This window comes from Chaetodon auriga, chromosome 1, assembly GCF_051107435.1.
Source record: "Chaetodon auriga isolate fChaAug3 chromosome 1, fChaAug3.hap1, whole genome shotgun sequence".
In the NCBI taxonomy this organism is placed as follows: Eukaryota; Metazoa; Chordata; class Actinopteri; order Chaetodontiformes; family Chaetodontidae; genus Chaetodon; species Chaetodon auriga.
In genome coordinates, this window is record NC_135074.1 from 20,879,570 (window position 1) to 20,982,562 (window position 102,993).

The 102,993-nt window shown below is 42.0% G+C and overlaps 1 protein-coding gene across 15 annotated transcripts; it reads left to right on the top strand.

The window, feature by feature from the left end:
* Positions 1 to 6,944: 6,944 nt before the first annotated feature.
* Positions 6,945 to 101,991, top strand: tjp1a (tight junction protein 1a). Of its 15 annotated transcripts, none has more exons than XM_076729306.1 (31): positions 6,945 to 7,558; positions 20,897 to 21,110; positions 71,104 to 71,160; positions 72,209 to 72,333; positions 72,576 to 72,678; positions 72,944 to 73,271; positions 73,561 to 73,667; positions 74,336 to 74,504; positions 74,713 to 74,848; positions 78,807 to 78,946; positions 79,412 to 79,517; positions 79,846 to 79,996; positions 82,040 to 82,148; positions 82,263 to 82,482; positions 83,873 to 84,057; positions 84,231 to 84,326; positions 85,174 to 85,200; positions 86,849 to 86,931; positions 87,297 to 87,507; positions 88,139 to 88,239; positions 88,344 to 88,694; positions 90,504 to 90,755; positions 92,001 to 92,825; positions 92,959 to 93,041; positions 93,240 to 93,416; positions 93,553 to 93,659; positions 93,855 to 94,114; positions 94,552 to 94,706; positions 94,786 to 95,006; positions 96,693 to 96,797; positions 100,209 to 101,991. In XM_076729306.1, the coding sequence occupies exons 1-31, from the start codon at positions 7,467 to 7,469 to the stop codon at positions 100,301 to 100,303; spliced, it is 5,391 nt and encodes a 1,796-aa protein (XP_076585421.1). In that variant the 5' UTR covers positions 6,945 to 7,466; the 3' UTR covers positions 100,304 to 101,991. The 15 variants fall into 15 exon arrangements, with proteins under 15 accessions (XP_076585421.1, XP_076585429.1, XP_076585386.1 ...); XM_076729314.1 differs by having other exon boundaries at positions 96,693 to 96,776; XM_076729271.1 differs by having other exon boundaries at positions 96,693 to 96,836; positions 100,209 to 101,402.
* Positions 101,992 to 102,993: the final 1,002 nt, after the last annotated feature.

The window sequence follows — 102,993 nt, forward strand, 5'->3', positions numbered from 1 at the left end:
TACACAGCGGAGTTTTTTTAATGGTTTGCCCAGTTTTATATAGGAAACTGTACAACAAAAGTTCATACAAGAGGGCTCAGGCTGTGCAGAAACAAATAACCCTTACTCATTCATTTTGTAGATGATTCAACTAATCAGTGACCACAAGAGACGCACATTATGAGCAGAGGCCTGCAGAGGTCAAAATGTCACATCGTTATTTATGCCTTAACTCAATTTCAAAGCCAATATCCCAATATTTATTCTGCTACAGTAAAGCTGTATCTAAAGACTCCAGTTAATAGCTACTTTGTGGCATGAATAATGCACATGGTTGTGACCATGACCAAGCAATCTTTAAGGGACAGTAATCAGAGTGTGCGTAAATAGCTCAGACTTTAATGTTTTGACAGTAGAAAGCTTCCTTTAGCGCTGATGCACTATGACCTGTCTGCACCATTGTATTTGTAGCTTTACTTATGGAAAAACACTGTGTTTGTTCAGCAACCTCAAAGAACTGGGATACAATCTTTAATGCTATTTTTCCCATTTGAATTTTGTTTATATCACATCCACAACAGGTGAGCTTTTGGTCAGAGACCTCTTTGAAGTCTCCCGTCTCTGTTTGGTCTCTGACTGAAAGCTTGCCCCAGTGAATGATCACATCACCGAGCATTTGGATGTTTTTCCCACTTTGTTTTACATTTTATCTCAGTACGAGCACCTCCAGCAGAAGTCCATCGGGTGAGCAGTCATCTATTTAAATCAGACTTTATTTCAAATCAACACAACGTGACACTGAGATACGTATTTATTTACAGTTGAAGCAGTACAGCACATCTACAGCAGCAGTTTGACACTGTGTGCGCTTTGCTTACATGAATGTATGCATACACAGATGGTGTAATAGTCGATTTTCACTCTTCACTGAGATCGCTGTGATAAGATGCACAGCGACAGTCTACACAACGTACACATGGCAGCACCCACAGCACTGTACTGTATACAAACACACAGCTGACTACATGCATGATTTGTAGAGAAAAAACACAATTCACTCATGTCTCATGATATAACCAGTCACAAAAGAAATGGTAGAGACAAAGCGGATAAAATGATGATAATGCAAATCAAAGTCAAACTGTGACTGTGATATATCCCTTTCAGTGTTGAAAAACATTTAACTCCTCTCTGTGGTTGTACTGAGCAGCTCCCAGGTGTGTATCTGTACAACTGTGGGAATGTCAAGCAGAGCATCACTGTAAAAAAAAAGAAGAAGAAGAAGCCATTATGCTCTGTCAACCTTCACTAAGTAACATGAATCCATGGATTGTAACATCTCTTTTGCCAAGTCATTCAGCAAATGTTTAATACCTCAGGAGTGTTATTTGAAGGTTGAGCCGAGGGGGGTTTGACTAAAGACCGGGGAGCTTATCCCAGAACTCATCTATTACTTATTCTGTATTCCTTCGTCTTTTTTCTCATGCTGTGTAGATCCTTGGTACCTCCCAACAGCAGCACCTTGATTTCTATGGAAGGCTGACTTTATATTGTGACTTTTAATCTGCTTTATCTTTACAAGCCTGAAAAAAAGTTGTTTGATGACAGCAGCTGAACTTAATGTGCAGCGAGTTCCCAGCCTGACAGTTGAATAGTGTGTTGGAGAGAATACACCCATACACAACTGAAACCTTAACCAAACATCTCCGTGTCCATTTCCTGTATAGCATTTCAAAACCCCCCCCCCCAAAAAACAAGTCAAACCTTTGGATGGCAGACTTAAAGGCATCCACGTTGTATCCTCACAGTTACAGATGTCAGCAACAGGGCAGACCACCCGACACTCAGGTTCTTTGTATTGTAATGTGGTAAACAGTGTCTATTGGTGCTGTGTGTTACCTGTAAACAGTGTTTCTTGACAGGAGGGAGAGCTGCTTCCTCCCACGGGCTCTTTGTGCCTCTGCTCATCACTTACCTCAGCAAATCTGAGGCTACAGTGGGACACTTCGGAGAGAAAGTCTCCACCTGGCAGACTGTTAATAAAGGTGACAGTGGGAGGGCAGGAGGGGAGGAAGCTGCTGGTGTCAAGCCCTGCTGAGTGGAGGCACAGGAGCACAAAGCTTCACTTCACTGTCAGGTAACGCTGTCTACGGCCTGTAAACACATACTGTTATACAGACTCGCACATGCACGCAAAGTTACCGTGAAAATGCTGTTTTCTCTGCAACTGTCAGGCAGAATATCTGTTTACATATATACCTCTCTTCATATAGACCTGTCCTTGTTTTCCTTCCCTGCACCCCCTACACCCCTGAAGCTGAACCATAAATCACTGTCCGAGCAGCAACAGCAGTCATTTAGTATCTAGGGCTCCTGGCACTCACTCCCGGTCCCTCTGTTTGCACTCCGCTCAACCTCCAACACCTCGCCACCTCCATGCTCTACCCTAAAATTGTGAGATGCTGAGTTTCCACCTGTTACTTAGCAACAGATGGAGGGACTTTGGGGCTAACATGGCTGCCTCTGTTTTTACCCTCCTCTCGCCAGCTTCGGCCCGAGACAGAGCCCAGAGAGAAAAGCAGTATAGCGTGCGCATGTCTTATCACTAAGTCATGCCCCGTGCATCTCACATGCAATTTGGAGACAACAGCAGGCACGTTCACTTCAGGAACTGTTTCATTTACATATTACCCTTGGTTGATTCATGCTTTATGCATCCGCTGCAGCTTCCATGTCTGGCAGTCCATGTGTGCCTTCTTATCACATCACTGCTCTCTGGCAAGTCTCACACACGTCACAGGCGGGTTTCTATCATGCAGATGCTGCTGTTAGTTATAGCTCTTTTCCACTCTGTACATCACAGTGCAGACCTGTACTTTGTTTTTGCCATCCCATCGCCAGCAATTTGTCCTTATGTTCCTGCTTATCTTACCTATAAACTAGGGACAGGCACTGTGAATTACCTTTTGCTAGACCTCCCACATACATCTGTTGCTTTTCTTTATGTAATTGTGCTCTCTCTGAACAAAAATAGCCGTAACTGCTAGAATAGCATTAGACCACTACAGCATTATACCATTATTAGGCTTGCATCCCAAATCAGGTTGGAAATGGACCCAGTGCTATCTTAGATCTAATTTTAGCTCACCATTTACAAACCAAATTAAAAAAGGATGTTCTCCATAGTGACATTCTTCCACTTATTTCAGTGTCCCATTTTTAGCAACACTTTCCATGTAGTAATTCTCCGCCTTCCACCTCAGTCTAAATGAATGGCGAGCTTGATGTAAGGAAGCACATTTAACCTAACAGGCGTGTTGTAAACCACCGTCCTTTTTGATTCACACGCTGTAATATAGTACGTGGATTGATGATCCTACATTCAAATTAGTAATCCTACTGTTTTCCCACATGTCAAAGACCGTGTGTGAATGTAGGGGAGCAGCTAACATTATTTTAAATGGCTCTTTTTGTCATGCCTGTTCATGATTTTGCTTTCGAATATGAAAGCGTATCATGTGTCAGGGACACCTTAGCCAAGCCCACGGCCGGTGTTGCTGTGGCGAAATTAAAGCTCTGCAGTGAAGTGTTGAGTTACAGGATGCATCCAGCCTGGAGAGCCGTCGCCTACAGACAGCATTCAGGAAGGGTATGATCGCGGTGCAAGTACTAACGCATAACAGGTGGATGATGACACACACACCATCCACACAGTGACTAATTTCTGTGATGACACACTCACAGTTTGTCTGCACATGTGTGTTACTATGTGCTCAGCTGTTGAGTGTGCTCATCCTGTGTGCTTGTTATTTGTATGCCTCGTGCATGAAAGAGAGGCAGAGAGAGAGAGTGAGACAGGAGAACAGTCCAAGGCTACAGATTTAATCTGGCTGCTGTGGTCATGTGATTAATCGTGGCCAGGGGCCAGGGGATAGTGTAATTTATGGTGAGGGGGGGATCAACACATTTGGATGGTTGCTGCTCCTGAGGGAAATCTCACTCTTAAACCAATCCAGTATTCTTCACCGTCTCTCCCTCACCATAATATCACAACTATGACAGCTGGGTTTCGAGTCAGCCATTTATATCTGTGACTATAAAGACGATGAAATAGTCTCTTGATGTAGTTTTATGAAGCAAGTTTAAAAATCCGTTCTGCAGACACTTGCTTGGGGCCATCAAACAAATGACAAATAACTGAACCATTGAGAAACTCTTTTGTTTGAGGCCAGCAAAATTAGCACAGAAAGAGTTGGCACTTGCTACACACTGAGCACTTTAACAGTAACAGTATGTTATTTTAGAGATTAGAGAATCTATTTTTGGGGTTTTTGGGGCTGATGGAGTCCATTTGCAAGGCAGTATTACCAAGTAGCAGTAAATGTTATTTATCGACAGAGATTAAAGAGAATATTGACAGTGTGCTGAGGGCTGTGCGTCATTCACAGTCTCCTCTGTCCTTCTGGCTAAAGACCATATCACTGCTGTGGTGACCTCACCATCCTCGGTCTCCTTCAGGCCACTGGTGTGCCACTGTGTGTGTGTGTGTGTGTGTGTGTGTGTGTGTGTGTGTGTGTGTGTGTGTGTGTGTGTTTATTTAATCCTCTTTCCAACTCCAAGAACTGTAAACAAACATGAGAGGAGTTGGAGGAAAGGCGATGTGGGCTGTGTTGACATTTCTTTGGTGAATTTTCTGTTGTTTTCATGGCTGCCAATATCAAGCAGTGCTGATAACTGCAGTTTCCCCCTGACCTTCCCCACCAGCTGCTCACCAGCTTGCCCCATCCAACAGGAGATACCTGCCTTTGCACATGCCTGACTTTTCTCCTTGGCAATTTTATTGTGGTGTTTTTCATTCCTGATATAGAGTTTATATCTCGATTTTACTTTTTCCGGTGCATGGGCCGTATCAAGACGACTCTGGTTTACACACTGCAGCTCTCCCTTCCTTCATTCTGTTTATTAGTCTCACCAAATATGTAAATACAGTCGACAGGGACGTGCTGTCTCACCTCATGGTGCAGTTTCATCGTAGAAAACGTGGGATGCTCTCCAGCGTCACTGCCAACTTGTTTAAATGTTAGTGGCACTGCCCAAGCAGTTTATACAGAAGGAGTCTGAACAGTCTTTATGGTTACATCACACTCCTCCTAATCACTCTCCAGTCCTAAAGAAAGCACTGTTTGCCTCTTTGACAGAGGCCGTGCAGACATAAACACACCAGCGCATAGGGAATCACTTTAACTTAGATCTTATGCACATGGACTCCTCTCATGTCCCCCTCGTCCTTGAGGGCTCTCTAAAGACTCATGTTTACTCCTCATTTAAATTTGACACCAAATCAATTGTTACATTGATTAGCATCTACAGAGGCTCTGTGAACTCTCAGCCCCTAAAGGGTGAGTATAAGTAACCTGAACCTCGCAGTACTTTGCGGGTTGGCAGTCAAGAGATAGCGTACATGGAAAAAAATAAAAAAGTCAACTTAGAGACCTGAAGATAACAGAATAACAAAACACGATTACTAATCCCTCAATCAACTTAAAAATCCTTACATATTTGTAATTTTGTTCAGCCTCTGTACTGCTTCAGTTACTGTAGCAAACATTTTAGGAAGTTATACTTTGCATTTACTATTAAGCATTATAAAATAAGTAATAAACGAAATGGCCAAGGTATGGAACAAAGGATTGTTTTTACTTTTACCTTTATCCTTTCTGAGCAGTTTCTTAATTAGCTTTGCTTGGCTCAGTTTCACTGAGCCGCCAATAAGATCATGTCGACTCGCCTCCTCGTTCAGTCAAACCTACAGAGCAGGACTGTGCGGCGACTTAAGGAGGCTGAGATTTAAGCAACAAGGTCAGCAGTTATGTGAGACGAAAATAACACAAGAGTCTAAAATAAAATGAAACTTTATTTATCTTTGCATGGTACACATAGTGAAATGAACATTACGACGGCCTGATCAATACCAGACTTATAGGGCTGATATTTGAGAGATTTAGAAAAGATCGAATTATATATCTATATTAGTTTTTTTTAAAATAAACATATAACAAGCAATTTTTTGGGGTCCATTAAATTGTATTTCTAAATAACTGAGACCAGGATACTGTACGTACAGAGCATTTTATAGTAGACAAATAAACTTGTCAGCGCTCTCTGGTGGACAAACTATGTAACGGACTCACTGTTTCTAAATGAACTCTAACACATCTGCCCAGCCACTTTGGCAGTCTGGATGAAATATACATGCATATTTGAGTAAAATAAAATGACAGAAGATGTAGAAAAAACTAAAAAAAAAAAAAAAAAACAGTGCAAAGTACAAATGATGGTGCAGCACGTTAATGAAAGTGAGCTACTACTGACAATGCTAGAAGTCCTAAGCAGTGTACAGAAAGGTGCATCTGTGTTACTGTTACAAACGTACAAGCACAGAAATGTGCAGAATGAATGGAAAAGTAAAAACAGCATGGACGGGAATGGGTATCCTGTGTAATGGGCTGTTTTGTTCCTGCTCTTCAGGGTGTTGCGTTCCCTTTGCGGTGCCCTTTAGCACATTTTGCCTTCCATGACTTGACATCTCAGTTTGGCTAAACCTCAGAGCTGATGCTGAATTGTGGTTGTGAACACCTGCTGTGGGTCTTTACCGCTGCTTTGCTCCACTCCATCCTCTCTGAGCTCCAGTTCCATCACATAAGTGCTTTCTAACAACCCCAACCTTAATGCTTTTATGGTGCCTCGTGGAGCAATCTGGACACAATGACACCTCAAAAACACCCAAAACGATGCATTTGCCTCCAAATGTCCAACACTGAGAAATTACTCAGCAGTAGTAGGTTTCCCCCCTCTTAAGCCATTTCATCGCTGCCTCTCTCTTCCTCCTCCTCTCCTCTTCTTCCTCCTCCTCCTCCTCCTCCTCCCTCCTCTGTCACTCCCTCTCTCTCGTTGGATTCACGCGCACTCTCTCTCCTACCTCGCAGACGTTTGGGTGCCACGGCCGCTGCATCCGATCTCTGACTCTTGTTTGTCTCTTTCTCTTTGACTCTTTTTTTTTTTTTTTTTTTACTCCACAGAGACAAACCGCGGCTAAAAAAGAGGGGAAAAACAAAGAGAAAAGTGGCCGCTACGAGGCGAACCACAACAATGACCCGGTCCTGACTAAAATTGAATGGATTAGCCAATCTATTCTGAGCTCTAATGAGATTAGAGACATGGGTCGCGGCGGCGTGGTACCTTTCGTTGAGCTCCTCGGGGAACATTTTCCCCGTCAGCAGTCCTCCAGACGTGGAAATGGCGTTTTTGATAGTGAAGATGCCGCGGGTGCCAGGGGACAATAACAGACCTTTGAATGCACGCTCACCTGTGCCGCTTTTGTAGCGCGCCGATTCCTAGAAGTAGAAGTAACAGTGGAAGTAGTAGTAGTAGTAGTTGTAGTAGTAGCAGTAGCAGTAGCGGTAGCGGTAGTAGTAAAGGAGGACAAAATGAAGTACCAGAAATATATCACGGTGATGCAGATGGCCATGGGAGTGACAGCCTCCAACAAAGACTGCCTCCCCGCTAAGAGACAGCTGTGGTGAGTAGACAGGAGGAGGAGGAGGTGCGCGTGAGGATGGGCGCGTGTGTTGGTGCGTGCGTGAAAGGAGTGAGAAAAGGTGGTGTCTTTTCATGTAGAGAAAATAGCTTTAAAATTAGCCTCTTAGCCTTGTTGTCATGTCAAGCTCAACTCCCCCCTTCCCCCTTTGCCTGTGTCTCGTGCGAAGTTGAAGCTGAGCAGCTGTTGGCGGAAGTCGGCTGCCTCCATCTCTCTCTGCCTTCCACAACTGTTACATATGCACGCCGGTGGTGTCCGCTCACAGCAGGCGTTCAGCCAGGGAGAAGACGGGCATGCAGGGGCTCTCTGTGCAGCCGTGCGTGGTGCATGTGCGTGCGTGTTGTCCCCCGCTTTGTGTTTATCCGTGTTTCGCTCTTGTTTGTTGTGATCCGCTGGCGTGGGTGAGTTTCACATGCAGCGGTCGGAGAAGCGGACAGTACGGAGCAGGTGTATTCACAACAACAGTGCGAGACAGTGCTGAGCGCCCGATCCTGTCCGCTTTGAAATGATTTCAGTCTCACCTGAACGTTTCTTTTTTTTTTTCTTTTTTTTTTTTTTTCCTGCTTTGTATTTTCCATGCCAGTCTGTGCTCACATCTATTTCTGTGATCTGATGTAGTAGAAAAAAAAAATGTCGGCTGATTTCTCCACTCTCATCACTTATTTAGTAGCTTCGTGCCGCCTGGATCACAATGAGTGATGCTAAGTGGTTATCATTGGCTGTTTATGTGTCTGTTTTCAGATGAATGTTTCCACCTAGTTTGGCTGATATGAAAGTTTGCTGTTATTTATTTATCTATACATTTTTTATTTTTTTTTTACCATGCTGCATCATCTACCAAACTTTTCAGCTGCCGCCCTTATTTTCACTCTTTAGCTTTTGGAAATATCTGTTTTCATTGGTTGTACAGCAAACAAGGATTATTTTCACTATCAGTTGAACTGTTGAGTGTTTTTAAGCTAATTAAAAGTTTGGTCAATAACATATCAGGAAATAGTGACAAATGGCCGTCTGGGCATCCTGGTTTAAGGTGCATCATCATCATCATCTTTTTCTCCACTTATTTCATTTCAAGTCATCTCTTTACTGTTGGCTCTCTAATGAAGGATAAAATGCCCCAAAATACTAAAAAAAATAGCCTTTACAAGTTCCCAGAATGCAATGTGACATCTTCAGAACTTGCTTTGTCCAACCAATCCGCTAAAATCTGAAGATATTCATTTTACAACAATATAGACAGTTTATAGACCAAACAACTAGTTGCTTTATTGAGTAATAATCGTTGGGTTGATCAATAATGGAGATAGTTGTTAGTGGCAGCCTGTACAATGATTTAAAACAGAGAAAAGCAGAACATCCTTGCATTTGAGAAGCTGCATTGCATTGTAAATCTGTTAAAAGATCAGTCATACGTGCATTTCAAAATCTTAATTAATTTAGGCAAATTATTTTGTAAATTATTTGTCTGATATCAGTGAACAATAGGTCGATATTAATGTCTATAACCCTGCCTGGCTTTCGACAACATGCCAGCAGCTGTTATACCAGATATTCTGTGGTATGATTATGCTATAGGTCATATTATAGCAAACTGTGAGTCTGTTCCTTTTGCTCATTGATATTAGGAGCCTTATTAATAAAAAATGGAAAATAAAAAAAAACATTCCACAGCGGAGTAGTGTTGAGTCTAATTATAGGCCCTCATTATTCGTACAATGGGCACATTCAGTTCTTCTTCTTCTGTAATCCACATAGATAACATTAAGCATGAGGTATAATCCTTCCAGATTGGCATTACTTTACAGTGAGAAGACAAACATTGGTTTATTGTAATGGATGTCCAAAGCTGGTTCCTGAGGATTCCATCCTGTATATATGAACAAATGGCTTTAAAACTTTGCATACACAGTCGCCAGCAGTGACACACCTTACTGAATCAGAAGAGATCGCACAGGGGACAAGGATTGGATTTCTCCTCCTAGCTCGTGACCGCCGTCAAATGTGTTGCAAAGGAAATAGTGGTGACTTGGTTTTGACACTTCTCCCTTAAGAGAGGCGCGGCGGTATGTCTGGGGCCATCACTTCATGGTGGGGGAAGGGGCACGGCCATTAAAACAGGATTACTGTATCGCCTCCGACAGCCACTTTAACGAAGGGAAGCTGAGCCAGCGTGTGCCTGCAGTGTGTGTTTCATGGAGTCACCCCATGCATTCACTCGCATGCCATGTTTGTTTTTATCCAGTGTGAAGTCAGAGTCTAGAATCAGTAAGCTTGCATGCACACAAGTAACTCAGTAACTGAGCATAGCCAGATTGAGGTGATGATCAATAATGTAAGGCTGATAATCTAAGTTTACATGAGTTGTTTGTAGATGTGGGAATATACTGTAGTCGATAAATGCTGGAGGGACTTTGTTGTCCATTCATCCACAATCAATTTTTTACAACTGTCTATAGTTGTAGTTTAATGTCTTCTACCTTTATGCATGATAAAATAAGATGTGAGTGTTGTTTGAGAGATTGGGTGCACTTAGGCAGTGTTTTTACTGCAACAAAAACACAAAGAGAGACAGTGTCATTATTCCTGAAACCAAACAAGGAGACAGAAGGGAGACATTCATTTTTCCCAGCAGTGCATGAGGAGTAATAGATGAGGAGGTGGTTGTGTGCCAGATGGTTTGTGATCTTCCAAAACACTTGACCCCCTTGATTAAAAATCCACTCCGTCCATCCATCATGCCTGCAGAGCAGTTCAATGCAGCAACAATGCAATTAACCATCACAAGATTATCAAATTGGTGTCATTTATTTCAGGGCATGACGAATGCATTTGAAATTCTACATGTTTAGGTATTTTGCATTTTATACATGCGTGACAATGCAGGCCCAATGATATTTTTGTGTGCATAAACATGACTACCACCTCTTCATAATCCAAGCTCAGTAAGGCTAAAAGCGGTCAAGTGCATATCCTGATCAGGTGCTTTCAAGAAGTAATTAGTCAGTACGTGATACTTTTGTAGATCATGTAATAACTTTAGCATTTATAGAAGACTACATTTACCATATGCATTGCTATGATGTTCCTGAGGCAGTAAGAAATCCACCTCACTGTCAGGGAGATGTCACCAGGTTCAGCTTTGTTTCAGGTATACTGCCAGATTAATCTTGCATTGTTAATCAAGTTATGCTTGACGCGATTACAACCTTAATATCAGATTATTTGGTTAAGATGTTTATCTGTAATGATCTGAGCATTGTCTTATTCTGGTTCTAGTAAAATGAATAGAGTTCAGATGAGGGTGCAGAAAAACAGACCAAAGGACTCCATTCATCGAATGAAGCATGAGAAGTACATTGCTTTTATACAATAAACACAGTGGTCTGTTATAACCACTGCACTGTAATTAGCTTGAGATGATCCATAAATAGTAATTAGCCCGATGACGTGTGCTTAAACTGGTCGCAGCTCTTCCTAACATGTGGGTGTATTGTCCTGTATTGTGTGCCAGATGTCTGCTCTGCGCCCCTCCACAGTGACAGCTCTGCCTGGTGTTCTCAGTCCACCTGCTTAATGATGCATAAAGTCAGCGTCCCTTCTTCCCCCCCACGACACACACATGCAGCAGCCGCTCTGTCCTCTGATTTGCCTGTCCACACGTCCTCCCTCCCAGCTCTTCAGAGGAGCGCACACATTCAACAACTCCTGTCCTACCCCCTCCGCTCCTCCAGCTCCACTCTTAGAGGCCATGATGCGTAATCTCACACAAACTGACAATGCCGCGCATTAGTTACCTCAGCAGGAGCCCAAGTCCAGGGTGGGCCTGTCATGATAATCAGTACTTTTCTGAAAAACATGCAGAAATACTCTCCGTTTCCTCTTTCACTCTCAGTATCTCTCTGTCTCGCTCTCCCTAAAGTCAAAAAGAGCCTTTTTGTATTAAAGTCATGCAGCCCGATCTTAAAAACAAGAGTCATGGCAGTCTTGAAGCACACTTCACTTAACTCTCCACAGTTCTTCATAGAGTATACGCCAAGGTGCACACACATGTTTGTGTGTGTGTGTGTTTGTTTGTGTGTTTGTGTGTTGGTGTTTCTATTCAGTGTTTCTGTCCATTAGGAACTCGCATGTTCTTACTTTGGCAGAACGGTTGTAATCTCCTCTCAGATGGTTTATGCCACTAAAGGGAACAGATTACACAGGGTTTATTGACTCGTGGCTCACCCCCTTACCCCACCCGCTCTCCTAGCATCCTGTGGGTGTGTGTTTTTGTATTTGTTGGTATGTGTGTGAGTGTAGATTTGTGGGTGTCTTTGCCAATGTGAGCGTGTCTGCGTGCTTGTTTGGGTTAGCATTTAGCCATAGTTTTTTGGGTCCAATTTAAATAGGGATAAAATTTTACTTTTGCCGCCATATTTGCTTTGTTGAATGGATTCAAAATGTTTTCCTTTTTACTGCTTCCACCTCTGAAGACCCCATACTTTTAAAGTCTGCCTTGCATTTTTTTATGACTGGCCGTTCTTTTCAGTAGTAATGAGTTTCACATAGTGATAGCACCCGCAGGTAGTGTAGTGGGTGGTAAAATGTATTGTACCAAGTACTTTTTGACTGCTGACATTGCACGTCCTCTTGTAATGTCCTTGTGTCTTGCCATATTGTCTTTATTGTTGCTGTTTCTTGGGTATTTATAGCATTTCTTTGTCTTCATCCCAGTGCTTCCCAGCGCCCTGCCACTGCTTTTCTGCCAGAGACAAATGCTGAATGGACACAAGCCTTTAGAAATGTTGCACAGATAGCCAATAGACAGACTCTGGTGCTTGATGTTGTAAAAGAGTTCGCGGTTGGATGTTTTTTTCAGACATATCCAACTTCAATTAAACATCAACAGTGTTTCTGTCCAGTAGACTGTGTTCAGTCTTGCTACTGAGAAACCTGGATGATCCCAAACAGGGGATCAAAATGATGATGATGAGGGTTTTTTAGCTCTCATTTGTTTTCACTGTACGGGGGATAGGCTATCATGGTTGAGCAGACAGAAAACAACAACAGAGAAGCTGCCAAACACACACAGCTGAAGCTTTTTAAATTCAAATAGCATTTTTCAGTGTATGCTCTGCCATGACACACATTGTAAATACCCTGTTTAAGACTCATAACTACTGTAGAGCCGAGTATTGAACCTTAATACTTGTTGATTATTGCCTGAAATGTGTTGTAGACATAGAAGTACTGAAACCCGTGAAGGATCAAAGGATCAAGGATTTAAGTTAGCAGTAAATGCTTGGTTAGTCTTGTTTACTTAGCCTTTCTGGAGATATTTCATCATCTAAATTACAGTTTTGCTCAATTTATGCATGTGAAGCAAATAAGAAACAGGTTTATTTCCAATGTCAAGTTTTTTCACTTGTTTCACATGCAAGGAATTTATACTCTTCAAAGTATGGTACCAAAAATAATTACAACCAACACTGAAGTATTGTATTGGTACAGATGCTGAAATATTTGAAATGATATTGAGGCATATTTGGTTGACAAGGTGCTCCCCAAACTTAACTATCTGTGTCTTCCTTTACGACTCAGCACAATTGTACCGTTCACAATGTTTTGTTCTTTCTCGGTCTTCTCCCTTTTACTCTCTCAGTCTTGAAAAACTACCAGTGATGTAAAACTTCTGATGAACCTCTGCAGCTGCATCCTCCTCGAGCCTGACTGCAGCTCTTACACAGAGCAGGTCTGGATTCATGTAATTGTGAGCCTAAATAAGGCTCTGGTAATTGCTGCGTAAAGAGCCTGTTGGCGGCAGTGATGGTAACAGAGGCCTATCAGAGACTCATCGTCTCCAGTCAGAGTCAGACGCGGAGCAACAATGACTTTTAGAATCTGTGAGTCACACGTTCTCGGCCTCTGGTGACTTCCGACTGTCACGATGGCTCACAGGGGGCTGACAAGATGGAATCCATCACTGCCGTTCCACAAATAGAGAAGGACAGAGCAGAGGGGATCCACTTTTGTCTGACAGAGATCCCAATTTATTCTCTTTTTCTTTCCCTCTGTTAGGCAGTTTTATATCTGTCTGTCAACATTAATATTTTCTAATGTTACATCATTGAGGCATTTCATTTCTTGCACAAAAAAAGTGGCGCTGTGTAAAATATAAATAAAACAGATTGTGATAATTTTCTAATCCTTTTCGACATATACTCAACTGAAACAGAACGAAGACAGTGCATTGAATATTCCACCTCATCAGCTTCATTGATTTTTTGTAAATATCTGCTTATTCTGAATTTGATGCAGCAACATGTTTCAAAGACATTGGGACAGGAGCAACTAAAGACTGGGAAAGTAGTGGAATGCTCCAAAAACACCTGTTTGGAACATTCCACAGGTAAACAGGTTCATTGGTAACAGGTGATAGGATCATAATTGGGTATGAAAGGGGCATCCTGGAAAGGCTCAGTTGTTCACAAGCGAGGATGGAGCGAGGTTCAACACTTTGAGAAATTGCCTGACAGGAATTCTCTAAATAAAAGTTTAAGTGTCCATCTCAAGCAGGGGGCAGTCAGATGCTGTTGCCCTGTTGTAACCTTCAGCAACCAACTAAATCCAACAATTATTAGTAGTAGTAATAATAGTAGTAATACAAAGGATAAATATTTATAAATAAGTAATATGTTGCAGTTATGTGATAAGTGTTCTATGCTTCCATGAGTGAATATTTGGACACGCTACATCTTAGCATGTTAGATGAAGCTATGAGGCCAAAGGACTACACTAGACTTTGACCATGGTGATCCACTTTGTGATCACATTTCATTTGCATTGAAGCAGACATTAGCTGTGTGCTCACTCTCTACAGTAGAACTGTGCATTTATAAGAAACATAGATGGAGCCTCACTATCAGCTAACTAAGGTTACTGCTCCTGACGCCTCTGCCTGTGTTTGTGTATATGTCTGTATAGGTTTATGTAAAAGTACAAAACAAGCCTAACATGTCCTCTCAGCAGATCTCTGCTCACGCACTGAGTTTGAACTTGAAGTTGAATTTGTATTGATGTCTGTTATGCACATGGGAGCGGGCTTGCTTTTTGAAACCAGCCGTTGACCTGCCTGTCACCCTCCTCTCCACAGGGGTCAGACAGCACTCGGACATGAGCGTTGTCCCGCCTTGTTTGATACATGTCTATATGCCTAATCTGGTCTGTCCATCTGTCAGGCCCGTCTGGCCTAATCAGACTCTGGATCTCGCCACAGATTTTCAGTCCCATCCTCGTCTGCCCAGGTGGCTTTCAAAGGGCTTACACACTCCAGCTACACTTGTAGTAAACAAAAAGCTCTGATATGTTTCCTTGTTTTCTTTCTCCTTGGATGTTTGCAAGGATGTTTTTAGCCAGCCAACATGTTAGTCATTCGGTTCATTCTTCTGTTAGGGAGTGTCATTGAGGTTATCTAGATCAAGTAGGCTGTGTCATGCACCTCTTGTCACCGCTTGTCCCCTGGAGTAGGAGGTGGGGGCCCGTGGGCAGAATGATGCATGGTCATCGGCTGCCATCACTTCCAGCTCAACAGTCAGGCATTACGAAGCAGTCAGGATGACCTCTGAGCCATGTGCTGACAATGTCCCTCTGTCCTTTGTCCCTTTGCATTATGGTCTTTCTCCTTTTGTCTTTGGGCCCCCTTTCTTCCACCTCCTGCCTCATGCTCCCTCATGCTTTGTTTACCTGCCTCCTTGAGTTTCTGCATCTTTGTCTTTTCACTCTAACTTTTATTTTTCCAACCTGTGCATTAGTGGCCCTGGTTAGTGAGCGAGTTTATATGGAGAGTAAGACAAATGACAAACATGCTGGCTGGGTAAAAGCTACTTTGAAAAGGTCTGAGAATATAAATGGGAAGAGGAAGAGTCAGTGGAGCCATTTTGGATGCACCACTGTCATCTGATGTACTGGGAGATAGAACAAAGGCAAATCCCAGGATCCGGAGGCATCCCATCAGAACTCTTTCTCACATTTTGGTTAGAGCACAGTCCATTGTTATTAGACGTGATGTGAAAAATCGCAGTCAGGCATTCTTCTCCAGTAATATCCATCTGGGCAGAGGAGCACAGGAAATATGTGGTGGGCTCATGTCTCTGGTGTGTGTGTTTGTGTGACTGGGAGCCTTGCCGCTCTGGTGGAAGTGTCAAGACTGGAATGGAACACACCTGCTTTTGTCCCCGTAGTCTTCACTAAGCAGAACCAGTCTGAAAATCTGTCATAATACATCTGAGATAACAATATACCTCTAAACCGTCTAACACCCATAGAATAAAATTGATAAACTGGTGTCTGCAAGCTTACAAAAATAATTTTTATGAGCATGAAGGTTAATTATTGACCTTGAAAACAGTATTTTGACAAAACAGTCCAATCTGAAGGTCCTCTGCTGTGAGAAACAAAGGAGGCTGGGCAGTGATGTTCATCTGATGTATACACTCTAAGAGATTTATTTACAACGGCAGCTCAAGTCATTTGCACACAGTATTATGTTATGGTTCTCACTGGTATTGATGTTATATGTGGTTACATTTCTCATCTTCTTATTCTCACTTGCTTTCCTTGGTTCCTGGTTGCTGCCACTCAATCTCTCTCCTCGCTAGACCACCCGCCCCTCGCTCGCTCCCATCCCACAGCCAATCACGGACATGCTGTTGTGTTGATGCGTGTCGTAGACAGGTCCTGACAGATGTGTAGCCTCTATTTGCAATAATGGAAGATAAAGGTGTTTGGGAAGCGATAAGCAGAACTGAAATTCAAATTGTTTCATGGCGACCCGATTCGTGGCATTTTGAATTCTGCTCTTATTTGGAACCAAATTTCAGTTCCCTCCTCTTCATTGATCCGTCTTTTCTCTGCTGGTGAAGAAATGGGAATTCCAGTAAAATCAGCTCTTCCCTCTGTGGTTTCTGCGGTTGCCATAGCGACAAAGCGAGCCAATGGCAAATTGAAAATTTGAACCATCATGAACCGTTCAGGGGAGCCGCTCAGCCTCCCCCTCTCTCCTTCGCGCTGCCGGCAAGCTGCCATCGCCTTTTCTGATTTAGTGGCTGTTCTGGAGCTTTCAGTCGTCAGCAGATGGGGTTCGCTCAGTTGTCAAGGAGTTGTGTTTCGGTGCACTTCGTTAACTCCTTCTCCATATTGAACGAAGAGCTGAGGTTCAAAGTTCATTGTTGACCCTGGAAACAGCTGTCAAGATAACACTATCACCACAAGGTCCATTTCGAAGCTGTTGTGGAGATTTTGATTGTATCACATGATCATCATCTTTTGAGTCCTCAGACAAAAATCCACACGCCACAGTCTTATAGTGTGATGTTAGGCTGTAATGCTGCACCAAATGCCTTTTTGCATTATATTTTTTTGGGATAAATGTATTAATTTCATCTGCTGTAATTGAATTATATTTTAATATTTCCTTAAAGTGTATTATAATTGAAGAACATGCTTTTCTGCTGATACATTAATGAGTAAATTGACACGTTTCTGCGACTCTGGGATGAGGTAATCTGCAAAGCTTTGCCAATGACCTCTTAAATCCAGGGCAGGAGGGAGATTCTCTATTTTTGGCTGAGGTTTCATGTAATATTCATGAACTTCACCTCTCACTGCAGTTAGTGCCTAATGTGTCTTGTTATTGCTTTATTTTTGTGCTGTAAGATGCCGGCATTGTCTGCTGTTTGCACTGAAGGGGTCACTTTGAGTACACATTGTGAGTGCACTCCAGCCTGTTTGTGAGTTCCTCCATATTTCTCCAGAGGCAGTGAAAAGTGAAACTAACTTCTGTCTGCGGCCAGGCTGTGTCTAATCCACTGGCTTGCATGGCTCAATATATCTTCTAAAATCCGGCAGCATCACTGATCATAAATCATTCATAGACCAGCGGCGAGTGAGCAGTCATACTTCTGCTCCTTCTGGTGTTCTGAAGAGTTTTAATATTTGGACACAAAAAACAAAACAGAACAAAACTCTGCTTTTCATACATGGCTCAAATTATACTGCAAGTCTGTGTTGCAGAAAATCATAAAAATGTACCTCAAATTATATTACATTTTTACTCATTGTCCGAAACTTTGACACCAAAAAAAACGTAAAGGAAGCACTGATGTGTAAAATCCTTGAGCCACATTTGTCTCTCTGTTTTCCTGTTTCTCTTCAGTGATGTTGTCCGTTAGAACAGGATTGGCACTGTAAACTGCCCTCCTTAAGTTACTCAGATACAGCCCATTCTTAGAAACGGTGTTGTCAAAACCCTCACAGCTCCATAAGACGCTGCTGGATGTGTAAATGGAGTCCCCTTGTAAAAGCAACACTGGGATTACAGTGTCAGATTCTGTGTTTGTGTCCAGGCGGTGTGTAAATACACACACGTGTGGGCATTGTGCACAGGTCACAGCAGAGGACAGGGATTGACATCCACATATTTGGATGGCAGTGTTGGTCTCTCGGGCAGCTGGTCCAACGCTTTGGTCGAGACTGAAGTATTTCAACAGCCATCGCAGTGAAATTTGGTGAAAGACATTCATGATCCACAGAGGATGAATAATAAGGACTTTGATGAGCGCCTCACATTTCCTCTAGCAACACCATGAGGTTAACATTTGCTATGCAACTGTTAGCATGCTAACACTCTAAACTAAGATGGTGAACATGGAGAACATAATACCTGATAAAATCAACGTATCAACATTGTCATCGTGAGCATGTTAGCATGTTGATGTTAGCACTTCTGTGCCTCAAATTCCTCATAGCATAGCCATCAGGATGCTCTTTAACACAACAAGTTTTGTTTGATGAATATTTAAGGAAAGTAACAGTAATTCTACTTCTAAAGTTTCTGAGGGCAGGTGGAAAGTGCCTACTGTACGTGCTGTGACGGACAAGTGATCAGCCACATGCAGTCAGCGTTATTGTACTGGAATAATGTCACTGAATGCACTTTATGCACTTTATAGCATTAGGTTATTGACCACAGGAAACTACAATGTAAACAGTAAGGCTTTTTAACGTACAGTATGTCACGAATAAATGGCACAAATTGATTAAATGATGTTGAGTATTTTTAGGAGATTTGAGCTCTGCCTTTGAGGGGAGCCACTCTCATGTCAATCATGTCTACGATGACAAGCAGACGTGATAGTAGACCAGCCCAGACCGGGGGCCAGCATTCATTTAGAAGAACATGTATTCTCATTGTTCTGCAAACTTGGTCTAAAGTGTCAGTATCTGAGTTTGTTTTCATGGATTAACTAAAGATTTCTGGATTCACTGGCTGCTGCCAGATGTAAACACTGAGGTCGTCTGGTCATCAAACGTATCCTTCACCACATCAAGACCTGTGAATGTGTCCCAGTCTTCTCCACGGCCAGAGATCAAGACAGGCTGTCAATAGGTTTATCTTTTTTTTCCTGAAGACTGTCATGTACCATCAACTCTAACACTGTTTAACACTTTTGTACAAGCCTCTGAACTGACTGATGACTTGTCATTACGGCACATCTCAACTCCAAAAAATAATCCATCTTCTCTTGCACTGAAGCATACGAATCAATAAATCAAAGAAAAATACAAACTGCCACAGACAAACAATAACTTCAGAAACTAAAACATAAAAAACACCCAGTTAAACACATACCCACCAAAAGGAAGTAAGTTGGCCGACTCTGGCTCACGCAGACTGATGTCTGCCAAAATGGCCCGCTGACACGAGCTACAGCTCTCTCCAGGTCTTTGTCCTCCAGGCCCTGATTAGATGATGGACTGCAGCTGTGACCATCCCCTCACTGATGCTGTGGGGGGGGGGCAGTACCTGGAGAGAAACAACACACTATGGCTATAACAGAAAAGCAGCAGGAAACAAACACGACAGCTGTAGCATAGAAGTCTTTGCCTGGTAGTTTAACTGTATGTGTTTTTGAGGAACTTCAGTCCATTTGTGGTGTGTTTTGTTCGCTTGGCATAATGTTAAAACCGTCTGCGGTACAATGAAATGGAACAGAAATGAAATAGAATTTTACGCCTTAGGCCTTAGAATGAGCTTATTATAGCTACAGAGGAAGCGGGTCCTCTTCCACGGAGTCCGCCATGTTGGACTGCCAACATGCTTTTACAGTAGCCCATAATGGTCAAACCCAACAGTGGTTTGAGAGAGGGTGTTGTCCTACACACTTGGAAAGCCAGGGGTGAAGCAAGGGGCATTCATTTGGTTGTAATCGGCAACCTCACCTCTCAATGCCCCACACGCTGGTCCTTTCAGGTACCTTGGAATTTCCCTCCCTTTGCAGCCATGAATGTAAGAAGAAAAGCAGCTTTATTGTGGTTTAATAATAGACGACAAGTGGATGCTCCATACCTAGTTTCCATCTGCAGGCTACCCGCTGACATTCAGCCCAATTATTCACACTTGCTTGAATGCCACCACAGCCAACAGGAGAGGATGTCCTTTAAAAAGTGAAGAGAGCAAGAGGAAAGTTATGTCACTTTGACCCTCCAGGCATCTTTATGTTTTTCCTCAGATATGCAGCAGTGCCTGCTAGCAGTGTGTGCAGTGTGGATTGCTCCCCAGAGAAAATGTGGTTATCGTGAATTGAGTTTGATATTTAATAGATGTGGTTACGTCAACTTGTTGAGCCCACAAGCTATAAAACAGCAGAAATTCAAGGGTTTGAGACATATCCAGATATGTTTGGGCTATCCTTAAAAGCTGTCAATACTGTGGAACTAAATTGTCTCGACTGCGAACTCTGCATCACACACATACACACACTTATAGTTAATCTGCAGCAGCTGACTTTTTGGCCACTTTGGGGACGCCAAACGAGCTGTAAACACAACAATATGGCCTTATAAAATCTTGCAAATGCGTTCGCAAACGGTTACTTTTAATGCACCCAGCAGACACTGAGCAACATTAGCATCCATTTGAAGTCAGTTTCTGGTCACCTGGTCGTTTAACTCCACCAACTCCTGAGGAAAATATCTGGCTCTGTAGCAGCTAAATGCTCCTCTGTGTTCACCAGCTAGTCGCTTACTTTGCCTGTAAATGAAAATTCTTTGGGTTTTGGACTGTTGGTTGGACAAAAGAAGCAATTTGAAGATGTCGCTTTGGCCTCATTGTGATTAGCATTTTTCACAATATTTTTGGCATTTCATATAGTAAACAAATTAAAGAAAAATGAGAGATCAAAGGGGCTCAATGTTTCCCTCAATAATTATCATTATTATTCTGTTTTTTGTGTCTGCATCGTTTCTAATATCACCTTTGATTCTCTGTCTCTTTTGTCTCAGGGTGACCCCCCAAGATGGAGATACATCCCCCTCAGGTGGTCCCGGGTGTTCAGATGGGCCTATAGGTGCTATAGGTGGCGCTGGTGCTATGGCAATGCCTGCCACCTCCACCCTCTCCTTGCCCATGAGCCAGGGTAAACCTTCTCTACGCCGCATCAAAGGCCGCATTCACCGCAGCAAGAGCCTGGATAGCATCGATCTGCTCGACTCCAATGTAAGGCTCAATAAGACTTGACCACACCAACTTAGCATGATTCTTGATTAACTGATTAACTGTTTTGTCTATAAAATATCTGAAAATGGGGAAAAAAAAGTTAGAATTTCCCACACTCCAGAGGAACTTACTTAAATGTGTTTTGACAGTGTTACCACAGAGGGGCTGTTGGAAACAATCCTCAGCTGTTTTTTTAGCAGCTATTCTAATATTTTCCTGCATTCAACATAAGCTGTGATTACATTTACTAAATTCCAGTCAGTGTGATTTCAAAGGAGAATAAAGGTCCACATTTTTTTCCTCTTAATGGTTTCATTCAGATTTCACATTTCACACAAGCTGCAGCACTAATGTGCACACACTCACGTCCACACACAAACACACGCCCCCGCACACACACTCGCAGCATGACCTTTGGTTATGCAACATTTCTTTGATTTTCAGATGAGCACAGTTTAACACATTCCATATGTCTCTCTGTGACTGGTTTATTCTCATGAAAAGTATTAATCTGATAAATGATTGGGTAAGCTGCTTGGACCTAAAAACCCTTCCTAACTCTGGGATTGTCCATTGAGCTGAGAACTGCGTTTGGCCCACTCTCTCCACCGGTCAACTCATGCCTACTTGTGTGTGTTTGTGTGTGTGTGTGTGTGTGTGTGTGTGTGTGTGCTTTTGGGAAAGCAACCAGCGGTTTATGATGTAAAAGCATGCCAACCTGCCACTAATGCATGCTTGGTAGGGCTGTTTTTTTTGTGGCATGAGACCACAGTGGACACACAGATACAAATAAATCTCTGTCCTGCACAGCACTACTGGACATCTCTGTCCCCCCTACTACTTTCTTTATGTCTTGACCTTCTGTAGATGTCTCCTTTGATAAATGTTCACCGTGTGATGTTTCCTCATCTGGCCCCCGTCCTTCCTCTTCATGTTGACAGTCTTGAGTGTGTGTGTGTGTGTGTGTGTGTGTGTGTGCTCATTGGGTGTTCAGAATTTTAGCTGGCCTTAACTGGGAGCAGCCTGGTGTGCCTGCCTGTGTAAGGAGTCATTATTACTCCACTGCAGCCGGCCTGTCTTCAGACCGGGACTGGGACTCGTTATGATTACGTTGAAGGGAGACAGCATTAGCAGTTCACACAAGTAAATCCATTATTGATGTGAAGGAGGGCGGGAGGTGGACAGAGGAAGTGGCAGGGTGGGAGTGACAGTCAGGGACATGCTCGGAGGTGACACAGCACAGCGTCGCCAACCCAAATGATGCAAGAGACACACACATACACACACATGCATGTCTGTTTGACCGAGTTTGTCAGTTTGATTGACTGCTCTCATGAGGTTTCCTGTCAGTTTCTAATTTTGAGACAGAGGTTAAAATATCTTATAGATTTTTAAAACAACCTTGAGTACCGTGCTGCATAATTCTTGGCAGTGATCCGTCTGACCTAAATCAGTCGTTGTTGTTGTTGTTGTTGTTGTTTTTGCTACCTTTGCAGACGTGAGTGAAGTAAGAGCAGAGGTGGGTTGTACTGGAGCTGGTGAGGCAGATGGTGAATGAAAGTTAGATATGACTTTGCTGTTATGTCATCTCCAAAAAAGAGCAGTCATGGTGCACTTTGGGTCGGGAGGGAAATGGGTTGTCCAACTATAGCAGCTCTGTTACTGGGGTAAAAATAGGGAAGAACAATTTTGGGGAAACGTCTTATTTTCTTTTTATATTACGGATTTCGAGATTTCAGGTGTGATTATTTTCTGGAAATTAAATTCCAGTCTGAAAACCCTGAAAACACATTTTCTCAATTGCCTTTTTTTCTATGAGATGGGCCCTTCGTGATGAACACTCAGAGCTGGGACAGCACTCAGTGGGGAAAAAGGTGATGTCACATAATCAGTCCAGATATATCAAATGTGGGGTTTAATTTAGCATTTATTAATATATTAAAATAGTGATATGCTGTAAATAACATATAATAAATACAATTATGCTGTTGTGTCAGGTGTAACAGTGTTGCTGTTAATGACACTGGTGACTTTTGTGCTCGTTAGCTTAACATTAGCTTGACAGACTGGCAGGATGAGCTGCTTCACAGCTCTGAATCAACAACGAATAAGCTACCTGCTACTGCTACCACAGCTACGCTAATCCTGTGCATAGAGAAAGACCACCACTGCGTTGGTCACAGCACACACTCAGTTTTTTCAAACATAAACTTGTACGGAGTGATGTTTGCTGCTGGATGAAACCATCTTTGGTTGTGTTTAAGTAGTACAGACTCCGGCATGCAGAGGGCAAAAAGAGCTTTTTCGCAGAAGAACGTCCCAGTAATTCACAGTGTAAATAATGAATTAATCAAAAAATTAACTGAACTAAATAATCTTCTCAAAACACTGTTGAGTATCTAAATTAAAAATAAAATGGCTGTTATTGCAATATTGAGCCTTTCTTTTCCTAATTGGTCGGCAAGGGAATCGCACATCGACGTGAAAACTGCAAAGTATTTCAAGCGTCACTGTAGATGAGCCGGAGCTGGAGAAGGAGTCAGGGTAGTGATGGTTCACAGTTTTATCTTTAAAGACCATCCATCAGCAAGGATAGTCTTCAAACACAGCCCCAAGAGAACGTGTGAATTCCTCCCAACGTAAACTTCCCTTCGTACATCTTTTCATCTTCTCCCGCTCTCTCTTTCTGACAGTGCTATCAGTGAATCTCAGCGTGTGTACACCATGTTTTCTCCTATACAATATTCAGCTGAGTTCCAAGTTTGCATGTTACTCTCAAGCATTGATTCTCAATTACGCCCCCTCTTTTCCATCAAGAATATCGAAGATGCAGGCTAAAATAAGACCTCACTATGCATTTTATCTCCCAGAGCTCTCACTCCATGCAACAGCGTGCTCGGCGCATGTTACACAAATACTTCAGCTTCCATTCTGTTGCTCTGCTGTGGACCATCACAAGATGTCCATGAGTGTATGTCTGAAGCATGAATAATAGATGGAAGAAATGATCTACTTCATAATGCAGTGTTTTCTTTCTTTCACTTGCAGCTATTTTCGTGTGATAAAAAAAAACAACAGAGTAAAGGATGTGGATAAGAGAATCTGAGAAGTCTGTGGTTAAACTGGGTGAACTCACCTGGGATTTTAGCTATTATTTATTCATTATAGACCGATGGCTCCTCTATATGTCTTCTCATGTCAAGTAGCTGCCAATGTGTACTGGAGCAAAGGATTGATTCCTTACAACAATGTCATTGGGTAGGTGCGTGTGTGTGTGTGTGTGTGTGTGTGTGTGTGTGTGTGTGTGCCCATGTATTACTCGTGTTGTGGGGACATAAATCTGTTTACACAGTCACATTGTGGGGACAAACTTTACATGTGGGGACAAAATGCAAATGCCCGTAATGTTTAAGGTCAGGGTACGTCTCCAGGAAATGAATGTAAGTCTATGTAATGTCCCCAAAAGTGATGAAAAGCTAACTTGTGTGTGTGTGTGTGTGTGTGTGTGTGTGTCTGTGTCTGTGTCTGTGTGTGTGTGTGTGTGACCTGATATTCTAAGTCCTTGAGATGAAAGTACACACTGCTTTGGTGAGATCCAATGAGATGTGGCACAGCTCTGTGTCTGATGGCTGGGTTCTGGTTGGCTTCCCCAAAGATCTTGCTGCTCCGTGGCCTTCATTTTCAGTTTTGTCCGTCACACGTTTTCATACCTAAATGACATAATAGGTTGTTTTTCAGTATTTTCCAAAGACACCTGCCACCTATATGCTTACATTTGGTTAAGCTCGGGCAGCTAATAGAGTCATTATTCTCACAAACAAGGTCAGGAAACAATCAGCTGATGCTGTTGTTTTCCTGGTGAGTCCAGTTCGTTTTTTATTCTTCAGGCATTATTGTGATCACAAACTTAAAATGTCAGAGTCTGAGTCGGTGCCAGAATCGCCAGGCCCGACTCTGTCAGGTCTTATAAGCAGACCTCGTATCTTGGATGCTAATTTGGCACACTTCCCATATTAGCACTGCACAGTGTAAATGAAAGTTATTTGTTAGCTTCAAAACAAACTGAGAGTGAATTTCAACAGCTTTATCTGAATGCACTTCACTTTGATTCTTTTCTTTTTCCAATTATTCATTCTTTAAGTTTTGGCATTCGTATAGACGTGGCTGGATGTAAGAGTTCACTTGAATACACCACGTAAGCACATTCGAGGACTGCATTATATCATGCTGTCACACCATCTGCAGAATGTTTCCTCCCATCCCACTCCTCAAACCAATATCTAAAACCCTGCAACTTTACCTAACAGCCCCCATCAAAGGGCCAAAAAATATTACAAATAAATATAATCAACAGATATATGTATCTCCCAGTACATACATATTTATTCGTACACAGACTAACATGACGTACACATCTATGTAATTACAGTGTCTGAGGATAAAAACTCCCATAAGTACCCCTTTTTACATGCGCACATGCAGGCGTACTTGCACAGAGAGCCCCTGTATGAGCATTAGTCAGCAGTGTCTGCATGTAGAGTACAACCCCTGTCATAAGTTACACGTTATTCCCAACACATCTACTCAAGTATAGACATGTGTGCATGTAAACCTGAAAGCCTTAGAGGAAGAGGAAAATGACCTCTGTAAAATCTATACCGCAGTTTTAAGCTATTAGTGTGAGCTCTGAGATGTCTGCTGCTAAGTGTCCACTGAAAATGCATTAGTGGTGATGCTCCTGATTCACTTGAATGAAATCAGACGTAGAAACCATCTTTATCAAGCAAAGGAGAAACATTAAAGCACAGAGCTCAACCTTGTGCATTCTGGAGGAAATAATTCAATTTAATTAAAAGGCAAGTGTCCATTTATATGATTTCTGTTCACGATGGTATGCATTTGCTGCACCTGTATCTCCACACTCAGCCTCCGGGCGTTTTGAGTGTAGTGTTATCTCTGAACATGCACGTACATCATCATGCACTCTGTGGTGAGGTGGATCTCTCAGTCCTCTGCCGGGCTGATGGGTGCAGACCGGAGATGGCAAACCCTCAAACACCGACTGACAGAGAGAGTGGAAAAGAGAGATTACAAAACGGAGTGATAGATGTGAGGGAGGAGTGGAGGTTATGACATGGATGGGTCGTAAGAGAGATGGGAGAATGGTTTGACAGCAGGGTGCAGGATGTTCCGATTAGATGGATACATTTTCCCCGGATAGACAGGAGGCTCCGCAGACACCTTGTAACTCATTCTCTTCACCCCTTGTTCTCAAGGCACAACAGGACAAAATTGCATTTCACATACAAGTCGTTTGTCTTACCTGAGTTGAAACAGACCCCCGAAAATTGTCCGCAACCTCTGTGCTTATGTTCATGTATGTGTGTCTGCTCTGTGCCTGTACCTTGGCGTGTGTGTGTGTGTGTGTGTGTGTGTGTGTGTGTGTCTGGGATGTGGTGTTACAGCAGCAAGTTATTAAATCAACAAATTATGAAATCCACAGTAGCACTAAGCTTCTCGGATCATCACACACATCATCAGTGTGGGAAATTAACACCAGACATCAGTCAAAAGCTGCTAAATTTGTCTACCAGCTAATTTGGAGGATAACGAGGCTTTCATATACAGTAAATCTCGAACACACACACACACACACACAGTGAGGCTGTGCGTATGACTTGTGCAGATATATGATGCAATAAAGAGAAAGCTGCACATGAAGTCAGTCGCCAACATCTGACTGCGACCACAGGTCTGCTCAGTCTTTAGCTGCCTCGAGGGGAAGCACTGATACATTTATTATGTACAGTGATACACAAATCAAAAGACAAGTCGTGTGTGATACGTATGTGTGTTTCAGTGTTGATTTAATAATCACGTCAGTTCCAGTGTTGAACAGGATGAAAAAACCTCATGAATGTATGAAAAAATGGGCCAATAAGAATGATATGTGTGAGTGTGTGTGTGTGTGTGATGGGACTGGGGGCATGTATCTGCATATAGAATCTCTATTAAATTAAGATTTAGTCATTTTTATTTTCTCAGTGTGATAAGGATATGGAATATAACAAAATACTGTTAGTATACCGGGAGAGGCATTTATATTGTATGAATATGAAACAGTATTAAAATAAAGAATAATAATAAATAGAGAAATCACCTTTATCAATAACAAACATTAGGGGGGCTGATTACTGTGTATACTTTAGTTCAGTTATAGAGTACTGTTGCTTCAAAAATACTGTTGTGTCAGATTTCTTGCTCTGCCATCAACTGCCATTAAACAGCAGTAATAAACTTCTTATTACTTATTATCTAATAATATAATAATTATGTAAGTAATAGTACAGGAACAGGATGTGTAAAGTAAAGGTCGTGGTGGTTTACATCCTTTTTGACGTTCGCCTGTGTATTTTTTCTTGTTAATGTTACTTTCGCAGGCTGCGGGTTCACGCCTGCTGTCCTGTGCAGGACAGCTGATGAAACCTCTCATTAATTGCATTCCCCATTAACCAGCAGCGAATCCATAGGCTGTAGCTTTTGGATTCCCTATGGCTTTGATTTTGATCGCAGTGATTCATTAGCTTTTTAAAGACATGGAGCCCTCTGCATAATGAACATGCTCCCTGCCCCTCATGTTAGCTCATCCCACGGCACTGTGCATCTGTAATGTCAGGCAGGAAGGGCAGGCAGGATCAATGTTGGTTCTATAGATAGATGAGCCGATGATCTATGACATCCACGGCAGCAGCTTGTAAGTGAGAAGGCCCTATTTTACACGGGGTCATATGGAACAGTTCACATGAAATTAAATGAATCAATCACTCACTCTCGGTGTATTGGGTGTGTATGTGCGTGCTGTGTGTGCGAGCTCTTGGCTGAAGGGATGCCTGGCTGCATACTTTGCAGGAAGTGTGTCTTCATATTAGTATGTCCGGCGGTCTACTGTCCTCTGTGTGATATTGATTGGTTGCATTAGGGAGTCTGCAGGTCAGCATTTCTCAAAGGGGGACAGAAGAAGAGTGGGATGGAGGAGTGCAGAGAGGAGGCATGGAGGAATTACCAGAGGGCACGAGGAGATAGTATGAGAAGAGAAAGAGGGGGAACGACAGAAGGACAGAAAATTAAAAATTGGTAACCGAATACCCTTAATACATTATCCTATTCAGCTCAGTCCTTGACGGTGTACCTCAGGCCTGCCTCACCTGAATTAAGCAGATATAAGAGAATCCTTAGTCGTCTATGGTGCTACACATGTTTATCAGTCTTACAGCCTCGACCCGATGATGTCAGCTGTATAATGTTCTACAGCGTCTCCCATTAAAACATGTTCTCCAAGAATGGATTTTCCTCTTTCTGGAGCCCTGTTATAGATTTCACTGGAGAAGACAATGCTGAGATCACATTAAAAGCTTTTACAACTTTGGGATCCAAGTGTTCTCCAAAGAGTAAAGTCCACATGCTCTCAATATTTCATTGTTTTTGTTGTCGTAATGGGATGATGGAGGCTGGAGGATGTTGTTTTCTGTGTTAGTCTGATCATTTGTATGGTTAGCCATTGTCTGGGCTAGTGTTTGTGCTATGTACCATTCTTTTTGACCGTAACATTCAAGTGAAAGTAGCAGTATTGGTGCTGTTTTGCTCACACGGCCACGAGCGGCGCCCCACCCCGTCCCTGCGCTGTAGTATTGATTTAATGTGCTACAGATGGTTACAGATGACCCATTGTTCTCGCCGTCATGCTCTTTGTTTCCATATTTGTTTACGGTATATTAATGCTCAGTTTTTGCTCACCACCACGTAGGTAGCTGTCAATATTGCATAAATAACATCAAGCGCTGTACTTGCCCTGCGATGTTTACTTAATGGAGCAGTGGGATTAATTTTATTGATCAAATCGGACCAGATGCCCCGGCAGAGCTTTCAGCGGCACATATGATGCTTTCCCGTGAGATGCCAGTGTTTGGCTTCTGCTCAGCCCACCATTCACGGTGCTTGTGCCAGATAAGCTTTAATTTAGCCATTGTCACATGTGATTCTCTCATTAGACATTTAGCGGTGGTTTTCAGCCTGAGTGAATGACGGTGTGTCCTCGGTGACCTTCAGCAGCACCGGTGTTTTGATGTAATTTTAGCTCTGCTTTCACAGCCATCCCTGTTTTGGTCCCAGCTCCATTTCTAGCGCCCGTCCCAGTGCTGAAATGTTTGGTTCTGAATAATTTAGCACACTTAAAAGCAATTACAACACCTTGTAGTCTAGAGTTAGGCTAAATGTAATCCCCCCACACTCTGTAACAGCGCTGGATTTTGCGGGTTTTATTTCGATTTTGATTTATTTTTGGCTGTGGTTTGAGGACCGTGACGGAAACCCCGTTGTGTCAGTCTTGGCTCACGCATAAGATGTGTTGGATTAGAAAAGAGAAGATTGGGTTAATTTATGACCTCAGCATTCATCTTGTACCACGTGGCAGCAGCAGCAGCCTCGTCTAACGAGATGGGATGGATTCCCAGCAGCTCACAATTTAGGCCCTCTCCTCTGTTTCCATGGCAACACAATTACTTTGCCCCGGGTGTGGGAGGTTAGGGTGGTCGTGCACACAGGTTAAAGTGATGTGAAGGGGCAGTGTTTACGGCGAGAGGGCGCAGAGAGAAAACAGGCTGTGATGTGTGTCAAAGAGTTTTGTTGTTTTGTTATTTAAGTCTGTTCAGCTTCTTTTCTGCCTTTTTTCTTGCTGCTTATGTTTACCGTCTGTTTGGCACCGAATCATAGTCACATGTTGTTACTGAGCTGTTTTTGGTGGTTTTACACACCCAAGATTATCAATGAGCTTCGTGTTATGCTTGTGAAAGATGACTCATGGTATGTCTCACTGTCAAAGGTCAGTCAGTTCAACATTTACTGTATCAGCAGAGGCAAAGGGGTGCAAGTGAAAGCACCAGATTCACTCATTGTACACACACTGTACAATGAGTGAATCCTGCCTGCTGTTGATCTTTCCTTAAGATCACTAAGGAAACAATGTTTTCAGCCATTAAATTCGCAATATGAAATGACTGCGTCTTAAGCTACAGGCTGCAGTTGACAGTTGATAAAGAAGTTCAACTGTGAACACCAGAAACAGCTCTATCTTCATTTACTGACAAAAAATATGTTCAGAAAATGATACAAGCAATGAATCTCAAGGTCACTGAACACAGGAGCAACCCAGAAATAGAAATCCCCACGCGGGCAAAGTAGCTAACATTAAGTGAGTCCATTGATTTTGCACTTGTTGTCATTACCAAACTTTTAAAGTATTGATTTTTCTGTATGAATTCCACTTCAGTGTTCAATGTATGAGATTTAATACAACTCAAAGTAGTTACAAAAGTAATTTTTATGAAGCATGAAGCTGCTGTTTGATACTGACCCAGGTGTCCTGTCAGATGGAGGATATAAATGAATCTCTTTGGCCACTTACAGCTTTGACTTACAGTGCCGCTCATACATGAACTGGCTATATATTTCACACCTGAACAGAGACTCTAAAGTGTTGTCAAAGTATAAATCCACATACGAGCAATTTAGATCAATGAAAAAGCTTCTGTGTGGACAAAGGGTGAAAAAATAGATGACAGATGGAAAAAAATTACAATTATAATTTAATATAAGAAAAAAATAACGAGCGAGAAAACTGAAAAACGCACATGTAGAGAAGACATGACTGACATGTGAATGACATACAGATCAGTGTGAGTTCTGTTCTACCTTTTAATACTTTATTACTGAGCTCAAAGTATGTTGGCAGTTACCTTCAGATCAGACAGATTATAAATCTTGAAATACCATCAATTTTTAAACAGAACGTACCTCCTGCTCATCTGATGTCTTTGTCATATCAGTGGTAGTGCAGACTGTAGTGTCACCTCTGTCTATGTGCTTCATCTTATCACCTGTGCACGTTGCCCTCTTTCAGCAACGTGAGTCTCCTCAGTGCTGCAGGTCTACAGGCGGATCTCTCTCTCTCTCTTTCACCTTTCCCTCCATGCAGGCACCTCCAGGGGCTCTCATTTCACGTTTGACTTTTATTTTCCCTCTCAACTAAATTGACCACCAGAAATGTGAAACTTTGTAAAGTGAGATGCCCCAGGGGGAAGTCATGATGCCAACCTGCAACCTGCCTTTGTAGCGTCTGTCTGCTGAGAGGAGTAAAGCAAGTGAAAAACGGAGGAAAAAAAACAAAACAAAACAAGGAAATGGGTTAACCAGAGCCGACGGGTGGATGGAGATATATGTGTGTGCGTCTTTCTGTCTGTCACTGCATGTGTGTGTCTGTGTCTGTCTGTGTGTGTGCGTGCCTCAGGAGGACTGCTTGCTCAGGGACAGGGGGGCTCTCAGGATGGATTCGTCAGAAGCCAGGGGCTGTGCTGCGCACCATTAGGATCAAGGTTGCTATTTCAGGATGCTACCTGCTGAGGGATGTACTCTGCTCACAGTTTTGATGGCCTCTCCGCCCAAGTCCATTAAACCAGGCAGAGATGGCCCGAGCTGCTGCTGAGTTACTAGGATGGGACCTATTTTCACGAAACTGACCACTTACTTTAGCTCAGATATTTCTATGTTTATGACATCAATAACTGTTTTCATTTATATGCATTATTGCAGTTTTTCATTCCTATCTTAACTGAGATGTCTGTCCTTAGATATGACCTTGTGTCTTTATTGCATATGGGACATTAAAAACACTTCAGAGAATGAGGCTGCAGTCTCCTTTGCTAATGATAACAGTGAGATTACAGAAAATACACTATCCATCATTTTTCTGGGCATTTCTGATATCCTGGTCGAAGACTCCGTAAAGTTCTGAGGCTTATTGTCTCATTCCTGTTGTCTGTGTGTGTGTGTGTGTGTGTGTGTGTGTGTGTGTGTGTGTGTGTGTGTGTGTGTGTTTCTTTGAGGAGAGTGAGTCAGCATTCTTTCCGGTTTGACTTCCACAGCACAGGGTCTGAAAGTGACCTCTGGGGTTAAAGGTCACATCTAGCTGTAAATTAGCTGCAGTTTTATGTCCTGTGTGTTTAAGCAGGCATGATATAGTAAATACATGCGTTGCATTTCTTTTAATTGAATCCATGACTTGAAGTGAGTACAGTTACATCAGTGCTTTATATGGTAACACTTTAATTCTCCCTACTTAGTAGTTGTAAGTTTATAACATTACAGTGTTACAGTGTATTCATAAGCAGATGTAAGGGTATATACAGTGTTCTCAACAATTAAAACTTGTCCTATGAAGACATATATTAATACACCTCATCTACGTCTTACAATATTGTCCTTCATTGTCTATACACCAGCCTCCATTTCTGGTTTGCTTACAAGAAGATAGATGTGTGGTTACAACTACATTATAGTTTGCTTTATAAACCATCACTTAATATATAAATGTAGTAACTCATCTTCAATATAGTGTGCAGATCTGGCATGGTTGAGCAGACTAACCATACAGTTAGAATGCATAGTTTGGAGATTTTCTGGTTTTATTTTGGTTCACTGAAATGCAGAAATAGCACAACAAATGACCATTTTTACATGCCAGTACATTACAAATCACTGAAAAGCTCTTTCTTTGGAAAGATGTAACATAAAGGTACATATTGTGTTTTTTAGCATCTTAACAGTGTTATAGTCACTTTATGAGTCAAAACAGAACTCCAGGCCCGGGAAACCTCCCGTCTGCCAGCTCTGTCCCTTGTTTGTATAAATACTATGAATAGGATGCACCTTAAGAACTACAGTATTTCCTCTTTCCAACACCATTATGCAGTACACCGCAGTGACCACTAGTGGTACTAGTGCTACAGTGAAGGAGTTAGGCGCACTGAAGCCCCTCTCTTGTCAACCTTTCTGAAAAACAGACAGTGAGAGCTTTTATCCTGCAGAGGGCAGAGTTTCACCACTAACCATCTCAGTGCTGTCCATGAGCGGACCGCTGACCTCCTCAGCACTGGTCTCCATTTTAACCGTCTGAATGGGAGACAATGCTGTCCCTCTGTAAATTGATTACATACACTTTATATGTTCCACATCTGTCTTTGCACCTTTTCACATTATGTCTCAGCTGTTGTCTGTGAACTGATGTCCAGATGTGGACAGAGACAAAACAGGGGATTGTAATAAATGATCTGAGCGTCACAGAGGCTCATGCTGTTTGTTTTTTTTTTTAAAATCAAACTCCATAAATCATTAGACAGAACAAGATGGACCTTTTAACCTGCTTGCGTACATCTGAGGGCGGCAGCAGCTCAGGAGATAAAGCGGGTCGTCCACTAATCCTTGGGCAAGACACTAAATGCCAAATTGCTCCCGATGGTCAGGCTAGCACAGTGAATTTTGGATAAAAGCACAAAATAAATGCAGCCATTTACCATTTAATCTACGCTGTATTGTGCAGTACTGCTGTCTCTGAATACAAATAAACAACCACAGGAATTCCCTTTGTGGACTAAATGCGTATATTTCACTTACAGTAAATCTTGTGACAGATCTTCAGCAGATGCCTGTACTGTTGTGGCTCCCTCTGTGACTTCATGGGCAATGCCAGAAAATTTAATTAACTGAAATCGACATTCCAGAAAGGCCCACTGGGGATCTGACGGCCAAGCAGAGTGGCCGATCTGTGCAGCATCAGAGAATGAAAGAGAGAAAGAAAGGAGAAAAAGATGTGCGCTGACTCATCTGCACTTTAGTGTTACTGGCAAGTATTTGCCAATATAACAATTTCAACATCGTAGTTTCTCTACTGGCGGATGGGAGGGAGTTATAAATTCAGTTTTTAGTATTCAAATAAACAACTGTGGTTGGTTTAATTCTGAGTGTTGTTGTCAGCGCTGAACATCAGCGTGACCCCTTGAAATGAAAGCGTGAGAGGTGTTTGTGCAGAGCGCAGTTGAAGAAAAGTGCGCGGACAACGAGTGCAAAACGATCTGATGTTTTGTTCTTGTTCTAGTTGATGAAACAGAAAAGGGAGATATGAGCCTCCCAGCAGGTCTCCTCAAATTTATGAGATGGTGTCGAGTCTTAGCTGGAGATATTTCATTAGGAATCAGAGAGGAGAGCAGCAGGGGATGACTGATCAGTCAGGTGATAGGGATTTTGTCATCCATGGGTCAGCGCCTTTTCTTGGAGCCTGCCAGAAAGCTGTAAGACGCAGACAAAAAGGCTATGCTTACTCCTTTCTGTTCTGTTTTATTCTGTTGCCCGTGTATCGTAGCCTGCCTCTGCCTTTCCGCTGCCGCTCGTATAAAGCTGGCAGCACAGTGGGGCTGCAAAGAATAAGCTTTTGCCAGTGACCACTGTAGACGAGTCTTGTTCAGTGAGGCACCCTCAGACAATATATATTTCTGGCTTATTTTCAGTGGAAGCTCCCTGAGAGCCTCGGTGACGTTGCCAGCAGATTAACTGTCCTCATATCCCTGCATCCCTGGTTATTTCTCCTGCGTGTTTTCTTTTAATAAAGCTGACCGGCCTCCTTAGCCCTGAATCAGGCTGGCAGACAGACAGACCGGCAGACAAGGAGCCGAGCAGGTGGGCAGCAATAACAGGTAGAGTCGTGTCGAGTGGGTGCTGGAGAAAGGTCGGGGGAGAGGTCGCAGCACTACAAGCCCCTCTGTGCGGTGCGGTCACAGTGAACGTGACAACTCAGTGACGTTGTCTCTTTTGATTATCTCTTCTCTGCATGAGGAGCTGCGTTCTTGTCAGTGAGACTGGCAGCCAGACATGTATTCACGCATGTGGGCACGCATACAAACACACACACACACACACACACACACACACACACACACTCATTGGCTTTGTCAGGAGCAAAACATTGGTTGGAAGGTGAAACATCACCTGTATCTGACTCCCTTGATACCAGATCACAGACTTCAAAATTAAAGTGGAAATAATATGAGCACTTGGAGAAATTCGGATCGAATAATTGTCAAAGCTTGGGGATTCATAGCCCGGCCGGTTGCAGCAGATTGAATTAAAGCGTGCGACCTTAAACGTCGTTGCTCATGTAATTCTCAAGAGAGGCAGTTGGATGTATTGGTGACACCCCTCCTGCACCACCAAGCCCCACCTCTCCGTAACAGCAACTCAGTCATCATAGCTGCTGATGGTTTATCCCTAATGGTGACCCATAAATAAAGCAGCAACCAATGGAAAGAATTGATTTCCAGAAGCACGGAGGAGTGGTGGAGATTTATGCTCCCGCTCGGACTCCGCTGGAGCGCTATACATCACTCTTTCTGATATGTTTTGCCCCTCATCTTTTTTTTCCAGCCCATCACTCCGCCTCTGACTGTAACGGCTAGAACAGACTGTTCCCTCTTTTTTTGGGATATTGTAACATTTGCCAAATCTCTTTCTTTTTTCCTTTGATCTCCGCATGCTTTATCTTCTCGTTTTATTCACCCATGTGCTCTGCTCACCTGGCCTGTAGCAGCTTTATTTTTCTCTCTGCTCTGTCTGTCTCTGTCTCTCTCTCACACACACACACACACACACACACACGCACACATCATTTAGTTGTCCAAGGGAAATTAACCAGACTCTAATAGAGCAGCCTCTGACTTTCTGGAATTTGCTCATTTTGCTGTTTTTCTCTGTGAGCGGGTTAGACTACAGATCAGAGTAGTCTTAGAGTAGAGCTTCACACTTCATGTTATGCGGCTACAATAATGGTAACAGTTACCGTACATCATTAAAAAAATAATATCACAGAAAAAGACACTCCAAGCACTGTTTTGGCACTGTATTTTTACTTCCAGTTCTTTGACATGTTATTGCTGGGATGCTCAGCGGTCCATTGATCCCATTCTGATTTGCATGTTCAAAAGATCCCATCATGTCCTGTAATCCACTTCTGATTCACTTACATAGTTAATCCAGCTACACAGCTACATATGGATAGAGTTGCTCCAGATTTGCACATTGTATGGCAGATGTTCTCCCCCGCTTGTACGAGAGTGTGTGTGTGTGTGTGTGTGTGTGTGCGCCTGCGTGCATGTCTATATGTGCCAGTCCATCCTGCTGTTGGCATCCAGGTGCTTCGAGCACCAGGAGCCATAACAGACATGAGTTTATTAATGTTGTTCATTTCCTCTCGTCTGTTTGCCTCCAGCCTCCTCGCTGCTCGGCTCTCCAGTCCAACATTCCACACACTCCGCTGGAATTAAGGGAGAGGCCTGCGGCAAGGCAGGGAACGAGCTCAGGAATGTCTCTGTTATCACAGGGAGAGAGCATGGAGGGAGGAAGGGAACAGGAGGTCAGGCCAAAGGGCCCCAGCGTTGTTAGGTTGTCTTCAGTCAGGACTGCCTGAGTCGTAGGAGTTTCCTTCATCAAATCTTTGATCACTACACTCAGCGCTCACCATGGGCTCATATTACCACAGAGGTGTATGCCTCTGGCCCAATCACAACGCATAGGAATCTAATTTTAGAGCTGCTCCTTTTTAAATCAATATCTCTACTCCTATCAGTGACAGTGTCATGTAGATTATCCCACAGCCTTCACAGATGTCACACCAGGTTGGCTCTTCTCTCAGTCCACAGAGGATCACCCCGTATTCACTCACACAGGCAAACGCACTGACTTGCATACTGCTCGTGCATGCAGAGGGACACACACACGGGCAGAAGCGTCCCTCTGGGTTAACCGTAGCTGGAGTCAGACCGTGTGCAGGCATATGCACGCATGTGTGGTGAGTGAATGTGAGACACGGTTTGATAATGTACGAGCAGCGGCGAGCTTATCAGATGTCATTTTTTGGAAGGTTGTAGTTAAGCGAAGAGGATTTATTTTTGCGAGCGTGATGTGTTATTTGTCACTGTTTGATGTTGATGCAGTGTGTTTAATTCATGCTGGTCGTGTCTAAATGTTTGGTCTTCTGCAGGAACATGAAGTAGCTGTTTTTTGAAGGTAGATATTTATTGCTGCAGCAAAGGGTATTTCTTTTTTGTTATTACAGCTGTCACTGTCACTGTATTTCTTATCATTTGAACTGTGCAAAGTAACTTTAATTCAGTGCGTCGGTGTTGGGTTTGTATTTTGCGCTGACTGATTTACATCGTCTTACATCGTATGCGGGTTGTGGGGTTTGGTGATGGCAGTAAATCAGATTCAGAGAAACAGAATGGAAGAAGTGTAGAGCTTAACGCTAATGAATGCAATGAGTGTGAAGAAGAAAAAAAAATTCCAGACTGGTGAGACAAAACCAAAATGTTTTCTAAGTGGCTGATAAAAAGAAAGGCAAGACAAAAGAAGCATTCTACAATTTACTGTCTAATAAATTTCAGAAGCAACAAAACTTTTATAGGCGTAATTTTAAAATGTCTTTTGACCGCTGGCAGCGAGGAGGCTTTGATGCCCCGGTGACTCAGTGGTTGGCTCGCCAAGTCGACTCACAGCAAAAAGATACTGGGTTCAAACACCTTTCTGTGCTTGTTCTTCCATGTTTGAACGGGTTTCTTGCAGATGTACGCGATTCGGTCCACCTCAGAGACATGCGCATAAGATATAATGGACAATTTCTCCTCGGGAAAACGGAAAGTGCAATTTAATGGACAATAATCCAAACAGAAGCAGTGGTTTCATGTCAGACTTTTACCACTGGAATATTAAGCTTTTTTTTTTTTCTTCGTAATGCAAGAAAAATGCATGAATTAGCATAAATATAATGCATAATGGCCAGTTTGTCACAGGCCGTTCAGTCCTGTAAAGCTCCTTTATAATAACTACAGTTCAGGGTTTCAGTGTGAAATCCATTTAATCTTGTCCATAATGTCATCTAGCCTATATATAAATACAAAGGGGATTATTTTCATCCCTCTGCTATTCCTGTTATAGATTTGAGACGTGATTTTTAACACGTGAATGTGATCTGCAGCAATCATTATCAGAGTGGATTACCATACATTGTGCCAAACGTGGCTGAACTCATGATGAAACAATAAAGTGAAGGTGAAGATTAATGATTGAGGTTATATAAAACTACGACAGTAGATGCCGTACCAGAGATTTTTTTTTTTTTTTTTTTTTAAATAAACAAGTATTTCTATATCTCTGTGTCCAGGGTTAACTGCTGTGATTCAGACACTTTCTGGTATAAAATGCTGTTATCCTGCAGAGGCCTCGTGTGTCATACAGTCTGACCTTCCCGCGGGAATGCTGCTCTTGCACATTACACACTGACTAACAGCATGACAACAGAGCTAATCACAGCCTTGTAGCTGTGGTCCGCATAATGTTCCCTCTGTTACACTCTGTAATTATGTTCCATTAGTTGCACACAGGATGGACAGCAACGGGTCCATTTGTTTATTTGGGTCTTATTTTCTCAAAATAATATTGATATTTGTTTTTGTCTCAGGAAAACAAAGGTCATAGCAGCCTTCGAACCACAGTTGAAAGGTGAAGCTATGTTCATACAGCTTACATATACGGTTTTCCTTCATGTCATGTCAAAGGACAATAACTATAAATGGTTAATTTTACATTAGTAAATCTAAATTAAGGACAACTGGACTCAAACGTAGGTCGTCTGAGTTGTTAGTCTCACTTAAAATGTTAAAATCAACAAGATACTTTCTCCTAACAGCAATATTTCTCATACAATTAACAAGCCTGGCTCCTTCAGTGTTGCCCTGGCTCGGCTTAGCCTACATAAACCTACATAATAGCAGAACATAGCTGCCTTGACTGCTCGCTATGAACATTAGTAGAACAGTAGAGCAGCGATTAAGTGTTTTTTTTTTTACTCTCTGCTCCCTTGTGCTGTTGTCCCAGCAGTGTTGCTTCCATATGCTGTTTACTGTACAGGTCACATGGTTAAGCCAGTGGCACTAGTTCAGCTGAGAGGGCCCCAGGTGATACGAGAGCTGTAGGCAAACAGAGGCAGATAACATCTCCACACAAAGCTCTTTTTCTTGTTGGCGGTGCAGCAAAGGCAAATACAGCATAACTTTTTTTCCCCCCTCTTTTGTTGTAATATAGAAATATTTTTTGCCTCTATTATGTAATTATCTATGGATAAAAAGACGAGATGGACTCAGACAACTAACATTACAGCTGACTCTGAAGCCACGATGTCCAGGTCACGTGGTTTGTGTCAGCCAGCTGAGGCACCAGGGCATCCTGTTGGCATTAATTGGTGATGCAACCATTATATGGTAGCACCAATAGTAAAGCATGGACTCATTTAACAAATGGAACATCTGCAGGTCACCTATTATTTTGCTTTTGTCCTCTTATATTAATGTTACACAACCTCGATTTTTTCTGCTATCGAGTGGATTGTATATTGGTATAGTGCAGTACAGCACCTTTATTCCATCGCATCTGTATGGATAATACGAGTAAATCTTTCTGGTCCTTGACTTTCAGAAAATTATAAATATTCGTTTTGACTTTAAATCACGAGGCTGAAACTGATTTTTGTGTCATTCGATCCCATCAGAGTTAATGTGCTCAGTGGGGAAAGCTCACTGTGCATGAGCCGAGTCAACATTACCTCATTATTCTGCCTTCCTATCCTCGTTCACCCCTGTGAACTTAAAAATCAAACCCGCACCCTTACATCTCTCTGCCTGGCATGCAGGAAAGGTCCGGATGTGCACATTCAGTCTCTCCTCACGTATGAGCTCACAGGAACTGTCTATATGCTGCAGAATAGGGCACTGCAAATCCCTGCCCACCACTCAGTCCTGACCCAGCTCAGGCCCCACTGCGCCCACCCCAAGAGGGGTGGCTTAGTCTGGCTTTTTAGGTCTGCTCCCTTTCTGCTGAGTTCATCAGGCTGGTCCTTTGAGCAGGGAGCCAGCCCACTGCCTTGTGGCCCTTTCTTTCTTTTCAGGCGACAAATGTGCTAAAACAGCACTCCGTAATCACTTGGCATTAGGGGCCGTTGTGTTGGGCATTAGTGGTTAGAATTGACCAGTGGGACGTTATAAAAATGAGTCTGACAAGAGAACACCAAAGCTGATGAGTCTGGATCCTGGCACTGGACGGCTCGAGGATTAGTCAGCTAACACACTGGCTGGGGCTTCTGCAGGGTCGGGTCCCATCGCATCTCATCACCACCAGGCTTGAAGCGGCCCCCGTGGCTGCCGTGTCTCCATCCGCCTCTCTGGCCGGCTCTGGATCTTCCCATCCTCCACCGCTTCTCCTTCCTCCGCTCTACCAAAAACACAGCATCGTCTTCCTCTTGTAGGGTCGTGTTTTTCAAGGGAGGAGCGTATGATGTGGTAGTCTTAGGACAGGGTGGGTGAAGCTGCGGCGGAGTGGCCTGATTCACTGGAGCTGTTACTCAAAACGCAGAGGAGGACAGATAATGTGTGTTGAATAGTCTTGATTCATGAAAGCAGTTTTAGTAGTTACAGTTCAGAATGCTTATCACGCACTTGTATTTACAAAGTTTCAACACACGTCCAGCTGCACACACTTTGTCTATCTACAGAAATTCACACTGAAGCGATGCAGTTTGATAAAGTGACTGAATACACAGCAAGCTGCTCACTTCAGCCCTTATTTTCTCGACCTACTGTGTCATATACAGCGTTGCAAAAAACTCCATTGGGAGAGTTTTCACCAGTTGACCCCTCTCTGATTTCATCTCTGTGATATTATCTGCTAATAAGTACAACAGTTACCAGAAATCAATTTCCCTCATTATCACTGGACCGTTAAATCACATTTACTGCACAGCATCTAAGCACGCTTTGCTTTTGAAGTTAATGCAGTCGATTTTACAGAATTTCAGCTGCTTTTGTCTGACAAGCTGAGTGCCTGTTTCCCTGGAAGCTCCCGCTGTTTCCACTCCTTCGCACACTGGGAGCAGTTTCATACTGTTGGAATTAGCAGTAACAGGCAGTACCATGGCGAGAGTCACTGACGGGTGGGGGGTGCTCACTGGACTTGAAACATTCCCTCATTTGTTGCAACTTTGCCATACAATTTAGTGTAGTTCAGCTCATTTCCTCTTTCTACTCTCTCTCCTCTGCTCTCTTTATATGCCATCTCTCATCTTTCTTTCATATTCACTTTATCCTTCATTTCTTTCTGCTCTTCTTCTCTATCTTCTTATCAGCTTCTACATTTGAAATCACTCCAGCCTGCCTCTTTCTTTTCCCAAACTGGCTTTTCTTTTCCTTTCTTCCTCCTGTAATCCGTTTACCCCTCGTCGCTCTTCCTCTCCTATGCTCCCCTCACTTTGCCTCTGCTCTGCTCTCCTTTTCTGCCCTCTTCTTTCCGTTTTTTTTTTTTTCATCGACTCTAATCTCCTTCTGTTCTGTACTTTCCTTTCTTTTGTCGTCTCCTTAGCTCTTCTCATCTCACCACTTTCATCATTTTCACAGCACCGTGCTGTGGAGGATATAGACTGCTGACCTCAGTGCTGTTGTTTTGTTGCTATTTATGGCTGCACCTCCCCTAAAACACGTCAAAATATTGAAATCTGTTTAATACTATACAGGCAATGTCATCTGTTTTATTGAAGTCTGAGATGATGTTACGTTTTCAAAAGGCACTCTCACATGGGATCTTATTATTCTGTCTGTAAGAAGTCAACTAGGCTGTTTTCAGTTGTTTCACACCGAAGTCTACTCTGTATTACAAAGACAAAACACTTATCACTGTGTGAAAAATGACTGAGTGCTCTGTATCTCCTCGTGATTTCAAGTATCAGCATCAGAACAAAATGAACATGTTTGTTCCTTCTTGGATACGCTGTAGCTTTGTAATGGGGACAGTTTGAAATGCCGTTTGTCCTCGTTATGAAGGGAGAAGATTGATGTCTCCCGGAGGGCACAGAGAGTGTTGGTCAGTATGAATAAATATGCAAAATAAGCTTTAAAATCCATCCATGATGCAGCCTGCGAGGGAACAGAAAACGCTCTTCTTCCTTGCTGTCATAACATTTAAAACTCAGCACATTAACTCAAAAGTCACCCATGTCTTAAAGACAAAAGGCCGGCACATGAAGCCAGCAGTGTCACACAGTCCACGTCTGAAAACGGGCTTATTATTGCACGTGTAGTTGCATCAACATCACTTCTATTCAGACATAGTGGAGTACAACAGGGCTGTTGTTACCGCAGTATTTACACTGGAAACAGAGGAGATCACGTGGTGTAACTTTATAGGATTCCTTTTCTTTTGGTCACCTCATGAAAAGTTAATGCGACTCTTGTTAAACAAGTAGTGTAATGAGTCAACATGTGTTGATTCATTCACACTAACAGTACACAAAGATTTATCACTGGCACTTGCATGAGGACGGCATGAAGGGGTTGATTAGAATCCAACATGCCTGAAAGCACATACAGTCATACCAGCTCCTCAGGTAGCAGCTGTTACAGCGTGACGTTGTACAGCACTTACAGACAGATTTAAAGTGAAGCCAACATCAACCAATCAGATTTGTACAGTTTCAAAACACCAAGCCTAGCAACAAGGCATGTTTGTCTAAATCATATATCCTTGAAACTGACTCTTTACCACATAATGGTTTCCTTGTCATCTACCATTTAAATGGCTTGCCTTTGCTGACCTCCAGACGGTGGTTTGACCTCCCACTTTGCTGCAGCAGTGTAGAAATGCACTCCAGGGTATGAGTGTACACTGTGACGTCACTATTGGGCGTGTGTACAGGTGCAAAAAGCACACTTGACCACAACCAACCACACCCCTTAAGTGATGCTGGTTGTGGTCAAAACATTGTGAAAAGCTCTGAAACAGAACAAATAGTTAACCTTGAGCTTGAATTTGAATAGTGTGAAGTTACGTTTAACTAAACAAAAGATATACCATAACCTTTTCTCTATTGTTTGGACACGGGTCAGTGAATCTGACTAAACTGAAGGATGTTTTCAGGTTATATTGCTGTGCCGCTGGACAGCTGCAAAATAAATCGTCACTGCAACGGAAGTTAATTGTGTTCCTAGAGTGCGGCAGCCTGAAATCTGCAGTTGCTGCCTGTATTAGGCTTGTAAATCTTTGCTGTTCCTTCAAAATCAATTACATGCCACTTACAGTACGTGTCAAATGGCATTTTAGTGTCTGCCGCTTGCTGTCGGCACTGTAACTTGAGCTGCAGCTGTTGGATTTTCCGAGACATAATTCTGTCTCGCAGTTTAAGTGGGCCGGCTTTGGAGCACTTGTGTCTATTGCCTATTCATTAAGCTGTAGATTCACACCATGCTTGGTCATTGACACGTGTTGGCCCAGACACAGACATATTAGCACTTGCACATGCACGAAATTGATGCCCTTTAGAGAATAAGTGTGTCTGTAATCCCTTTCCTGGTTGAATCTGACCTCTTTAGCATACAGTGCAGTTAGAAAGCACAAGGGCGGTGATATGTTTTTCATTGTGTCTGCTATACTTTGCAATTGGATGTGAAATTAAGCCATAATTATGAAGTTAAAGAGGTGAGTTTCAGCTTTAAGAGTGTTCACATTCATATTGGCAGTGTGGGACTCACTGCCCTTATTAGTTATACTGAAGGTTTGCAAGTTTAGGAAATTCAGCCGGACAATAACTCTTTATAACATGATATTTAAAGCAAAGTTTTATGGCTATGAAACTTCAAAATCATAGATCCAATTGAGCGTGTTTAACTGCTGAAGATAAAACTTTAAACACATTGGAAGGGAAGGTGGCTTCGGTAGAGGCCTGGCAGAGGGTCAGGGTCATTGACTGCAAAGGATGTTTAACCATTAAATATTTTAATTAAGTTAATTTGCTTTGTTAATTTAATTTTCTACCCCTAAAACTGATACACTTGGGCCTTGTATAAAAAAAAGAGCTAAAATTCCATCTGTTCATGTGATGTGGATGTAAACACCCTCAAAGCTGAGAGTCAGGACTTAAATCCTGTTTCGTTTTAAATCCTATGCCCTGGATTTGAGCTGAGACAATGAAAAACATCTCCCTGTCCTGATACATTGTGACTGCACTTTATTTCTATTTAAGTCCACATCTATGGATTACAGAGCGAGGTTGTGATTCATCATGATTTAGAAGATAAGCTTTAAAGTTTCATCAGCGAGTGTGTATAGGTTGTGTTTCTGCACTGTTATTATGGCCTCAGGTGGACATTAGCTGTAAGTGCTGCCAGACGGTTTAACTGCAGCTTTTATTACACCCTCTTTTACTCAGGTGACACATAAACCTGTGAGAAGTAACAGTGCAGTGTAATTGCTGTATTTCTCTGAAGCTGGATAATATGTGACTTGTGATGAACTGGTGGCAGTGTTTTGTTGTTTCATTTTTCTCAGTTGGACCAGGTGAGGCCTTAAGGCTGAATTAACTGTGTGAGGTGTTGCAGTACCTAGAGAATAGCTGACATGCACAAGCACTCAAAAATATATCTACAATACATAGAATGTATTCTTATGAAACTGCAGCGCTGACAAATTACATGATTGATGATCGATTGTAACAACGTGTACAAAAATACTGTTTCCCAGACATACATCTACCAAGACACAGCTCTGGTTGTTATCAATGTCTGGGCCATTTGCAGACTTCTTTTTTAAGCACACATACCATACATCGATGTGTGAGACTTTCAGCAATACGTACGTCATGTGCTGTATTGCATGCGGTTTGTCATTCAGCATCAGGTGCTGTCCTCACTCTTTTTTAACTGTCTAATTCTACCAGCTGTGTGTTTGGTCACAAAATTGCCCCAATACCTCACAGTACAAAGTATGACCCATTCTTGTCCATTCAGTGTTATTTCACATGTGATCATGTGAGAACACACATATGGTCAGGCTGCTGTCACTTTGTACAGATCTTTTCCCCCTTTTTTTCTCTTTCTCCTCACAGCTCCACTGTAATTCATGATCACAGGCTGTTTCTCATCAATTGGCTTTGGTCCCTGTATTGACCACATGAGCTCACATGCTTTTAAAGAAACAAGTTAATGTTGTTCACCTGATTGTGGGGGAAATCTGCAGTTTTCAATGAAAACACCACTGCGGGCTTGTTGTTGCTCAGGGCTTTGAATTTAGGGTTTCTGAACTTTCTATCACTCTCCTTTAAATCCATGTCTACTTATTTTCTGTTTTCCCATATTTTTGACTTACTGACTTACTGTATGTGCAGTATGGTAAACTTAACAGATTGAAAAATCTAGCACATCAAGAAAATATTTCCATGCACCATGCATTTTTTTTGTAATGATAATTGCTTTCTTTTTTTTTGCAAGGTTGTTGCATTTTCTTATCAGTCTTTGCAAGAAGAAAAAAACATGGTTATGCATAGCGTGTTATTTGAAACTTTGGAGAACAATCTGTACTTTCTCGTTGCGTCATGAGTCGGAGGACATGCTGCCACAGCACAGACACATTGTAACAGACTTGACTTAGACTGGGCAGTAACGAAAAGCTGCTTGAAGTTGCATTTGCATTGTGTGCTACACTATTGCAACAATGAAGGGAAAAGGTTGAATTGCTTTTCATGAAGTATTTACTGGCAGAACACACACACACACGCACACACACACTAGATTGAGCTGAGTGCCTTCTGGATTGTACCTTGGGATTTGCAATATTTTTAATTTACAGTCTCATTCTGCGGCAAACAATGGGGTTGTCACGTGGATGGAAACCATGACGCAATGGCGAGTTTCTCCCCAGATTTATACTGTATATTGATTGTCAATGGGTGTGGGTGCAGAGATTCAACAGTCAGTATTCAGGTTGGTTCAAGGAAGGAAAATCACAAAACCTATTTTCTGTACTGAGAAGCAGTAACAGAGGTATGACAGTGGTGGAATTTGAAGTAGACTTGGAATGGTGCTCTTCAACTTGGCCCATTCCTTGTAAAACCACTTGATATACCACTGGGAAGCAGAGTGGAGTTCAAGCAGATTCACTGCAGCAGAGTCAGTGTTTTCTGACTGTAAAAGCCTCAGCAATCCTTGACTGCTGAAAAGAGAAAGAGTAAGAGAGAGGCAGAGAAAGAGGAAAATGAGAGATCTTTCTTGCTTGGTTGATCACAGGCTGCCTCTTGGAGTAAATTTCTTCAGAAGATCAAAAGTAGCCTGGTTCACTCTCAGTGAATGATGACCCACCATGGAAAATTTAGTACTGCGAAAGCTTTTTTCTTCATCACGAGGAACTAAGTGGAACTAAGCGTGTCTCCAAATAACAGCACTTTAGTCTACTCTTACACAAGCTCATTTTTCTTCTGTGATTGTGAATGAATTGGGCAAGAACAAAACTGACAGTGGCAGAATTAGCAACTGCAATAATAAGAAACTTCTTTGAACTGTGTGAAAATCTTATTTACTTCCTTATTTCCATGCAGCTTTTTGCTAAGCACCGCTCTTAGAGTGTTCTCCTGCACAACATATCCTTTGATATACTTAAAATTAATTGCAGCTGCTTTGTGATAGCAGATTATGTAGAGGCAATTATCTTTTTAGGTCATGAAAACATGTTAGCTAGTGTGAGTAGATAGAGAAAAAAAAAAGTATGTTGATTTAGTAATGAATTATCTTGTCAGCCACGCTAACAGGATGGCTATGCGGATGGTAATGTTGGTTGGTCAGTGCACCACTTTGGTCCAGACTGATATATCTCAACAACTGTTCGATGAGTTGCTGTGAAATTTCGCAGAGACGTTCATGGTCCCCAGAGGATCAATCTCGGAACCCACCGTCTATGATGATGATGTCTGATGATGTTTTACCCTCTTGGGGCAACAGTAGACGTTTCAGGGTTTCTGGTGTAGCCAGCAGATATCTGGATAACATATATCTGGGCCGACACCTCTTCCGTGCACCGGTCATTGTTTCCAGTCCAATTAGCAACTTGACTTTCAAGCTCAACAAGACTTCTGCATTTCAGTTCATCTTTAAAAACCGTTATCTGCATATGAATTACTACTTGGCATAGCACTCGCAGAACAGTACGCACTATGGGGTAGTCTGAGCAAGGAAGGCCATCATCACAGTTCCCACATGCCGCCATTTGTAACGCATCGTGCATCGTTCAGTAATTACATACAAAATATGACAGTATGACTTACAACGATAGCAAAGAATGGATCTCGTTCATAAACCGGGAACTCCTTGCGCTGTACATGATCATCCACTCCATGTATGCCCATTCAGTATTTATTTCTTTGCACTATTTGTATTGTTCACAATATACAGAAATATGCAATATACAGACGGCCAATAAAGATGATTCTGCGTCTAGCTGTAAACTCCATTTTTCCTCTAAATCGAGGTTAGGTTAGGTGAGAGACCGTTCTATCGGAGGAAGGAGACCTGGGTTATTATTGTAAGGATATTTGTGTCCACTCCTCGCCCTGTTGGCCATGTGTGCGCCTTGTGAAAACCTTTCTGATGAAAAGCAGCAGTCAGGAAGTGAGTTTGTACAGCCGATATTTAAACTGATATGGGGAAGGTAAGAAGTAGGTTAAAGGCTTTGGACAGTTTTTATGGTATTGTTGGAATGCTTTTTCACCCTCTCCTTTAGTGTTTGTTGTGGAATATCTATGGTTTTATTCTATGGCTATTTATTTCCTCCTGTAATCAGGATGGAACGCTGTTATTTCCCAGACTTTATGGATGAATAAATCCAACCATGAACCTTTAACCATGTGTGGGGCTTATCACATATTAAGTCTCTGTTTCTTGAAATCCCGAAACCAGATTTGTCTTTACTGTTTAAGTCCCACAAAAGCCTAAACAATATTGAACTGGAAGTTAGGGGTGAATTTGAGAGATGCTTGCTAATCCTGCCATATGATACTAATCTGATCACAAACAGTTGGCCCCTCAAGTAGAGATGTGACATTAGTACACTGATCATTAGCAGACTACACCACAACCCCTTTCCCTTTGTGGCTTTTACTGAGCCGATTAATATTCTGTAAGTGAAAGTTTCTCAAGATGAAATCCAGATGAAAAATATCTTTAAAGTGTGAGGCCGTTGGTATTCTGTATTTTTCTTATTGTCAATAAATCCCATGAAATTACCAAAACCAACAATGAATTGATCATAACAACATGTAGTGTCACAGAATCCAAAGCCTGGTGTAGCTTCTTCTTCTGTGTCATAGAGCCACATGGTACCAGGAGCATCAGCACCATACTTTAGTTTATTTTGAGTCCACAGAGTGCTACAGGAACTCACTAGTGCAGCGAATTTGTATTAATCTGCAGCTGAAAATTACTCTTCACACATTTACTATTGACTACCATTTGAGTAGTATTTGTCCATAAGGTGCCATTAACACTAGCATTGCCATTTAAACAGGTTATTTCACTTTAAAAAATCAACATAAAACAGTTTGTAACATTTTCACTCTAAAAAAAAAAAGAAAAGAAAGAAAACCTCCAGACCAGTTTAACTGGTTTACAATAATGTGACAAGGATTGATGGAGAACTTCAATTGGTTCCATGTCTTCCAGAAGGTTTTTATTAACATGTAGAAACAAAGAGCCTTTGCTGGACCTGTGGGGCAGCCCTGAGTCAACAGGGCACAGGAGGGATCACAGAGCCTCTCACAGACACCTAACTCAGGACAGCTGAAAACAGGAAAACATCTGCTTAAGAATTTCCACCAATGCAAAACAAATGGTTCACGTCAAGCCTCACATTTGTCGTTATTCATCATCATCTAACTATGTGTTTGCTTACGTGAACGCCTCTGTGCGCATCAGTGGCCAGCTTTACATTTTCAGGGTGTGCGCATTATGCTGTTTCACTCTACATTAGCCTTTTCGCTGCAGGAGAAGCTGGGTTGAGTGAACCTTGTGATGCGCTCCAACCAAATGTGGGCCTGCATGTTCGCCTTTGTTTTCCATGTGCCTGCTCTTCCATGAGCGCACCTGAGCTTTGAAGCTGCCCGTTGCTCAAAAGAGTTGTGTGTTTGTGCTTGTGTGTGTGTGTGTGTGTGTCAGAGAGGGAGAGAGAGATTGGAGCAGGGATGCAAACATAGAGGACAAAGATAGCTTTGATCATGCTGGAGTGGCACTAATGTCTTGCTCCTCTCTGTCAGAACATCTGAGGTACCATCGCGGGTGTGGATGAGAGTGAGAGACAAGGAGCAGAGGAAAAGCTCTGTTCGTTGTCAGTTTAAAAGGCAGTATTTTTGAGCTCAAGTTTGATTATTTTTATTTTTTGTTACTTGACACCTTGGTGATCATGTTAAACATCCTGCTGTCTGCACTGATCGATCCTGACAGGCGCTTGAGGAGCTTCAGACGGAGTGAGCGACTTGCATCGATACTAGTATGTATCATCTCAGGCCATGTTTAGCATTGTTGTGTCTGTTTCTTTTTTCCCATGCATTCTTTTTCCCACAAGATTTGGTTAAACCTGCATGTCCCAGCCGCTGTCTTCTTCAGACACGCTTCAGAAGGTCGTATGGCTCCAGGTTTTAGAGTTGTTCATCGGTCTTGATCCTCTTCTCGGCGTGACCTGGCCTTTCTGGAGGTCATCCTCTACTTGCAAACCTAAAGACAGGTCTGCTACTCCTGACTGGCGGTATTTTAGCCTTGTAGGATTATGTCTGGTGGGAATTAACCCCTTAGACCACCTACGCTGCCGCCAAGCCCTCCTCCACACACAAAGGAAGTAATCATCAGAGGAGCTAGAATGAGGGAATGTGATTGCTCAGTTTGTTTGGAAAAGATAGGGTGAAAAGATAGCGTCGATCTCTGCACTCATATTCTCACACATACTGCAACACTGCTTTGTGCTGCTTTTTGTTTTGTGCTTCTCCTATGGCACACTTTTATATTGCATAAATTGTTTTCTGGAAACAGAAGTAAACTGTGAAACAATGCAAGCTGAGATTGTTGCATCCTGTGGGTGGGGTCTGGGTTTGGAAGTCATAGGAAGTTAACTGAATGGCTTTTGTGGTTTCCTGTGAGGTGACTTATAAACCGCAAACACTACCAATTACTCTGTGCTGACCAATGTTTCAAAGAAGGACTCTCTGTGTTGTTTATTGACTCATTTTGTAATCTACCAGATGCTATTCCCCAAAATGAGCCGCAGAAACACCGTAAAGGGAAGTAGTTTCGGTCCTATGCCACTAACTTTTTAAACATTCTGCACACATATTCCACTGCTCTGATGTGAGGGCAGGGTTCCTGGAGCCTGTTTTACACAATACTTTTTAAATAACAGGCTGTGGTTTTCCCTCAAACTTGAGATTTCAAAGGCTACTGTCGTCCTTGTGTAACATACTAACACAACATTCACCACCTTCTTACGGTGAAAGTGAGCATTCAGCATCAGCAGGGACAGCGGCGTCGCTTCTCCTTATTGTATCCCGGACTGTTTATTTTACTGGATAACAGGGGTGGGCACTTTTTCAGCCGCGATAAAACTGTATACAAAATAGGAATTAAACGAAATTAATGGTGAAGTAATAATATATAGTATCATGTACAGAAACAAAATATTGTTCCAAAGAAAGTCTTTTCGGGTTAAATGGATATTGCCCCCGTTTTTTTTAGCGTCTTGCACCCCTGCATGCTTGCAATGGTTCGCTCCGCACAGACACGACACGGCCGTTGCTCACAGAGCCGAGAGCTGGGAGAGGTTTACTCAGCCTGCCATTGCAGTCCACCGTCCGAGTGATGCCTACTCTTCCCAACTTTTCATCCAGAGGTTAGCGACGAAACGTCAAAGCAAGGTGGTCTTTTTTTTGCCTTTTTTCCAGCTCGAATTTCTTCCATGACTCGATTCCTAACTGTACTAACGTTAGCGTGTCAGGCAACGAAGATAAAATAATGAACTTTGGACTTTCCACACGGCTTTTCGTGACATGTTTCCCGTCGTCCTGGATGAAATAAAATAACAACGTAGCCCGGCGTGGCGGCAGCTGGGCGAAAATTCAACTGGAAGGAAAATAGCGCACTCACCCAAGTGATTATCAAAACAAAGACACGGACAACTTTTAACCTGCCACTTCTGGAACGGAATAAGAGTGTAAAATGTCCTCCAAAGCGACAAATAAGGTGGGTACCTGGCCGGATAACATTTAAGTGAAGTGTTTTGTTCCAACATGATAACCGCTGGCTTATGTAGTGTGAATGATAAACTGAGAAGCTAACACTGGCTAAAATAGGAAGAAATGGGTTATTGTAGTGTGACCATATAACTTTGTAGACTATTCGTAGTAGTAGTATGATATGCTCAGTGGTGGTGTTTGTGTGTGTGTGTGTGTGTGTGTGAGAGAGAGAGAGAGAGAGAGAGTATGTGTGTTTTGCTCATGTGTTATTCTGAAATCTACACCTACTGACGCAGCCTACAGCTAGCCATGCTGTTTCTACGGTGCTAGCTTCAAAATAATCTGATTTATACTGGCTGTTACTGCTGATAAGCTGTCACTGATCACTGATCACCCAGCTGTGATCATAGCAGGTCTCAGCTCAGCTACCTGTTGATATGTTCAGTCCCAGTCTTCATTGTTTGTTATCAGTAGCAGGAAATCATCCCAGAGGTCCCAGAATATAGTAGATCATAAACTAAATTCGGTCAAGTCCATTTTAGGAATATTTTTGTTTCAGGCTTATGTTTTGTTGTAAGTTGTGTTTTGTGAAAGACTTGTGAAACTGTCAAAGTTGTTAGTAAGGTGATGATCACAATCATGGATAAAGAGCCACCTGTTACCCAAAGTGTGGTCTTTGAGTGACAGTCTTTTTGTAATAACTTTGTGAGTGAGCTAACACTAAATTAAACTATTCACACTTTTTTTTGCACCCCTTCACTTGTCAAGTCCCAGTTGAGATCCCCAAAGCCCATTTTGGAGAACCACAAACTTCACATATGTTCTTTTAATCTGCAGCCCTGTTGCAGGTGTGTGTTGATTCATCAGTAAGAAAAAATAGCCAGATGAATATCTTTTGAGAGCTGTGCATTTTCTGGTTTTGTATTCATATTTTAGATTGGAAGTCATGAATGAAGCATTCCTTCAGACTTTGCTGAAAACTAGGTCAGGTCAGGTGTTGAAGCAGAACAGTATTGAGCATGTGCCGTCTTTTCTCGATGAGGGGATTTATGTTTTCAGTTTGACAAGTGAGGAATGTGCCGTGTTTGTTTAATAGAGGTGGTGGTATTCAGGTTTGGTCGGTTGTTCCAGTTAGACGAAACCACCTCCGTCACGTCCGCTGATGACGTTATGCTGGCCTTGGTCACACCTTGACATAAGACTTACAACTGTAGTATGCTTGCAGTTGGTAATGAGCCAAGTTTTGAATGTACTTATTAGTAATTCCAGTCTTCTCTCTTTAATTTTGTATTACCCTCGTCTGTCTTGGAAACCTGTGTCTAGGATAGTTCCCAGCATAGTTTTCAGTAATGCTCTGTGGTAACATAAGCAGTGATGAGCAGAGCCTGAACAGATAAACAAAACAGCACTGAAAAATGTCAGGATCTTGATGTAGACTATCTTTGGTCAAACACTGAGTTAGCACGGTCACTATCCTGAGTAATTAAAACATTTCCTGTTGCTGCTTCAGAATGAAAGTCTTCCTGCACTGGGTTTGTGAAATTGTTTTGAATAAGCAGCCACAAGTGTTAGGTTTGCATTAATATTAGATTAGCATTACTACTACAAATGAGAGCAGATCAGGCTGCTGGCAGTTGGATGAAAACAGGAATGTGTGAGTGGAAGAAGTCATGTTGCTTGATTGCCTATGAGCAGTGGTGGCAGCTCGGTTTGGATTTGTGGACTGCCTGCTTACTATATTTATGATAGAGGAACACTATATTCTTAAGTTTCAGTCATGCTGTTCAGGTGATGAATATATATATATATATATATTTCATATAACTCAGTGGTCTCTGGTGAAAGGAAGGCTATGTATCACGTATCACTAACTGTCCTGTCCTGTCCTTTTTCCAAGCTAACCTCTTGTTTTGGCCTCTGGCCTTTATCACTGTATGTATATAACCCCTATTCCAAAAACGCTGGGATGCTGTATATAACATAGATACAACTGAATGATCATTTGCTAATCATTTTTGACATATACTCAATTGAAAACAGTACAAAGACAATATATTTTGATGTTTTACCTCATCAACTCTATTGATTTTTGTAAATATATGCCTCTTCTGAATTTGTTGCCAGCAACATGTTTCAAATAAGATCGGAAGGTGGCAACAAAAGACTGGGAAAGTTGTAGATTGGTAAAAAATAGTTAATGTGTGTCTTATTTTAAGAATATATTACAGAATATATTTAGTTTTTAGCCTGTGTGGATATGACATAGTTCATTGGTAAGTAGATCTCTCTCATATTTGTGAGAATACCTGAGTACCTGCATGATATTGCAGCCACTGTAAAGTACATCTTACAGGCAATGAGTTATAATAGTCAGTGTAAAAATCTCCAGACAAGATCATGTTGCAGGAAAACTGTTAGAAAGCCATGTGCTCTCTGCTGCAGAGGAAATAAAGTTCCTGATTACGAACGTTGCCCAAACGTCTTCATCAGCAAGACGGGAGGGGCCGCCATAATTTCTACTGGTTACTGTCTCCACTCTCCACAGTGACTAGTTACTGGCTACGAGCCAGACTAAAGAACGAGTACACTCTCAACTACAGTGAAAGAGGTGAAGCTAGCTACTAGCATATCACAAGTCAACAACAACTATGAGCAGTCTCTCTCTTTCTGTGTGTGTTGCTTGAAATGCCAGGCTAATTGGTAACAGGTGATAGTGTCATGATTGGGTTAAATGTGTGAAAGTTCACCACTTTGTGAAACACTTGATCATATAAGAATATTACTACATGGGCTTGGGATCACTTGATTACATTTTGTTTTCATTCACATCTTACGCAGTGTACCAACTTTTTTAGAATCAGGGTTCATTTTCCAATCCAGATTTCCGAAGAAGAAGAAATATCTCAATATCAGAACATGGTCTTCTAGGTTTTTTGTTTATCTTTCCATCTTTTCCAACCGTAAACATCTTGTAGAGCTGTGTCTCCTTTGAAAGACAAGATTGAATAATGTCTATTCAGGGATCACTGCACTCATTAGCTAAGAGTGCAAAGACAGTCAACACATTAAGCATCCAAAGATAATCGGTGAAACAAGACTTAGCTTTCGTGTGTTTTTTCTCTGCAGTTCATCGTCCAATACTCCCACCTGACGAGTTGTGATAACCTGCCATAACACGACAATTAATCACACGCCACATCAAGCTACAGTTAATGATAAACAGTGCTGTCTTTAAGGAATATAGTAACATCTGTGGGTGTGTTGACTTTATGTCTCAGAGGTCAGTAATGCTGTCATTGCTCAATAGCTGTACTTAAAGTGTGTCATTAGGTTAGTATGATGTTTTAGTGAGTGTTTAGCATTCACTCATTTCTGACAACTTTCTGACAACAAAAACAGTCAGGGTAAACAGAAATAAAGCACTTTGTCTAACCTAATCTAAGTGAAGTTGAAGCTGCATTTCCATTTGTCGTCATAGATGTACACTACAAAATAACAGTTTATGGTAGTTGCCGTGTAGAGGAGGATGTGTTTCGAAGAGGACAGAAAAGGAAATATCTTTCTGTTTGGTGCCAAAGTTCCTGTTCGGGCACCAAGGAGAGAGGAAAGGACAGTGTTTTCGAAGCTGGGTGTAAACTAGCTTGGTTCCAGACCTGTTAGTCACAGCCAAGATTTAATATGTTGTCAAGCCTTTCAAGAACGTTTTGGTATTATTTCCATGAATGGCTTTTTCCTCCATTTTATGAGAAAAACCAAGCCAGTCAGAGACTGTTTGTGTTCTTGCAAAGATGAGTCAGAGTCAGACCGCTCAGGACATCTTAAACATAGTTAGCACTTTAAAAGACACAGAGAAGACAGTGTGGCTAGGCTGGTTGGCTAGGATTTGATATTTAAAATGTATCTGGTCATCATTTAAAGACAGAAAGGTAAAACTTACTCATTTAGCATTGTAATTATTATTTTACAACATTTTTACCAATCCTACTTTTGATATTGTCGTTTAAATATGTATATAATCAATATTTTGTTCAGTCTTTTTAATGAATCAGTCATTCAACTGATGTCAAACTAGTGGAAACAACATTAATCTACTGAAGAATTGACATTAACTCTTCTTCACTGCTGTAAATGCGGGCCTCATTCTTTGTATTTGGCCTTTAGCCAGTCCCGCTTACTTTTGTGAATGCAACACAAGAAGAGGAAACATAATTTAGAGCATCAGCGGTCTCTCTAGTCTTTAGACTTGTCTTTGAGAAGACAGACTGAAATAAGTGGAAAACGCATTTGGATGGAGGAGGTTGTATTAATTAGAGTTGCACAGTGGGCCAAGAACGGCCTCTATTTTGCTTTGATGATTACACATCTCCATTTACATCAGTGAAGGAGGGAAATGTAATTAGAGGGCCAAGTGCTAGGGAGAGGAAAAGAGTCCTGGTGGTGTTTTTGTTCTCTGTCCTAGTCTCTCCGTCCTTTTTGAAGAATCAGGGCTGATGTGGTAAGTGATAAACAGCGTATGAAACAGCTGATGTTTGGCGTCTGTAACAAGGACTTACGCCATCTGTTTATAAAGCAGTCTTCTGCTGATACACTTCCCAAAGGGTTTCACATGCCTACATTTTAACACTATTTAATGTAATGTAACTTAAATCAGCCCACACCACCCACTCAACTTAGTCCATCCAGGAAAAACTCCCCCAAAAAAAAAAATATATATATATATTATAACAGGGCCTCAAGAAGGGCTGGAAGTAGAGTAGTCCACAACAGACACAGACAGCTGACATGCTCATGTTTCTTTTTATACTACATTGGGTATCTGCATATATGGATGCATTCACACAAGGCTTCAGCAGTATACCATTTCACAGTATACCATGGTATGAAAATTGACAGTTATCATATCATATACATTTTCTTATCTATCTATCTATCTATCTATCTATCTATCTATCTATCTATTCTTATCTAATTAGTGTTATTTCAAAAAAATATTGGACGTAGTATTTTGTGAAATTATATAAATGCGTTTGTTCAACCAAAAAAATCCTTCTGTTTTGATTCCTTTAAGGGTCACTGTAACTGATCTTAATAAGAAAAATAGTGTGGTTGATCACGTACACCTTCAGTGTTGCAGCCTCAGTGGAATAACAAAAAAGATGTATCTACACTACATGTAGCACACAAACTCTGTCACTTATTCCTGTTCGCTCTTACAGGCCCTTGATTTAAAATCCTCCCAACCGTTAAGGAGAGCAGGTGTAGGCTGTCTCTGTGTATAAGTTGCCCATATTGAAGACAGCAGCTGGGTGCCTGTTGGTTCATTTGGGCTTCAGTTTTTTTGGCTAGTTTGTCTGCAGTTGTGACCCGTCTGGATCTGAACACAAGTATGCATTTGCACAGTTTATTTAGTCAAAAACAAACATTTTGATGGAGGCCCATGGAATGTGAGAGAATTAGTGCACACAAGGTAAGCTTAATTTAAGTATGATAATGTCCACATGCCCAGATTCAATATACTTGACTCCTAAAGGGAGGAGCTCCTTTTTCATTGTGATCAGAGAGAAAGTGGACCATGATAATCAAAACAAGCTTCTTGTTACTTAAACACACGATATGTAACGTTTACGTCCATATTAAACTGTCTAAACTTCAGCTTCATGACATCATCAGCACGGCCTATTGCGGCAGAGATGACATACTTCAAGTATCACCTCCTGTCACAGTGGAGATAAAAACATTGAGAGAAAGCAGCTGTTTGTGTTGTTTCAATGCCAGGGGACTCTGGAGTGCGGCAGTTATCAAGGACATCTGACCTGCTTATCCTTTCATCCCTTGAGGGAAATCCAGGGCAGATACGCACAGCAGGAGGCAGGTGGATAGCAGAGAGAGAAAACGAAGGAAAACAGAAAATGCCTTCTGAGGGAGGAGGTGACGAGAGGAGGGGTTATTGGAGGGAATGAAATGGAGAAAGGAAGGAGCGGGAGGGAGAGATACAACGGCTATAATCGCAGTCACATGGCAGATCTTAAAAAGACTGCCTCTGATAATCAGGGCATTATGGCTCTTGGGCTTGTTCATGTTATAAAGCATATTATAAAGCACATTAATATATATTTCTATTTAATGCAAATGGATCGGCATAATAGGGTGGAGCAAATTTCCGTGCCCAGTGTGGGTCAAAGACTTTTGTGAACAAGACTAGCAGTGGCCGTTGGTGTCTAACTGTGATTTTCTGGAATAACATGGGTGTAGGGTTGGGTGATATGGCCAACATCTTCCATTGTGGTACATGTAATTTCTTATCACAATATAGTAATTGTTATGTTAATTCAATTAAGAAATGGTTTTTACTGTACCATGCTTCATCACATTTGATTATTTTCTTGCAAACAAAAACAACTGCAGCATGAGACAGAAATTGTGTTTAACAAGAAAGGACTCAAAACAGTAATATGGAAATTTTAAGCTTACAAATGAGAACAGAGGTGCATTATTGCCACCAACTGTGGCTGTTGTCACATGAGAATGTGGTAAGCAGTCCTGTGGCCAAAATCGCATGACCTTACGAGGCAGCTGGATTGCTACGCCGCGCGGCCACCCTTAATGTATAGCAGAGACATGAAAGTCGTTTTTTTATTTGTATTCTGGATAGTGTCTGCAGAATCAGGTCCGGGCAGGGTCCACACATGTAGCTCTTTTGTCCGTGTCAGATGCAGTCTCACTTACTGGAAATACTCTGTTTGGTTTACGTGATGGATGGCACCTTGGGAGAGGGTGCAGAGGGAGGAGGACTCCTCTGTAATGATGACTGTCTTTGCATTTATATCCATACTTCCATGTATTTGCATATATCTGCAATGTCAATGAAAGAGTGGAAAACAATATGAAGACAAACAGAAAAGAAGCTACATGAAGCAGCTAAACTCTGTGCAGCAGCAGTGCATTCACTGTGAATGACAGAGAGTAAACACAGCTTAAGGGATAGCTCATGTGTTGGAAATGTGTTGCCAAATCTCTACCAGTGGTAACATTTCTACCATTGCACGGTATGTACTGTCATGTCGCCCAACCCTACATGGGTGTGGTTCTGAATGTTGCTAAATTTCTCAACTTTTTACCAAAATCAGTTTCTGAAAAACATGACACAAGAAGTGGACCGCATATTCAAAAAATCATCGTCAATCATACTTAGTTTATATCAGTTTATATCTTCAGTGCCTAATTGCAGTAGTTGTCAGCAGTCTAAATGTTTATTTGTTGGTGATATTTGAGTCTGACTTGCAGGATGTTGCAGGCAGAACCAAAAACACCTGAGACAAGCCTGAGTACTGGCCTGCCCAGGAAGTCCATATCACATTTTTCTGATGTATGAGTGGCTGAACGCTGATATTGACCTGACAAAGTCTAATATTTTATCATAGAGCTCCCTCAGGAACACCAGATTGTGATTCTGTATCAGTTTTACCTACACCTACACTGTGACACCTACACTGAAATTAAAGGATCAACAACCTTTCACTTGCTGATGTTCTCGACTGAGATGGATGGATGGAAATGTCATATAACCCAAAGTCTTGGTTAGTCCCTTGTTTCTTATCAAACAGCCAGCCTAGCAAAGCTGGGACACTCCAAGCCAGCCCTGCATCCTTTCTGGCAGGGCAAGGCAGGTCTCTGCAGGGATTTATCATTCCCACTGCAGGCACAGGGGATTTGACATAGGGTGTTTTGTGTGTGTGAGACAGAGAGAGAGCGAGACGGTGAGAGAGAGACAGGGGAAGAAGGGAGAGAGAGAGTGCATGTGGCAGCCGTGGCTCAGCTGGTTAGGGAAGAGAGAAAGAGGCTGGAACAGATTCATCCTAAGGCTTGTTGCCCTACATGCCTTTACACACACACACACACACACACACACACACACACACATTGCTGTGTGTCCATTTGCTTATCTTTTGCAGTGTTTGGAGTGTAGCACTGTCTTTTCTGTCTGGGAAACAGAGTTATCAGCCTGTGGAAGACACTGTCTGCTGCCTCAGATGATACACAGCACAATCATCACTAGCAGTAGCTGTGTGTAAATTTCCCAGATCTCATACTCCTGACAAGAGAATTTGCTTCTCTTTGAGACATTTTTTGCATCTAAATTGGCTTTACTTCAAACACTATCATGCTGTTGATAATGGAAATGTTTTGTCTGCTAAATATAAATCTAGTTGTCATGCATTTATTAATCTATCCCCTCCCCCCACCTTTCATAAAACAGCGTGCATCGTTTAATTGTGTTCTCTTTCTATGGTCATCCATTGGCTTTTTATATGCCTTTCTCCAATTTGGCCCTAATTCTCTCTTAATGTAAAATAAAACTGTAAAAGAAAAAAAAAAGTACCTCATTACATCAACCTGTGTAGGACATGAATTGTGTCTTTTATAGTGTCATCATCATAACAAACATTAAACCTGCTGTTTTCTGCATTTTGTATTGGTTTGCTTAAGCCGCTAGAATTGAAACAGTGCCTGCAGTCTAATACAGTTCAAGAACTATAATCCAGTGAGCAGATGAACATGATCACCTGACACAAAACACTACTTAACAGACACAACAGCCTAATATGCAGAGTATCTTTTATACCATCTTACCAAATTTTATGTGATCTAGCTCTCTCATGCCTGCTATATGAAAACAAGATGAGAAGCAGTCAGTTGAGTCAGACCAGTGGGTCAAGCTCACTCTCCCCATGTCAGCAGCAGACACATTATAATGCCGTCAGCTGTTGGTTTTGTTTTGTCTGATTGTCTTTGTACCTCATAAATAGAAGATAATTTTAATTTTGAAGAACATGATAGAAACACAGTAGCTGTTAGTGCATTTATTCATTTTCAATGTTTATATAACATATAATTATATATCTGGAAATCTGGAAACCATTTATTCTGAGTGATTGAGAATGGGCCTATATTATCTAACCTAACATTTATGTACTGTAAATGTATCCCACAAATTTGTTTAAACCGATTAGCATCTACATGACATGTACAGATGACATGTTATATTGCGGGTTGGGAACCACTGGTATAGTGCAACATGGGTGGTTTTGTCACTAAAAATATACTAAAGGATACTGTATCACTCCTTTAAATCCTCTTCTCCTGTCTGAATTATGATTAGGGAAGTAAAAACACAAAATAAACAGACAACAGCGAGCAGTTTCACTATGACAGCGAGGGGTAATGAATGTTGCAAGGTGAGCCACATTGTTTTGTGTTATTCTGCGCCAGTTTGCAGATGTTCCAAGTGTCGATATTGTGCCTCAAAACATATTTCTCTTCACAGGTATGAACAATAGTATAAGACACTACACAAATACTGTAAAAAGTGATCAAAGAAAAGATTTGATGCATGTTGTATTTTCTTAATATAGATCTGTTCAGCTGTCAGTCGTATTTAAATTGCCAAATGTGGGCCTACTTAATGTTGACTGCACTATGCAGCTGTAAACAAAACCCTGACTGCTATCTACAGATGCTCATAAGTAAAGGACTTGGATCAGTACAGTATGGATGTGTTTGCCTCATTCCTGTAGCCTGCTGTTGCCAACCCTCTGAAAACACGGATGATGTTCATTCACTTACCATATGTACACCATGGAATAACAACATGATGAGGCTTCATTACAGATTTGCAACGTTCATACTTTGCACATTGTAATTAGTGCATTATGTACATCAGCGGATGTAAGCTTCCTCTCTAGTAGGGGTGCTAAGGAGTCCTATTTTAGATGTCATTAGAAGTCATTTACGTATTATCTTTGTGTGCTTTTGTGTCTTGTTAAAGAATGCATGCACCCCCTCCCTATCTCTCATCTCTTGGGGGAATGGTAATTATGTTGCCAGTTAAGTGCTGGGAAAATGGCGTCTCCAACAGTAACTCATTAATTCACTATAGATTTTGTCCCACAACATGTCTATTGTAGCCAAGTCCTCAGAAGGCTTGGGAATGCCATTGAGTGGGTTTGGCCTCTTGTTTTATGGCACCACGTGACTCTGCAGACGATGAGTTGTGGTTCAGAGTTGCGTAGTTTGAAAGATGTTTTGCAACTTGCAGTTCGAAAGGCTTCATGTTTTTACTTCTGTGTCAGATACTCAAAGTGCTTGCTCCAAGTTTATGTTTGAACATTCAAATGCTGCTGCTCTTATCACCATAATCATGTATAATCTTTGCTGGTACATTGTGGCAGATGAGACTCTACATATGTCCTTGGTGGTAGTAGCTAATTTTAGTCATCCTGTGTGTACTGTGGAGGCAGGCAAACATGAGCAGACTGAAAGACCCCTCGCTGAATCACCCCTTTGTTTAATGTGTGTGTGTGTGTGTGTGTGTGTGTGTGTGTGTATATATGCATTCCTGCTTGCCTCTGAGGTACAGTGAGTTTCATCACTGTCAAACCCATCCTTAATGGAAAGCATCATTTGCAAAAAATGTGTTCGTTTCTTAACATTTACAACACAACACTGACACTCCTATAACCCTTTGAACTCTGTGCGCTTGTCTTTTCGGATTTCCACAGGCTCTACCATGCTGATACTTGCTTGGTCATTTTATTGTTATTATCAAGTGTGACCTTGGCTATGGTGGGACAGCATGGCCTAAATATGATTTAAAACCATCAGTTCAATGTATTCTTGTTCTCTTGTTGCCTCAATTCTAATATGTAGTTTAATTAATGTGGGTTCTGGACTTCTGTTCAAGACTTTGGATTAATTGCTTGATTAAACTTTTGGTGAGATGTCAAGGGTCATTGTGGCTAATCAGTCTAATTATACAGGATTCAATTACAAGTATATTTAGGTCAGCAAAGGATTCGTAGTGTTGGTAATTCGACACGTTTTGTTTGTTGTCCATCTTGGATTTCAGCCTCTGAAATACTTAATACAATTAATCTCTTGTGACAAAATGTATCGCAACACTTGACCTCCATTAATTGTAGGCATTCACTTACACTGCATTAACTTATCTGAAACTTATAAACCACAGGACAGGAATTGCTTTAATTATCTTTGCTAGACCATTAATGTCTTTACCTTGCCAACACAGTTATTGAGGCTTGTTGCTGATACAGTGGCTGATACTTGTGTTTCTTGTTCCCTGATATTAAAGACACTAAATTGTCAAATTATTTTTGTTGTCTTGTTCTCCGACCTTGCTTTTATTTTAAGCTCATTGTCATTAAGACAGGAGAACCTTAAGGGGACAAAATGAAACAGAGGGGGATTTAGGCAGAAAAATCCAGAGAGTGAGGCGAGGAAAAGGTGAGGGAAAACATTTGGAATGAGAAACAGGCAGAGTGAGAGAGTTGGGCCGTGTCTCCTTATCTACACATTCCTGTTGAGTGTGTGTGTGTGTCTGTGTGTGTGTGTGTGTGATGGGCGGGGTAGGGTGGGAATACTGATAGTTGTGTGTACAGTGATTGGCTGAATCCAAAGGTTCCAGTGCTGGATCTGGTTATCATTCTGAATGCCTTGCCTTACAGTTTCTTTCCACTGACACAAAAACAAAGCACAAATGTAGAGTGTGTGCATGCTTTTGTACAGGTTTTTGTGTTTGTGTGGTTTTATGTTTTGTATGCACATGTTCAGATACAGTCCACCAAAAACAAGACAGCACCTGTGTGTCCTTACAGCTTTCAGTACTCCCCACTCAGCCCACATACAAACTGATTCCAATAGATAACTAATATGTGATAAGCCAATAAATGCTGATAACAGTGGCTGTTTTATATCAGTCAAGTTCTACTCATGAAGCAGTTTCCTTCCACAACCTTCTAATCAACCAAGAGTTCAAACAAACATTTTTAGGTTGTTGAATTTGATTGAATTGAGAGATCACAGTAAGTAGAGACATAATCCTGCATTAGATCTATTTTATTGGCCATTCCAGTCTTGGACCTGTACCACCCTTCTCCACCTACTAACCCCAAAGGAGAAAAAAGAAAACTGTTCATTTTGGCAAAACATCTTGTGGGCCTTAAGTACATGTATCCCTCCTATGATAGGAGGCCCTCCAATCCCCAGAGTGAGAACCGCTGTCTGAGAGGCTATTTGAAACTTTGAAGTTTGTGAGAAACCCACAGCTTGAACTAAACCGAAGGGAAGGAATGTGCAAAAGGGGAAAGTCAGAATCCCACCAGAAGTTACCGCTCTCCTCTTTGACCTCAACACTGCCTGTCTCTCTAGGCAAAGAACAATTTGTGTGGTTGAGCTCGGATGACTTTGCTGCTGGATAAACTACACATGAGATGCTAGCCTAGCCTAGCTTTGTGTCTGGGTCAGTGGATAGCAGTGAACAGCCCGCTGCACATCAGTTCTTTGGAGCTGCACTGTGTTAAAATAATATTCCTCATGCCCAGAGAATAAAATTACTTCTAATTTTGCATTGAGTGTATTAACATTGAGCATAATACATGAAAAAGTTTTATCTAATTAATCTCCTGATGAACAACTAGCAATTACCAGGGATGGGGTGATCCTTTTTCTCCCAATTTTTTTCTATCCTGAGAGCTGAGTGAGGTATTACCGAACCAATACCAGTGCTCTTCTTTCTTTATCAAAAAAAAAAAAAAATGTATATGTCACCATGTGGTGCCGATTTGGATTAGCAATTAATCAAAGGAGGCTTTGTTTGGATTAATTGATTGGTGGAGCCAGTTTTATGCATATATGATAACATCCTTATAAATCTTAATTGTACCAAAACTATCAGCTAGCCTTGCAGTCTCGCAGAGTTATATACCTCTTAGATAAATGGTGGGTTTTGACTTGAGATAAATGAAATAGTAAACCAGGTTTAGAATTTTTGTATCACTTGAGAAGGAAAATTGCAAAAATACCTGGAGTCATTAGTGGCAGATTTTCATTCAGTTCATGTGGTTAAAGGTTTGAGAAATGATAGATTATTCATCAGCTGTGAGACAGAGGCACATGAAAGGCCCGTGCTCTGAGAAACATGCTTGCTGACATGACAGTGGTCTCAGTTTAGCATCCATCCATCCACCCATCCATCCATCCATCTATCCATTTCACTCTGTCTGCTTTCATGAGACAACAGCAGTAGACCTCAGTGGGAAGCATGGCTCAGATTAACGTTTTAATCCAAAAGCCTGGATTATAGGTTTTGTATTTTATTCCTACCCTCACTATTCTAGCAGTGATTCTGTGACAGATAGTTTTCAGTCAGAGGTGTGTGTGTGTGTGTGTGTGTGTGTGTGTGTGTGTGTGTGTGTGTGTGCATGCATGTATGCGCATGTGTTATGTTGAGGAGAGTCCTGATGGAGGGGTTTTCAGGGAGCTGTATGACAGAGTGGAGCTGCTGTTTGAGACTAATTAACTCAAGCGTGTTTGAGCACGTCAGCACAACAGTACATCATTGCTGACTGAGACTCTGCATCATCATCATCGTCATCTGCCTATTGGCTACTTGCCCTCATCTGCACACCCATGTGTGTGCACCCACTTGCAGCCCTCTCTCCTCCCATCACAGTCACAACCTGCCCTAAAAATGGCTGCTGCTGAATTCATCTGTTAATTACTGAAGGTGATTGCAGATATTTCATTGGGGTCTTTATTTCACATGCATTTCATAGGACAGCACAGTACACGCTAATCTGAAAGAAAGAATGTAAAGGCTTACATTAGTGGCTTTAATGCATTTGCATGTGTTTGCTGTTGAGTGCTTGCCCTCCAGAAGGAGCATGTGCGTGTGCCTCTAATTATGTGTTGTTTGAGTGCACTGCTGCCCCACTCCTTCCTTTGGGTCCAGTAAGACGGGAGATACAGTTACCATGGACACAATTGCCCCAGTGACTGGGAGAGCTGCTGGTGTGGGGTGGTGGTTCTGTCACAGATGCCAGTCTAAATGTTACTGTCAGCTTTTCATGACTCTCTTCTAATACATGCATCTACCCAGGTTTTGCTGGAGTGATTATGAGCTCTCTCCAGTACACCAGAATGACATATTACCTCTATTTGTTTGTGCGATAAACGACTGAATTCTTGACTTTTACCGATGAGTGTTTGTTATTGAGGTTGTGCATGGGTGTGTTTACAGTAGTGCTTGATAGCCATGAAGAATAAAACCAGGACCAACAGTCTGACCTTGGGGTATTTGAATCAAAACAGAGTGAGATGAATCAACCACTTGCCCTCTGGAGTAACACATTCTTTAGGTTGCAGGACGCTTAATAAGGTGAGCTATAGTAGGAGGAATTTTGAATAGTGAGCACAGGGATTTGTGTGGAAGCTGAAGCTATTTCCTGCAAACAGGAAGTGGAGTGTTTTCCTGTGGGTGCTGTGGCTGCTCTTGCTTACATCCTGCCTCAAGCTATCAGAGAAGAGCAGGCACACTGACCTAAAGCTTTGTCAGGATTTTACCTCGCACTTGCCGTCATCTGTAGACACTCGCTGCTGCAGCTTCATTGCTCACTATTTCTCGCCATACCTCAGAATAATCTGATGTGAATAATGAATTGTTCTCTCACAAAGGCAGAAATGCCAGTCCTCACCTATTCTTTCATGCTTTGTCTATACTCCTACCACATTTTCATCCTGTGTGTTTTTGTCAAAAACTGCATCTTAGACTTTGTTTTTGATACGCCCACTGTAAGAAGCATTCCTGTGGTTCAGAAGTTCGATGAAGGGAGGAGGTGAGTAACGGACTAGTGTACAACAGTTTTGTTGGCACTGATAAAGAGCTTTTATTGTGCTTCTGCTAAGCCTCCTCTCAGCTCATGACTTTACTCCCAAGATGACCTCACTGTCACCTGCCGCTTTGTCAGTTTCCTTTTTAAGTCTACTGAGTAACTTTTTAAGAGATAAAACAAAGGTAGTTAAGGGTGTGTTTGACTGCACATGCCTCTGTGCTTCATTATTATTGTGTGCTCAATGTCCCTAACTTGGGTGTGTGACCCATGTCCACATGTTTGTGGCTACTTCTGGCTAAATGCTTTTGTTTCCCGAAAGGTCAGTGATACTCATCAGCGTACTTATTTGGTTACAGAATGGATGGACACAGAGTCTTAAGATGTTGGCAATGTGTGCTCATTTTATGCAGATATTGTGTAAACGTGAACACGTGTAATCACTATAGATACTGAGAGGTATGCGTTGACGACCTGCATGCTTGGCCTGACCCTATTTATCCTAGCTTTCTGCAGCAGGTTATTAATGTCCTTTTCATCACTCATATTTCCAGTCAGTTCATCAGTATGCCCCAAAGAGCTGGATTAGTCTTTGCCTTTGAAGAGCCTGAGTGAGCTGTTATCATCTGTACTGGACTGTTAGTTATGGTGGTCCAGGCAGGGCCAAGCCAGGCTGGCTGTAGCTTGAACAAAGAGGCCCTGTAGTGTCAGATCGTGGCCTCTGTGTGTGTGTGTGTGTGTGTGTGTGTGTGTGTGTGTGTGTGTGTGTGCGGACAAGTAGACACACACATGTGTGTGATTGGTGGCTGCTCTTTGTTTCCCAGCCCAGGGCCTTGCTGGCCAGAGCTCAAGCCTGACTAATATGGATGTATAAATACACTAGGCTGCCGTCAGTTTGTGCAACATCAAGCACACCATTGTTTCACACAGCTCTGTGACTTCAGAGATAAACCTCATCTTTTGTTCCCGTCAGTATTTTTATTATTTCTTTACTCCAGAAAGTGAGACACACTTGCGTTCATGTTTGTTTTGGCCCTACATGTTCTGTGATCTTTGCTTTTGCGTGATGACTAAAATGTTCCTGTAACAAAATACATGAGATAACCAAATTACCATGTGACACATGTAAGATCTTTTCCACGCAAAAAATTCCTCTTTGTGGATTTTAGTCTTATGAAACAGAAGACCACATCGGCCTCATCCTTTCCTCATCCACGTCAGATTTTAATTAGCTGTTGAAATTCACTTGATTAAAGTAAATTGTTTTTTTTTTCTCAAATAGTAAAGCTAAGATCACACCTGACTTGTGCTCTGTGACTGTCTGCTTTCTACCCTGCTTATACCTCACACTCAATCAGCCAGCCTGTTAATCATCACTTCACATTGCAGTGATTAATTACTGTAATAATCTCATCTGAGAGTTAGAGCTGTTGTCCCAGGAGAGTAAATATTCTAAGCCTATGAGACAGACAGCTTCTCTCTCCTTAACCGTCTTGGCTGTTACCAGTTTACCAGATGGGTTCATCAATAGAGAGTCTGCTTTTTTACATAAAAACAGACGATGGGAATTAATACTACACATGGTGCTTTGCACCATTGAAAATACTAATATGTGTGATATTGTTATAATCCCATTTGATTTATTAAAACCAAATCAAGCAACAGAATGAGCAATTACTTTAAATGAATAATTTTAATTTGATGGGAAGTGTGACTGCCATGCTGCAATATGCAGTGTATTTGACAGAAAAGGACTCTTTCTCCATTACAGCACCCTCCCAGATGTTAATTTGAAATTAGATTGAAGACAGCCTATTAATCTGCACGTCTCCTGTTTGTCCTATGACTCATACACCTGACCTATGGCCTTTTATAATGCAATAATGTCTACACCCACCCGTATGGCTCATACGCTCACGTACTGTAAGCCTTCTCTGGAAGGCTTGGTCTGTCTGTGTGTGTGTGTGTGTGTGTGTGTGTGTGTGTGTGTGTGTGTGTGTGTGTGTGTGTGTGTGTTTGACCAGCCTTTTGATAGGGTTTAGATTTGGTGCATGTATTTGTCAGGCTGAAAGAGACAAGGGAGCAGAGAATAGAATGGACCATGTCACCTCCACAGTTTTATGTATCCTGTGTGTTGGTACCATATATGTATGTTGTATAAGCAGCCCACAACCTTGCTCTCGTCCTCCTCCTCCCTCTCCCTGCCTATCAGTGCAACCCACAGTTCAAGGACAAGGCCACCTGCCTCCCTGACCGCCTGGTCACATGACCCCAGCACGCTGTTGTTTCTCATGTTGTAGCCCACCCCCCCACCTCACCCCATCTGCCTGCACTGTTGGATGAATGAATGGATGAACGGATGGATGAATATATTACAAAAAACTTTAGAGGAATGGATGTGTTTGGGAATGTTGGGGGGAGCCTTGGTTAAATGGGTCAGGTCTCTTCACACAATAGTGGCATTACTGTGGGAGTGGTAGGGGCAGACAGGGGGAATGAGAGGGGGAACACCCAAGCCCTCTGCGCCAATTATGGACGTAAATAACATCCACACAGAGCTGCTGTGGAAATTGGGGTCAAAGGGTTAACTGTGTATTCTAGAGGTTCAGGCCAACTGAACTGAACAGAGTGATTGAAGCTCAAACCCAGATTAGGAGAAGTACAGTAAGTGTAGTGTCTACAGGGCCAGAGGCCTATACTTGGGTTCGGGATTCAGACAGAAGTGACCTGTGTTAAAACAGCACAGGGGGCTGCGGTGGTAGGGATGTGATGGTTAGGTACCCAATGAGACAATGAAATATGCCCCAGGAAGTCCAGTTGGAGTAACAAGTCGAGTTGTAACAGAATTTGAGGCCAGTGCAACTTTTTTCCTCAGGCGACTCTTTGTTTTGCCGGAGCCCCTGGAATTGGCATCCCCACTGTGTCGATGGAGTGATTCATTCAAGTGAATGGGCAGTCTGCGTCAAAACAAAACCTTAATCGATTCAGCATCACCTCGCTTTGAAATATCATAAACATATTTATAGGAGCTGAATCTATGATCTTCTCTTCTACTTGTCAAATGTCTGAATGACCTTTCCCTTCATACATTGTGGGGTGTAATAACCTGTAGGTCACCACATCTATCTGGATATTAACTTGACAGTTAAATGCCACTACTCATTTAAATAAAGGTTATTAGGAAATTATGCGAACTCAACTTACTCCTAACTTTAATGTGGGTATGCACAATAATCAAGTTTTAGGCTGCAACAAATGATTGTTCGTTGCATTGACAGTATTGATTAATCTGTCTGATGAATCAGTTCATTGTTTTATCTATAAATGTTAGAAAATAGTGAAAAGTGCTAGTTCCCACAGATGGAGATGATATTCATATTGCTTGTTTTGTTCTATCAATAGTGCAAAACCCAAACAAATTAAGTTTATTATATTTTAAGATGCAGCTCACATTTGCATTTTTGCTTGGAAAATGACTCAAATCAATTATTCAAAAGAGGCAATTGATTTACTTTTGATCGCATAAACTACTTTATCGCTCAAGCATTCATTTTAAAAGTTTCTTGTTTGAAGTCAACTGACACAGGCTATTTTTATCACGTCTAAACAAATTTAGCTACCTCGGAAATCTGTGTTCTCTTCTTTGTATTATATTGTGTATTTTTTCTAAACTGCAGTATTATGTGGCTTGTCAACAAACACAACACACTCTCATCAGCTGGCTCTTACTTTGTGTCCTCATCACATGCAGTTGGCAGCATTGCAGCACGAACCTCCTGTGCACAGTGTAGTTGGGTTAAAGGAAGGTGATGACAGTAACGATAATGATGATGTCGAAGATGATGGGTGAGATGGTTTGGGGATTAGGTGATGATTAAGGGGTGAGGGAGTGAGATTATCACGATGATAGGGTGGACAGATGACATGGTGTGTTATTTTAGAAAGCTGATTATAGAAGTTGTAGTAAATGAGCACCCTGCCACGTGTGGTGGTGTTTATGTCTCTTCCTTCCCCTGCCACATTGGACTGTGCTCAGCACTTTGCCACAGACAGCTGTACCATCACTCCCGGCAGGCAGACAGACTGGACAGCAGCGTTACTTCATCAGCTGGAGGGAAGCAGAGCGAAGCTGTAATTTAAAGCTGGGCACATATCACCCTGAGAGTTAAAAAACAGTGCTTTGAGACACAAATTGAGGAGTATATGTTTGACCCAATATTAGTAACATTATCACATTTGCTGAGCTGCTTTTGGAGTAACCATCCTCAAAATGAAACACTGACAGACTGGCACATGGATAAAATTAAAAAGACAGCTTATACTGAAAGATGAGTGCAGCACGTAAGACAAACCTGTGTGATGTAACTGAATTAGAGAGTGAGTGAAAGCAAAAGATGCCTGTCTAGCATCAGTTTAATCCAGTGTGGCAGGTCAGAGGAGCAGCTAAATACCTTCTTTGCTTCAGCTCTCTCAGATGACCCAGCCAGGAATAGGAATGTTCACTCCGTCTTCTGAATCTCAGTCAGTCTCTGCCGGGTGTTTACTCATGCTGCTGTCATTCATAATCTTCTCACATGTAGACTTTCAGGACTCCAGGACTTAGCTGTGCAAATAAGCAATAGAGTCTACCTTGCTGGTAGCCAGACAACAACTCTGTTGACTGAAACTGAACAGGATATTGAAACTCTAAATGTACATGTCATTCTTACACTGCCACTCTTATCTGAAGCTACATATAACCGTTGTTTTGTTTTGTTGCCAAATTTAATGAGTCATTGACAGTTTGTGTGTGTTATTAATGTATGTCTTCACACTAGTTAAATGTGCCCTCATTGAGTTAGTACTTCACTTGTTTATAGGGACAGAAAAAACATTGCTAAATAGATATATAAGAAAAAAATCACATATTATAAAACCTGCAATTATTGTCTTAAGTTTTAATCGGTCGAATCATGTTCAAACCTGTCGTAAGAAATGTGAAACACATCTCAAACGAGGGTAGGATAACTGTGAAGGATTTTATCTTACATACAGCTCTATGAAAAGCCACATGATGTATTTTGATGGGCACTTGCAATGGTGACTTTGTCCTTACACTTTCAGAGAGCTGTTAGCTATAAACATTTTTGAGGCTGTACCCCTCATATATGTAAAAGGCATTAGATAATTAAAAATAATGCAGTCCACCACTAGCTACTGCCTAAAATTGACCATAGAGTTGGCTCAAATTTGGATACATACATATATGCTATGTAATTGGCCTGAAGATACTGATCCTTTGCCTCTTGTGTTTCAGAGTGCAGCGATGGAGGAAACGGTCATATGGGAACAGCACACAGTGACCCTTCACAGGGTAAGTGTTTACAGCTTTTCAATCCACTGTCCCCTTTCTTCTCTTGTCTTTTTCCTCTCTCTGCCTGTTTCTGGCATCGTAATCCTGCACTATGTCTTGTGTGTTCTTCACTTTTTCCTCCCTGTTCCTCTCTGTCCTCTGCCCATACATCTCTTTTCTCTCTCTGTACTGAGAGGGCCAGCTGTAGCAGCAGGATGTGTGGAGCAGAAACAATAGTCAAGGAACCCAGATGGCAGGAAACAAGGCTAAGGAAGACAGAAATCAGCATCCACTTCCTTACTACTTCATTTCACTTCCTTCCTGCTGGCAACACACTCTTCTCCTTAACACAACTCCAGGGAAAAGAAAGGGATGATAGTTTTACTCCATGTGCTTTTTGTGCCTTGTAAAGTCACATGTAATTATGATAAATTGTACTAACCTCTCAACCTCAGTGAGATCGGTGCATATGACTGATTACCTCCTTTGGCACAGTCAGCATCATCAGGTTAACTGTAAAACTATTCAAAACAATATTCCCCCAGACATTGCTGATAAATTAATATGCTCATTGTCTTGTGTGCTGAATTTCTGAATGTACTTTGCTTTGAGATAGTAAACCCTTAGTTAGTTGATGCCATTGTGCCGTTGGATTGTGAAGAGCACCTGTCTAGACTGGCCTGCTTGTTGTAATCTAATTAGTAGCAGCTTTATTGAGGTTGAAGGAACGGCGCAGTGTGGCCTGCGGTTCTCAGCCTTGTGACTCTCCTGTGTTGTTGTGGTTGTATGATTAGCCATTTACATCACACGGCTGACTCGCTTGAGCTGGCTGCATAAAACACAGCAGCGCTCAAAACCTCCATTGGAAAATTGATATAACTTGCAAATGCATAACCTGACCACAAACCCTCTTTCATTGCATAGAACACATTACAATATTTTACTTAAATAATAGTTTCATTGATAATTAACCTCCAAAGAGCCTACTAGCCTGTTTTTGTTTACAGCAAAGCCTGGGAAAAGGCTAATGTATTTGCCAGTCAGTAATCAGTAAGTTCTGTGTGTATAGGCCCCAGGCTTTGGATTTGGTATTGCCATCTCAGGCGGGCGAGACAACCCTCATTTCCAGAGTGGGGAGACGTCCATTGTGATATCTGATGTGCTGAAAGGAGGTCCTGCGGAAGGACTGCTACAGTAAGTGTTTGACTTTTGTCATCTATTTTGTCATCTGCTTTTTTAAATATTTACAGACAAAAGGGTTGTAGAAGTGCTGTTAGTTTGACCTCAGTATTAGTTAAAGTAAGATCCTGCTAGATGTTTCCCCTTTTTCATTTTATTCTATATACATGTTTGTCATGGTGGTATGTATTTATAGACTCACATTGATCTCTGGAACTATTGTTAATTGATTTTTTTTGTTTGTTTGTTTGTTTCAGGGAAAATGATCGAGTGGTCATGGTCAATGCAGTCTCTATGGACAATGTGGAACATGCCTACGCTGTGCAACAGCTCCGAAAGAGTGGCAAAAATGCAAAGATAGTAAGTTTGACACTGATGGTATTTACAAAACTTAAGTTGAAATTGTGTGAATCGCAGTGATCATTTGTCTGTTCAGATTTATCTCTTTGTCTATTCATTTTTTCCATAAAATGTAAACATAGCATGATTTCAGGATTGGGTCTACTCACTTCTAATTGCTGTTTGACATTACAGAAAGATAATGATACTGTCATGTGTACTTGAGCTGTGAGGAAGACTATAATAACTGCCTTTTTAACACTCACAACTTTCCGTCTATTCCAAGACTATTCGCAGGAAAAGGAAAGTGCAGATCCCTGTTTCTCGGCCCGGGGACAGGGAGACAATGTCAGAGCATGAGGAAGAGGACAGCGACGAGGATGATGGCTATGAGCACCACAGTGGTCGAGGTGGCCGAAGTGCCTATGAAGGAGCAAGCGGAGGCACGAGCACTGGCAGGCGTCCCGACCGCGAACGTAGCAGCAGCGGCAGACGGGATCACAGTGCCTCGCGGGAGCGGAGCGTCTCACCGCGCTCTGACCGCCGATCTCAAACCTCATCTGCTCCACCCAGGCCTGCCAAGGTCACCCTTGTCAAGTCCCGCAAAAATGAAGGTGGGCAACACAATGTCCAAGAACCTGAGAAGTTAACTATGCGTATTGTGGATACAATCAGTTTATTTACAATTCTACAAATATTGTAAAGACATACTGAAACATAGTGCAAAAGAGATGTATGTACATATAAGACGACAAATTCTGGAGTTTCTCAACTTCACTTATGCTCACAATTAAGATCAATCAGAACGCTTTTGTTGGCTAGTCTGTTAATCTTTTTTACAGAGAACAAAGCGATGGCTGAATTGATGCGCGCTGTTAATATTGCGTTGTTGTCCTCTGAAAGCAGAATATGGACTGCGGTTGGCCAGCCACATATTTGTGAAGGACATCTCCCCTGAGAGCCTTGCTGCCAGAGATGGAAACATCCAGGAGGGAGATGTTGTACTTAAGGTGAGAGAACAGAGTGTTTGCATGAGTGAGCCTATAAGAAATACAGGGGTTTTAAAAGTGGGCGAAACGCTGAAATGGGCAAATAAACTGATGAAGAGATTATTAGAATGAATGTGGAAGATGATTATGTAAAGAAGTGCCTTTAAATGGGGTGAAAGAGAAAAGTATTCCTTTGACTAAAAACTTTCACTGGTCTGCTGTGGTAATCTGTGAGCTGCTGAAAGTGGATCGCAGAGTGAGGTCACAGTTCATTAGTATGCAGACTCACCAGCAGGAATACCACACATTCCATTATTCCTTTGAATTTTTATCCACTCAATCTCTGAGGAGGGAAAATCCTCCTCCACAGTAAAGAGATGCATTCAAAATCCAATTTAGTGTGTCATTTGTTCTGAAGAGAGGCAGAGGTGTTTTCCAGTTGAGCTGGGATTGGAGGAAAAACATCCCACGACTAATTATACTATACATTTTCAAACTTGTCCATAACCTCCTGTACTCCTCCTCCTTTCTTAAGATTCATTATTCTTAATGTGAGGGTGAACTAGGTCGTTTCCAGTTCCTCTTTGCCGTGTGATGATAACCTAGTTTTCAAAGGCACATGTACATATGAAGTGAAGATAACTTGTCTATTCAGTTCTTTTGTTGACCCGCTCGTCTTCCTCTGGCAGATCAATGGCACAGTTACAGAGAACCTATCACTGATAGATGCCAAGAAGCTGATTGAGAGGTCAAAGGGCAAGTTGAAGATGGTGGTGCAGAGAGATGAGCGAGCCACGTTGCTCAACATTCCTGACCTTGATGACAGCATCCCATCAGCCAATAACTCCGACAGAGATGGTGAGACAACAGACATGTCGTGTTGCCATGTTGGATGCTGCTGCCATGTGACTGCACAAGCTATGACTGCCAAAAAAACTAATTTGTAATGTTTTTAAACACTGATATGGAATAATTTCAACCCTAAATTTTTTTCTTGTTGTGTTAACTCGATCTTGATTTACACCATTGATTAAATGCTCATGCATATTTAATTTGAAATTCACAGACATTTCAGAAATACATTCACTGACATCAGACCATTCCAATCGATCCCACGGGCGAGGTAGTCGATCACGTTCGCCTGACAGGCCCGAACCTTCGGATCACCTCCGTCACTCCCCTCGGCAGATCAGCAATGGCAGGTAAGCGAAATACACATACACACTTCTGACTGCAAATCTGGTCATAGGGCACAGCTGTCACACATGCCACAGTCATACATCCATACTCCCACCGCTCCAGCTTCATACATCATGTTCACACCCACAGGTTAGTGGGTGCTGAGTAAGTACCTTGCAGCACTGATGCATAAATCAATAGATAAAGACACTGCATGCATAAACCATCACACTCCCTCTGGAGCCATCACAGAGTTCCAATAATACCTTGCTCTAGGAGAGAGCTGGGGAGGAGAGGAAGGATTGATTCATCTCCACTCGGTGGACTGAGGTCTTGTTTTGAAAGTATAATAGATCTTTTAACCGTTTTCTGTACAGAGAATCACATTCAAATGGTATAAGGTTGTCTCAGCTTTATACAGTCACTCACTAAATCATGCAAAGCTTGGTTTATTTTACTATTTAACACACGTTTTTCTTGTGTTGTCGGTACTCATGTAAGTGGCCTCAACCGCTCAAAATAGGATCTGTATTTTGTAATGCGTGCAATGTCATTTGATAGCTTTGTTTTGCATATACTCTGAACACATGATGCTCTATTCTTTCTATTCATTCTAATGTCCATACTGCCTCTTGTCCTCCTCTTTTCTTACCGCCAGTTGGAGCTTCCAGTAAGTTATCTTTATCATAGTTTAGAGTCTGTGTAGCTTTCTGTCCCTGTCAAACTCATAGATGGCAAAGGAGAGCTCGAGGAATGGCATGCGAGTAAAACTAGTTTCTCTCAGTTAGTGTGGAGCTTGGGCATTGTAAGCTTACTAGGTAAGAGCAAGATACTGAGCTTGGTTGAATGGGTCAAGATTGGCTGCAAGGACAAAAGACAAAAAAGACAAAAGAGGATATGTTGCTGGTTTATGTTCACAGCAAATGGTTCTGTTAGATACTGTGAAGTAGGGTTGGGTATTGAATCAGGGCGCTGAATCCAAGCTGTCTTCAAGCGTTTGTTCTGGATTGAACTGTCAAGAGTCTTGTATAACCAGACCTCCATTTCATCATGTTTATATGGGCCTTTGGGTGCAGACACAGTGGGCTGTCATACTCCAAACTCCCAAAAAAAAAGTTGCTACAGAGAACTTAATTGTTGCCAGACAGAAAACTCACAAGAGGTGCTATTTCTGGTAGCAGTCATTTTCAAACTCGTTGTTAATCAAATGGAGGATTTTTCTCCAGACTTTTGTGTTCTTGATGAGGTGAAGGTCTGACCATGTGAGATACAGCCAAACCTGCGGTTTATAACAAATTCTTCCTAAAGGACAAAATGTGTTACTGGAACAGGTATACTCAAACTCAGATGCAACTGAAAAACAGCTGCCTTATTGACGCATTACTTACATTGTTTGTTCTGCACAGAGCACACTCTTAAAACAGCTGTTGTAGCTGCAGGATGTTTGCTCAGTTTGCCGCTGCTAGTTTATCTTTCTGGCTTGTTAGTTGCTTGTCAGTCATGTCATCTATGGCTAGATTAACCTCCCATGCTGCCCTTTCATTGCATGGTACATTGTGTCAGACTGTTGAGTAACCTTGCTTGTTTCAATGCAGGATGAGGGCAGGTTCACTGTTGCACAGATTACTTCCAATGTAAGTGAATGCATTCCACTGATGAGAGGCCAGTATGTGTTGGAATATTTTTGTTACTCTTTCCCTGATTCAACATTTATCTTTGTGAACCAAAAATACAGCATGTCTGCCCAGAAGTAAGAAAACTAAAGATTAAGTCAGTCATTTTGTGTGACTGGATAATCTCATAAACACATGAATTGTCAGAAGAGGAGTTGCACCTGCTTCTCATGTGGTTGTGGGTTAAGAAGTAACTGAGGAAATGACAGTCTGACTGTCACTAGACTATGATGTAAGGCAGTGTTTTTACTATCTCCCAGTTTAGGAGGGGAAAAAGGAATTTGACATACTTCCCACAGTGCTTTGCCCCAAGCCAGATGGTTTGCTTAACCTGATTGGCTGCAGGGCTTAGAGGCATTCTTTTGCCTCCAGCACGATGCTGTGCCGTGTTTTTGAACACAAGCGATCATCATCTCCGTCAGCATAAGTGTACTTTGTGCAGATGCAAAAGGCTGTCTGTGTTGTCTCTCAAGGAATTGAACCAAAATCCTCATAATAAGCGCCATGGTTCATCTTACAGATACATTTGTGTGAGTAATTAGTTTCTCTTTTTAAAATATTGTTTATTTTTTGTTGATACGTTTAATTATTAGATTGGTAGTTTGAAAGAAATTTTGCCATTGGGTGATTTGTTTTTTTTTTTTTTTTTAAAGAGCTGTTGGTATATCTAGTCTGTTTTCTTTTAGTCGGTTTTTCTCTGTAAATATTTTGAAGCTTGTGGGTGGATGTGAAATTATAGCATCCGGGACTATTATGCAGCGGAGAGATTCAGTACTATATTTTGCATTATTTGTTGACGTCTGCGTAGCAACATCTCTCCCACCCCTTCAGGTTTTCTGTCTCTCACTCACTTGCTCTCTCTTGCCTGTACCCATACTGTAAGAATATGTAAGCAAAGGGATTGAACAAAGGCTTCTGTCAAATGGTGTTTGTCAGTGTGAAGCCTTTTTTTAGCAGCATTCTGCAGCAAGGAACAGCAGATTTAGGCCACAACACACTCTCTCACTCCTCGCTCTCCCTCTGTCTCTTGCTCTGTCTCTCTTTTTCCCCCGTCTCTCACACTCTCTTTCTCATTCATCCGTTACACACACACACACACACACACACACACACGCACACAGAGTCTTTCTCCCATTACAATTCTGTTATTTATCCTCGAGCTTCAGCTCTCATTTATCTTTCTCCCTCAACAACAAACTCACACACAGGTCTCTCTGATGCTGATTCTGCTGACGTATAAAACTGCACAGATCAGATTTATGTGCAAAACTGAATTGTAGTGAGAGCTGATGGACACATTCAGGGATCTAGAAAAAGATCATTCTGTGGTCGGAAAATGTGGAGTGTCAGTCAGCATGGAAATGGATGTGCATATACTGTTTATTGTGTTTTACTGTGTAAATATACACTGTACTGTATATTTTGGGCATGGGAGAAGTTGCCTAGTCTTAGCCGGTGGCACCGCCTGCACCTTCACATTCTTCTACAAAAGCTTCTGAACACAGCACAAGTGCTGTGCCAGCAGGCAGTCATGTGACCAGATTGGAATTCAACCATTGTTTTAAGCAGCAGAGCCTTTTCTACTCTGTTAGACTTAGCCTACTAGACTCAGACACACACACACACACACACACACACACACACACACACACACACACACACACACACACACACACACACAGTTCCCCCATATTTATTTTATTCAGGTTAAACAGGAACTTGGACTGAAAAGTATCCTAACTCAAGAGTTTATGTTGGGAGACTTGCTCTGACTTTTCTTTCTCTGCCTGTGTGCTTTTATTGGAAGAGTTACTGAATGGTCATTAAATGGGAGTTTACACCAGTCTTCAAGAAAAATGTGACTTGGAAATTTAAGCATTTGTAAGCCTTGTTTGTTCCAGTTGACCTTGATATCAGTTTCTGATTGGGAGTGTGGTTTGCCATTGACATACTGTGTAGACCACACAATTTGAGAAACTAAATGGGAAGAAAAAAACTGCACTAAAATACAGACAAACAACTTTAAATTGGTGACAAATTTGCAGAGTCTTTTTAGCAAAGTCGCACATTCTTCTTTCAATTGCTTATTGTCTTCTCATCTCATTTTTCTGCTCATGTGCAGAATGTATAATTCATGGTCCATGCCATTTCCCTTTGCATTCATTTTAGTGTCTCTATCTTCCTGGTGACACTTAAGGAACACATGAGATTACTTGAGGTCGTTAAGGAGTGCATCAGTATAAACTTATTATTAGCATTGACAGTCCATTTTTACTGAATTGCCATGTGTTAATTTTGTTTATTTCAGCCATCGAAGTCGAGATGAGGATCGCATATCCAAACCAGGGGCCATGTCCACACCGGTGAAAAGCTCTGATGATGGTGTCTTGTCACAGGCCAGCGACCAGGCCAGCTCCAGAGATGACAAACAGTTACCTCCGCTGCCTGGTACAGAAACCTCTGTCACCTTTCATATTTCTACATCTCATTTTCTCCAGTTAGATCTTACAGCAAAGAAATGTTCAGTAAATCTCAGCCTGCATTCTGCTTTTTCCTGAAGAGCTTTGCCTGAAGTCAAATTCTTATAAAGACAAACAGTGAGTTTTAAAAAGTCAGTGTGTCAAATACCTTAACACTAAACTCTACTGTTACTGTTTAAAATACCTAAAAAACACGATCTCAGCTGTTGTTTAGAGTGTAAACTCTAATTAACACAATGTAGTAGAAGTTATCAATACCTGCAAAGTACATTTTCACACATCCTTCTCCATATTCACAAAGAAATACTGACTATGCATGTGAACATCTGAGGAACAAGGAAATTAACATTACAAAACAAGTATTCACCACCACATTTGACTTGGATTAAAATTGACGCTTTCACTTCTACTCATGGTTTCATTTTTATCTTAGAACCAAAGCCAGTTTATGCACAGCCTGGTCAGCCTGACGTGGATCTGCCTGTCAGCCCCTCTGATGCACCTGTGCCCAGCGCTGCTCATGATGACAGCATCCTCAGGTAAGTGTCCTAGATGTTCTCATCCAAAGCACCGCACAGTATTGAGTGCTGATCTGCATTTCAGCATGCATGTCAGGTGCATACATTATTCATTTTGAGAATATGAGTGAACTTTTTTTATTCAAGTTAGCTCACCTGCCATAGTTTGGATTAGTTTGGATCAAGGCAGAGATTCTGGTCAGCTTTTGTTTTGGCTTTGTTGTTACTCCACACTCTGCTTTCTTGAATAGCCTGCTGTGTTTTGTGTCTCTTAAAATGATTGTTTTTAAATCCACAATTCGCTGACCTTTTTGCTTAACTCTACCTGTCTCCCTGCGTTCTCCTGCAGGCCGAGTATGAAGCTGGTCAAGTTCAAGAAGGGAGAGAGTGTCGGTCTGCGGTTAGCGGGAGGAAACGACGTGGGAATTTTTGTGGCAGGAGTTTTGGAGGACAGTCCTGCGGCCAAGGAAGGGCTGGAAGAGGGAGACCAGATTCTCAGGGTACGATACGCTCAAACAACATAGCTATTGTTTGGTTTCTGCAGTAAACTGATGGGGGGGGTTTTTTTCGTGTAAAGTGTGTAAAATGTAGTTTTGAAACTGTGGTGAGGCATGAACAGAATCCTAGTTTTCATAGCTACATTTTGTCTGGAGAAATCTCATTTGTTAGCCATGTATTGTATATGCCTCATCAGTTTTTAGATGTGTACATGTGCATGACAGATATTTCAAAGAGGGTGAGTATCACAAAGGCAGAAGTTCACTGTTTTGAAAGGAAAGCCCACTGTCATTGCTTTGTGTTGGATTCAAAATAATTAAACCCAAAGTCTGGAGCGAAACTGAAATAAGTAGACTGAAATTTTCACAGCTGAAGAGGACTGTTTCTAAAATTCTGTAAAAACTGTCCTTTTATTGCGCAGTCAGTCAAAGTGCTCTGGGGAAAAAACTCCTCAGACTGCACTGTCAAATATGCCAGCCTTGGCTGGATAAAATGCACAGTGGTTTAGGGGAAATCTGCTGCATGTAAACACAGGTTTTACCACAACCAGGGGTGTGTAAATGTGTTCTCGGATTTCCTCCTTCGCCCATATTTCTTCCAATAACATGTTGGTTTTGTACACATGTAAACGTAGTGTATGTAACTGTGGATAAAGTGGATAGTTTCAGTATCTTGTAATTGCTGTGTGTTGTCCTGGTATTGTTTAGCTTGTAAGAGTATTCTATGGTATTTTCCTGTCAGAGTTCATTTAAGTTTGTGTATTGTGAAAGTAATAACTCTTACAGTTTCTTTCCATGTTGCATGTATGACAGTGGGAAGAACATCTGGTGTTACTGTCAAAATAGACAAGCAGTAGCTGCCCACACTAACTTAGATAATCAGTAGTGAAACTATGTGATCCCATGGCTACAATAGTTTGATTTCTGTGTGAAGAGATCTTGGGACTACAGTACAATGTATCGGTCAGTCTATGAGTCATTCAGGGCTCTGCCTCGTGTCAAAACTCCCCTTGTTTCCAATGTGAAGACACAATAGAGGTTGTTCTTGCACTCTGACCTCGGAACAGTTGCTTTCTGTTTTGCCGAACACTAGAGTAACATTGTTGGTGGGATGATGGAAACCCTCTTGATGTCAGTGTTGGATCCATTCTGATATGTTTATACGCCAGCCAAAGATTACACCTGCCATATTTAATGCTGCAGCTGTGAAGCTGTGGAGTGGTGCACTGTGCAGAAGAGGCTGAATACTTAACCACACAGTTTTTTACCCCATGACAATAACAATTATGGACTGCATTTAGTATCTGATAAACAAAGCTGTCCATTACCTCATCTCCTTCTCTTAATGAATATACTATGTCTTGTGTTCCTTCCACTCACAGCATAGATCTCTTTTTTTGTGCCTGTGCCTGTGTGTGTGTGTGTGTGTGTGTGTGTGTGTGTGTGTTCTCTGCACTGTACAGACACACTGTAGAGACTTCCAGGACATTGTTTTCCATTTTCCCTTTGGTCATGGTGTGCTAGTAGAGATAAAGACGTCAAGCCCTCCTGTTTCTGGGAAGGATAAAGGTGTCTTTCTGAGGTTCAGTGATTCAGTCCATGTGTTTCTGGTTCCCCTGCTGCTCCTCAAGCAGAGTCAATAAACAGCAGTTATTGTGTTTGGGACAGCAGCAGGAGGTGAGGAGGAGGCTGCTTGGTTGTAGGGGGAATACATCGCCCTGCTTCTGTTGAGGAACAAGTTTTTCTTTTCCTGTGTTCCTTGTATTCTGTGAGAAATCAAATGAGTGATAGCTGCTAGAGTTTTTTCCCTTTTTTTGGTCAAGAAAAAAATAAAGAAAGCTGTTGAAAGTTGAAAAGGAGGATTGGAGTGCATTTCAATTCAGTAGCTTTCAACCATTTTTTAAGCATTTAACAATGATAACTTGAAAACTTGGTAGGATGAAGTTGGGCGACAGTAACATGATATTAAGAGTCTGCAATTTGTTGTTTTGTTTGATCCACAGGTCCTTCAAATTGACTTCTGTGTCTTGTGTTCTGAATATGTAGGTGAACAATGTGGACTTCGCTAACATCATTCGGGAGGAGGCTGTGCTGTTTCTGCTGGATCTCCCAAGAGGAGAAGAAGTTACTATTCTGGCTCAGAAGAAGAAGGATGGTGAGTGATGGCAGTATAAAGTACTGTGGTAGTAATTTAAATACATCGAGCATGAAAACCAGCAAATTTAAAGGGTTTCTGCAATCATCTGTTTTTTTTCTGCTTTTTCTTAAGTGTATCGGAGGATAGTGGAATCAGACGTGGGTGACTCCTTCTACATTCGGACACATTTTGAATATGAAAAAGAGTCACCGTACGGGCTGAGCTTTAACAAGGGCGAGGTGTTCCGTGTAGTAGACACCCTCTACAATGGCAAATTAGGCTCCTGGCTCGCTATCCGGATTGGCAAGAACCATCAGGAAGTTGAAAGGGGCATCATTCCCAACAAAAACAGGTAAAAGAAGTTTCAGGTCACACCTTTAATACCTGCACAGCTTGTTTTGGCACTTTATGAATGGGCAAAGGTGGAGGCAACGAAACAAAACCGTTGTAGTTCATCTGGGAGAAGCAAGAATGGATCATCTCCATTTGCTCATTTGTTTAATCTACTGTATTTTACACATTTGTTATGATTGTTGCTGCTTGTTATTTGTGTTTCTGTGATTTTGTTGAAGAAAAAGCTTTTAGTCCTGTGATACAGTCCTTCATAAACTCAAAGTGTTTTTAAAGTAGGGCATACTTAACACATCACATGCCAGACAAATGGTTTTGTAAGGATCTACTGTGTGTAGTTTGTGAAGCCTGTGTGTGTGAGGACATGAAGTGTAGATCATGATCAAGGCAGCAGCATCATTTTATCTTGGCCTGTCTCTTCAGCCTTCAACAGCCTCTGGCAGTGTGTACACACAGATTCCTCACTGTCCTGTTGAGAGAGAAGACATAGCTTTTCACATGCTTTGTGCGTTTTTGTCATGTACGTACATTTAGCATTGTGAAATATATCAGCTTCTCGGCCAAGTTAAACCTGCCTCCATGGATGTTCTTTCAGAACATAAAACCATAAAATCACACTCAGAATTCAATATTTTGAAAAAACACACATCAAAGGAAGACCATTATTATTCAAAGCCACTTGGAATGAGCTCTTCCCCCTGTAGGCCCGCTGCCTTTCTCACCTAACCGCTTACTCTTGTTTGTGTGGTTTTCCAGTTATTTTATGCCTCCATGCCGGAGAAAGCCGAGGCCGGAGGCTTTTTGTTTTCGGGTTGTCCGTCTGTCCATATGGATGTCCCGTTCTTGTGAATACGATACATCAGGAACGCCTTGAGGGAATTTCTTCAAATTTGGCACAAATGTTCACTTGGACTCAAGGATGAACTGATTAGAATTTGGTGGTCAAAGGTCACTGTGACCTCAGTATAAACTCATTTATAAACACACAAGCATTGTCCTCCACTACAAGCTCATTGGTTTTACTGATATTGAGTTTGAGATGTGATGAAGCTCTCTGTCAGTCCTTTGTACTCCTCTGAAAACATAGTTTTTAAGTGAAGACGGTATGTTTCTCACTGGAAATTATTCACTGGAATCGTACATGTCAATATAGTGAGAACTTCCATTAAAAGTCTTCACTGCATATATGAGTCTGGACAGACATGGATGTAAATTGCAACTTGACTGGCAGACAGGCATGCAACTGCGAGGCGATATTTTTAGTGTATCATTTCACTGCAAAGTGTCAAGTCTTAGCTTCTCCCATCCAGTAGATACATACAGTAGTGCACGTGTGTTTGCTAATCACTGAAATGTGTACATCACAGTAACTTCTGCTCTTCTCTGTCCAGAGCTGAACAGCTGTCCAGTGTGCAGTACACCCTTCCCAAAACACCAGGGGGCGACAGAGCTGACTTCTGGAGATTTCGTGGATTGCGAAGCTCCAAGAGGAACTTGCGGAAGAGCAGGGAGGACCTGTCAGCCCAGCCAGTTCAGACCAAGTTCCCTGCCTATGAGAGGGTGGTGCTGAGGGAAGGTAAGAGTACAGAGGCAATGGCAGTAACAGTAATTAACTGAGACTCACACACTTTTTTTTATACTTTATTGTAGGGTAAGAATTGACAAAGTAGTGGTCTGGTTTAGTATTTGTGAGTGTTACATAATGCTAACCATTGGAAGTCTCCATGACACGGTCTTGTTCTTGCACAGCTGGGTTCCTGAGGCCTGTGGTTATCTTTGGGCCAATAGCAGATGTGGGCAGAGAGAAACTGGCCAGGGAGGAGCCAGACATTTTTGAACTAGCAAGTAAGTAATAAAGTACTCATCTCCCTATTTCTGTATTCAAGCTCTGTGTATTGTCCCTCTGTGTGGCGTGCACTGATAGGAGACCAGACTCTTAATTTACACGTCACACATCACTAAAGCTGAGGGCTGTTTAACTTCACAGCATCCATCAAATATTCACAGCAGCAGTCATTATCTAATAGATGTATTAACAGGAACTCTCCTGATTTGCTTCCAGTTAGACTTTCATCAGGCATCAGTTCTGCCTGTGATTCTCTTTTCTTCTTTTAAGTGCACTGCTCTGCTGTAAGGATTGGCACGACAATGCATTGACAAACACCTTGGCACGGCTGCCAACCAGATAAAACATTTAATTTTGATTTAGTGTTTGATTAAAAACACCTACTTAATTATAAACTGAATCATTGTAGGTGTATAAATATAACAGCCCCTGCTGATTCCATGTGGTCATGACCTATGGAAGTTTATGGAAGTCTAGATATTCCCAATTTATTTGAATAAGTCTGTTAATGAGGTTAGTTGAGTTGAGTCTGTTATTTCCTCTGTTTATAGCTTCTTTCTTCACTTTTATCTGTATAGCTTTCAATCCTATACACTCCAAGCAAAGTGGCACGCTCCTTTTCATTTCTGTCCTCATCCACTGCCATATACTTGATGAAATTACAAGCTTCTTTAATGTGTGGTTGTTATACACTCAGTATTGAATTTCAATTACTTACAGTACACAAACACACATGCCAGTGCAACCACACGTATTCCGTACACAACCCACATAAAAGTGATTCCATCCCTGGATGTTTATTTGCATAACTCTCGTGATGTTTGTGTAACTGTACTTTCTTTTCAGAAACACAGCAACAACAAGGAGGGGGAAGTATGTCACTTAGTGCATCAGCTTTTATTTGTTTTTATTTGACTCAGTGAATGGCAGATAGTCTGTAAGCTGTTGTTTGTTGGCTAGCTGATCTATAGATGTCCAAACAGTGGGTAGGGGAATAGCACTTGATTCAGGAATTCAGACTTGTCATTACGATTGGCATTAACAATTGTTTTCCGATTTCGTAGCATTACACAGTCTTGTAAAATGAAGATCTGACATTGAAGAGATGCAGTATTGCACTGACACACAGCTAGTTCTCAGTTGACAGTGAATAAATGAATCTGCCCTTGATATTGTACTTGAGCTGCTCACTAAAATTGTGTTCCACTCTGACAAGCAGCATTAGTTATCAATGAAAAATATATCTAAGATTTAAAAAAAGGCTCTGCTGCATTAGTATGGATTACATTTTGCGCATACAAATCCATTCAGGAAGATGAACATTGATTAACATTGTTGGACATTTTTACTTTTTACTGTTAGGAATCTATGTTTGTTTTCCATTCTCCTTTTTTCCCCCCAAGTTTAAGTCACTAAGGAACTGTGTGTCATTGTGATATTGCATGTTGGATATGGAAGAGATAGTGTTATTCCCCTCTTAATGGCAGGTTGCAGCATGTTGAGCTGTGCAGTTAATATGACATGAAAACAGAGATGTGCGAAGTTGCTAGTTTATTTGGTGTTCAAAAAATTGCCATTAATTATTATTATTATTATGATTTTTTTTTGTATTAACTTTTTGCCATATGCCCATAAAATACCACATGCTAGAAATGTTTGGCAGCAAATCAGCGTGGAATTAATTTGCCAACTGGAGAGTTTTTGCATAAAAATGCCATGCACTGGATAGGTTTTCATGAATAATAAATACTACCCATAGCAATACACAGTATTTATGAAATAAGATGAAATAGTGTGTACATTATAATTTGAGCATTGCTGCATATGCCTGAATCTTCACTTGCTGCATGGCTATATTTATCCGCTCCTTTAAAATATGTTTTCGAGTAGTTTAGAGCAGAGTTTTTATAGATCATACATCCTGTTGGAGTTTTAGAAATGAAGCTTTGCCTCCTGATGTGTTTAAAGTGATTACTATACTAAACATCCTTGTGAGATGAGTGCCCTCCTTTGAACCTTGTGTGTTTAGACAGGAAACCATTGCTTATCTTTATGTAAATCATAAACCCCTCTACACATCCTTGCTTAAATCCCCGAGGCTTACAATGACACTGTTCTCTCATTAATCCCAAATGACCCTCATGTGCTTGTATCCGCATATTTCATGTCACTGTTTCTCACATAACACATTTCCTGCACCATAATTTCTGCTGTTACATGCAGTTGCACGCACACAATCGTTACACACCAAATTTAATTTTCCTAAACCTCCCCAAAATATCTAATGACTAATGCATGAATTGGCTGCTGTCCTCATTCGTCTTTACTATCTAGCTGTTGTCATAAACGTACACTTGTCCTCTCCTGTATGGAGATGATTATTCCATATTGAACAGCTCTATTTATGGGAGGCGACAACTGCACGCTACAAGGATGTCTAATTGGGGCACAGTCTGTGATTATTGTTGTTTGTCTCTTGTGTTGATGTGATGCAGTGACTGTGTCCATTTGTGTCCCATAGAGAGTGAACCCAGAGATGCAGGAACCGACCAGAAAAGCTCCGGCATCATTCGCCTGCACACCATAAAACAGATCATTGACCGGGTGAGAGAAGCTATATCTGCACACACATTTTTAATATACAAGCGAAAGGTGCAATGAAAGCATCTTTTGACAGATTTGTTGTGGTTCTGAAAAGATGGCAGCGAGCCACAACGATGTGTATAGCTCACTGCTGCCCTCTGGTGTACTACACTCTCATGCTACTATGAGCCTGAACCTTAGCAAGTGGTGACAGGTTCACTTTGAGAAGGTAATGCAGACTGATGAGCTAACCTCTTACAAGGTTTCAAGATCATGCAGTGCTCTATAGTCTACATTACAACAGAGGGGAACCTCTCTCGATATGGAGATAAACATATTTGCAACACATTTAGGTTTTTTTTTTTTTTTTTTTCCTGTGTATGAAGGACAAGCATGCAGTGCTGGACATCACCCCGAATGCAGTGGACCGGCTTAACTACGCTCAGTGGTATCCAATTGTGGTGTTTCTCAACCCAGACACCAAGCAGGGCGTCAAGAACATGAGGACCCGCCTCTGCCCTGAGTCTCGGAAGAGCGCCAGGAAGCTCTATGAACGAGCACTCAAATTAAGGAAGAACAACCACCACCTCTTCACCAGTGAGTCCAGTGGGAGTGGGGGAAGGATAGATGGGTGCTCCAAACAAAGGGAAGAGAATGGGGGAGACTTTACAGAGGGCAACCACATATTTCAAAGGCCGTTGACAATTGAGTGTCGCAGTGTTGGAGGCTGTGGCTACGCTGCAGTTGTGGTGCATGGCCCTGTTCTGTCAAACTTCTTGCAAAAGCTTGTTCAGCACTGACCGTCACACAAGAGCACCCTCAGGCCCCTTTCGAAGCATGCACTCTTCCTGTCAAGGGATGTGGTGTGACCATAATTTAAGACTAACTGTTGGTGATAAAAGATTTTAGAGAGGTCCAAGAGATTATTCTTAAATCACATTTAGACTTTGCAGCACACATGTAGATTGTTTACTTAATACTCCGCCCAAACAATTATGACACAGCAAGCTGCATCTCTACCTCTACGCCTTTATCCACAGAACTCATTTAAAAGGTATTCTCAAACTCAGACCTCATAATGTTGAAAAAGAAAAGTTCAAATACTTCTTGAATATATCTTGTAAAAGTCGAAGAGGTTGTACTTAATACTTAATTGAAGATTGTTAGTGCTCATTTGACTGGAGAGATATTTTTATTTTCTTCTGCCCTTCCCTCTGTGTGTATTCAGCAACCATTAACTTGAACAGCATGAATGATGGTTGGTTTGGAGCACTGAAAGAGATAATCCAGCAGCAGCAGAACCAGCTGGTGTGGGTTTCAGAGGGCAAGGTAAGACGCACACGCACACACATACATACATACAAGCACACAACCATGTAGACTGGAATTGATCTTTTCTCACTCCCTCTCTCACTTTACCTTCTGTTTCCCAGGCTGATGGGGCAGCTGAGGATGACCTGGACATCCACGATGACCGTCTGTCCTACCTGTCGGCGCCAGGCAGTGAGTATTCCATGTACAGCACAGACAGCCGTCACACCTCCGACTACGAGGACACGGATACAGAGGGTGGGGCCTACACCGACCAGGAGCTGGACGAAACACTGAATGACGATGTGGGTCCACCCACGGAGCCTGCCATCACTCGCTCCTCTGAGCCTGTCCGTGAGGACCTGCCGGTCATCCAGGAGCCCCCTGGCTATGCTGGCTACCAGCACACAGTGCAGCCGGACCCCCTGAACCGCATCGACCCGGCTGGATTCAAGGCACCAGTGCCGCAGCAGGTAGCGTTTCTGAGAGCTGCACGTCTTCCCTGTTGTCTGGAGGACGTGGTGTGCGTTAGAAGGGTTTTTTGGAGGCGCTATTGAAGGCACTTTTTTATTTTTACAGTTATTCTGTCTATCTGCTGTTACAAAACAATATCAGTGGAAAAGTAAAACCTTTTGTGGTCAGGTATTTATCGTAATATATAAATATTATATATACAGTAACATATATAAATCTATATATTTATTATATTATTTATTTTATCTATTTGCCCTTATGTGTTTGTTGATTGATGTTTGTGAGCGTATGTTTTTTATTTTTCAAAAGGAGAAGAACTTCATAAGTTTTACTGTTACTCTTGTACTCTGTATTACCACAAGCTGTCTTATTGGTGTGACTGTTGCTGATGTCACTGGGAAAAGGAACTTATGTTTGTCCAAGTATCTGTACCAGTACTCACCTATGTGCACTTCCTAACTTTGTTTTACCTGTGATCGGGACTGTGACGCTATGACACAAGAAAGTATTATGTGCATGTTGGAAATGCCAGTGTTAAACCAGTGTACCTGTGAAATGTATTAATCGAAACCCAATTGGCCGCTGTGGTACCCAAATCTAAACGTTTGTCGTCTCATAATGTGTGAAAGAACATAAAAGGGAAGAAAAGAAAATTACTGTATTGTAACCGCAGCATTAAAATCAAATTAGTATATCCAAACAATGAAAACTTGTCCTGCTGCTAATTCCTAACTCTCACATGCCATTGATTCATCTACAGCTATGGCTAAATGAGGAGGTGGATGATTGGCTGTTTGAATCCATGTAAGCTGTAGGCACAAGTGAGGAGCAGATCGTTGTAGAGGAGCTGTGTATTAGGTGTCAAACCATTCAGCCAACTAATGCACAGTACCTTCACCGCGTAACTGCTACAGCTAAAGTGCATCCATACACGTATACGTGTATATATGTCCTGTGGCAAACTGCAGCAAACGTCACATCAACACGCTACAAGTTGAAAAAGACATCTAGGTGTGTGTCTAGGTACGCATAAGTGGAGCACATGTTACATTTGGTGTTCATCAGCAAACACCTACACACCAGTATGCCAAACCTGGAATTTATATGATAGCATTTGATTTTTTTGTGAAAGGTGCGCACTCCCCTGTAGTGCTTATACAACCATTCGTATGTACTGGGAAACACAGTTGCCACTGCTCTGGAGATGGCAATAGTGAGATAAATTAAATAATTTGTAGTGAGGTACACTCCGTAAATTATTATCACTAAATCTACGGTTCTTCTGGCCGTTGCCTGTTCTGGCATGCCGAAAAATAATAAAAAATATCATGTTTTTCTGTGATCTTTGGTGTGCTGCAGGCGTTAGCTGCAAATATAACATGCGCTCCACTGACTGTTTATCTAAATGCATGCATAGTTATCTATCCAAGTTGTAGTGCGTTGATGTGGCGTATGAGTGCAGATCGGCACACATATGCCACAGGTCGAAGCAGCGTATGTTGCTCTAAGTTGTGTATAGTGTATGTCACTTTGTGAGACAGCTGCATCCGTTTGAACTGACTACAATCAGTGCGACACCTACGTCGTGTGTAACGCCTGTGTGTACATTGTGAGACTATGTCAATTGCTGCCGTGCACTCAGAGGTTTGGTTGTATCTCAGACATCTTAAGTAGGTACTAGTGAGGCATTTGACATGAGTTGGCTGAATTGTTTGACACCTCATAGGCTGTGAAGGCAGTAGCACTTGTTAGTACTGCACCATAGTGTGTCAGCGCGTGTTATTAAACATTTCTGAACCACTTCACAGAAAGCAGAGGCCGCTGCCGTCCCTAGCATCCCCCAGCAGCCTGAGCCCCTGGCTGAGACAGTGCCCCCTGCTGTCGACGTTACTGTAAAAACTGTAGGGGGTCTGAGCCCTGACGAGGCTCCTGCAGCTCTCCACAGCCAGCCAAGCCCCATCCCAGAGGCTGGCTCGCTTAGGAGGCCCACACCTGAGCGAGCCCCTCAGAGCGTCACCCCAGAACCTCTACAGTCTGGACCGGCCAGTTCAGAACCAAAGGTATCCATCTGACCGTCACTGGAGGCTCCGTGACCCGGGCCCAGCTCAGCTCGGTCTGAAATGGCTGACCTCCTGTGCTGCTGCTGCTGCCTGTCTACCTACCTACCTACCTACCTACCTCCTGCTGCCACGCTTCTCTCTCTCTCCTTCCGCCCTGCATGTCTGCTGACCACAGTACTGCCCAGAAGAGACAGAGATGTGTGTTTGGGGCCATTATTGTGTGTGTGCGTGCGAGTGTGTGTGTGTGTGTGTGCACGTGCCAGAGTGCAAGCAAATGCTGGTAAGCAACAGTGGGCTTGGAGGTGATGGCTGCGCTGACATGCCTACATGTAGAAGAAATCCTGCGGCTCTCACTGTTGCTTATCCTCTTTGCATGGCTGTAACATGTTTGCCTCATTCTCGGTTAACCACTAGAAGTAGATCTGTTTGTGCTGTATTTATCAGTGCAGACTGAATGGATCATTTCCTTGTAAAAGTAGCCATTCATTTTCCATCCATTTTATCTATATTCTATTTGAAATGTGTCCACAGCCAAGTGACAAGGACCACCTAAACAGAAATGTTCTTCAGATGTGGATGGATGATTAATGGTTACTTCTCAAACAGGATTTTAAATATGTTTTTTTTTTTTTTTTTGTACAATGAGTATGTGCTTGTAATGGTAAATATTATTGTGGATGTTTAAGTTGCCTTTATAATTACACAAGACAGTGGGTGGCATTTTCCCTTGTGAATGCAGTAGTACACACAAAATGTGTGGAAAAAAAACAAATTATTGGTTAAATTACTGATAGACGTGTTGTAAATAGCTTAAGTCAAATTTCTATACAGCATGTTCACATTTTGTCAGTTCAGACAAGAAAATGCTTCCCGTTGTTTTGTTTTTCTAAACTTTGTTATTCTTTGTTGGTTTAATTTCAGTGTTTAATTTGGGGTTGCAGTGGTACATTGTGATGTTTCTCAGCTGCAATGAGTGTTTGTCTGTGCTGCGATTTCTGTTTAATCCAATATATTATCTGACCAGTAACCCCTCCCTCTCAGTTTCTCTATTTCAGGTCTTTCCCTTGTCGTTTCTTCTTCTGCAATTAATTTCATGGACTTGTTTTAATATTCTCCTCTTCTCATGCTTGAACTTATTTTTTACGTGTCCAGTTTTTCGTATCACATATTTTATGATGATGCAGTATGTTAGTGGATCCTGTGCAGTTGTTTAACCTTTTTCTTTGTTTTGTATTTGTTCGGTAGATGTTTCAGAAGGATCCATACAGCACAGACAACGCAGGGAGAATCGGTCACAGCATGAAGCCTGTGACTTACAACCCTCAGCAGGGATATCACCCTGACCAGCCATACAGAGATTACGACCACCCACCCAGTCGGTATGATGTCAACAGCAGCGGAATCAGCAGCGGAGGTGGTTACCCAGAACCAAAGTACCGTAACTATGACTCTAACCCGCCCTACGAGAACAGTGTGCCTCACTACGACCAGCAACAGTGGAACCCCTACAGCCAGCCGCTCTCTACTGCCAACTCTCAGGGCTACGATCCTCGTTTGCCATATGGTGACGGCCCTGACTCCCAGTACACCCCTCCTCTCCGCTACGACGAGCCCCCACCTCAGCAGGGATTTGACGGGCGGCCCCGCTATGGTAAACCGACGGGTCCGGCGCCCGTTCGGTATGATGATCCTCCACCTCCAGCTCCAGGGCCTGACCTGCACTACGACCAGGATTCACATCTGAGCACATACCCTTCAGCTGCCCGCTCCCCAGACCCCGCTGCCCTGCGGCCTGCCTATAACCAGGGACCAACCCCACAACAAAAGAGCTACAAACCTCAGCAGTATGACCCCATTCCTGTGAACTCTGAAACCAGCCCCACACCACCTCCCAAAGCAGAGGCGCCCTCGCCTTCCCCTGCTGATGCTCCAAAGCCTGCCAGAGAAGAGCAACAGGATGACCCCGCCATGCGGCCACAGTCTGTCCTGACGAGGGTCAAGATGTTTGAGAACAAACGCTCTGTGTCCATGGACAGAGCCAGAGATACAGCAGATTCATCAGGAAACAAGGTAAACTGTTTGTCAGATAAATTAGCAGCTAATGCAGTTATAGCAGTACCAATGTACTGAAGCAGCACAATTGAAGTGAAATTCCTGATTTTTTTTATCCTACTGATAAGGTTCATTACTTTTGCTATTGTAGGCAGCCGATTTACCTTTGAAAGCAGGTGGAGTAATCCCTAAAGCTAATTCTCTGAGCAACCTGGATCAAGAGAAGACCTTTAGGTGAGCCTACACTGCTATTTTCACACACCCTGAATTATCACAGTAATATTGGAGTAAAATTGGGTCATTAATCATTTTAATTTTCACATGATTGATTATTTTGGCCTCTTCTCTTTGTAACCTCTTCCTCTCCTGCTTTGATCTCACCATCTCTGCCTTGCATTTAACCTGCTCGACTGTGATGTCACATCAACCCAGAACCCCAGGGCCTCAGAAGCCTCAGTCCAATGTAGCTGATGACATTGTGCGCTCCAACCATTACGACCCTGATGAGGACGAGGACTACTACAGGAAACAGCTGTCTTACTTTGACAAACTCCAGGCCGGTCCTAATAAACCCCAGCCACAAGCACAAGCAACACACAACTACCCCAGGTGATCCTCACTCCCATCCACATTCATGTATTTAGGATATTGATGTGTGTTTTCTAGTTTTCCCTTACAACTGTGTCTATGTCTTGCTCATTTGTACTGTGATTACTGAATTGATGGTTTTGATCTTTCAATACAGGACAGAGTCAGTGGAGAAACCAAGTCCAGTGGAGAAAAAATATGAACCAGTTCCCCAGGTGACGCCTTCTCTGCCACCAGCCACACTGCCCAAACCTGCACCTGAAGGTAAAATTAACTGTTTTAACAACATATTAGTGCGAATTTTATCTTATACAAGACCTTTATCACGTGAAGATGCATCTGTGTTCTGTATCACACGTTGTACTTTGTCTACATCCTGACATTGCCTGCTGTGTATGCCAAATGAACATAATTTCATACTGTAGAGCTCTTTGGCTGACCTTCATGCTTCTCCCACAGCCAAGCCTCTTGCCCGAGAGGACACTGTCCAGACAAACTTTCTGCCTCACAAGAGTTTCCCCGAGAAGTCTCCAGTTAATGGCACTAGTGAACAGCCTCCAAAAGCAGTCACTGGCACTGGGGCTCCACCAGTAACCAGCTACAACCGCTACGCGCCCAAGCCCTACACCACTTCTGCCAAGCCTTTTGCGCGCATGTTCGACAGCCCTAAATTCAACCACAACCTTCTGCCCAATGACAAGCCTGAGATTGCTTCAAAGGTAAGCATGTTTTGGCCAGTGGTCAGATAATTAATGATGCCAGAGGGGCCACACTGTTTAATCTATGTGGGCTTAAATCTAAATCAAATATGCTATTTATCTAAGTGTAGCCCTGAGATTTGGTACAAAGTCAACAGGTTAACATAATCTGAAAACAGTTTTTAATGTAAATTGTTGATATTTAATAAGATGTTTCTGTGAAAGCAAAGAGAACATTTTTCGACAATGTATTCAGGTTCAGTTATGTTTTTTGACATGTTTCTCAATTAATTGGGCCGCTAACATGTAACGTGTAATCAGACATTTGTGTCATACTGTAGGTGTCTGGTTATACTGTCCATTAATCCAGACCTTCACACCAATGACAATCGGGAATTTTCAGTGGTGATGTTGTAAGGTAGCACATATAACATTTGACCGTCTTGTATTTGGAACAGGGCCGGAGCTCCAGCCCAGTAAAGCCTCAGATACCCCCGCAGCCCCAGAACACAGACCATGACAGTGGCCTGGACACTTTCACACGCACTATGGACCACCGCTCCAAACACCAGCACAACAACGTCAACGCTGTACCCAAGGCCATCCCTGTGAGGTAAGACTTTCAGTCCAACTAGAGACTAAACAGACGGGATTCTGGTGAATGTAAGAGTGTAAAGGTATCTCTCTCCCAGCCCCAGTGCCCTGGATGATGATGAGGATGAAGATGAGGGCCACACAGTGGTTGCAACAGCTCGGGGTATCTTCAACTCCAACGGTGGCGTCTTGAGCTCCATTGAGACAGGAGTCAGCATAATTATCCCGCAGGGTGCCATCCCTGAAGGCGTGGAGCAGGAGATCTACTTCAAGGTCTGCAGAGACAACAGCATCCTGCCACCACTCGACAAGGAGAAAGGTAACCTGTCAAACATGGGGGATGAAGAAGCCATGTTTTTATTTTTTATTTACATCTAAATTGTCAGTAGTTTAAAGTGGAATTGTGTGTTTGTGCTTTGGGGAGATGGATCTGGATGCTGGATCTAAAGTAGTATTGTGTTGATTGATGATCATATGGACAAACCGACCACTGAGAAGATGATCAATTACTGATGTCCCCGCTGAATAATAAGATATAATTATTCAATAATAAGAAGAATAAGGTGATTTACTTAAAGTATCCATAACCAGTGTTTTTATAATAACAATGCATCAAATGACAATGTGAAAACAATATGAAAGGAGTTGCTCGTAGTGGTGAATCTGCAGCTCTCCTCAGTTTTACAGAGCTTTATGGCAAGTTTCAGCTCATTGTTTATCCGTCTGGCTTCAACCTTACTGTTTTGGTTCACTCTCACAGCTATTATAGTGTTTTTGGCCAGACAGCTGCTTACAGTGAAAAAGCCCTGAAAACCCACTATACACGACCTGTTCTGCTTTAAATAGCAGACAGGCACAGTTAGACACTAGCTGGAGAACAGAGTTTGTGGGTGTTTCACAGCTAAGGAGACATTTCCTCAGCTAAGGAGACATTTCCTCTCCCCTCAGGAGCTGGTGGAGACCAAAAACAGTTAAAAATGAAAAAAGTGAATATTGGACCTAAATTTGTCAAAGACATGATTCCCAAATCAATGATAATGTCCAGCAGCTGCTGGTTGTGTACATGAGCATTTGTTTGCTCGCAAGTTCAGCATCAACTCAAGAGGTGAAAGAAGGTTAATAATGTGTTCACAACTTGTCTCTGCTGCCCTCAGGTGGCCAAAAGATAATACTTTATCTAGTGGTTGATGGGTTAAAATGTAATAAATTGTGTACAAATCCCAGTCAGTCTGCTGTGGTAACCCACTACTCAGAATAACATGAAGAACAGCCATAGGTTGTGCATCCTCCAGTGTGTATGTTAAACAAGACTAAAGATTCACTGTGTGCACTGCGGGGAGTTTAGCATTATGAAAAAGGCTCAAATTCTGCCTCTGAAATATGAAATATCTGCTGTAGATATCCAGTGTGAGCGCTGTTAATTATGTTCTGTTGTTATTTTATCACTTAACAGAGCTTGCATGGCTGCCGTGTAAAATTAGACACACCACCTGTTTCTCACACTTTGATGGCATGATTCCAACAGATTTTTTTATTAAACTGAAGTCTGCATTAGTTTAATCCAGCTGTCATCTGCAGGCTGTATTATGCTCAGCCTCCATTGCTCTCGCTGCGCCTCGTCTGTTTGCACAGACGGTGCATACGCGTCATAAGTGCCGTATCTTTCTGACAGTGTCCGCTGAGATCACGAGTGAGACCCCCACCCCCGATCATATCAACTATCAGCAAGCAAACAAAATGACAGCACTCTCAAATTATAGACGATTGTCCAATCCTAATCCAAAGTGTCATACTGTCAAATGAATCTGTGCATTTCTAACATGGATGTGCCCAAAGGGAATCAAATCCCCAGTTCTGACACGCTTCCATGATATCCTCAGTGAGACAACGCTGCAGGCCTACCAGCATCGTAGGGGGAGAACTGCACTGAAGACCCGCTTGTGTGTGTGTGCTTTTATTTGTTCTAAATGGAGTTTGTAACCACATTATGTCTGTGTGTTTACAGGAGAGACTCTGCTCAGCCCTCTGGTGATGTGTGGACCTCACGGCCTCAAGTTTTTGAAGCCCGTGGAGCTGCGCTTACCTCACTGTGCGTCTATGACCCCTGATGGTTGGTCTTTTGCTCTAAAATCCTCCGACTCCTCGTCGGGTACGCTGTGCTCTCTGTTCTTCCGGGGTCGTTTGGGCTGGCTGTGTGAATATGAGGGTTGTGGGTCACTGTTGAATCAGCTTTTACCCCCAGTTTTGGTTCTCGTCATTAAAAATCAATTGAGAAAAACTGGAATTTGATGTTTTGGTCACTCTCGCCATGTCTGAGAATCAATCTAGGGGGAAAATCTGTACTTTTTATATAATTATGGCTTTGCTTGATTTATTTTCATCATTTATACAAGTTAACTCACCAATTCAGTTTCTCATTCACTGTATCACTGATTTTCTTTAATTTGGTGTTCCGATCAAAGTTGCTCTTCATTGTTTAACATGCTGAAATTTCTCTTCCTTTGATTTTTCACCTCTGAGTCACCCTAACAATTTTCTCTGTTTTCATTTGGCTGTACGATAATTTCATTTCATCAGGTAAAATAGTGCATGCTGCTCCGCCCAGAGTTATTTTCTCACATAGCCACCCAATCCTGACCTGGAGAACAGCTTTTATAGATGTACTGGAAACTGGGACACTGTCGTATCCAATAATGCCCGCATTTATCCTCCAAAAAAGTATAAAAAGTTACACAAAGACATCTTGTTACCGTGTCAAAACACACTGTAGTTCTCTAAATTTAGCTTTCCTCTTCCTTAGAGTGGAAACAGACTGGCCTCAGTTTGTTTACTGAAGACCACTGATGTATATGAAATTGGATCTGGGAAAGACAAGGAAGTGAAAGTACACAAATAGATAAACCATTCACAGCTCGGAGGGGCTGCAGGAGATGATTCAACACTTTCTGTTTTATTTTGGGTCTGAAAGTCAAAACTCGATTCTAATATCTGACTTGATACGTTGGAAAATAAGTTAATAGGCAACCATTCACTAAAGAAGTTCCCATCAAAGTCAAAGTAAAACCACAAAGCAGAGTGCTGCTTTGATTGAAAGCATTGAAATTGATCAGCAGCGTACGTCGGACAGAAATGAGATAAAGACAGAATTCTGCACAAATCGTGTCACTGGAAATCAAAACCAACACCAGCTCGTTAAAGTAGGTCATCGTAGAGTCTATTGTGCATTTGAGAAATAACCAAAGTTCATAAAGAAGTTGAACTCCTGCAGAGGAAGTTTTCTCAATACTGTCCTCCTCACACCCCGCCTTCAAAAACAGTGGTAATTTTGGCAGTGGTCGGGATTAGCTGCTAATTAGCCTCATTTTAAGGATGAGTCTTGGAGGGCTGAATGAGATGTGAGCTCACTCCGTTGTCCTGCTGAATTGTGGGAGGATTATCGGGCTGCGTCGTAATCCTCTTATTGTAAAGCAAGGCCACTCTCTGGCCTCCTCTTGTCCCCTCTCTGATTTTCTTCTCACTTTGCTTCCCTGCTTCTGCTTCTCCCTCCTATACAGCTCTCTGCATCGCTCTCTGCCTCTCCTCTAAGTATGCTGTGTTAGTCTGGATGTGATTGTGGTTAACTTGTAATATAAATCAAGTCCACTCTGATACAGTTCAGCTCTGAAACTGACTGAAGCAGTGCAGGTTTTATTGACACTCTCAGGTTTTTGGATTCAAAGAAACTGCTTGGAAAATTGAGCTTGATGGTCCTTCAGTTTGGAAACAGGCATGAGGTTCGTTTCGTGGGAGTCTTTCAGGCACCTCTCATGGCCTTCACCAGCAGGTGGAGCAAACTCACTGAGCAAAGTCTACCTGACCATGAGGGCCATGAGATATGGCTGAAAGCTCTGGAAAATGTGGAGAAAAGTGGAGCACCCTTCAAAAAGGAATTACGTGTTTGTTAGGCCTTCAGGATACGATGGAGCTGAAATGATTAGTTAATTAATGGATTACCTGATTGATAGTCGACCACTTTGATAATTAGTGAGTCATTTTTGAGGCAAAAGTATCAAACATTCTCTCATTTTAGCCACTCAAATACAATGAGTTGCTGCTTTTCTCTATTTTATATAACGATCTGAATATCTTTGGTTTTTTGTTTATTGCCTTTTTACAGACAAAATGATTCATTGAGAAGACAACTGGCAGATTAATTGATCATGAAAATTATCGCTCGTTGCAGCCTTAGAACAGACACAATGCTTTTTGATGGAGTGTTTGTGTAAAAAGCTCCACAGGGTGCCTTTAGTGTCACACTCCCTGATCCTTTCAAATACTCTGCAAATTTGTGTGCCAAATTGTGGTCGTTTGAGCAAAAAGCAGCCTCTAGATTAGTCGGTCCTTTTCTCCCCTGAACTATTTCTGAAATGTTCAAGAAAGCCAAATGAAAATCTGCTTTAACTCTGACAACCCCTGCATGCAACCTGTGCTTTCCATACCTGAAGAACTGAAGGAACATTCCCACCTGTTCTTATAAGGTGATGTCTCGCAGGCAGACATCAAAGCACGGAGTGGAATGCCGCACGCTCATAACTCAGATGCCGTTTTTTTATTTGAAGTTCTAAAGATCGGCGTTTTGGCACACCGCCTGCCTTCGTCTGTCTCCTCCATTCCGTTTATTGTGTGTTACAAGAAAGACCGGCTCTTTGTTAGTGTCAAGGCTGCGTTCACTCTCTCATTGACAATGTGTGTGAAATAAAATGCTAATGACAGAAGGGAGGAATTGAAAGGCTGGCTGGCAGTGGGTTTGCTTTGGGCTTACCTTGAGCCAGCATCAGCAGCCGGCTCAAACAAAAGCCCCACGAGCGGCCAAAATGATGTCCACCCAAGAGGTTCTTGCTCACGTCCACCTTTAGATCTTCAAATAAAGGACTGCATCTGTGACATGTGTGGCTGTCCCCTGTTCCTCTCATTTTGCATACCTCAACAAAAGAAGGTCCTCTGGTTATTGTCACATTTATTGATTCCACATCACAGCACAAGATTGACAGTTCAAAGAGTGACAATGGGTGTCAATGAGGCCGTATTTGTATTGTCACATGTACAGTTAGCCTGTAGTTTATCGATGGACCTTTGCCGAGCTGGCTCTGCTTACGCTGATTGATTACTGGAACTTTCCTCTTGGCACAGACCTGTATGTTTATAATTGCAATTACACCGAGGCCTCACGGTGACTGAGGTTTAATTTGCAGTCAACAAGAGGCTGGGGACATTCAATAAAAATATGAAATTGCTTTTACTAGTCTCTTGTGTTGCTGTGCTTGGACATAGGCCACGAAGCCATGTGATGTTTCTTAACGTGGCTTTCTGTCAGTAGATGCAGTCACGTCCTGCAGCCGCCGCGGATTTAAAACCAGCCCAGGCGTGCTGGAGTTTGTTTTACAGTACATCATGTGGTGTGAGGAGGAGCTTGCAAGTGAGCAGTGCTCATGAAAAGCAGCTGTTCTCACTCACCATCTCCCTCCCATCTGTCTGTCTGCAGGTGACCCAAAAAGCTGGCAGAACAAGTCTCTCCCCGGGGACCCCAACTACCTGGTGGGAGCCAACTGCGTCTCTGTGCTCATTGACCACTTTTAAGGACGGACCAGCAGGTGCGATGTTACTGAATGTGAAGCCATGCGGGATAAAAATGAAGAAGATGGACACGCATGAACACACAACACATACTGACAGACGCACTCCACACACAAACACACACACACACACACACACACACACATACACCACATAATGGAGTATGAAGAAGACCCAGTCAGTGCTGTTTACTGCACCCATGGATGAAGGCGAGACACTGATGATCGTTACAAGCTGTTCTTTAAACTTTTTTCCCAATTTGAAGTTTTGATGTGAATTGAAACCAGTAATGCATGCCCCATGCCGCTGAGGATCGACACTATATGTAAGCCGATGTTTAATGTCATTTTTACATGAATTTAAAAGGATGGGACGGCTTTTGAAGCGGCGTACGTGTTTCAAAACTCTGTGTCGGTATATATTTATGCTATATATGCATACAGTATATATAGTAGTGTAGAGAAGATTTACTAAAATTTTACTCATGAATTCAATTACCAGTCGATATCTTGTTATTTTTTTCAGTTCAGTCCAAAAAAATAAAAGATTTAAAAAGGTATCGCCACGTTTTTGAAGAAGGTGTGAGACAGACGTGAGGTAAACCAGTGAAGGAGGCGTTTGCATGTATCTGTTGAAGGAGCCGGATGTGAACCCAAGCAGCACACATTTTAGAGACGTTCTTCCTGCACATCTTCCTCTTCTTCCTCCTTTTCCTCCAGTAATCTCTTGTAGCTTAATTTCTTAGCGAGAACCACGTCTCTCCTTCCAGCCTGAGGGAGATCTATGCATGTTCTGTACTCAGGTCCAGTAGCCTCCTCAGTTCCCTCCTCACATCCATTTTTCTCTCTCCCTCTCTCTCTCTTTCTTCTCTGTGCACTCTCGCACTCATACACAAATAAGCAGTGATGCCTTATCTGCAGATTATTCACTTTTCATTAAGAAAAAAAAAAGATAAGTTATGATAAATTATGGTATAATGTCATTTGTTTTGCCATTTTTTGTGAACCCACTGTATAAATGAACTTGGGTTTAGCACACAATAACAGTTGATAAAGGATAACAAAGGTATGCTCTTCTTTTATCTGCTATGCATTACTTAAAAAAAAAAAAAAACACCAACAGAAAAGAAGTGGCTGTAAATAACGCTAGCATATTGCCTTGTTTCTTTTGTTTGTAAATGAACTTTTTGTATGTCTTTCTTTTTTGTATAAAACTTAGAGAAAACATGTTTTAAAAAGTGGAAGAAAGTGAACGTGGTTATCTTTGTATTCTGGATATACCCTCGAGCCTTGGAACTTGTAACCTAACAATAATACATCACACCTTTTCTACCAATAATATGTTCACACCATGTTACAGTCACAAGGAAAAGTTCTTTTTACGGCTCTCTATGGTTCAGGAATGTGCTCGGGCTAAAATACATTTAAAACATGTTCTTTTCAAAGGGTGTGCTCTCAAAGTGTCCCCCTCACTGATTTGTGATACTGGATGCTGTATCGTGTGCCCTTAAATGTATTTTTGTACTAATAGACAATATATTATGTATGGCACACCAGTACCATTTTATTTTTAGATATAACACGGCTTTAATTGGACATTAGCTCTTCACGTGTGGCTGACTTTTTTTCTCTTCTGCAACACAATTTTAAGTATACCACTGTATTAATAAATAAAATCATTTTTAAAGTAAAGTGTGGGAGTCTGCGTGGAAGTTATTTTTAGAAAGAGCTGTGATTGAGCCTTTTTATCCTTTTCCCTGATATGGTCAGGAGTTGAAGATCTGTTATCGGTTAATCTGACATTTTAGTCAATGAATTTATCGATTAACGGGCTCCGGTAACTCCAGCCTCCTGCTCCTCTGTAGAGCATGGCTCAGGTTTCACAGCCAGGTGGCGCAGGTGAGCTGAACGAGTGCTGAACAAGGTCAGAAATAGAAAAGTCCTTCAGCTGGGATTTTAATGTCTCAAGATTCTGTCCTCGGAAGAAAAATCATAATGCTTCAGTATTTCTCTTGGTGTTAGTCGCTACATACACTGACGGCCTGCATGTACTCAAAAGCATCTTGATGAGGAAAGACCTGATGGAGAAGCAAACAAGCACAATTTTAGACATTTTAATTCCTCTCCTTATCATCAGGACCTTAAAGTGTTGCTATTACATAAACAGCCTGTAGTATTACTTTAAAATATATGTTTTCATCACATTGCCCACAGTCTCTGCCTATTTGGAAGGAGTATATATTTACTTCATGATGAAGGAGCCTTGCAGGGTGAAGGACACCAGGGACCCCCATGAGGTCCCAACATAAGTTTGGGGTTCACAGATGATTAAAAACAGAAAGAATATCTGTTTCATTTTTCTCTCTTTGTCACTTCTCCTCTGGCTCTTAGTACTGGATGCTTTCATTTCCTGTTTCACCTCATGTGCATAACCTAATTAGTTAATCATGTGCAGCCAGTCGAATTTCTTGGAGCTCTTCAGGCTGAATCACTACCAGGTGTGTCGCAGTCGCTACCTGCACACAGCCTCGATACTGAAGGACAGGCACGGAGGCAGTGTTCAACGGCAATGCAGAGGATGATTTCCTGCTGCTGCGCCACTTTTAATCTTTTCTTTTTAACAAAAGATGAACCCACCTGAGCTTAAAATCAATATTTCCTAATGAGATTCGCACAGGAGTCCTGATTGCATGA

What these genes read in the sequence shown, in the direction of transcription:
- tjp1a (XM_076729271.1), top strand. Translation starts at nt 7,467, where the DNA reads ATGAAGTACCAGAAATATATCACGGTGATGCAGATGGCCATGGGAGTG. An exon ending in CCTGCGGAAGGACTGCTACA is followed by an intron (nt 72,334 to 72,575) that starts GTAAGTGTTTGA and finishes TGTTTGTTTCAG; the next exon opens with GGAAAATGATCGAGTGGTCA. An exon ending in CAGATTCATCAGGAAACAAG is followed by an intron (nt 92,826 to 92,958) that starts GTAAACTGTTTG and finishes TTGCTATTGTAG; the next exon opens with GCAGCCGATTTACCTTTGAA.